At 38.9% G+C, this 144,179-nt stretch overlaps 3 protein-coding genes across 4 annotated transcripts in view; 1 reads left to right on the top strand and 2 right to left on the bottom strand.

Moving 5' to 3' along the window:
• The window catches only part of chrm4a (cholinergic receptor, muscarinic 4a), a 20,006-nt gene extending 2,959 nt beyond the window's left edge, over positions 1-17,047 (top strand). The window contains exon 2 of the mRNA XM_036535160.1: positions 15,217-17,047. Within this exon, the coding sequence (XP_036391053.1) occupies positions 15,217-16,694 (1,478 nt within the window). The 3' untranslated portion in view covers positions 16,695-17,047. The remainder of the gene's footprint in view (positions 1-15,216) is intronic.
• Positions 17,048-21,580: 4,533 nt separating this feature from the next.
• On the bottom strand, positions 21,581-38,450 carry mdka (midkine a). The gene is made up of 5 exons (XM_036535105.1): positions 38,333-38,450; positions 24,230-24,315; positions 23,827-23,994; positions 22,976-23,137; positions 21,581-22,249 (listed from the first exon to the last, which is right to left on the bottom strand). Exons 2-5 carry the CDS (start codon positions 24,312-24,314, stop codon positions 22,221-22,223), a joined length of 444 nt encoding a protein of 147 aa, XP_036390998.1. The 5' UTR covers position 24,315; positions 38,333-38,450; the 3' UTR covers positions 21,581-22,220.
• Positions 38,451-51,606: 13,156 nt separating this feature from the next.
• Positions 51,607-129,866, bottom strand: dgkza (diacylglycerol kinase, zeta a). Of its 2 annotated transcripts, XM_036534505.1 has the most exons (37): positions 129,700-129,865; positions 118,225-119,320; positions 114,505-114,613; positions 112,132-112,227; positions 110,100-110,177; positions 109,921-109,992; positions 108,768-108,824; positions 104,945-105,013; positions 104,710-104,781; positions 103,794-103,910; positions 103,033-103,104; positions 101,224-101,319; positions 100,272-100,354; positions 99,325-99,385; positions 97,179-97,292; positions 96,555-96,695; positions 95,162-95,240; positions 94,717-94,772; positions 94,551-94,613; positions 93,619-93,692; positions 92,775-92,886; positions 92,255-92,454; positions 88,929-89,029; positions 86,304-86,383; positions 85,538-85,582; positions 83,879-83,948; positions 79,944-79,984; positions 79,291-79,487; positions 76,661-76,759; positions 72,217-72,330; positions 70,747-70,815; positions 61,039-61,073; positions 59,893-59,942; positions 58,633-58,753; positions 57,828-57,864; positions 57,235-57,334; positions 51,607-53,110 (listed from the first exon to the last, which is right to left on the bottom strand). In XM_036534505.1, the coding sequence occupies exons 2-37, from the start codon at positions 119,265-119,267 to the stop codon at positions 52,994-52,996; spliced, it is 4,140 nt and encodes a 1,379-aa protein (XP_036390398.1). In that variant the 5' UTR covers positions 119,268-119,320; positions 129,700-129,865; the 3' UTR covers positions 51,607-52,993. The 2 variants fall into 2 exon arrangements, with proteins under 2 accessions (XP_036390398.1, XP_036390399.1); XM_036534506.1 differs by lacking the exon at positions 76,661-76,759 and having other exon boundaries at positions 129,700-129,866.
• Positions 129,867-144,179: the final 14,313 nt, after the last annotated feature.

Genomic DNA, 144,179 nt, shown 5'->3' with positions numbered 1-144,179 from the left:
CTTCATGTTTGCCAGTTGTGAATTTTCACCACAGGGTAACAGAGGCATCTTTATAATGTTTCATTTTGTAACTACTGCTTTAAGCACCAGACTTCAAACCTCATTGAAATGCAAAGCTCTCCCCACTGAGTAGCAGCAATCCTCAGAAATGAACATTTCCACCTCTGGGATTTGTGTCTGCTACCACAGCTATCGAAAGCGGGCAAAATTAGTTACCCTGATCTAATTACTGTAAATAATTACAGCCAGGACAGCTCTCTTTGACTGTCCGCATTAATGACTCAATCTAATGTGGCTCAGTATTTGAGGGCATTAATTTGAGCCCCTAGCCTCATCCCCAGCCATCCCCAGTCTCACCACAGTGTGTTGAAAGCTTTAGTATAATGTGTCCCTGCTGGCTTGTTAGCCAAAAAAATGCATTCAAGAGAGATTGTCCCCCTGGAATCAGTTAGTTGGTAGCAACTGTTTAATAGAACAATAGATATGGAGGGAGTGTCTCTTCAGCAGTGTCCCGAGCTAATTGGATGAAGGAATGGCAATCTGTAGTCCTCCTTGACAGCTGTGTTACAGATATGAAAAATCCCTCTCCATCAGCTCATGTGTCAGAGATGCAGCTTGAGAAGCGATCAGATCTGAGTATCCGATTATGAGAGATGTAGAATGTGCATGCCAAAGAGTCTTTGGGCACCCACTAAATGAATGTGGACTTCTACAAACAATTCATCACTTTTTTAGATTTCAACATGCTTCAAATCTATGTACTTTAAATCAATGGAGGATTGCCACAGCTTAGAGGCAGTACAGACTGTACATCACTGCCATGGTGATTAGTGTGCCCTGTTTCCTCCCCCTCACCATTTCTATTTAGAATTGATATGAAATTATCTGCAAACATAAACAATGCAGATATATTTAAAGATGCTTTTTGATCTTTAAATGCAGTTAAAGATATGTGACAATTCCTAGAAGCAAGGAAGGAAAGTGGTGTGGTAATGTTAATATGCTGAAAAACAACATGTTAAAAATGTTTCTTTAATAGTTACGATCACAAAAAGCAAATATGTTACATGCTATCTGGGTGACCATCACACTCTTTCTCATGTCCAGCTGTGATACAGAAATGGTAGAAAAAAGCCTTTTGTCTTGAATGTCACACTTTAATGTAAAGGTATCCAAGAGCAGAGTTTGTCGCTGGGGGAGAATGTACTGTGGAAAAGTTTCTAGCTGAAATGTCTTGTTGTAAATGTTTTTGGGGAACAAAGTGAGAACATGCTGTGTTAGCTGTGTGCCCATCAGATTGGTGGATAAGTCTGGCTCTGTACTTGCTTTGGCTGGAGCTTCCTGATGAGTCTGGTTTTTGACAGTCAGAACAGAGGAGTAGTGCACAAATATGTTTCACCCTGAAATTGTGTCAGTGGATCACGTCTCTGTTTGTGCCATGTTCACTTCCCACTCTGTCTACACTGTAACCCAGTTACAGGAAAACTGGGTGTCATCAGTACCACATACAGATGTTTGTGTGTGTGTGTGTGTGTGTGTGTGTGTGTGTGTGTGTGTGTGTGTGTGTGTGTGTGTCTGTGTGTCTGTGTGTGTGTCTGTGTGTGTTTGTTTCCTGTTCTCCTGCCATTACTTCACTGCACCTTAACAACAAAATGCAACCATAATGCTGACTGTAGTTTTCACGATACTGTGTTATTGTGAAAATGAACACGATATGTCTTGAGATTGTTTCTGTTGTGTTTCAGGAAAGACAATGAGAGAAAATGTTTCAGCTCTCTTCAGTTCATAGTAGATCTATCTATGCAGGGTAGTTAATCTCTCTAACCCAACAGGTTTGATCTATACAGCTCAAGACTGTCACTGGAACTAAGGCTGCTGACAAAGTCACAAAGCTAGGTGGTGACAAATGTAGGGAGAGAAACTTTCCAAAAATAGTGCATAGGACCAGTGTGGTTTCATTGTTAACTTTAATTTATATTATGGCCATGAAAAGTATCTGATATATACACTTCGCTACACTACGCTAAATTTATCTGAAATGTCATGGAAAATGCCACTCCTGTAGTGTTTCATTACTCTGACTGTTACCCAATGTGGTCAAACAGATGTCCATTGCAGGTGTTCTCTGACTAAAGGCAGAGGAATACCATTCTCATCCACACATGTGCAAGAGCAGTACACAAAATTCATTTTCATTGCTAATTAATAATCATATATGAGGTAACATAAGGAGGAATCATGCTAATGCATGTGATATAAGAGTAGATCTAAACAAAATTGCAAAACCATATTAAGTGCATTACTGTGTCAGTATCAAGAAGCCTTCTATCAGAGTGACATTAGTAGACATTTGTTCATGTTCCTCACAGTGACTTAGAGCAGCCGCAGGAGCACCAGTCATACGGAATGGTGCTAAGCCCTCACTCTTGATAACAGACGGCCTAATGGAATATGTCAGGGCTGATATTTCCTATTGCATTACGTCTTCCATCTCAGGAGTCATACCTGCGTGATGTCAGGATGTTTCTATATATATATCCATTCTGCCATGGGCCCCAACACACTGCACTCCTCCCTCTTTAGCTTTGACTGCTTGTCTGTGCATTACGCTAAACCTATGCCATTTTTCAAAGGAACAGCAAGACAGCTTCCACATTGAAATCTGTCTGACGTCTGTGGGCTGCAGTATTTAACAAGATGTCAGCTGAGCATATTGCCTTTTTCATGATCTGAGTATAAAGCCAAGGGAGCAGAATCCAAGAGCAGCATGAGAGAGACTCAGCCTGGGAATTTGGGAAAGAGCTGAAAAAAAAACCCCACTTCACTTGACATCTGTGCGTATAAAGGATTAGAGGGAAAATTGTGGATTTGATGTGTCCAACTTATCTGATGTCTTGAGAAAGATAAGCCTGCTCTCTCAGTCACTCTCTTTAAACCTTTGCTGAATTAAATGGCTTGGCTGCTGTTGTGAACATTTTTTAATTAATGTAATCATTTCACCCCCTAATGAAATAACAAGGGACCAATCATGGCACTTTTATTCATCACAGGGATTAAGTGGTTTAATTAGGTACCTGACAAAGACATTTCTTACAGGGGGACAAGGGGTACAAGCAAGGCACAGAATGTATCACTGTTTAACTGCAAAAAAATCTTTGACTGTGTGGATTATTGTTACACAGCATTGTACCTCATGTGCTTTCAGAATTATTTTATGATTTAATTTAAACCATGTTAAAAATTCATCTTCTCAACAGCTGAATATGGTTCTATTATTATGAGCTGACAGTAAAATAAAACTCAGCAAGATAAAAAATTAAGCTGAAGCCCACAAGGAACTGCCTCCTTAGTTGAATTGTTATAAAATGTATGCAAAGGAGAAAGCAACACTTCAGATGTGATATTTTTTATTTTGTCTGATACTCCCCTTTAGCCTGCAGTATTCATTCTATTCATTGTGAATGTAAAACATCTGATGTTAAGATTTTTTGCAGAATGTTAGAGGATGATGACTGTGTGATGCTTGTTACTTTACCACAGTGTAGCACCACTGTACCAGGGACTCCCTTGTCAAAGGGTGCACTGAGAATGACATACAGAACAGTGCAGGAGTTATTAAAGGCAGAACATGAACAGCGGCAGGGAGTCCACCAATAGGAGCACAGATCAAATCTGTCATGAAGAGTTTACTCTGAGGATGTGTTCTCAGTACTTGAATGTTAGTTATATACTTACATATTCATTTATTTGTCTGAATTTGCATGTGCTATCTGTAGTTAACAAAGGGTTACTATAAAAAGAAGAATGACAAAAATAGCCAAAGCCTGAAAACATATACATTAATTGGAATTTCAAGCAATGCATGCATGGGTTTTAGGTTTTTGTGTTGCTCTGAATTTGAATAATAATTACATCAGACACAGGGATTATTCTTATTTGACCAATGGTTGCATTCATCAAGGTGTATTCTTTGAGTTTTATCCTGTATTTTTAAAGTTATCATAACCATATGTTCAGATTGCTCACCTCAACAAATTTGTTACTCTGTAAGAATTCTGTATGTGACCACCTGTGGCTCTTTCGCTATCTTGTGCAGGTGTCCATTTTCTGATTAATTAATGTGTTTAGTCATCGGAAGCATCTGCTGCTTGTTGTGTCCTGCTGCTCAGTGTTGGCAAGTAACAAGTCATCATACTGTTGCACGACAATGCATGTCTGTCAGAACAGAGTGTCCTTTTGGAATTGTCATGGACTCAGCTCTTGTGTTGTACTGTGCACAGCTACTGTGTAATGCTCTGTAGTGACTCCTGCTTATGCTTTGCAATGGACTGGTGTCAGTTAGAAGACCTTTTGATGGAGGTATGCAGAAAGTGCTTTAAAATGCTGACTTTTAGTTTGAAACAAACGATTAAATTGTAATAATAATAACATTAATTATAATATTTTAGCAGTAATATCAAATTATTTATATTAACACATTTGCACTTGTTAAATTACAGCACTATCTGATGCATAATTCAGACTGAATCTGAAGTGAAAATGATGTTTGTTATACATAGCCATGGTCTTATTATTTCACTTCTTTATTAATAGCATGTTTACAGATATTTTATAATACCTCATCATAGACCCCTTTTCTAAAGTATTATATGTGAGGCCATGGGGCTATTAATAAGAGATGAGGATTGATGGAGACAGCATCATTGCAAATGGAAGGAGAAAAATCTGCCTCTGCAGCATGGGGGGGCTTTAACGAGGAGGGTGAACCCTCTTCCAGGAATGATATTTAAACAAGTGCTTGGAAGCGACAATTTATCAAACAGCTGAGTGCACAGCAATCAGCTAGTTTACATGCTGGCAATTTGGGATGGGGCTGGACTGTGTGACACAATCGCGCTGGGCCCACAGATGGGGCCTCAGAACCCAGGGACGGGAGGGAATAACGAATCGCCTGTGAGCTGGAGAAAAGACCGTGTCCCAAATGTTCTTATATACTGAAAGGCAGCAGGGAATCCAATGAAGCGTAACAGCAGTATTGGTAGTGAGCCACACTTTTTCAGACAGCAGAAGTGCTGCCCCCTAGAGCTTGATGCTGTTAACGTTTACCTTACACGTTTCTATGTAATAGATGCTGTTATCCAGAGCAATGTACATTGCATACATTTATTCTATTTAAGAACATAAGAACATATGATGACGAGAACAGGCCATTCGGCCCAACTAAGCTCGCCATTTCTTAATTAAAGAGTATCCAAAACTGCATCAAGTCCAGACTTGAACACAGCAAGGGTCTCTGCCTCAGCTACATGACCTAGCAACCTATTCCATGTATTGATAACTCTTTGTGTAAAATAATATTTCCTTATATCAGTGCAGAACTTACTCTTAACTAGTTTCCATTTATGTCCTCTTGTTTTAAAGACTGAACTCACCCTAAAGAATCTATTATAGTTAACCTTATTGATTCCTTTTATAAATTTAAATACCTCAATTAAATCACCCCTAAGCCTCCTCTCGCTTAGTCTAAATAGGTTAAGTAACTTGAGTCTTTCCTCATAGCTTTTATATTTCATGCCAGAAACTAATTTAGTTGCCCTTCTTTGAACCTTTTCTAGAGCTTCAATATCTTTTTTATAGTGCAGTGCCCAGAACTGCACACAGTATTCCAGATGTGGTCTGACTAAGGCATTGTATAGTTTCAATATAACCTCTTTAGATTTATACTCAATACTTTTGGCTATATATCCCAGCATCCTGTTGGCCTTTTTTACTGCTACAGCACACTGCCTAGATCCTGTTAAGCTTGGGTCAACTATTACTCCCAAGTCTTTTTCAAATTGAGCACATTCTAGTTTTTTTCCACCCATGGAGTAGTCTTGTCTAAGGTTCTTATTTCCCACATGCAAGACTTTAGATTTATCTAAATTGAATGTCATCTAGATAAATGTTAAGTCTTGCATGTGGGAAATAAGAACCTTAGACAAGACTACTTCATTTATACAGCTTGAGGCTTAGGTGCTTTGCTCAAGGGTACAGCAGCATTACATTACCTGGGGTTTGAAACTACAGTCTATTGGCCCAGCTCCATAATTCCATTGCCACACTTGTGTGTTGAATATGGATTAAATATTACAATAAATACATATAAAGAGTCTCCAAAATATGGAAAAGTAAAGCAAATTCAACATGGTATGTGCTATGGTGTATATGCAAAGTTACAAGTTGGGGACATGCCCCATACCTATACAGCATTGAGAGTTAGGCCCGTTTGAGGGTTTCTTACATTGAAACATACAGAATTTGGACACATACATCTCATACATCCACTCAATAAATGCTTAAACCTGAACCATTTTCTTCTTTCCTTCTTTTTCTTTTCCACCTTAATGTTAATGCTTCATCATCAAAAATGGTCTGGTCCACCAGTCTCACCATTGGTGCCACATCATATTCAGCCAATTGTCACATTTGTAGCCAATTGCAAATCACTTTCTATCTTTTGAGGAATAGAGACAGAGCGCAATGCGTCGTCGGAGGGAAAACCACGTTCCTTGTGGGGGAAAACATTCCGTGAAGTTGAAAGGGAGTAAATGGGAAATTGCGGGACACCGTGTCTTGAAACAGCTTTAACATAAAATGTCAACACCAGCCTATTTCAGTACCCTTCTGCCCAAAGAAAGGGCCAGATATATAGAGAAACTAAGTCTGAATTGACTCCCTCAGTGTCCCTTTTCTATCCTAAGATCAGTCTGGAAAAATGACCCCACAGAGTGGTCAGCCGTCACTTATTTTGACTTGATCGAATCACCAGGTAGGCTAAGCTAGTCAATATTGTCATCATAGCTAACATTAGCTAATGTTGTGATCAAAATGCTCAAGTCTATAGCCTACTATTAGGCTACATTATCACTACCATTACCGTCTTTCTGTATCAATCTGAATCAATGTTGTATGAACTTGCCATATTTTCATGTAAGATCAAATGCTGAAGCCTAAACAAAATATAAATTGCAGTTACACTTGAGGCATAAAGACTTTGGCTGGTGAAAATGATGGCTGGCGACTAATGTTAACTTTGGAAATCAACTAGCCACAGTGGTGGGTAGCTAAGTGTTAATGTCAAACCCTGATTACAATGTTATTCTCCACATGCACTTTCCAGAAGGCTTTATTAAAAATGACTAACGGGTAAGGATAAGCCATTTAGTCCCTGCAATCATGAAGATCGACCATAAATTGAATACTTTGGTAGCTAGCTAGCTAGCTAACCTACAGCAAGCTACCGTAGCTAGCCCGCTAACTAGCTGAACTAATATATCTTGGGAATTGGAATCAATCATACAAATTTTCAACAACAAATTCTCAGATAGAGAATTAATTAGCTTTTTGATCTAGATGACACAAAATCTCTGCTGCACACATAGATGTGAATAGTATCAGGATCCCATAAGGTCCTCGTGGCTAGGGAGCCCTCCTGTCTGTTAACAGCTTTAAGCCAACTATGACGTCTTTTTGGCTCCGTTTTGCGTCTTGGAATCCTGTAAAAGCTTAAATCAGGGTTAGTTATTTGCCGTGCAACCCACCACGCAACAGTTTTTTGGCATGGCTGTGATTTTAGTTTAAAGACAATAAAGAGAACTGTGCAATTCAAATCAATGGAAACTACAGCGATGTTTTCCCCCACGGAATGGGCGTGGCCTAAATGCGCTCTGTCTCTATAGCAGAGATAATGGCATGAAAACTAGCCAACTAATTGACTAGCAAGCTAAGCTCCTTACCATTTTTAAATGATTAAATAAGCTGCACATGTTACTCGAGGTACTACTGTATGGTTGAAACATCTGGAAAAGGGATATTTATTACTGTATATATAGAAAAACCATGTCCTCTTACACAGCAAGGCTTTCTGTTTTCTCATAGGGGCAGGAATTCCCACTATAAATCTTCCCTTATTACAAAAATTGCCATTCCACTTGGCTCAAGCATTAGATTTCTTTTTCCTGTATACCCACAGATTTTGCTGACCAACCATTAAAGTGTACCAGATACTTTTCCCCTGAAGTTTTGCTCTCTATTGGTTACGTGTAGAAATATCATGTTCAGTTGAGTTTTCCATTCACTTTACAGTTTAACATAGGGTAGAGTGAAAACCAAATAGCAAGATTCCTGTGAATCAGATAATGATGAAATAACAGTAATATTTTCACAATTTATCACTGTGGAGAGTTCAGTAAAAGAGTTGTCATTATATGGTGTTTTATTTTAGAAGCCACCTTTGTAGTTAGTTAATTATATTTTCAGCCAATTAGCTAGCTTCTTAGTTAGCTAGCTCGCTATGCAGCAACAGAAAACCTTTGAAAAACACTGAACCCACTTTATGCTTTAAAATTCATTTTTCTTGCTAGGAAATAAGTTTTATATTGAGTGGTCCCTCTGTAATACCACCACATGGGTGGTCTTGGACCACATGGAAATGAACTTGGTGCATTTATGTTTTTGGTGTACCAAAAATGTCTGCATCATCAAAGAAATTACATTCAGGTTCAGTTTGACGTGAATGCCTAATAAGGACATGGCACTGGGATCTCCTGAATTGAAAGTTTATCTTGCACTTCAGCTGCCTTTTTCCTATGTGTTCATTTCCAAAAGGATGTGTGGCTTCCTCAGATATGATGCAACTTTTTTGGGTTGCATTTTTACTGTAGTTTTGCAGTGAAAAAGCGAAGTGTAGAGCATACAGGGTGACATACAGCATTTTATTATACCTGCTTATTCTCCAAAGAACCTCAGATAGATAACAAGAAAAATTAACTCAGCTCTAAGGTAATGTGAAACTTGTAGAATTCTGGTTGGCATCTAGTATCAAGTGGATTTAACACACAAACCTGAATTTGCCAATAAATTCAAGTTCATTGCATGGTTCATATCTAAATAAAATTGAAACAGGTTTGAGAGCACACCTGCCATGAATCAATCAACGTGAACTTGTAGGCTGCATGTTATACCTTGCCATAATTGTCCACAAAGTCAACTCAGACATTACATGTGAGAAATAAATAAAGGCTTTACTATGACCAAGTGGATGGTGACCTTTTTTGCTCTAAGGGGATTTCTGGGGTAATTCAAGCAAACCCTAAGTCCAGGTCTAGTGTACTATACAGATACTCCACCTCCACTAAATATGTGCATAACCCCCATGTCGTCTTGCTAAACCCAGCTCTGACTTTCCATTCACTTTAGACATTTACTTATTATTTGCTTAGCTGATCATTGATTGAATGAGTGCTTCACATACCTGTAATTTCAAGTATTAATAAGGTGCTATTTGAAAGGTGTTTCCACACAACATAGGAAAGTGAAATCCTAAAGAGCATGGACACAGACATAACTCAAATGCAGGAAGAAAACCGCATGATCCTGTGTTGAATGAATCAATGGGAGCTACTGTTATGCACTCTTACCTTTTTTAATGTTAATCCATCCAATCACTCTGGGAATGGAGTCATGGTCAATAAGCGTTGTGTGTAGTACCAACATTCTTGCATGTTAAAATGTCATGAAGAAAGAGTATGTTTTAATGTTGCAGATGTAAGTATTTGCAACTGTATTCCCCCAGAATCAAAATGTAATAGCACATACATAGCTAGCTCTCATTTTTTTATTACTCCTTTCTCACTCTCATTATCAGAGATATTAAACAGATATCACCACATATAACAGAAAAACACATTTCAAATGCAAAATAAGACAGCTGTCACAACAAAAGTCAATGTCAAATTAAAGTCATTTTCTTCTTTATTTGACATGCACTAATAGATACCTTTTGATCCACAAGTATTCACAGCCTTTTCAAGAGGTGATCGACAGATAATAACTTCCAGCAGTTGGTTGTGACTGGTGTAATTTCACAGCAGTAAAAACAGGAAAGGCCTGCTGGTATTTGATTGCGCGAATGAGGGTGTGGGTCTCCTGGCAGCTTCCTCCTCCTGCGAGATGGCTGAAGATTAGCTCCGCTCTCAGGATATGATGAGCATCATTGTCTGTGGATTTAAACCGTGTTCCCATCTGGTGTGGCTTGCCTCCCCTCTCCCCACTAATGATATCTCACAGGCAACCATTAGTCCATCACATGGTGGGCTGGTGTTTAAACGAGGAGAGCTGGGCGGGCCTGAATATTCATCAGCTTCTCAGATCTAATCAGGGGTATAGAGACAAGCTTTGATGAATGATTTCTCATGAGAAGGTGTACTTTCCATGTACATTTGTTGCTGGATTACAATATGGCATTTACCCATGGCAAACTATTAGATTACTTCTAAGTGGCTCTATGATATTGTATTTGGTCTAATAATTATATAATAACATATAATAATCATAACTCTTTGTTTTCAGGTAGATATTGTATCAAGAAGAAATGTCTCTGTCGATGTTGGTTCTACACAGGGCTCTCAAACTTACAGCCATCATAAGGCTTTGTCTCACTCAACATCTATTTGGTTCAACCTGTCTTATAAAGTGTGGAATTGTTTCAAAAATACTTTGGAATTACTGAATGAATGAATGAACGAATGAATGATTCAACAGATGAGTCTGCAAGATTGGTGATCCCTTGCTGATTTTAATTGCTTTGGCATTTCACCTAAACCCACAATCCCATCCACAACCCATTTTTGGATCCCTCATCACTTATCCCCAATTTTAGCTAATCAAGGAGCAGAAGCAAGACAAGAGGCATGTATGATATTACAAAAGGACCAATCAATTTCCAGTATAATTACTATATTTGGTTCTGTTGGTCTCTTCGAATTGGGTACCTCAATAATTCTGCCATGTATGAGTTTTAATTCTTTACTGGATTGTTTGCCAAAACTCAAAAATGAATCAGTCATGCACACAGGAAATAGATATAGCTGATATAACTTGACTATTGTGAGTAATTAATGATTTAATTAATTTGCTCATCAGGAATGTTTATTTGATAAGACTTACAAATCTTAAAATTTTGCAAGTTATCCCTTTAGAGTATATGGCTTATAACTCTGAAGGCCAGATGCTGTCAACACTGTACAGATATTCATAACTGTTGATTCATTGTGAGATACTTTCTGATCACCCATTCCAGATACAGTATGTTGAATACAGAGAGTGAAGATGGCAGTACCTTTAAATGGGGAGTGGTCCATTTTGGGTTCCTCACTGCCCCCTGCTGACCAAGTGGTGTAAGAGTGTTACAGTTTGGGATTGAAAACCTTGTCTTATGTCAGCACTGTTTCACAGCATTTCAAATGAATATGTCATAAGCATGGGGGGGGGGGGGGGGGGGGTGGAATTCTAAACTTTCCTCTCACAAGCTGGTTGGCCGCATTCTGCTTCGATTTCAAACTGTCAGATAAGCCCAGCAATATTGATGAGATGAAGTTCAGGGTTAAGACCAGCTTTTGTAATGCAGCACAAAACATTGTTCAGTGCTTCACAGCTATGTCCCACTGCACTCATATCACATCATATTTTATGCAGACAGCCTGAGACATCAGGAAGAATCCTAGATTTACATAACATACACAGTTTACATCAGAATAATACATTGATGATCACTTTATACATGACTGAAATTATTATATGAATACTTTATCATCAGTAAAGCATGTATTCCCCAAAGGACACTTTCATTTCAAATACCTCCATATTTCTTCCCCTGACCCCAGTCTTATAAACTATACGCCTATATGCGGAACCTCTGTTAAAACATTTGGACTCTCAGTCAGTAGCAATTCCAAGGACTAAAAGCCCTGTGGATGCATTATTCATTACTCCTCCATACATTTAACTAACTAACTTACAATTATTTACACTCTTTCTTGGACCCGCCTCTGTAGTAAACAAGAGGGAAGGTTTGATTTTTGTTGCACTCCCCTGGGATTGCTTGGTATTAGACTTTGTTAGCATGCTATCAGGCATACAGTCCCTGAGTTGTTGATCAATGGTGCTTATAGCTGAACCTTCTGGACCTCTTCAATTATATAAATAGTAGTTGGAACATGCTACCTGTTTTGACAATGAGTTAGGACCTTTCATCCAAATTCAGAGCAATGCCAAATTTTCGCAGGATTTTGCAAAATGGTGGCAGCTGTGTAAAGGCAAAATTATAGCCTTATTCCAACAAATAACCCCCTGCCAGTCCTTTCATTGTGTTTAGATCCATTGGATTTCTGATTGCTCATATTATTCATACACAGAACCCTTAGCCTTGATATTAAAATCTTACTTGTAAAAATATAATGTATAAAATGCTTGCCAACTGCATGCTATGCTTTGAAAGACTTTGATCACTGACCAGAGAGAGGAATTTGATCAAAACCCTGAGCTTCACACCATTGACTGTGAAATGATATTTGCAGTATGTAATAGATGTGTGATGGGCTGAAGTCTGATCCAAAGAACAAGTTTTGTTCAAAGGGCCAGGAACATCATTGTTATTCCAACATGTACTCCGGCTGCTATATGATTTAGCAGGACTGGCCCCTAAACAGTTCCCATATAAATTTTTCTCATCATGGTTACTCCTGTTAAATGGGAAGATTTGTTTGTAAAGGTGCAAAATGCATACACTATACATCCATTCTCATCTAGACAAGGAAGTGATACTTGAATAAACTCTCTTCCATATATAAAGAAATTATTCTGGGACTATGTCATGTCCACAGAACACTCAGATGTTGTACAACCAAAAGAGAAGCTACTCAAGGGTGTTTTGACGAGAAGTAAGACGAAGAACAGTAAAATAACCCATTCTTATATCAGATGGGCATCAAAAAGAATCTTGTTTTTTCTGCCTAGCCACTGGAATGAAATATAGATTTGAATATACAGATGTCTTTAGATGTATTTCTAAATAAAAAGCAAGAATCTCCCTTCCCATGAAAATGCACAACAACCAAAAGGCCTAGGATGAGATGCCCGAGCTGATGCTTAAGAGGATTGTGGTAGACAATTGTATTTTAATGCATCTGAATTATGCTGACAACATCCAAAAGTATCATGAGGGAGGGCCAAACAACAGAATACAGAAAGAAATTGTACATCTTGAGTTGGAGTACACATGTATGTCTCTTTGGTAATATAAGACTGACAGCAAATTGCTGCAGGCTCATGTCCAATAAGAATGCTGATACCAGATCCTTGCATACTGTATACTCAGGTTTGATCCATTTCAATGGCAGCAAAGTTGCAGTGCCTTTCACAATCCATGTTTCCACCAGTAGAGGTCAGCCTTCCAAAATAATAACAGTGATCCAGAATCCATGAGAGCCATTAACACTAAGTATATGTGGGTTACTAAAAAAAACCTATACAAAAACTGTGTTCTGCAAAATCATTGAAGAGTTTCAATTGCTTGTGTTTCAAATTCAAGACATCTTAAGCTTATAATATTGCATACATTGCACATTGTATATTTGAAATTAAAACATTATTGAAGAATGTAGTCAAAATATTATTCAGTGTATCAAACATTGACGTCATATACCACATTTCCCCTCATAACTGATCAAGGTCATTAAGGAAATGGAAGTGAGACATTTCACTTACATATGCTATGTTACATAGTTACAATTAGAGAATTGCTAACATAATACATAAAAACTTTCTTCTTGAGTTAAAATTACATTTGTATGTTGAATCCTCACAAATAAGTAATAACATGATATATAAAAAACCTGGCCTTTGATTGGAGGTTGCAAACATCTTTACAATAAACATTTAATGATTTCTCAGTAGTTTCACAAGAAACAACAGTAAAACAGATAATACTACCACAGTATTGCTAAAACATTGTCAGTTGTGTCTCAGATGTTGCATATTACTCTCTGGGCACATTAGAAATGGTGTGCTTTTTTTTTGTTCTGGTAATAAACTCCAGTTTATTATTATGAAACAGCTCAAAATGCAGCTTAAAATGGCTGTCTTTGCTCCAGAATTTTACAGTAGCACACTGAAGCATCTCCTTCTGTTCACTATGTTTGCATTACAAAGCATGTTTACTTTATACTTGCATTGTGAGATTATCCGCAGAGAATTCTGGTACTGTATGGGAAATGATGAAACTTGTAGAAATGCTCTTAGCAGTCGCACATGAAAAAGAACCCCCTCAATATTTCATGTGGCTATGCAAATACACAGGTAGAAATATGACTTATTCCAACAGTGTTTTTATGCGTAATTTTTGCTCTCTATGAGGCACTTTCATGCAGAAATGAATATGAATATCAGTATGAATATTTTGACACTTTATAGTTGTTGTATTTCTAGCATGCACCTACTATTTTACCATTAGTGTGCAAAGGAGTTAAAAGGTATTCAAATTTCTCTGAGATAATTCACTGATACTTCACCGTGACAGCCATTCTGACACACCTAGTTAATTAGCCAAAAACACTAGAAGATGTCAATATAGATTGGTCTAAAAAGACAGTGAATTGCACACTGGATAACATTCACATTTATTGTCTGTGGTGTCTTAATCTCTTCAGAAATTGAATGAACACACAACTAGAGAACTGTTGGTGAGAGATGAATGTGGGAAAATATAATTTTGAGGAGCAGACATTTAATAAGGTCTCAGCTCTGGGTAATTCTCCCTGAATGCTGTCCTGTTCTATTCCTTCATACCTTTACTGTGAGTATGAAACAGTTAGTTTATTGCTTAATCTATGGCAGTCAATGAAACCAGATTTCAGTATCAGTTCTACAAAATGCTTAAAATGTGAGAAATTAAGAATGTTCTGTGACTCCAGTTTTTCATTTCTGGAAAAATTACAGTCATTTACATGAAAATGGGATGTAAACTCACCACATAGATGGGTACACTAGTGCAAAAATGTTTTACCATGAGTGTATGGTGTATGCATAAGGAAATGCAGTATAAATGCCTATACTAACTGTACCACACACTAGAAGATACCATGAACTCTCGTGAACATGCAGTACAAAAAGCTTAGCACAACTTCATTATAATTAGGGTAATGCATGAATCATTGTCTGATTAACAGTGACACATTAATTATAGTTCCTCATATCATATAATTAAATTCTGAAATGAAAATTGTTCTGTTTGGTGTAAAAATTGATTTAACCAGTTAATGTGACAACTGAATGAATTTACAGGCTTGTCTTTGTCACATTAGATTAACTCTCTCTTTCATTTTTGATCTCTTCCAGGCTCCATATACAATGTATCTGGCAACAATTTTCCATCCAATGTTAGTTGCAACAGTTCCAGCAGCAATGACTCCTGTGTGCTGGGACAGGCAGCCAGAAGTCCTGATAAGACGATTGAGATGGTCTTCATCGCTTTGGTGACAGGCTCTCTCAGTTTCGTCACCGTGGTGGGCAACATCCTGGTGATGCTCTCCATCAAAGTCAACCGCCACCTCCAAACAGTCAACAACTACTTCCTGTTCAGTTTGGCATGTGCAGACCTCATCATTGGGGTCTTCTCCATGAACCTATATACAGTATACATCATCAAGGGCTACTGGCCACTGGGGCCAGTGGTGTGTGATCTGTGGCTGGCTCTGGATTATGTGGTAAGCAATGCCTCAGTGATGAATCTATTGATCATCAGCTTTGACCGGTACTTCTGCGTAACCAAGCCCCTGACATACCCAACCAGACGGACCACTAAGATGGCTGGGCTGATGATTGCGGCAGCCTGGATCCTGTCCTTCATCCTCTGGGCACCCGCCATCCTCTTCTGGCAGTTTATTGTAGGGGAGCGCACAGTACCTCAGGGGGAGTGCTACATCCAGTTTCTATCCAACCCTGCTGTCACCTTTGGCACAGCCATCGCTGCCTTTTACCTGCCTGTCATCATCATGACCGTGCTGTACATCCACATCTCACTGGCTAGCCGCAGCCGTGTTAAGAAGCAGAAGCCCGAGGCCAAGAAAGAGAAAGCTCTTAAATCCAGCAGCCTGCTCAAGAGCCACATCCTCAAGCAAAACAACAATAACTCCTCCAAGCCCAGCAGGGAGTCTAGCACAGACGCTGTGAAGAATGGCAAACTGGAGGAGTCTGTCTCCACCAAAGCAGACTCCAGTGTACAACCTGAGGAGAAGGAGAGCTCAAATGACTCCAGCACAGCCAGCATTGCCCCCAAAGACACCAAGGAGCGGACGAATAGTGTGGCCACATCGGAGGGCGCTGGTTCCATCCCTGCTCCTGCCCCTTTACCTGTCAAAATAAATCCCGCCTCCAAGTGGTCCAAGATAAAGATTGTCACCAAGCAGGCAGGGGAAGAGTGTGTCACAGCCATTGAGATTGTTCCACCGAACAGTGCTGAAAACAACTCGATCCCTGTCACAAGACCAAGAACAGTGGCTCGGAAGTTTGCCAGCATTGCCAGGAGCCAGGTGAAAAGAAAGAGACAGATGGCTGCAAGGGAGAAGAAGGTCACCAAGACCATCTTTGCCATCCTTCTGGCCTTTATTATCACATGGACTCCCTACAATGTCATGGTGCTCATCAGCACATTCTGCCACTCTTGTGTCCCTGACACGGTGTGGGCCATCGGCTACTGGCTTTGCTACGTGAACAGCACCATCAACCCTGCGTGCTATGCGCTCTGTAATGCCACATTCAAAAAGACCTTCAAAAATCTCCTCATGTGCCAGTATAAAAATATTGGCACAAGATAAAGAGCAACGACTGGCTGGTGTATGCTGCACATGAAGCAGTGGCTCCTGGCCAAGTCCATTGCAGCTGCCTATGAATTTTAGCCCTACGTTAAAGCTCTGGAGGTAGGGATCTAGAGATACACCTGCAGATTCTTTCATCCACACCACCAATGCATCAATATCACCATGGGATGGACTGCCATATTGTAAACAACATCATGAATTGGCTGATCCAGTATTTCAGAAATTAGTCAAATAAGTTTGCTATCAGAATCACCATCAGTATTTTTTTATTATTACTGGTCACTGGTTAACTTCCAGAGCAATTAGGAATCTACAAAAAATCTTTACAAATATGTGGTGACAATCTTCAAACAAAGCACAGTAAAAATGGTGTCCAGTCATGAAGACAGCACTGCTCAAAAATAAGGACAGATGGAGTGGGAAATGTGAGGACTTTTTTGAACGGATGTGTTCCTCATCTCGCTGAGTGACTACAACAAGCATGAATTAAGATGTAATGAAATGCATATCCTTTAGTTGGATCCATTCATTCAGTGCTGGATGTTTCCATTCTTAAGCAATGTGGTATCCTGTCCCTGCTGAGTGCTCGCTCCCCTAGGAGGTTCAGACCGTGTGTGTGATTAGGAATCTGTGACAATGCTGTCAGATAACAGAGAGCACAATGTTCTTAAACTACATTGCTAAGAAATGAAATTGCCAAAGCTTGAAAAAAATAACTTGCAGTTATGAAACTTTTCAGATTGCAAGGTTTTAGCTAAATAAATATGTCACTATGACTTAAGCTGGTGAAGTTTTCCATAAATGTTTCATCTTACAAGAAAGATTAAAAACACACTAAAAAAACACCAAATGCTATGTAAGTTTTCATAATCTCTATGGAGACATTCCTAAAAGTGTTAAAGCTGTAAAGTGTGCCCTGTAAAATGGACCGTTAGATGCTCAGATATTCAGCCAAAACTAGTACATAGCCCATAAAATTGCCCACATTGCTCAGACCCACTTCACTGTATCCATACTGCCTGCTGCTTGCTGGTCTTAAGTGTCCAAAAGGAGACAGTGGACATAAAGGGTGCTGCATTAACCATTCTGTTACATTTTGCTGTGATCATTTTCTACAGAAATCATGGCAGTTTCTTTTAAAACTCCTGGCCAGCTGCAAGAATACATAGGTGGTGGGTATTTTAGACAAATGCACTGCTGGTGTATGGAATTGCAAAGCAGAAGGTTATGCGTATGGGACACTTAATGCTGCAGATTATAGGGAAAACAAAATATGATTTTTCTATTTTGCTTTCTAGCTCAAACAAAGATTTGTAAATACCAGGCCAGTATATTCATTAAGTCCAGTTGTTTCCAGAAAACAAAAGTGCAGTTTCTCTCATGTATTTAATATCTGGATGTTTGTACTTCTCTTGTATTTGGTTCATTGTAATCTCTCTAAAGGTGATCATAATTTACAAATTTTTACCAATTGAATATAAACTGTGCTACTGCCTGGATGCATTTCTAATTTCATTTTACATTCTGACTTTTTGGAAAGAAAAATACAGTGTTGATTTCTTGCACTACCTTTTTAATCCAGTCATGAGTTTGACCTTTAAAATGCATACAGTAGTCAATGCTTGCTAATAATATATAATTGACAATGTCTATAATCAGTTCTAATTCAAAGCAGTGTTCTTTTGCCCAGTGTCATGCTGTTGTCATATTTGTTGCAGGTCACACCTCATATTAAGCAGTTTAACCCTGTTGATTTACAAACCAGAACACACACAACTGAGACTGAGATGGTGATTACGTACTCTGTGATTGCACATTGCACTGACAAAGAGAAACCAGCTGTGGGTGCCCTGATAAACCAAGGCATCTAGGCTTCATTGAGTTTAGATTACCTTTATTTGGTGTGTGTAGACAATATGACAACTGCATGATAGATTGTGTATGAGCCTGTTGTATTGGCCACCCTTGCAAGATATGCCCATTTTGTGGTAGAGAGTGTATGACATCATCACACTGATTATCAAAACTGATCTGTGTTAGTTTCCCTTTAATATCTGGAAACTCTGTACAGGATATTGTATTGCTTTCTTTTTTAATTGCCTAATGCTTAATAAACACCTTGTAGTCATTGACCTGGATGCACTGGAAATGTTTATTTTTTAAGGGTCAGAAAGAAACAGAAGAAGCAATTAAACCCTGGAAGAGCATTTTCCTGTCCTTTTCTCAGCCTCCTTTTGCTAAGATAGTTATGCGGAAATGAGATAAGCTGCATGTATTCAGCAGAGCCTACATTACCATGTCTCACAAAACTAAAGAGAGAGTACTTATCATTGGAGAGCTATATTTATAGTTGGGCTCCTTTTCTTTTAACCGTCAGGGAGTTTTCCTTTGAGGTTCTGTATGTCTTGGGAGAGACAAATTTAAGAGAAAAATGCATTGTCCTATTTTTAAAACCTGACTATTGTTTTACTGTTTACTGTAGTAGAGTTTCAAATGGTGCAGTTCCAACAGATTTAATGTGAATCCTAAGACATGTCAGTGAATAGCATCCAATCCAATGTACTCAGCTGCACTCAAAATGCGAAATCCCTTAATGCTGGTTTGTTGTGTGTTTTTAGCAAAGCAGGAGCAGTTGCTGAATTTTGAATCCTCAATGTGACAAGTACCGATTATACACACATTCCATGTACACACAATTATATCATCATCAGTGTCAGAAAATGTAAATTGATATTTTTTCATATTTTGAGTATGAGTATTCATGAGTATGTCATCAAAATTTATTGGTTTATTTTGAGGGCCTTTTTGTACTGCTAGATATGTGATAGGTAGTAAACATGTACACTGAAATCTGCTTAATACCCATTCCCTCTGAAAAAACTAACTAACAAACTAACAAATTAAGCGTTTTCTGAACTGTAACTTGGTTCCATGTCACCAGTGTTGCCAAACAGGTGCACAAAAAAACTGTATGCTTATTCATGCATTTTACAGTTAAATATATCAACTAAACTGCATTTTATACATATTTTTATTGCCATAATGTTTCACATTCAGAATTGTACATCCGGTGCATGTTAACTGCAAAACAGTATTTCAAAATGATGTTCATTTTTTCTTAATCTATGATGCTAGAGGATGAAATAAATTAACAGTGCACACAACATTACTGTTAATTCATTGGAAAGGGAGATAATAAGACAGACCACTGCCCTTGTAAATCATACAGGCATTTAGCAGTTTAAAAAAGTTGCAGTTTAAAAAAGGCCTAGGATACAAAGAAAAAGTCTAGCAAGCAAACAGCCAACTGGTTAAAATATGTAGACATTTTAAAAGCAATTTGTACAAAAGTCTCAGCACACAATTGTGCAGTTGGTTTAAGCTTCAGCGGGGCTTGTCATAGTTTGTCCACATCAACTCTGGAGACTCAGCTACAGGGTCCCTGAAACACAGCCAATGATGCAACCAGGAGAAGAGTAGCACTCTAAGCTTCCTAATCCTGGTTACTCTTTACTAACTGGTAGCAGTTTAGACAATTGGTTTTACCTGCGATGTCTCCTAAAATCAGAAGTATGATTGGTTAGGCAGCAAAGCTAGAACTGGCTGTTCTGAGGGTGATAAAGATTTCCCAGTGATACTAAAAAGGTGCATTTAATACTGAAGGTGGCGAGTGGTTTTGGAAAAAAAGAGACATTAAAAAGATTGTGACTTTAAGCAGAGATATATTAATCAGATTCATCTGTTTAATGTGGTATTAAATAGGTAGTACTTCTGCCAGTTTAACCATCTGTACAGCACTTCAATTGTATTTTAAATCCTCATATTAATTAAATACAAAATGAGAAATTTCTCAGTTTTTTGTATTAAAATAAAAATTATAGGAGGTCGATGAAATGACAATAATGCATAGTGATTAGGGAATATGTGATTGTAATCACATATCTTAGGTAAGGCTTAGTTATCATATCTTTAAACTTGGAATTGTATTAGCAAGTATAGCTGTGTAAATGAGTACTATGAAACACCAAAGTTTTTTCAGTTGCGTTGGATAGACATGTCTGATAAGATAAAAGAATATCTCGCAATTTCCCTTCTAAAGCCACATCATATCAGAAATAACAGATATATGTTAAAAATGATAAATTGCAAGTGGTGCACAGAAAAGGAAGAATCTATGATATTTATTCCTGGAACTGCAAGTCCATCAGATATTTTCTCAGATAACTAATACTTTCATTTTCTGTATTTGGCAGGCTGGAAAATCCTTTGAGATGGGAATAATGCTGAGTAAAATCACACTGGAGTTCTAAATGCTACAGACATGGACACAAAATAAACCATTCAGCCCGATGAAATGACATACATAGATACAAAAGGCATTTGACAAAATGAAACATGGAAGTACTTAAAGTCATGGTTACAGTAATTACTTTTTGTAAACCTTTTATTATCAAGAGCAGAATATCCAGTACTAATATTACACTAAGGGTCATGTAAAACGCTTACTAACCCCTCTCTACCAAAATGTAATCCACCTACTATTTTGCCACACTATAACTGCATTGAGGTGAATATAAACACAAATATGGGTTTTACACTTTAGATGTCTACATTTGCTATCTAACCTGTTTTAAATGATACTGAACATGCATTCATACTTTCACTACAGTAATTGTAGTATTATCTCTAGTGCATTGCATTCTCAAGGCTACAGACAAATCACAAAACACATTTTACAAGACAAGATTGTTTAAAGAAGGTTTATTTATTCAGTTGTCATTTTACATTCTGATGACAGCATGTCTGAATGACAAAAATGGTTATGTGAAGGTCTGTGTCCATACAGACCACATACACATAGTCACCTAGACTCATATAGTCTTCCAAAATGACAATTTTTTGCTGAGAAAACCTCATATATTACAATCCCAACAATCTCTACATCACTTGCTACTCACAAAATGTTTTGTAAAAATTCAGATTCTAATATTCCCTTAAGCATTCAAACCCTACATCCTTTATATAAAATACTCGTGTTGCTGTCTATCTTCAGACCAGTAAGAAAATAAGCAATTTATAATTTTAGTAATTGGTGCACATTTCAAATCCACTGAGTAAACCTGTTCAATTCTGTTAATGGCACTAACTGGTAGTTGAAAAGTGAATAAAACTGACTTTCCAATTATAGTTTAACAATTTGGACAAATCTACTTATTTTAAACAGATTTTACAATTTATTCAGTTACAATCAGAGAGCAAGCAGTTCCCCATGACCTTAATATTTGCCTACAGAAAAAACTCAGGCTTTTAAAAATTACTGTACATAAAAACACTGATTTCATAAAAAGTCTTACAAAATGGAATGCTTTTCATTTTTCTTTTGAGAAGGAGGCAGAACTTTTTGTGTATTTGACACCATGAGAATCATCCAAGATGTTTGGCAAAGGAGGAAGTAGAAGCGAAGATTGTGCTGCGGCAGTAAGATGGAGGAGACCCCGTTACCTGGCAATACTCAAGCCCTTTTTAGTTCTCTCTCAGCTTCCCCTTCTTTCCTGTTGAATGGGTCACAAAAGACAGCACATCAGAATTTACTCTAAGAAAAAATACACCAAAAGGCCAATAGCATAGACAAGCCTACCCCTTTTTCTATTAAATGTCTATTTCTGTTAAATGTCAAAAGAAAGCACAACAATATTACCAACACTGACATCTTATCCTAGAAAAGACATTCATTAGTTTTGCCTCCTCTTTAGTGGAATATGAAAAACATGATTCATTTTAGAGATATTATTCAAATGTATTAGACAGAGATCCCTAATATTTTGTGTATCTGAGATTGCAGTATACCAGAAGTGATCAGAAGCCAAAGGTTCCTCATAAACCACTGGTTGAGTCATATTCCTTTTGGTGGTACCATTTGAAATCTACAGCCTTTAAAATCCCCACAACAGTTAGCAGAATGTCAGGCCATGAGAACATTAAGGCAACTCCATATGTTTTGCCATTTGTGAAAGTGACAGTCTAAATCACCATTAACTCAACTGATTGTTAGATACACTTGTTCACAGGCATCAGTTTTAACTAGGTACTGCACAGCTCCTCTGATGTGTGCATCATGTGGATGTGCTGATAATGAAAAACTATCATTCTACCTCCATACTCCTACTACTTTCACTTAGCACATACAATACTAACACCAAAGATCATGTGGCACATACTTTAAAGACGTGCCCATGAATACTGTCTCTACTTTGGGTCTTGAATTAGATTGAACTGACCTTTGGCCTTTGTCTTGGTCTTTGGAGCGCAAGGTTTGGACACGTCAATGGTCGGCTGGCACTCTGCATTGTACAGGGCTTTCTTTAGGGTTCCAGATCTGCTCTTGGTGCCAGTGGCTGCATCACACTCCCCCCAGCTGCCAAACTTGTATTTGCAGTCAGCTGACAAGACAAAAGGCATAACCACAGTTCGTTTTTTGGTCTCCAGTGGTGATTTTTCCATTCCAAGAAACTTTAAATGATTAACACATTGCCAGTACGTAGTTCCTCAAGATTTTTATAGAGATAAATTACTAATCTAATGATGCTGTAATATTAGAAGGTAACTGGAATTTGGAACAAGATGATCAATCAATCAAACCTTTCATTTCAAACCCAGCAAATATAGTGACGCAATCAGTAGCTCAGTACCTCTCATTAATAGCACAGACTAAATTAGCTAAATTTAGTGATGGCCTTACAATTTCAAATTTAATCCAGCTCTCAGAATATATTGTAAATAGTTTAATATTGTACTGTGGAATGAAATCTTCCAGGTGTTTAACTCCAAAATATTATTCTCATTACAATTCATGCAGTATGGAGCCACTTGGCAGAGAGATGCAAACTTGAATATTAAGCCACTAAACTGAAATGCAGCCACAAAAGACAATATGAGGAGCCAGACAAGGTGGAATAAAAACCCGGGTAAAGTAGTGTATCCTGTTGAGATGTAGCATGCCACTGTGCATGATAATGTAACATGTGGCAGTTCATACAAAATTCACTTTCACAAGATGCTACTGAGACAGACTTGCTCCTAAAAATGCTCCTAACTCTTCATTGTTTATGTCTTGAAAACCAGTTCTTACCACCAAATTGCTTCTTCCAATTACAGGGCACTTTGCACTTGAGCTTCTTGGTCTGGCCATTGCAGGTGCCCTCTCGGACACCAGCTCCACAGTCTCCACTGTTGGGCACACAGTTGCCATAGCGCCACTCTGTGCAGTCTGAGGCCCCCTTAGAACCTTTTCCCTTCTCTGAAGTGATACAAAATGCCAAAGAGTTAGATAACATGTGGGAAATCCACCTATGGCTCTGGCATAAAAATGATAATTCAGGGATACTCATGTGGACATAGGAGAAAAAGACATGTAGAAGCTAATGCAGAAACAAAAATGACATACATGTGTGTGTTTGTGTGTGTGTGTGTGTGTGTATGTGTGAAATATACTTAACATTAACAGAGTTGAGGTTCATTAAAATGTCCCGTACCATTTTTCTTGTTTTTGCCAGCTTCTGTAGTTGTTATCATCAAGGCCACCAGCAGCACAATGGTCACAGAGAACAGACCCCGCATTCTGAGAGAGAGATAATCAACTTGTAAATTTTGAAGTGTGACCTGTGATGTCAGAGTGATTACTGAATTCTGTGCTCCAGTACACAGCTGTTTACACACCAAGACTTCACCAGAGTATACCTGAATCATTCAATTTTTTACCTGCACAATATGATACATTCAAACAATTGTGCATACACACACTACCTGAGTGGATGTAACTGAAATTTAAGAGAATGACTTGAGGGGAATGGAAAGCACCCAAATAAAGACAGAGGTGAACATATGGGAAGAATACATTACAAACCACAAGTTAGGAATAGTCACTTGTGTGGAGTAAAGGGGGCATCCAATACATGGTAAAACACTTGTTTGCAATTTGCAGACCATTTTCCTGCATTCCATTCCAACTTCAGAAATTTATGATGCAGAATTTTGATATTCATGCCACCACATTGCATATTATGATAGGCTTATGGAACATATTACAAAAGCAGGACCTGAACCATTCTCTTCATCGAACATCAAAACATCTGCATTCAACAGCTGAGCAAGGGGGATCCGCCATCTCTCATTCCTGGAGCAAGACTTTAAACCTGGGATGGCATGGTCTCCTTTTAACAGCACAAACACTGAAAGAGGAAGGTGACTAGCTCAGGATGTGGCATTGTGTATATGAAATATAATCCTGCAAAAATACTTTTTTCTGAGATTTTACATCTTAAATCACTAACCCTCTTCTCATTAGTACTCCTAGCACTGTGAAATATGGCTTGTATGACTTTATTATATAGCACAAAACATCATTTGGATCAAGGAGTAAGGACTATATTTATTCAAAAAAGTCTTCAAACACTGCTGTTGTCAAGAACCCTTACTGTAGCAGATAGCCATATTGAAAAGGTGTCCATCTGTTTTTATAGCTGACTTAACAGAAGTTTTGATTGATTGATTAAAGTTGATTTGAGATCCTGTCATTTAGCAATTCATGTTGTTAACAATTTCTTAAAATGTTATTGATCACTTAAATATATTGTTTTGACTCATCTCATGCACACACGCTATACTACATTTTCTTTTATTTTTTTGGCACTGCCCCCATCCCATCTAAAGGGTGTGTTTTGCCATCTCCCCAGGAACTGTCTGTATTGGCTCTTTGCTCGTTCAGCACTGGGATTTTCTTTCTTTTTGTTGTTGGTGTTGGGATGCTGAACAAACTCAAACACTGGAGACCTGGCATCAGCCTGAGGAGCTGGGCAGAGCTGCACCAGCAGGTTGCCAGCAAACAGGCCTTCTGAAAGCAGGCTCCTCCAGGGCCTGCTTCCCTGGTGAGTTCCTAGTTAACCTGTTGCACCACCTGGGGATTGTGAGCCATCAACCTCAGAGCTGTGCCTTTTATGTTGTTTTGGTTTTCACTCTTTTATTTACTTTATCTCTCTTTTCCGCATTCACGCACTAACACCTGCACTACACAAACACACCATTAGGACTTATACCTCACATAGGCCAGGCTACATGGCCAGGCTGGAATAGGTCATAATATAAACAGACCCCAGTGATTTCGCTTGGCTGTAAACTGTAAACTTTTTTTCTAGTACACATGCAGTAACATGCATCAGATCATCATTCAAAACAACATGAATGTTTCATTCATTCCGACAGGAAATAAAATGACTTACAGTCAGTTAGAACTGACAAAATATCAGCAAACATCAGCAAATAGTTAAGTAGCTTGTATGGTTCAGGACAGCCACATTCACATGCGTTAAGGGCTCATATTATGATCGGACAAAAACTGACTTGTTGCAGGGAGTTGGACATCAAGCATCCATTCTCCGTGGTGAACTGAATTGCTCATTTTCACCATGAATATTGTGAAGTAAGCAACAAAACAGACAATTTTAGCTTTGAAGGGCACCATGCTGCATTAGTAGTCAATGTAACGATCAGGACATTGAGCTGAACTCAGCTCAACATACGGCACAGACTGACATAGCTTTACTGTGATCAGCAAAACTGCATGACACCCTCCTGAACAGTGTTAATTATTTATACTACTGTCTGTGTGGACCATCCAACAAAATGGAAAATGGGAATCATGGTTATCTCTGAGCCCCAGGGAGAGGATGTTTACATAACTCTTTCCTGTGGATCCATCAGGAAATAGTGAGGCAGGATCCATCAAGAAGTAAGTGACTAAAGGTGTCATTCAAATAGTCCCCATTTGTACACATCATTCTTAGCCAGCACTTCCTGAGTCCCTATCAGACACTTCATAAAGTACAAAAACTCATTCCTAATATGCTCATGTAGTTGCAGTGGCTCACTGATGTGGGCATTATTTTGCCACTAATTTGGACTTTGCATCCGGAGTGACCATCAGTTTTTGACAGCAGCTTGGAACTGCCATGGTGGAACTGCCATGGTAAATCTTCCTCCCACTGTGAAACGAGCAACAACCATATTGTGGAGTTAAATGGAATTTACCTGGCAGGAAGCCATTTTTCCAGCAAGCACTATGGAAACAGCACACATCAACATTGTGAAAGCTATGGGACTCCCGCTTGCAAAGACCAAATATTATTATACATTAGAGTGTAATTATTTAAAAGAACCCAGAATTATCAATATTCACCATTTCAGGAAAAAATAAGAGCTGAACAGGAACTTTTCATCAGACTACTGAGTGTTGTATTGCAGGGAAATGCTACTGCCAATCCCTGTCGAGGGAACCAGTCTTGCAGTGAGGGAGTGAGAGGGCAAGGGACCACTGACCATTTCTAGGGCTGCTTCCTGCAGTCGCAGCCAAAAAAAGGAGGCAGCTTAAACCTTTTTGAATGAAAACATCTTTCATGAAGAGCAGAAATTCATTGTGTATCTACGCTAAAATAATTTTGCTTCAAATTTATCTGTGATTCGATGCTGGATGAATTATTTTCTTCCTTTTGGAACCTAAATTGGTGTGGTATTAAAATTAGGGATGCACCGATTTATCGGCATTACATTGGTATCAGCCGATATTCGCCTCGTTGACTGCCATTGGTCTATCGGCAAACAAGATGGCATTCACCGATGGCAGTGGCCAATGTTTATCTGTTGTGTTGATTCAATTTTGCGCTGGCTAAATGTTGTGTTGGTTATTTGCGGTCTGACTCGGACAACAGTAGCATACCCAGCTGCAGATTTGGAGAAGATCCAATAGGTGGTACTATAATTAGCCTTATTCACAAGGTGGCCATTTTACTCTTACATCATGCTCAGGGTGGAAGCAGGGTAACTCTTCAGTCAGCAACTATGGCAAAGTGGACCAGAAGTGTGATGTGTGCCTGTATCTACCTTTTGAAGAAATAAAACAAAAATGGCCAGATGGGTCAGCAAAGATCCCTAAAAGAATTCAAAAGAAATATAGTTGCTGGATTTAAAGTTGTATCCACTAATGAATGAATGACCTGGCCCACTTAACGCTAACTAGTTAGCTAACTAACGTGCTAGCTAACTAGCAAACGGTACTGAAGATCAGAAATCAATATGTTGGCTTGCGGTACGAATGTTAAAATTAACTATTTGTTCATAAGAGACATGATGACGCTGTATTGGTTTGATAGCTCGCAAAATGCATGAAAGCCAAATTATCTAGCTAGCTAGCTACTTGCACATTCAACTGAAAAGTACAAACACCACCTTGCAAAGACAAATCTAGCTAGCTAACTAGCTACAATACAAACAAAACAATAAACATAACTAGCTAGTTACTATCACATTATCCTGACAAATACAAATATCACCTTGCAAACACATAGCTAGCTAGCTACAATAAAAACAACACAGAAAGCTAGATAGCTTTCTAGCTAATTATGGCTTTCACGCACTTTGCTCAGCTGTCATATTACTAGGAGCTTGCTGAAAGACTTTCGAACAGTTCAGTTATTTTTTATAATGAAGATTTCTTTGTTTCCCTGGCACAAAAGGGGAAATAAATAACAACAAAAACAAAATAAACAAACAAACAAAAACATCAGTATCGGCATTGGCTATCGAACAAATTGTTATTGTAAACACCCGTATCAGTACCAGCCCAGAATTTCACAATCGGTGCATCCCTAATGGAAATGCTTGGCAGTTCGTTACTGTCCAGAGCCCAATTGCTCCTTTCTAAAGAGAGGGCACTGCAGAGGATTAGTATATAACATATGTGCAAATCCTGCCATTTATCTTCTGTTGCCAAATTTAAAAGCATTGCCACAACACTGAGACCAAGAGGAAAGGGAAAAGGAAGGCACAACCCTATTATCTGAGGGGATATTAGGGAAAACTTTTTACCAGACTTTTTGCCATGTTTTTACTCGACAGACACTGTGACACAGGCAGATTAAATTTCTTATCCTTTAAACTGTACCAAAGCAGTCCCTACCCATCTCTCTATGCCTTGGGCCTTTACTAAAGCAATATGCACTATGCATTATTACAGGAGAAGTGCATGGTTCATTTATCTGCTTTAAACCAAAATGAATTTAAAAAGCAGGTGTGTTCCCGCTTATTGGCTGTCTCTTAAAAATCCCCTTCATCCAAAAAGACTGTTTTTCATTTCATATAGAAAACAGTACTGAACCTGACATCCTACTCAACTACAGAAAGTAGATTTAAATACACATTACTAAACCACTGCATTCATCACGTTTTCTGAAAAAAAAAGAAAAGCTGCATTTCATACCAGTTACGATGTAGGTCAGCATTACATGACACTGATAGAATTATGCCAAGACGAAGCTGCATCCCAGTCACCTTTCCCATTCATCCTGCTCTAAGAATGCTCCTCAGCACTGCTGCTTTCCAGGCACACTGTAACAACCTGCTAGATGGCCTCACTTCTTCACAGCACATGCAACGCCTAAATGAAATTAAAATACATTTTATTATTTTGCTTTCAATAAAGTCTGATTTTTCCTTCCTCCTTTCTTTCCTCCTTTCCAAAGTTAAGATTTCAGAAATATGTTTAAGTACCCTATGTCTATGTTATTTTTTATTTATATTTGCTGGTCTCATCCAATAATTATCAAAAAATATTAGTGTTACCATTTGGAGGCAATTTTTATGAATGAAAAACAAATCAACATGTAACATTTTCAGATCGATCTACGTGGCAGGCGCCATTACATAAAGCACAGTGCATCACACCTAGCTCTTCAGACAGATCATGCCTAGCTTGTCAGACAAGTCAAATTTATTGGCCTCTGCTAAGCCAAAATAACCAGAGGCATCCCTGAGGTAGCTGCCCCATCTGCACACATTACAGCAGGCTCATGCTTTGAACTTTCCCTGCCTGTGGGCAGCCACTACATCTCATGGAAAGGTCACCAACAGGGGACAAATCAACTCCCCTAGTATGGCTCCTCCTGAAAAGCAATCAAATTCCCTGGAAAAGTTCCATTCCCTCAACCAGAACATTAATTCTGTGTCTGCACTATGGCCTTTACCTGAGATCAGGCCATTCTTTCAGCTGTTCAAAGGCTGTTCCTGTGTGTTTACCATATTGGGAGACATTTTGGCTGGAATGCCTGAGTGCTACGTCACTGAGGTGTCACATGCTTACTGGACAACTTTACTGTCAGTGATGAAGGACTTGTCGTTTGTTTGACCACTTTTCAACCAGAATGCACAGCCAGTTAAAGCCTCGAGCCAACAAAGCCAGTCTGTAAGGCTAATGGAGTGCACACTTAATGTTCTCTTTAAAGTGGTCCATAAAACAATCTATTTACTTACTAAATCTCACTACCCTGCACCAAATGTAATTAAGCGTCAGCAGATCAGCTCAGCGTGACTTAACACTCCCAATTCCCAAAGTCTCTTTCTCTCTCCACATCTTCTGTTATTCAAAAATGGATGAGTCCCATTTCAGAAAGAGGTGGGGAGTTTTCTTTTTCCTGCACCATCCTGCAGTGGTAATAGCATTTTTTACCCAGTAATAAAAATTAGGGCTTTTCAGGGCAAGGCTATTGTCTTGTCAGGAACAGCACTCAGCAGGCCTCATCTCACCCACCAAGACCGACTGAGAGTGAGGCCTCGTGTTCCCTAAAAAGCCTTTATTGCTCTCTGTGAGGAATACAGATTCCTTGGTTCAAAATGTGGCCTTTTCTTGCCTCCTTTGATTTCTTTTTAAAAGCTCAACAACAGAGATCCCATGCCGTGCTTTAGAAGCAAGCCCTTCTTCTTTTCCAGCTGAATGTAAACTTATTTGCATATGTAGACAAAAAACTCTAAAGATTTGAAAAAAAAAAACTTAAATGCTCCTTTTGTGAGGCAAGAGAGTATATTTTGAAAACTTCCTGCTGTAACTCAATGTTCACAGTCAAGCCTTCCATGAATACAACATTGGATGAGAGTCTTAACACTTGTAGCACAATTTTACAAATTACAATGTAAATTCTGAAGAAAGATTATTAATGAATCAAGGTGCTTTATTCTCCACCTAGTATCTCAGTGCTGTGCGGTGATGAAAAAAGTCTTCCTTCCTAATATGACATTATTTTTAAAAATATGTTTATATGAGGTAGACATCCAAAGAAAGAAAGAAGAAAGGGTATTTCTATTATACCACAGACTTCACATCCATTGTTCTCATTGAAAATTACAGGACACTGATAAATTGAAGCCCAAATGAAAGTTGGCTGACCAGTGTTTAGCCAGTGTGTCATCAAATAGCCGTATCTACACAGATTTCCACCATCATGCCTTATGACTAGTCTGCCTAGGACACCATACTGTAGTGTTGATGTACATTTAACCCACTGCTGAGAGCAACCTATCAGAACCTGTGAGGTGCCAAAATGCCTGTGTGATACGGGTCAAACTCCAGAAGTGATATCCACTGAAAAATTCTTTCTTCCCAGGGAATTTGGCAGCTCTCCGTTTTCCCTTCAGAGAAACAAACCCCCTGCTGGGTTGCAGAGAGCTCTGGGCTAAACACAACCTGGATTCAGCCTTGTCCTTCAGGGGAAAAAATGTGGGGTTCAAACAAGAATGTAATGTTGATAACCACTGAGCAGATAGCAAGTACTGGCTGGAGAGGCAACACCAACACAGACTCTTCTTCATGGAAGATGCAAATACTAAAAGCCCCTCAACTTCAATCTGGTCTATTTTTTTCTGGGGTACCTAGAAATGTCAGTACTGAGCCTGGTATTGTTTCACTGCCAGTGACCTTTATTTCCTTGTCCAACTAAGTATACTCAGAAGATCAATTAGCACTTCTGCTACAGAACAACATGTTTCCAAATCACTGTTAAAAGCCATGCTAGCTTTTAGAGCATGCCCAGCAAGATCACATTTACATGAAAGAGCATGAAATCATGCATTTACTGCACAAAGGCACGCTGCTCATCTTCTCAGAGAATGCAGTGACCGAAAATATGGAACACCCACTCTGAGGGAGTCCTAGGGGCATGAGTCCTAACAGATCCTGACAAAGGTCCCAATAGCATCCCTATTTAATTCAGGGATTGGCAGTTTCTTAAGAGCAAGCATCAGCACTTAATCATAAATAAACTGTATACATGTTTCAGACCTGCTTTAAAATGCACAAAATGATGCAGATCTACTTTAATGACAAATCTAATTTTTGAGGACAATTGATTGAACTCTATTCCAGTTCTAAACATAAGTCTGTAAAAGTAAAGTATAAAACCTTCCCCTCTGAAGACTTCATCAAAACTATTTTCAAGCACCTGAGCTGACATTATTCCTCCTCCCTTCATTCATAATTAATTTCAAGAAGCTGAAGAGGTTCCCTTGAAACATTGACATGAGGCCTCTAATTGACATATGACTTGATACTTCTATAATTCTGCTTCTACTTTGACCACACAGGATACATCTGTACAACTCCAGAAGTCAAGTGCATACATTTTTTGAACCATGGTGTGCAGATCTGGTCTTTCTATTGCCATTGATGAGTCAAGAGTGAGCATAGCATATGGATTAGTGCCACGGCTATAGATCAGCCTCTGAACCACTGGACATGTGACTGCAGGCACTGTGGCACTGGCAGACAAGGGAGCATCCTTTCAGCAGCAGCACCAGCAGCAGAGATAGGAACACCCAAATGGGAGGATAGAAATTCTTCCTGATATAATTGCAACTGTAAATGATCAATGCCTCTGCAAATTCAAATCAAGTACATTGTCACCAGTGTTGGGCAGTAGCGTCGCTACAAGTAGCAGCGTTACTAGTTTAACTACATTTCTCAGTAGCGTGGTGGTAAGGTCGCTGTTTTCTGAATTGTATTCATTTTATTGATGAAGTAGTGCGGTAGCGTCCACACAAGCTACATTTTCCCCAGCATTTCTGAAGCTCAAGCACAGCGGATCTTTCGAGAACCCTCTTTGGATCTTTCTGCTGCGGTCTGAAATAAAACAAGGACCAGTACGTGACACCACCACCATACACGGACCTAGCCCCAGAAGCTCAGAAGCACCTCCATATGACATCACGTGACATCACGTACCAATCCTTGGGATGATGCCTACGACAGGGGAGTAGGGGAATACAGACATTAGGGATGGTAAGACTCACTGATTTGCATCAGTGCACCGGCATAAAAGTTCATGATGCGATTGCCCTGATTAAAAAAGTGTGCACTGGATACAATTTGGGATGAACCCGGGATGCATCGTTTCTAACATCTTTGCATTGGTAAAATCCGATTTATTTATATATAATTATTAGTAGAGGCCCTATGCCTTTATTATTTAAAAATGTGACCAATACTTTTATATTTAGATTAATTCCTCCTCTCTAAACTGTTTCTCAAACGCGCTCTCTCTCATCTCCACTGCTATCAGTGGCCAATTCTCGTGAAGTCTATCGGTCATTCTTGCACGAGTTCGAGGTGTGTCCGGGCAAGTCACAGAATATCATGGAGGAGAAAGAGTCACATGTTCCACCGAATTACTACAAATCAAATGTTTGGCGACACTTCGGATTTTTCAAGAGATACAGACAATTTGACAAGACACATGCAATTTGCAAAATATGCCATGCCGCTATAACGTACACAGGCAGAACTACTAACTTACGTCAAAAAGAAACAGCATAAATGAGATGCTTACTGAGTTGCAGCACTAGAGAGACAAATATGTTAAGTAATAATGGCACTTTTTTAGTTAATTTATGATTTGCTGTCTGCTTAAGAAGAACCAATGAAATAAAATTAAACTATCTGTACCGTATTGAATTGCATAGCATCATATTCTTTTGCATTGCATTGTATCGAGTTGAATTGCATTGTGTTGAATCAAATCAACGTAAAATCGCACTGCATCACAATAGGGGTGAATCGTATCGTATGGCATTAGTAGTTACTTCATATGTATCTTTAATGTATCGGATCGTTGTCAATGCATCGAGATGTGTATCGCATCGGCCTCAGTGATGGAGATGCACATCCCTAACAGACATACGATCTTGAGTTTACTTGGTGGAAAGATGGCAGGGGAGGGAGCCTGTAACACTGAGGACGGAGAGGCCGTACCTTGACAAATACATGTGGTTAACTGAACTCGACACTTTTTTGTTATTATGTGGAGCACATGTTTTTTTGTTTTTTTTAATTTGTTTTTGTTGCCAAATTGGTTTTGGAGCAGTGAGAGTAACCATCACCAGTTATTGTTTAATAGACAATTGAACTGAACATTTTTTTTTTACCTGCGTATCTGTTTGACTGACAGTTATATTGATCACTGACATAGCATTGACTTGGCATGAAGTTGGTTTGGCTTAGCTTGCTACATTTCTCCGGGGGTAGCTTCAGTATAGTGAAGCTTCATTTAATGTAGAGTAACTTGGTAGCTTAGCTCACTACACATTCCAAGTAGCTTGCCCAACACTGATTGTCACTACTATATTTTACCCCAACTAAATAACAGGCCTGATACAATGAAATGATAATGATATCTGTTGGGTGGAAGTTACAGTAACACTGGAACAGGCTAAATTTCCTTTGTTGGCTGCTTAGAAGAGGAATGTTCATTTAACCTCTAATTATCTCCAAACATTCAAACTCATAATCCATTATTAGAAAAGGATTTCAAAAGTATATATCTCAAATGAAAAACAAAACACTGCTTTCAAACAAACAATCCCATAACATACATTGGATTTCACTCAGCATGTTGTTGTTCTTTTACATTTCCATGAAATTACTGTATTTTACAAACCAAAATTAAATAACAATTGCCTGCCGTGGACCAAGCTGGGTGATCAGCAGCGGCTAGCTATCTATGACAAGAAGAATGTAGATTTGGTACAAGTGTCAATTGTGGGGTTTGAACAACCTCTACACCCTAGTCCTGATGGCATGCGATCTAAAGTGACTCTTTCTCTTGAAAAAGCACAGGTAACACTGTTCACTTGCTAGCTAGATACATGAAGATAGCCATGAAGATGATGCAAGCCTCTATCGTTTCTGTAGTTTGTTAGGCAACCATCAAGCTAGTTGAAGTATGTTAGCAAGATTAATTGGTGTAAAATATGCATAATGACCATAATAATAATAGCTAGCAAATCATTACTAATATTTTGCACATTGTACTCCACTTAAGAATAACATCTATCCAGAAGTTTTTTTTTTTTTTTCCCTTGAATTGAAAATGAGAATTGTGTGTAGCCCAATTACTCAACATGGAACAAAACATTTATAACATTTTATGTCATCCTTTGTTAAATAAAATTAAAAATGTTATTCCCTTAATCATTTTTGAGTATTTCTGTGGTAATAAAAGTCACCTCAATCACTGGTACCTTGCCATTTTGAATTGTTTTTTCCCATCTCCCTCATCTCCACCTTAGCTGGTCTCTCTATCTCTTTCCATAATGTAGAGTGTGAAATGTAAAATATCTCAACTGCATCATTTGGTTTTAGGATTACTGGAAGTTGCTTCCTTTGTTTGTCATGTTGCCTGGTATCAAGGCAATTAGCTAGATTGTACAATATTTTCTCCAAGCTGCTGTAGATGCTTGGGTAATTAATGAGACACATGATTCACTGTCTCCAAATTCTAAAAGGCTATTCTTCCACTCGCAATACTTTATTGCACTCAACTGAGTATTTAACTGCATGTTCAGTGAGCCCAAAATAATTGTAAGAAGAAAGCCTACTCCCAAGTGAAGAGTTTAAACAGCTTTAGTAAAGGCACCTGTTCTAGTGTATTTGATCACTCCATATGGCAGATGAACGATACACCAGTATTTTACACACTTCATTCACATATCTTTTATTCATATACACTTTGATAAATATAATTATATAATATATTGGAGTTAAAGCACTATCCGCAATAAAGCAGATCTCCACATTGTTAGCTAGCTCTAGCAACCTGGCTAAATCTAAACTTCCATTGTAATTTAATTTACGTTATGTGTGGATCAGATGTGCCTTTTCTGTAACTGTAAAATCACACAAAGGTGCATAGAAAATAGTAGAATATACCAACAGCTTTTCTGTTTTCTTACATATGTGAAAAAATCTGCCCAACATAGCAAGAGTAACCATGGATGGATAAATGGATAAATCGATTAATCTGAATATTGGTTCTGGTGGAGGAAAACGGAGTTCTGCCAGACAGAACTCAGAAGTACACACAGCCTTTCAATGCAATCAATAGCTAACAGAACAGCTGTGTTGTTCCCAAGCTGTTCTTTCTCAACTTAAACTATTATCTTGCCTTGAGCCCCACCTGCAAAACTAAGAGACCCTCATTTACCTACTGTTGTATGGATACTGCACTGTTGGAGGATTGTATCTGTACTGTTAAGATGTCTACCTCTTCACACCTTTTTTAATGCCAAATGGATGCCACCTGATCACCTTTAACTGTACTAAATTGTGGTACTGACTAGTCACGATCTTAAAAGCCCAAAAAGTATTACTTTTCATTTGGTTGGCAGGGGGTTGGGTACTGGGGACATACAAACACAAGCAGGGGGATAGGTCTTGGGGAGTGGAGAGAAACAAGCTGTTGTTGTGGGACCTTTTCCATTCTAGTCATGTGACCCCAGCAAGTTTTTATCAGCTCATTCAGTCTGAGGTAAGAAAAATGTAAAGAACTTTTATAGTAGAGTTTTATAGTATAGTATTTTAACACACAAAACTATTCAGGAACCTTCTCAAAGCAAAGACTGCAGTGTTTGAGGAGCATGTCTTTTCCAAAATTAGATGGTTTACAAAGGGATTGATTGTGTCTCTTCACTAGAGAATAATGTCTTTAATCTGAACTGACAATGTCCACATAAACGTTTGGGGAATTTAAATAGCTGGATTACAATAATGCTGGGAGTGAGATTTCTATGCTGATCTTTCTGTCAATCACAAATACTAAACTAGAGAGTAGGTTTAGATAGCAAATTATCCATATTAGGTTTTGTGTTGATAATGAAACTCACGGGAGTATGCTTGCATCAGAATGATCAGAAAGACCAAATGAAACAGTGCACTTTTAATTACCCAAAAAGTTCAATAAACTGTTCAAACACTAATAAACATAGTATCTCCACATTTACATCCCTGACAGTTGACACCATGGTAAATGACTTTAAATAGCTATTTCCTTGTGTTATATTTGGATATCTTGCCATATAGTGAACAGGTGGTGTACATACCTGAAATGCCCTTTGTGACCATAATGACTGCTGATGAAGGTAAGGGTGTTTTACAATGTAAAAGGTGTAACACGTTTACATTAAGGTGATCGGATCTCTTTTTACCCTGAAAACATTACTATGAATGGGATATAAAAGTATGTAGGCTATATATTTCACATTCGCGCGAAGTAACAAATAAATTCTGTCTATATAATTACTAATTATATGGTTTTGAGACGCATAAAGCACATGGTAAGAATCCAGGACATTCAATACCACCAGATTACTGTAGCATGCGGCACTTATACCTCTGTGCCCTACCCATGAAACGTTGAACTGTATTTAATTTTACACAAGTTTACCGCCGTTCCTTCAAACAGAAAGGAAGAATGGCGACCCTAACGAAATGTACTTTGTCGTATTTCTAAGTGGAGACAAGCATGAACGAGAACGATAATCAGGCAGACGAACTTACAAAGTGTGTGTGTGTGTGTGTGTGTGTGTGTGTGTGAGAGAGAGAGAGAGAGAGAGAGAGAGAGAGAGAGAGAGAGAGAGAGAGAGAGAGAGAGAGACCGCGTAAGTATCGAATTGAATATGAACATTAGCCTACACACATTTCTAGCCGTTTAAAAATACGCCGGGTATCTCCCATTAATTAAAAAAACTTTGTTGTTGTTGTTGTTTTGGTATTTATCTTGTTATTCCTTCATAGACTGCATAGACTTTTCAAAGAATCTGAATCCGCTGGGAATCAAGTGAATGTTTTAAGGACAACAGAGGAAAATCAGTTTACAGCGAGTTTAGTTTAAAAGTGTCTTACCGTTTAATACAGTGCTTCTCATTAAAAGAATGAAGCCGGGGTATTTAACAATCACATCCTACTGTCCTAAACTGGAAATCTGAGGAGTTGGGAGTTGAGTGCGCTATTGTCCATCGTGTTACTTTCAACAGATGGAAGTTGTAATTTGCAAGACAATATATATCGCGATGCATTCTTCCATAATGAATCTAAGACATTTTCGACAGATTGTCACTATCAGCGAAGTGCTTGCTACTGTGCTATGAAGTTGGAGCTGCATGTTTAGCGCGACGCATCTTCACTCAAACTTTGTTTTGCCGAATCAAAGGTGAAAACAAGAGGTGTATAATCAAATTTTGTAGGAAAAAAATTCTGTTGAATATGCCGGTTCAAGAAATGTAACTGCATTGCGTGTTGAGTTGCTGTATACTATGTGTGAAAATGTTAAAATAAAACACCAGTTTTAAAATGCTATTCAGAATTTACGACTGTAACGTTTTTCTAAAATTAAAGTTACCCGGTATACTTTCTGTATATGCAATTTAATGTTAGACAATAAAACAAAGTTGTCTCTCCTAAATATCCTAAATGATCTTTTCCAACTTACTTGGCTGATCGTATTTTTCACGTATAGTTCAAGTTCTTGCTCCAAGCCACTTGCGCTTTCAGTCTGTCCTCTCCAGCACTCCAAGACTGCTTTCTCTTATCTGTTAGCCCGTTCTTTGTTTCTCAGAACTAGTTTGAGCTGGTCACATATGGGCAACATTTAAATTAACCACCCGGTGACATCATGCGCCCACGTGATGATAACTTTAAACCGTCTAAAATAAACAATTTAATTACGACCCGAATATGAAAAAACATTGTGTTTAAATTTATACAGTAATAATTTAATTTCCTTGAAAAGTTGCTTTGTACTAATAAGTGTTGTTAACAGTGTGTGCATTTATCATTTCTTGGGGAAAAACCTCATTCCTTTGTGTTCACCAAACCTGAGAATTTTACAGATTACATCTGAAATTGTTACTTTCCATTCCAAGTGTTACTTTCCCACTGGCTAATCCTAACAACAACAGATTAAGTGCATCTTGGATATGTAATCAAAAAGGGTATATAGAAAATCTTAATGAACTTCATTCTGTGATGGTTGTGATATACTTCATTCAAAATGCTTCCGCCTACAAATATTTGTAATTGCACCTTTCTGCGTTTGTTTGTTCAGATCTGTGGACTGCTTGACAGGTCAACGGTAAGTATTTAATGATGCTCTTCATATGAGAGTTGTTTATATGACCAAATAATTATCCTTAGTGGTTATATCACGAGAGCTGCATGCACTCAGTTCCACCATCTACTGTGGATCCCAGAATAATTAAGAACTCACTGCAACTGATGTTTTATGCAAACATGTTTTCCTTCTCCCAGACATCATTTTATTCAACAAAACACAAGGGAGATATTTTCCCTGAAATTTAACATGCCGTACAGCATAGTTTTATTACATTCCAGGGTGCTCAACCAGTGTTAACCTCTATCTCTCTAATCACAATACAACCACTGCATATCTTCCCAGTAGATTTTTATTCCATGACACAAGCTTTAAACAGTATTTGCCAGGGAAAAGTAATGTACAGTAAAGTAAATCCTTCTAATACCAATTTAACATGGCTAAGAAATGATACATCAGTTCAATAAGATAATATGATACCTCTTCTGCTGTGGTACACTCACAGCACACAAACACTCTTATGCTCACGTCTTGCGTTGAGTCACTAGTTTTGTGTTGCAGAGGGCTGACTTTGTGCAAGTTCTACCATACATTTAAATAGCACCAAATTAGATGTAAAAACTTCACATTCACATGATCTACATCATTTGCCATGACAAGCAATGCAATTCACATGCTAAAGGTAAACAGAATGGATGGAAAATATGTCATAGGTCAGTGATCAACAGGAATATCCTATGTGCTTATAATGTTTGTCATCTCTGCCTAAGGTTTGATCTATTGTACTGACTGTAAGGCTCCACAGTCGCTGAGTATTATTGACCTGTGTCAACTCAAGCAAACTCTCTGGGAAAAGCCCTCTACAAATCAACCCATTTACCTGGAACCAGCCAGAACTGCCAATTCTCGGGGACTAATTACTATTTTTAACAGTGCTAGATGTGCCAGGGCATAAGGACCAATGGTACGTTCCTGAAGCCACTCCAAGTCTAAGCAGGGAACAAAATAAACAGTCCAAAGCAGCTTTTATGGTATTTTTACTTTGATCTTTGCACTCCAGGTAACGTAAAAAGTTTGGGTCAGATTTTGTCCATACTAAAGGTCTACACTCTACAAACAGATGTATTCCAATGGTAAAAAGGTAAAAATGGTGGTAGAGGTTTAATTTTATAATTAATCTAGAATCTTATTAAGTATTTAATAAAAAAAAGATTCATTTACAAAATGACATGATACAAGATACAGCCTAACCATCAGACTGTGTTTGTGATGAGCATCTTGAGGAGGGAATTAGAACAATGGAACTGGAAGATGGCTACCATTTAGTCCATTCAGGACCAACTAGCAGATCAGTTAACAGTGTGTGCATGTATCATTTCTAGGGGAAAAACCTCATTCCTTTGTGTTCACCAAGCCTGAGAATTTTACAGATTACAACTGAAATTGTTACTTTCCATTCCACGTGTTACTTTCTCACTGTCTAATCCTAACAAAAACAGATTAAGTGCATTTTGGATATGTAATCAAAAAGGGTATATAGAAAATCTTAATGAACTTCATTCTGTGATGGTTGTGATATACTTCGTTCAAAATGCTTCCGCCTACATGTAATTGCACCTTTCTGCGTTTATTTGTTCAGATCTGTGGACTGCTTGACAGGTCAACGGTAAGTATTTAATGATGCTTTTCATATGAGAGTTGTTTATATGACCAAATAATTATCCTTAGTGGTTATATCACGAGAGCTGCATGCACTTAAGACATACTGTACTAATTCAGCATCCACCATGATTTGGACCTAATGTTTCCCTGAATCATGCAGACATTTCACATGAACTTTTCTGAACTGAAGACTTGGAACTTCTTGTCAACTCTACTCCAGCCCTAGGACCTTCATGTACTGTGCAGAATTCTGTCATGGAGCTATTGGTTAATATGATTGGGTGGTAGCCAGTGTAAAACCCTAGCTCTTAATTTCTAAAAAGCTCAATGCCTTCTTCTGCTGCTCTGCTCGCTTTCATGCCCATATATTTATTATAGCATAAAGATGTTCATATATAAAGGACTTGCTGTCAAAATATTGACCAATGATTTACTGTCCAGCAGTTCAGCATTGTTTTCTATGCATATAAGCCAAAAATTCTCTTGTTGCAGGGGTTGGGGGGTTCTCGATTGGTCTGTGAAGCATTGATTATGGTCTGCACTGAGAAAATCTCCTGCTATTGTGCTCTAATGACAGCACAGGGGAAACAGACAATTACCACCTCCTCACCACACTGTAATCTGATGCAATTACCCATTGGGGCTTTGGCTGGAATTCCCAGAGCTCGGGAACTTTTCACACTTTCTATGTGGAACGATAATAGCTAGGTGTGCACATAATGGTATTCTCTGAAATAGCCTGACTGCTCTTTTTATTAGCTTCTTCCCAGGCACCATCTGAACTGAGGACAGGGTAATGTGCATTGTTGTGATTGTTTGATGGCTATGGATGAATTTTCATATGATACACTAGTCTTTGTGTTATATAGGTGCATTAATAATTTGTGTGCATTCTCAGAAAATACATGCAAGGAATTGGCATCATGACAAAAAAGAGATTTTGGTAGAAGTAGTGAGCTATTAATAAGCAGGACTGGGTTTGTGTATTTCCTCACACAGCAGTCATACAATACACAGACTGCATCAAACATTATATAGACTGAACTCAGAACTGGAGTTTGGATTTGCAGTCTCGAACAGTGCAAGGTGATAACTCACAGTTCAATATTAACTTCCGAAAGTCCTGACTGCTATATATGACTATGTTTTATGCATCTGACTCAAGTCTTATGACATGAGCCAAAAATTGTCCTGTTATGGATGATGTTTAGAAAGACATTTTTGTGTACCCAAGTCACTTGTAAAATTAATAGAAATCAGTTTTGTATGCCAAATGTATCTACTGCAGCTAGCTACTACAATGTCTTCATGTGATAGCACCAGTCTGTCTTCACCACTGAAAACATCTAAACAATAGTAGGATTTTCTAGGGTCTAGACAGAATTTTAATTTTAAAATTTAGAATTTTAAAAGACAATATATACTCAAGACATTGAAATTTAATTTTAACATTTAAGATTATTTTGCCACAATAATGCATTAAATGAGACAGAACCAGGGAACCTTGTTTTAACTTTAGCTAGATATGCAGACAGCTGTGCAGCTGTTTTTTACCCTTTCAATACAGTGATGGAGGGGTTGGGCATGTCCTTCTGGCAAAGGTAAACATCAATTAAACAGAGGGTGCAGAGTTATTTCACAAGCAAAGTGAGTCAGTCATGTTAAAAGGTCTGATCTGGATTACAAACAATGTGTGAAGAGCTCTTCCTTTCTAGCTTATGTATTGTGTTGGTTGAAGGCAGGGAACAGCTGTTCACTTTGAGTCACCATAAATATCCTGAAATTCATTAGGCCTGGGCCTGTAGACTACTGTACTGCATTACAGCTTACAGCCCAGCTATCAATGACTACATGCTTCTCACTGCACCCCATTTTTGTCCTGTGTGTTGCTGAACTGGTATTATCAGTGATCAGAAAACAGACTTTCTATGCTATATTGATTTGAGTACAAGTAAAATGTCCAGCATTATTCATGGTGAACTTGCAGGAAACAAATGCCTATAAGAATTACAACACTGTAGACATTATCTTAATTTTACTTATTCAGAAAATTATCTAAAAATGGCAATCAATCATCTAGTATGAATAAAAGAGCTTTTACAAAAATAAAATAACCAAGATGGAAAAGGGCATGAGGACTGGATGCATGTCATCCTTCTGCAGTCCTTGTGCATTGTGTGGTGTCAAATGACTTCTTCCACATCCTGTAACTCAATGGGAGGAGGTAGCCTGTGTATGTCAGTGTTGCAGTATCATTAGACACCTAACCGCAACATGACAACCATTACTGCAATCATTGCCAGCACACCATGTTACCACAACTAGAGTACTTCACTTCCACTTCTTGAGATTTAGTTTTTTCTCAGACACATCACAGTATAATTTGTAGTCACAGACTAGTGACGAAACAGTGAAAAAAATATTATATGTGAATTCCACACTCAGTGATCTGAGGTGCATAGGTGCGTCCTTTTTCCAGATATGGAGCCGGAGTGTCTGGGGGGGGACAGTAGGGAAGGTGTGAGGTAAGGAAGGAAGGAAGGTAAAGGACTGATTTAGAGAGGAAAAGAAAGGAAAAAAGGCCCAGCAGTGGGGATTTATATTAGCAAGTGGCATTAGCTTTGTCTGCCATTGCCTCTTGGAGTGGAACTGCCTCCCTGCAACCCTCCACAGCCCCTCCTTGTGATAGAATGGATCAGTCATGCATGGGGGCATTGTTTGCCAACCACCACCAAAGCAGTAAAACCCCACAGCCTGGAAAATTCACATTGAGGCCAAACCAAGTGAGGAAGTCTCTCCCTCTGTCCCTTGTCCAGTGTTACTCCCTCAAACAAACCGTGAAGAGATCGGTCAGTGGAGCAAGGATCCCTCTGGTTTATGTCTGAGTGCTGGTTCCCAAGAAGATGTGTGAGGACATCGCTCTGATTCTGATTTCTCATTGTTTGTCAAAATATTTTTCATTTCTACTTTGTTATTGTCTTGAAGCCCCCATGATATTAAGCATAGTAAATACCCTGATCCAAAACTCAAAAACAGCAAGGCCCTCTCTATGAACTTTGCAGCTGAGCAGAGGGCAAGCAAAAGATACACATTTTATTTACTGGCTAAGCAGATGATACAGTATTAAGTGAATTCTTATCCATGTGCATCACCGACATTAAACAATCCAAAAACTTGGAAAATCCCATATATCCCACCCATCCCTGACAGGTTATGTAAAAACCTGTTTTAGGTCTTAGTGCAAGCCTTATAAGCCTGATTCATTTGCAAAGCAAATGTGAGCATAGATAGACATCAAATGAACTCTAGTTCATGACCAAAATAAGCAGCTGAAAATTGGTGCAGAAAGGGCTATGTTGTGGACCATCACTGGTATATAAAAATAAATTTAAGTCCCAGACAAGGTTATGTCTTCCAGCTACATGTACTGATCCTGGCAGCTGGGTTTGCTGTTAGGGTTTAAAAGTCATGACAGTAAGAAAGCAGAGCCACATCCCAAGGGCTGTTGAGATATTTGCATCAGAATTTTCAAGATATTGAAGCTTATAATCGAAAACCTTGTTCTGCTAAGTCTTGCATCAACCAACCGCCTCCTCTCCTTGTTTCATCTTTACTTCCTCCATCCCATGTTCTAAGAGGTAAAAGATACCCCAAGGGGAGCTTTGCTGTTTATGCATTTATGTGAAAAATTACAGTTAGCTAAAACAAAATGGTTTGTTAGTATTATTTTTAGGGATTAGTAAAACCTAATTTATCCATATGGAAGCTTCATGAACTTTGCACCGTACTGATGTTATAGGACTGGAAACCATGCTCTCTTAATGTGGCTGCTTTATACAAAATAGGTAGTTTTTATGCAGATATGAATGTTGTTTTTCTTATTCCAGGACATAGATATTTAAGGGCTTGTCTGTAAAGAAACGCCCACATTTGTAGCATAACTTGCAAATGCAAATCTCACAAATACTAACTTTAAAGTCACAAGAATACTCTAAAATATCATGTTCACTTAATCCATGATTTGCAATGACTAAGCGACTAACCATTACACAAGTGTGCATTTTCAAACATGAATAATTGACAAAATATTCCTGAAATCATGCCTGTGACATCCTGTATTGGACATTCAATATTCAACGATGTGTCTCCAAAATAGGGAATTGTACAGCACAAAATGAAGGGATTCTACCCATTTAAACTGCAGAATTTTGAGACGGGTAATGAGGAAGATAGTGATGGGAACAAATCAGAGAGAAAAAAATATAACTGATTTATTTAACATATTATTTAAACAACTTAATTGGCAGAAGAGTTCATGATCCTTTTATTATGAACAGTGGAATTTAAGTGACTGCACAGAAAATATTCAAACTCTTAATATTCATCTTCAGTTTGAAAGAGAGATAAGTTGCATTTAATGTAATTACTTTCACACATCCCCAAGCCATACAAAGAAAAGCACATTAACGTTAAACAGCTACAAATAAGAAAGACCTGCCTTTTCAAAATGGAGCATTTGTTGTCATAGAAGAGTACTATTTCTTCAAGTGTTATAATTCCAAGGATATTTTAAAATTTTATGTAAGTATTAACATCATTTTAGTGGTGCAGCTTAGATAAAAATTCCATAACAATTGTGCATTTTGTGATAAAAGCATATAATTTGGTACACTTATAGCCAAAGGCATTCCAAAAAGATGTGGATATTGAGCCATCATGAATTTTCAATATGTCGCTTATGGCAGCCATTTTTCAAAATGGGCGCCAGTGACAACTGTTTTCAGATCAATTTTCTTATCAGCATTGGATATAATATGATATTGAGGACATAGCCGCCATCTTGAAAAAGGGAGGCCATCTTGAATTTTCAATGACTTCCATGTACTATCCAAATGGCAATTCCCAAGAACTATGTATGGTAAATAAATTCAACTAATTATGTCCTCAATATCATATTATATCCAATGCTGATAAGAAAATTGATCTGAAAACAGTTGTCACTGGTGCCCATTTTAAAAAATGGTTGCCATGGGCGACATATTGAAAATTCATGATGGCTCAATATCCAAATTTTTTTGGAATGCCTTTGGCTATAAGTGTACCAAATTATTTGCTTTTATCGCAAAATGGACAATTGTTATGGTTATCTGCACCACTATTTTCCAAAGAGGCAGAGTGATCATCACTGATTAAATATCATTTCACTAATCTAGATAATCTAAGATAAACATCAGTGCTAAGTGGGTGACTATATAGATGAGTTATACTGCAAGAACAATTGCATCAAAATGTAGTTACCCAACGGATAGCAAACTTCTGGCCATCTAACTTTTACTGACAGTTAATCAAGAGTATTATGGTGTTTTCTTCCCACAGGTCAACACGTTCAACAATCATTACAATGACAAAAAAAAACATTTGAATTGGAGTAAAAAGGATAATGACAGAGAAAGGTGAATGAAAGGTGAGAATTGAGAATAATTTCTATTGACTGCAATCTGAGTACAATGACTATGTTTACATGCACACTGCATTCAACATAACAGTTTTAAGCATGGTTATATGGTCATATTCCAAATAAGCTGTTGACTTGCTGCATGAAATGCAACCACCTGAATTCTTGTGTGCATGGTGCTCAGAGTATCCTGAAGAAGCCATGTCAAGGACATGGATGGGCATAACTCATTGCCTGGAGCACATCTTTTCTGCTTAACACTTGTCACTACTGAAATAACCTTTTGGCCATAACACCTTGATGGTCACTGTTCAGTAAGTCCCATATGGGCCCAGTCCATATTCTGTTTTTTGTGATGGATACAAGCTATAATTGTGTGTTGTATCCTGCCACCAGACTTCTACCTCCAATGCATATACAACCATAAGGTGTCCCCACTAAGCATTTGCCTCCAAATATAGTGGTAACATTTTGCAGAGCAAAGGTTTGTGTTAAAAACACTTTGGTGTTTGTGGCTGGAAAATGGCATTAGTACTATGTGGTTATGCACCTTATGGCAGCACAGATTTTCTTTGTGGCAATATTTCTGACAGTAGCACTATATTATGACACTTATGATTCCAAATCTATATAGCTACTTACCTAAACAAAGTCCATCTGAGTAAGAGTATTTGCCAAATGAATAAATGTGAATGCATCCTTGGGATTATCACTGCACAGACTATTGGGAAAATCTGTGCTGAAGACATAAACACACTTGCACATGCAACACCAGTTAAGAATGCATGGAGTATCAGAGGTCAATAGTTCTCAAAGGATACACCTAGACACATCTAAAATAGGGGTGAAAATGAGCTAAAGTGGATGGGCATAACTCATTGCCTGGAGCACATCTTTTCTGTTTTCCTTGGTGAAAAGACACTTTTACAAAATGTGCCAAGGGTTGAGGCATACTTTAGTACTGAATTTTCTCAAGAGTGACATTAAATTTTTCTGCAATGTAAAACACATGACCAAGAGGAACTTGTAGTAGAGAGGGCATTGTTTTGTCTGGTAATTGTGTAATTTGTTTGATGCACATATTTTACATATGAGATTTAAAAAACTGTAGTAAGACATTCATACTGTAAGACACTCATGTCAGATAAAAGTAATGGTTAACCAATGAATATAGCACTTATTTAACATGCTGTTTTCACAGAAAGAGACAGAAAGAACTCTAGTTACAGCTGGTCTTGATACATTCATGGTAGTGGCCATACCTCTCTGTTCTACAGCAATCACACTAGGGAACTTTGCTTTAGCATCCCCAGTTTATAACCATTGCTGGAGGGGTGCTGGTTACACGTAACGTGCAAATGCAATTTGATCACATTTTTTTTTTTTTCGGCACAGCCAACCCTCTTGGGCCTTCATTTTATGGTCTTTAAACTTCAAACAGTCTCTTTTTATCATGCTTACAAACATGTGAGGGGAGAAAAAATATTAGGTACAGTTGTGCTGATGTTTTCACAGAACTTTATATGGGTAGCATGTGATGTACGTTCTGCATAATAGCTGTGTAATGGCTATGAAACAGTTTTTTATGCTTATCAGATAAAAAGGATTGAAAGTTTTCAGATATCTTGCCTGTCCCTCAGAGGCATTCAGTCTAACTGATATGCTGCAGTTTCCTTAAGTTTGTGCAAACATTTAAACACCTTCCTTACTCAAAGTTAGACAGTGTCATAGTAGTTAGCATGACTACTCCCAGTTAGTAATATATGTAGGAATAGGGTATACATTTAAGATTCTAATTTGCATGTGTCAGAAAATATAGTGAAAACAACAGAGTTCAATAAATTTCCTACAGGTATACACATACATATAATTGTTTGGATACTACATATACATTTTTGAAATACTTTATTTTTTCAAAGCAAACAATTACAAAACCAGCCCATAGAACAAACATACAATTCAAGATTGCTTACATTTTAAACCAGTATTTTTTATCATTTTGGTCACTATTTATAAGTACAAAAACCCTTCTAATTACATAAACTGTATATTGCACAGTAATTCACACACTTTCCTTTAAAATAATGCATAAATATATATTCTAAACCTGAATTGCACAGCAACTCAAAATGAATCACAGAAAATGAACACAACAAATTTCAGTGATCTGAAAATATATTTTAAAAGGCAGTAAACAAAGTGATTTTAAAGCATTCGGTCACTGAATATCCCATGTCTATCTCAACTCATGCAAGTCAAAATTAAATTGAATTCAACCTATTGAAAAACTGCTTAAACATGGAAATGAACTTTAAAAGCATGATATTTTTTGATGGAAAATCAGCAACACACATAGATGTGTATTGATGTATTAATTGTGTAACATGTTAAAAGCCTTAAAAATGTTTGTTATGGTGTTTGCAGTTAATTACTGTGAATTGGTGAATAACACGGTTGCCTTGTAACAGAATCCACTACCCTTTGTAGGTAAAATACATGTATAACACAGTAGCCTGGTTTGTTTGAAAGAAATATAAACTGGATTACATTCCTTTAGAAATGATTTGCTTGAAATTGTATGGATGTGCCTTGCCTTCTACAAAGTCACCTGAACTTCTGGTTACTGAAGTCCAAATTTTCTATTTATCTTTTTTTTTCTCCAAAATTAGACTTGCTTATCAACCAAGAATTGCAACCAGTTGATATAATTTGTGGATATTTGGTTATAATTGACCCAAATTGCTTACTTCTTCAGATCATTTTAAGGCTTTATTGTGAGAATTCATGTTTACGAATTAAGGCCCTGTACTGACTGATTTGTCCTGACTGCAATTTCGCTGATATTCACCAATCAGGGAAAGGGAACTGGTTTGAAGCCTCTGTATTATCTAGAACAAGGTAATGTCATGAAGTAACTTGCTACCCATGAATATTGTTCTTTGCACACACATGGATTGCTAGTCTTACTTACAATTCGAGTATTAGTTATGTAACTGTAGCAATTAATTGATGGCAATCTTTAATCCAGTAGGTGTCAAGTAACTGCTGGTTGAGAGCCATATCTAACCTTTAGGACCATGGATCACAAGGAGTGAACACCACAGCTTTAAACCTGGTAGCTTCTATTAATGTAATGTATATTAAAAGATGAATTTTATGGTACCCTGCAGTGTCATATCTGACCTCTTAGGACATCTCTAAATTGATCGTCCATATAAAGAGCAATTTAATATTGTCATTTAATATCAACTGTGACAAAACTAACATGCTATGGGAGGAAACTGTTTACTGTGTTTACTAACATCCCATGACAATTCCAAGAGGACAAGATCAACTGGTAGGTGGATTTGGTGTGGGAAAAAAACACAGCATTCAGTGCAGTGCAGTGCAAATATTATTGTAGAATCATGCAGGTGACTGGCCAAAATTTCAAGTCAAAAACCATCCTATGATTGTCTGAGTTCTGCATCTGTTATTGGTTTAAGGTAATTTAAGGTTTACTGGAGACATTATTGCTAAAAAATTATTATTAAAAAGTAAGTCCTAAACAGATCACTTAGACAACTCGTAATATTGTAATCTTATTCTAATCATGTTGGACACATTATGTATATTTATGAGAATTTGGTCAAGGATTATTTTACACATGTAAATTTGCAAATGTGTGACAGATTATTAACAAGTTTATAAAGTAAGGAGTGACTTGTGTTATTATATATATAAACATTCAAGGATATACAGTATATTGCAAGTTTAAGGCTTGCTATTATTATGTAATAGGAGATCATAATCATATACTGATAGAAACTTTCCAATGATCTGCTGTGTCATAATCTATTTTTTGCCGTGTGTGGCAACTTCAATTTATTTAGAACAACATCACCAGCATTCTGTCACTAGCATTCTGTAAGAGATAATACTTATAATGAAACTATCCTTTTATTTAGGGATGGGACACACATTTATACTCCCAAAGTAAACATTTTTCTGCTGGTTTCCAGTAAGGTGAGTTATGGAGGTGCTTTGGAGTAATTTAACATAGAAACACAGACGTGTAATACTGAATGGGGTTTGAAATATTTTCATGAAAACAATCCATGTCTGCTGTAAGTGGCTTGGAACAACGAAAATTACCTAAAATAAATAAAATAGAATGTGGAGCAAAATTTATGAAGCAGTGCAATCTCAAAGTACTGTATACTACAGTTATTGGTATTTGTATACTGATTTCCAAGGTACAACAAGACCCAGGCATACAACTGTATCACTTGTAACAACAGTTGGCCCACAGTCTGTGTAGCATCTCAATAATACATGGAAATTAGGATATCATCACCAACGCTGTTACATGTACATAAATATTGCTAATAGGGTTAAATCTAATTCATTCCAGTCATTACACACCTTCAGAAGAATCAATTCCTGCAGCATTCTTAAGCACAGGAAGCAAGACAGTCAATCAAACTGATTATATACATGAATATAGATTCAATAAAACTGTAAGGGTGTTATGCGCAAACATAAATCAATAATGTCCTGACTCATTCAGTTCTCCCTCTTTCTTGCTTATAGAATGATTAGTATATTTTAGAGATAGGGGCCATATTCATTAAAAAAATAAGAAAAAAAATTAAGGGAGTTTCCTGGGGACACTCTAAAAATGCAATCAATCTTGGATACATATAGTTTTGGATGTATCGCACATTGAATGAGTGGATTTGTGTTTATGTAGTATAGCTCTATGAACTGAACAGGAATTTAATTTTAAATTCTGCATTAAAAGCAAGAAACAAAAATATGGACACTCACTGTAAAATGTTCAAAAGTTTGATTCATTTTCTTTGGTTTTATTCTCTAGGATACAATCTTGCTGCAAAGTAGATCTATGGAATGCCAATTGTCAATGAAAACAAATATATTTCATTATGATTGACAGTCACATCTGTTCACGAATATGTAATGAGCTCATGAGCAAGGTCATGCTTTACATGCTGATAAAGCTGAAAGACAGAGGAAATGACTGCAGCAATAAAATTTTTAGTTAATACATGTATATGTATAAATGCATATGTATGTATATGTATGTGTATATGAGCTTATATATTAGCTAGAGATAAGAGTTTATATACAGCATACATATGCTGTACATATACATAAATACTTTTATACATACACATTTAAATTAAATTCAACTCACAGTAAGAGTAAACATAGTTGTTCAAAATTAAAAACTTACAGTAGATCCTCACACTCCAATGTCACCAGCTATGAACAGCTCCAATTTCACCAGCTGTGAAATTTGGATTGCAGTGCATTTTTTACAGCTTTTAAAAATCGGGGAACTTCTTTTGCAAGGGAGGAAATACATTTTATTATTTTCTTCAAATGTGAACAAAATATGAAGACCATTTCAGTGAGTCCCTATTTGCAATCATTAAAGGTGTTTAAATAGTTCTGCTATTAACTGCAAAATTTATTTTATACATAAAGTTTTTTTTTTTTTTTTCAAAAAATAAATAGCCTCCACAATTTTTCTGAATTAAGACACTACAAAATAAAATGTAAAAAAAAAAACAGCCCTCCTTTGGAATTTACAACCCAAGCCTTGTACAAATAATTTCAGATAATCTGAAAGCCACCTATTTTCACCATTATACTATAACAGAAGAAAGAATTACCTAGCAAAGAGAAACAAAAACATTTAAAAAATTTAAGTCCTTTTTCAGACAACCTCAGAAGTAAACATGCTGATGCCTTGCAAGGCAGATTATATGTAATGAGAAGAGATACAGCCGTCTACCTCTGAAAAAATATATATCAAATTTACATTTTTACAATACAAATGCGACAAACACAGAACTGTAAATTTTTACAGCTATGCATTATATAAATACCTATTTCTTTAAAATGTAATATGAAATATGCCAAGACTTCAGTACACCAAATATAAAGTTCAAAATCAGCCAAAAGAAAGAAAACAAATGAAGGCAATAAGAACAGCAATGTCAAACTGCTTTGACAGCAAGCTACTACGATGAGTGTACAGTACCAAATATTCTTATTGGAAGCCTCAGAAGCTTCTACTAGCCACTAGCTAGAGAAATACAGTTACCAAGTAATACAATACAGTTCTCTCTAGAGAACAGCATTGACTTTAAAAATGTACAGTGGTATGAAATAAGGAGCTTTCAGTGTAAAATTTTCCCTTCTAACTTAGAGTCAAGGTGGAATCACCATACCGCAGTTTGAGTAAACAAGTGAGCAAATCACTAAAAACAATTACAAATAAATCTGTTGCAGTTATGCAAAAATGTCTAAACATCCATCTCTCCTTACTAAAACTAATATTCAATCGCACAAATATCATGATCAGTTGCCATTCGAGACAATTACCTTCATTCCCTGCAGTAGAATACCCTTATAAATCCATAGAGGTTTTTGTTCATCTCCATCTATTCTTTCAAATTATGCATGAGGACAGACATTGCATTAAAAGTTTCATTTTGAAGAAGAACAGTAAAACCATCTTGGCATTAAAATATCCCTGTCCTAAAATCTAAAAACCTCCTAAAACTCCCTTTGCGTTCATATAACATTCAGTCTCAGTGGACATGGCGCCATGGAGCTCAATACAACCCCATGATGCAATGATATACTGTAGAAGAGTAGCTCTTTCATGCATTTGGACATAACACAAAAAAACACGATGCTTTTTTTGGCAGTGCAATGAAGTAAAAGAAGAACTGACTGGTATCCTCACAGTCATGGCCTTACCCTTGGCCCTAGGAGCCTTCTGTTGGCAGTGCATTGGGTCTATGGACCACATGCCAGAAGCTGTGAAATGCATTCCCTAAAACTGTTTTTTTTTTTTTCCTGGGAGGGTGGTGAAGGTGGTTTGGCACTAAAAGAAGCATAAAAGCTGGTCACACTGCTGTCTCCTGGTCCTCCCGCTGGATCATCTGATAGTGCTGCCGGTTCTCCAGGTAGGCTGCCAACTCCTGGTCCTTGGCTTTCTCAGCCCGGTGTTTTGGAGTGTCTCCCTGAAGAGATAGTGAGATCAGTGTGAGAGATGTATCTTGTCTCAGCAGGAAAAAGTATCAATCAGCCAGGAGGAGAAGGGGGCATGCTGTCTCAATCCAGCAATTCAATACTCCACATTTAGTTACTATACCTCTTGATTATGCCTTGTCATTAGATATGATGTTAAACAAGGAAAAAAAATATTTGTGGGTTGAAATATTAGGTGTAATAGCTGATATATTCAACAGATATGTTTTGTTCTACCAGCAGTATGGAGATTTATTTAATTCTATCACAGCTCACTCATTCCTAGAAAACTGTGGTCTGGGATAGGTCTTTTAACAGCCACAAAAAATTGACATGCTTGTGTTCAAGACAGATTTGGAAAGGCCCTCAGTATAAGCAGCTGTGTTGTCTACAGAACCTCTGGGTACCAATACACAGTGCCCCCCAGTGTGAACACAATCATAATCCAACCTCCTTCAGTGCATGTATGACCTGAATAATCATGCTTACTTCTGAGTAGAGCATCTAGTCAAACTAACACCTCGTCACAAGAGAATAGATGCCAAAAATATACAGCAAAACCTTTTTAGCTTTTTCTCCAACTTACAATGTGCATTTCTGACTTTTTTTTAACTTGTTCTCATGCTTTTTACTGTTGGTGCACAAAGAGTTTCTTTTAGGAGTGCTGCCTGCACAGGTGTCAGACTGTAAAAATACACTGTATTCCCATTCCTGACAGACAGCATAGCGTAATCACAAAAAACAGTTGGGCTGTTGTGACAGCAAAGAATCACTAAGTTACAACATGAAAGACTTAAAAGACTTGTTTTCCAGAAATCTTTGTTTGTGCATAAATTCACCATGCCATACTGTGAGGAACAATACAGTATTAAAAAACAGACACCAGCCTCCACTCCTGTGTAAAAGAGGCATGCACCACCCATGCACTTGCTTTCTTCAGTGAAAAATACATAAACAAGATCTGTTCAGTGAATGAGCAGCACAATATAAAAGCATGTATTTATAGCCAAATTAAGTATACAGTATATTCAATATGGTACTCATTATTAAGTTTAACTGTTTACTTGCAGTCATGTAATCCAAGAAGCATATCTCATGAAACACATCTTATTTTTTTCTGCATAGTAGTCACACAGCCATTTCTGACAAAAGGTTCTTTATTAAAATCCAGTCCTCTGTTGAGGTCTCTGTTCTTTACTGGGAGATCATGGAGATAAGATTAATTTATATGTCCTCCCTCTTTTTCTCCCTCCCTCCTTCTTTCTTTCTCTCTCTGTCTCTCTCTTTTTTAAATTGGCTTCCCCTGCCAGCTGGGCATTCTCCAGTAATGAGCTCTGTCACTTCATAAAAACAAAATCTGCATGGCTGAAAGAATTACCTCTCTCTCTTACTTTTTCTGCCATTATCCCTCTGCCCATTCTAAGAAAGAGCTCAGTGTAAATCATAAAAAATTAGTTCCTAATCTAGCCCTCCCCAAAATACAGTTCAGCTAAAGCAAAACCACCACAGAATGAACACATGGATGGGGGTTGGGGTTTGTTTTGATGGCTGAACAGATAGAGATCTGCAGTCCCTTAAGGCCTGAGCAATCACAACCTGACAACCTTCCCCACTGGTTCATAGCAAAGCTAGAGGAATAAAATCATGATACTCAAAGTAACCAGACACCTTATTCTCCTATCTCTACAAAGGGCCCATTTTAATCAGACCACTGTTGCTGGTTTTACTGAGCTGTGATTTTTGTTAAATGTATCCACAGCTGATGTCAGGCCCATCAGAGAGATCAGATATTTGTTCATCAAAGGTTGAACACCCACATACTGCAGGCAAAGTACTGACTCTTCACACACCTCGACTTTCTATTTATGAAATAGACAGAATATGCTTTAGGGACTTTACAAATATAAAATATACTTGATAGAGATGTTTTTTGCATTAGAAAAGCTACACAAATAAAGAACTTAAAGACTGCATGCAAACACTCAATTTTCCATGTATTAAATATGTTGGTATAAAGCAGCTGGTTGAACAGATAAAGGGGTCTGATTCTTGCTATTCAGCAAAACTTCTTCATAAGTAGTCACCAGTAAGACTGGTGAATCATGTCCATTTGTATTTTCTCTTTGCATTTTTTTCCACCATTCTGCAAATATATAATGTTGGCATTATTCTCCCATTCAGATAAATCTGAAAAGCCTGTCTATATTTGGAAGCCCAAGAACAGGAGAAAACAATATGAGAATAGAATCCAATTGCATGCATTCAGATATTTCTCTTGAAGCATCAATAAAGCAGCCTGTTATGTAATTGCCTGGGCCTCTCTACCACAAGCCATGTGGATTGACAGCCCACTGCCTCTAGCAGTCTCCACTTTAACATCTAAATATAAATAGGGATCAATGAAGATCATGCGTACAAACATGAGGCAGTGGCTGCTTTATGTGTTCATAGAGTGTCTATTAATGGCACGCACAGTCTTGTCAAAAAATAATGTTCTCCATCCCAGAAATAACGATAACCGTACTCTGCTCATACTATTGGTTTGAAGATGTTTTCCAAATGATATGCATCTCTAAGAGATCAGACTGATTTCACTTGTAGAGCTCAAACAGTTGTTAAGGTTTTTGGGAATTTTGGGAAATCCGAGGCCCCCATATGAAGCAGGAAACGGCAAACAGCCAAAAATTATTACTATTAATAACTGTTTTTACCCAGCTGTCTCTCTCATCATAGGGAAAGAGCAAAAGAAAGCAAGAGAGATTGAAGCAAGCCTGTGCAGGGGATAACTCAGGCTTGCCTGCAGTCCTGTGGGACTATGTTTTTCACTGATGGCAAACATTCATCATCGCTAGTGCTCATGGCCACTGATCTTAGGGGGAAGTGGGAAAGCCAGACACGCCACAGAGGACAAGAATGAGGGGGGCTGGTATGAAGGCAAACAGAAGCACTGAGTACGAATTTCTTCAATTCTTCTTCAAGACTGAATCAGAAAACTTGGACTTGGACTGATATCTGATGGTTCTTCAAGCTCAAGTTGGGTACAGAGAGTTGTCTGGAGTGTCTGGATCCTCTAGGACAGAAGCATGCTCAGACGTTGAGCTCATTCAGTTGAGCTTGAAAGCCTGAAGTTGGTTTGGCATTGTCTTTTGAGAGAGCCTCAAATGAAGCCCTTGGGGTTCTGTGGTCCTCCATGCCAGCTGATCATCCAGGCACAGGGGTTGTGGGGCAATTCTTTATCTCTGCAGGAGAGCCCAATCTGAGCAAATCTTTCAGATGTCTCCATTGTGTGTGTTGGGAGTGTTTACTGCTTTAATTTGCTTGATTAGGGCCTGGCTGCTCTTTCTACAGAGAAAGGGGTTGTTTTGATGTCTTCTCATGTGGTGGTAAGCATAGTTATTTCTGAGGATTTGGTTAGGGTCCCATTGTCAGATGTTGAATTTGCTAATCAAGGAAGGGGGATGCCTGTTTCCAGATGCTGACAGCATCTGAGACAGATGAACATCATGCTATAATCTGTTTGGAAGTCTATACACTGTTTGAACCATGCCATATCCACCTACTTGCCTGTAATTTCCAGGGCACCTTCTAATTTGAAGAATCTGTGAGACCTTGTAAGAAATACAAGGTCTGTAATTTCTATTACCCAAAAAGTCAAAATAATACATAATCTTTTAGTGTGTCTGCTGCACATCAAACCTTAAAATAAAATAAGTATCCACAATAAGGTGAGGCAAGAAGCAGTTATCATTTCCATGAATTAACTGATAAGATCAAAGTATACACACTTTCTATGAATTCTGATGAGGCTTGATTAGCTTTGCTGTATTGTTAATGTGTGGCTGTTAATTGATTAAGCTTATTTCCAGAACTGATGGACACACGCATTTGCCAGTTTCTGTTTCTTATACTCCCCAATACATAAAGATAACTACCTCCCTCCAGATTTTCCTTGAAGTTTTCAACATTGACACATGACACAGCAGGGATGAAAACATTTACAGGTACTGTCCATTACCATCAGCTTTACTTCAGTGACAGCTCTTTTAAAAAACAAGAGCTGACTCTCTGTAGGCAACAGACTGATATAAGCCTTAGCTCACTTAGGTGGGTTCCTCACCTGCAGGTCTGTTTTCATGAGTGAAGCCCCAGCCTCCACCAGGTAATGACAGATGGTCCTCTGACACAGCGAGGCAGCTTTGTGCAATGCTGTCTCCCCACTGCAATGTCAAGAGTAATGATAAAAGTAAGCATATTGGCTTCCTGCCAAGTTAAACATGAGTTCATAAGTTAAACTGTATCTAACCTTAATACAGCTCCTATCACATTTTTTTCAGTACTATGGCTGGATTTGTCAGTGAGCTGGATTAGTTAGTGCGAACTTTGCAAGGCACAGCACAAAAAAAGGTTTTGTTAGACACATTGCTTATAACCTAGCAATATCTTCCATACATGTCATGCAACCTATTTCTCATGCTGAAGTACCACTGGGTACAGCTTGTTGGATCACATTTGGATAATGGATAATGAATTGCATGTGTAAAACACCTTCCATGGATCGCAAACTAAGGGGATCCATGAAGTAACAAATAAAGCAATGTGTCACTCTAGAAATTTTAATGCATTCACAAGTGTAGTATACTTTACATAAACTACACAAAAGAGGACAGTCTAAGATTACACTAATCATAAATGCAGTTGATGATCACTTGCCTCTCTTTTTCTGTTACATCCAAGATATCGCTGGGTGCTGTTGAAGATGGGGAGTAAAGACAACAATCAGGCATATCAAAAAGCAATTACAAATGCCTCCAGGCTATTCACTGCTTTTCATATACAGCAACAAATAGTTTGAGTAGGAGGAATAAATGACATGGGCAAGAATCAAGCATGCATCTCCATGGCATTCAGATTTATCATTTCAGTACCACTACGGCTCTGAGCCTGTACCATCTGTACTGATCTATGACTGAGAAACACTGGTGGCCTACATGGAGAAATGTACAAATGGCGTGGTGTAAGTGTGCATAACATCACCTCTTTTTGTACCTCTAGAGAGGGTCGTGTGATACACTTGCCCTGAAAGTGTGCCTATGCTGCATCCACTAAAACATGTGTTTCCCTCATTTGTTTTGCTAATGTTATCATTTCAGCCTGATCACAAACTGGTAAGCTTCTGACAGAAGCACATGTGATCCTAATTGAATTGGTTCATACCACCTACATGCTGCAAGCAGAGAAATAGGCTCTGAATATCATTTGCATGTGGTGCTCATGAACCCATGACATTTTCCCCTAATGGGAAAGCTAATTTCCTGACCTGTCTCAGCAATAACATATGTCAGGTGATACTGTGCCAAGAGATGATTAATTATTTATTATAATTCTGTTCTGTATTTGTAGCCTTTGATGACCACAGACCTTGCAGAGTTCCTTTTTCTTGAGTTGGTTGGCTGTAGAATGCTTGAAATATATGGCTCTGGGTGTCAGTAAAGTCTCAAGTGAGAGGATGTCCTACCATTGTCAATGATGTACTTGACAATCTCCTTGCTTCCCACATCAACGGCATGGTGGAGTAAAGTGCATCCCATGGAGTCCTGCACTGCCAAGTCTGCCCCTAGCTTGTGGAGCTCTCTCAGCTGTGGGACAGCATTGGTCACTATCACCCAATGTCATCAGAACATCATTGCAACACCAGCCTAAAATTTCCCCCATTTCATCACAAAATCCTCCCTTCTATCACAAAACCCACAAAACCTTATGCATAATAGAACAACTATATGTAAACAAAAATATTACACATCATCTATTCCCCAGGACCAGAAGCATATTTGATGTGGATATGTGGATGTGGGCCAGCCAAATGGAATTCTAAGCCTAGGACCCTTACAAAGTTATACTGTATCACTACTGCTGCACAGTACAGTATATCTCCTACAATGAAACTGCAGTACAACATATACACTTTTGAATATGCTATCCTGATTGTCAAGACACAATGGATTCAGGTTGTCTATGAACTATTGGTTTGAAAAATGTTACAAGACAGAAAAACTGCCTTTTCTTTCCCACACCTGATGGAGCACACCTGTACTCTTCACATACGTCAGGAACGCTACAACATTCCCTGCCTTATCAGGGATCCTATCTCAGACCATGCTACAGAAGCAATTTATTACCAGCTCCACATGTCACTCTGTATGAGATTTAGAAAGAACTTGTTGTTCAGACTTGCTACTGTAGTGCTTTTCACTTTGAAAGATAGCTTGTGACTAGAGTTTTGCATTTAAAAAATGTTTCCATGTGTCCTTTATATGCATATGAATATTTAAAGCATGGGTATTTACTTCTTTGGAAGACAGTCTTGAAGGAGAAGGATCCAGAGAGATTTACATAGCTTACTTTCTTGCAGTTATAACCTGTAAATTATTAATGAAGCAACTCAGGTAAAATGACATGCCCAGGGATATAGCTGTGCTGCTACACCTGGGAATCAAATCTGCAATCTTTATATAACATGCCAAGTTCCTTGCTGTCCTTACTACTGTCCCATGTGTGGGAGAGGTATGTGGGCATAACACCTGACAAGGGGATGATGTTGTTGAAGACACTTTGGTTTTATGCTGATTAATTTGTGTATTCCCATAAAACACTTGTTAGGTTGAGAAAGCTTGATAAAGAAGTCCATTGTCAAATATCAAGGCTCTTTTCTTTAATGTGTCATATAATGTGGCTGTGTTCGTAAGTATTTCATTTAACCAATATATTCTTTACTTACCCTCTGATGGTCTCTGCTTTTCACACATTCAATTAATACATCTGCTGATACTAAAAAAATAAAATAAACTGTCAGTTTTGATAGTTCCTTCATGATGGCTGTATATTTTCATACCTATTTTAATTTCATTTTTTCAAACAGGTACTAAACTAATTCAAGCAATCAATATGGACATTTTAATGAATATTTCACACAAATCAGCATTTTGCTAGTCACCACAAATGTAGAAATGCAATCTGAGAATATTTACTTGAGCATGTTTACCTGCTTATTCACAGCAGAACAATATTTACAAGGTGAACAGGCAAACTGAAAAGACTACACACTTCCATATTTTGAAGCATGATACTTGAAAACAAAATCATAGTTAAAACATTTTAATTAACAAAGGTAATCATGTTACAGCTTCTTGGATTTCCTGAATTTATTCTCGGTGTTGCAAATCCTTTTTCAAAGAGCCAGGATGCCCTTTGTAGATTAATTTCCTAATCCACCAATCTGTATGAATTCGCTGCAAAGGCACACATGGGAAACTGGAAATTCCCCATTCCCTGTAGCATTTCACAAGCCATAGTGTTCCAGTAAACTCTCTTTACTAAGTTATGCCGAGTCTGTGTTGATGATACACTTTCAGAAAATCCTGTTGCTAAACTCCAAATTAGAATAATCACTTGAGAAAGTTTGAGGGATATTTAATGTCTTCAGCAGCACCCAAGTCAAGTTCTAGAATTTGGTTCCTTCTCAGATCACCCCGGATTCTTGGGAGTGCTGGTCTGGAATGCTAATGGGGGTCAGTGAGAATTTTAATAACACCACTGAAGTTCCCAGGTTCAAATGCCATGAAACACATAACTCATGTGTCAGGAAGGCAGTGGAAAAAAGATGTGGCAAATCTTCTCTCAATAGCTGCACATTTGGGGATGACTGTTTAAGCAATTCAGGCAAGGCTAAGGATTATTTACCACCTCTAAGAAAAAAAAAAAAAACGCCTTTCTGAAAAAATCTAAGAGCAACTACTGACACACCCAATCATGACACTTCCCAAAACTGCAATTGTTATATTTACACAAACTGAAATTTGATGAGTTCATAATTTTTTATTAGTTTTTGTACCCCCAGGACTAGGTAGTGAAATGTTGTTTTTACCTTTATCTGTATTACACAAGGCAGTCCTCTGAGACCTGAGGGATAAAAAGAAAAAAGAGTTAAATATTTACATTTGTAACTGAAATTTTGAGGATGTTTGTATTTTACAGAAAAGTGTGGCCTACTTCTGTTACAAGAAATGCAGACATCATCACTACTCTTATGGTGAAAAATTTGACCAGAGTAACCTGAAAGCCATTGGAAAAAGCACAAAATCTGTAATGCCTTTGCCAACAAGAAAATGATACCACTGGCCCAGCTGGAGCCTTATATTGTTGTGACTTGGGTTTGATTTTGATATAATTATCAACCTAGTGATGCCTGGTGACAATTCATACCACACACCCATGATGGAAAAAAACATCAGCAGCAAAAAAAAAAACAACCAAAAGGATAGCCTCCATTCAGGTCCATGTTTCCATGGATGGAAAAAGACTGCATTTGAAAGAGAAGTGGTCAGGGTAAGTTGGCTAAGCTGCAGGTGGTTTTCCATTCATTCTCCCGGCCCAAGGCAGGAGAGTCTGGTGGGAATGTATGTCATCCACAGTGCACTGCTCTCTAATTCACACACACACACACACACACACACACACATACACCCAGGACCCTCCACATCTCCACTCACACAGCAGGAGGGCTCCCTGATCAAACACTGATGCTGCACAGAGGCCTCAGCGCTGTCACTGCTGGTTAGACTGTGGTCAAGCTCGGCTGTCAGCTCGCCTGGAGCCAGTCCCTGCCAGCACTCCTCTGTGAGTGCAGACACTGAGATAAAGTTGAGACGACGCAGAGACAACACACAGTGGATAGGGGGTTGCTCTGGTCCCTAAAAACCTCCCTCTGTCAGGTCAGTAGGAGACAAGGGTGGACAGTGGACTCCTGTTGTCTGAAAAAACTGATAACCTCTTTCTTGTCCCGTAGGATTCTTTCCTCTCTAATAAAGACTTTGTGTGCCTTAAGGGCATACATATACCATTTACTAGCCTCAATAACACATTTCTGTGAGCCAAAACAGTCACAAAAGAGCACAAACTGATTCAACACTACAGTGCCTTCTATGACTAAAATCCAGTGTACTGCTATTTAGTGCTTTGTAGTACTCATAATTTAAATTCTAATGACACAGGTATATAATAAGGTAGATGCTATTGTTGTATTTGGATCTTGCTGAACAAATCTAATAAGAATTTCTTCTGGCAATTACTGTATTTGGTGAACTCCAAACTACAACAAATCTCTCCTAATCCATAACATCCTACATTAGGGGTGAGCAAAGCACAGCACAGTAACTGATTTCATTTGTATCTTGCAGTTAATTTATGAAGGCATTTACCTTACAAGCCAGATGTAGACAAGTGCAGACAACAAAAATTTCATTTTAATGAGAATGTGAATAAATTCACCACAAGCATAAAGGTGAAACATTCAGGAAATTCTTTAGTGCAGCATACTGATGTGCAATATGTAATACTTGTTACAGACCACCCTGTTACAGTACATGAAAAACCTACTGAGAGCATTATTCAGCTGTTTACTACACATGCAGTTGAATTTTATTTGCTTGGAACACTGGATTACTGGCTGGATGCTGGAACACTGAAATACAATCTTGACTCCTAAACAAGTAAATATTCTCACAGACTCACAGATGATCAAATCTACAGCACAAATAAATGTATGTCACACAACTCAAATAAAGCTGTCAAGGGCATCTAGAAACACTATAAAATCTGGAATGTGGTGTACTTGCACGGGAGGTGAGCAGCTTTGAAACTGGGATTAACATGACTCTGTCTGGAAAGGATCCAGAACCTGACAGCCGTTATCAGGTTTTAAGAGAAGCACCAAAAAAGCCCCTGCTTGTTCAGAGTGCAGCTCTTAGACTTTTTATTTCCTAGAGACTGGCACAGGACTTGGAGACAATGACTCAAAAATCTGCTGTTGTATGCAAAAAATAATAAAAGAGTTTACCTCGCAAATAGCGTATTTTCATTGGTGAAAATCAAAAAAGTTTCACCTTTCCATCTGTGAGTTGGACAGCATTACCCTTTTAGGGTGATTAGGGAGCCTAGCACACCAAAGCCTTTTATCTATTTACACACCTTCTACTGCTGAGAAAGGTTTTTGAGTTTAAATTAATTTGAAAATAAATATTTGAGCAAAAATGTCTCTTCTAGGGATCAAGTGATCATGCTAATTCTGATAAGGAATGCGCATGCATGGCCATAACCAGGGGTGGGGGGGTGGGGGGGTTGGAGGGCACGTTGTTGTCTGGGGTTTGGTAATATTGATTTTCGGGGGGGTTAGGTTTTGTCAAAATTAAACATATAAACATTACATACATAGATAGAGACCAGTTGCTATTTAAAAGAAACTTGTGTGTGAATTGCCAGCTCACACACATGCCACCTGCTGCTGCCAACATGCGGAAATTCTCTCACAACTCTCTCACAACTCTCACGCACAACGGACACTAAGTTTGTTTTCACATTTAGTCCACTTTGCTGGTCTGAACTCCAGTGCGATCATTCCCCCCTACCCCTGCCCCCACTGGTCTCCTTTCACATTACATTTTTTGGTTGCGAACCCTGATCTGTTTACGTCATCAACACATACGGAACAAGCAGCTTTTATTTGCCAATGTCGCTAGGCAACAACACAGAAGGGAGGCAAAATAGCATTTACTTCCTGGTTTTAGATCGGATAGGTTTCACACCAAATGCGAACCACACTGGAGTTCAGGGGAACCATACCCCAGACTCCTGTTTTCTGGAGGGCTCGGGTACGGTCCCTTGGTGCACACCCGAGTTCGAAAGCAACTTTCACATCAACAAAATGAACTGAACTATCGGCAGTGGACTCGGGTCTGCACCAAAAGCTCTACTGTGAAAACACCCTAAATAACAATTCTAAACTGAATTAAACATACACTCGTCTTGGAGGAGAAGTTCTCAACCACTGATTTTTTTTATCCAGTTGTACTTAGCTTCAAATTTTCTATTTAGCTCTAAAAAAATTACCAAGGTCCGGTGACCTCATGCACCTCATGCCTGGTGTGCACGCAACCTATGATACCGTGTGTCTGTGATAAGGAGTGTGTTTTACTCAGTATTTGCTGTCTCTGCAGAGTTTCCCAGTCAGTTACCATGACCTGTACCAGTGAAAGACCAAAAGATCACTATCAGCCAAGGTTTGACAGACTCTTAAGTGATGTAAATGCTCATCTGAATGTTACAGGGTTGTCTAATAAATGTCCCAACATGTCTGCAAGGACACATAATGTTTTAACACTCTGGATGAAGTACATTGTAAGTGAATATAAACTGAAATAAAATAAACGATGCAACTTTCAACATGCAATTATGGATAAATTGTAAAGTAACGCAAAGAACTTAGGTTGGCATTCTTTAGGCTCATTAGCTTTATTGTCCTCTCTATCCATTTTAGCTCCTTCAGGCCTTCCACCTCTGCTTCTGAAGAGAAAGGCTGATGAAGAAAGACAGAAACTGTGTTCCTGCTGTGTATGTGAAAACACATGACCACTATGGCTATTAAATTAAATTGTCCACAGTGGCAGGTCCAACAGCTAATGACTGTCGGTTTCCTCCCTTGCAAAGAACTGGCGCTCCTCATTAGGTCTCAGAAAAATGGAGAGGCAGTGAGGAGACCACCATATCAGCCCCAGCTGGAATGGACACTCAGTCCACAGAGGATAGAGAATTCTGATAGAGACTTCAGCTAAATAATGAAGGATGCTATTTGTTTTCTATGTCAATTAAAGGACATGATTCAGAGAAAATGGTATTGAGTAATGTTTTTGCTTCTTTTGTTGGTGCTTCACAGAATCAAAAAACTACAATGCACATATTTCACTCTTGTCTTTTGTCCTATAAACCTTACTGTGCTCTGTGTGCCTGGAATCCCACAAGGGCTATCTGACTTGCAAACGAGATTCTAATTTCCAAATCCCCTTGTCACAACCTGTTCACCTACTCATCTCTCCTGTGCATGGGTGTGACCCTGCTGTAAAAATGTGAGATCCTGCTAGAGACCCCAGAGAGATAGTGAGGTACCCTGTCAGCCCTGTCCAAGTAGCAGCCGCCATGAACAGAAGAATTGGGCTGCAGTGGATGCACAAAGGAATCAGCCATATGAATACAAACATTCTCGTGTTTGTCATGTGCTCAGCCCAAAACAGTATAAGTGCTCTACTGTTTTTCTCTACTGTAATTCTGTTTAGAGATGGAGGTAAAAAGTAAGTTAGTGCTGGGGGCATGACACAATGAACAACAAGGGAACATGTTACTGGAATACAACAATTTCCTGCAAGGTACTCTTCTGCATTTTCGGAGGAGGTTAACAGAGTCAGTTCATTAAGAAATCAAGCATATACAATTAGAATTATGAAAGAGATGGAAACAAATGAGAGCAGCATGTTATTTCTAACACTGTGTATATAATTATAGCATTTTGCCTTGTTTGTACATAGCTATGATTTCCTAAACTCTGTTTCAAATTCTTTACTCCAACCAAAAAGAGGGCTTGACCTTGACCCTGTGTGAATCTCATCTCTACAGGGGTGAAGGTTTTATGGAGTAGGGTGGTCTGCCAAATGTAAAGCATGGAGGGGAAAGTTATCACTCTTGGAGATTAGTTTTGTGTTTAATCATAAACAATTCCATTAGTTATACTTAATTACAGATAAACTGTATCAAGCAATCACCCATGGCAATTCAATGTCTATGACCAATACATAGCATTAGTTATTTTAAAAGTAGTGCATTTCCCTCCAAAAATAGAACCAGACTAATCCTGAGAAACATTTAACTTCAGAAAAATAAACTTATCAAATTCTTTAACCATAGCTTTTTATATCTGGTTGTCATGGCAAAAAATAAAAAGTTTGAAATCACTCTCAAAGAATACAGTTCACACCTTAAAATCAGAAGCTACTTGGAGCCATGAGACATATACATCCTTTCGAACATGATCATTTTTCTCCAATTATTAAGCAGACACTGAGAGCAGAAATAGCCCCTGCGAAGAGTTTTCGCAAAGCAAAGCTATGCTCAGAATAACCTCAGCTAAATCATGTGGACATCTCTGCTCTGGGGGTTGCCTGGCTGTCAGCTGAATGTGGAATACAAGATCATAGGTGAATTATTAATCACAGCAGATGGTCCTTGGTGGCATGACAAACATGAGCAATAAAACAATGGATAATTGTCTGGTCCTAACTTGCCTACTAGTGTAAGGAGGTGATATGCTTTGCTGCATATACAGTAATGGTCCTCATTTGACATTTAATTCAAAACCATTTCAGACAGTCATTCCGTGGCTTAGGACAGAGAGGCCTGGCTGCGCAGCTGGTAGTAATTTAGCACACTGACCATCATTAAAGCAAAATGTCTTCACATGTCCACACACTTTTCTACTTGTGGAAATAAATGGCCTCTTTTGAACAAGATTTAATAAGTAATGGCATGACCCTCAGATTAACATGAGGGTCATGAATTTCTTTGCAAGATGTGACTGAAGAATTTGCATAATGTGCATGTGTATGGTTGTTCATCAAAATATGACAACAGCTCAAAGAAAAGGATGAGATACAAAGCTAATTGCAGGCCTTTTCTGCAATACACTCACAAATGAGAATCTGATACATGGTAAGTCCTTTCAAGTAAAGGACAAATCTTTAAATTATTTCATTTATGCAACATACTGATTACAAGACCCTGGGGGCATCCCCTTATTAAGCTACATGACAGCTTTTAGGGTTTCTTTCCAAATCAGCACTGTCAGATTAATTGACTTCTGTTCTGCACTCAAGCATTACTCTTTTTTACAGCTTGTTTAAACACCATCACCATTCTCTCTGTGTCTCTTTCAGTCCTGTTAAAGTGAAACAGAACATTGTCTCTACCCATTATAATGCTGATAAGTAGCCCCTGAGATCTGTGAATTCAAAATCCAAAACACTAACCCAAGAAGAAGACTAACATATAAATGGGAGTCTAATTGTATTCACGTATGTGGAGAAAGTCTTACTGTATTTTTTTATTTTTTATGTTTTTGTATTTTGAAATATCAAACCTAAATGCTGAAGGACACAGGAAAGTGATATTTCAACTAGAGGTTCTACAGCAGAACTTGCAGTTATATAAGGCAAAACTACCCTTAGGCTGATACAGCAGTTTTTAATGAAAAATCTTGTAAGACTCTCTCTCAGTTATTCACCTTAGAGCATCATACACCGGCATAGCTATGTTTTGATTGACAATGTTAGCACCTTATGTGAATAACCATGATTTCCTGAACAAAAGAAAAACTGATTAAGAGTTCTTACAGCATAGTTGCACTGCTGCTTCTGTTAAAACTGATGTTTCTTCTGTGAAGAGAGCTCTGACACTGTGATGATCAGGAGATAATTATCCATTAATGACAAAGAACCAGCCCTCACCAGCATACTGAGCTACTATCTGACGTGCAGCAAAAAAAAAACCCCACAAAATCCCAAATTAATTACAGCACATGCACAGTTTCATAATTGGAAATCAGAGAACAATAGTTTGCAAATTGGTGGTAGGAAAAAAGGATTGATAGGATACAATGAATGCCAAGATCACAAGAATACACTCTGACTGCACACTAAACTGATCAGGAGAGCAGTCATTTAGCAACATTTGCAATGTTCTTTGTTCTTTCTTTGTTCAGTCATTCTGACTAATCAATATAAGTAAGAAGAACTACTTTTTTGCATAGCATATTTGTAGATTTCTGAGATTAATGTCATGTTAAAAATCATATTGTAATAAAAGATTTTGTTTAACAGTTTAGAAATCAATAGACAAATTACCCATTAAAAATGACATGATGAATAATCAGATGACCCACAATTGTAAATAAATGTATATCAATCTGAGGTTACTCTTATTATTGTATGGTACATGTGAAAATGTTTTAAGCATGAAAAATTCCAATGGAAAGTAAAGAGAAAATGTGACAGCTGGTACTAACTGGAACTAAAATCCAGGGACAAGAATGGTAAAGCAAGAACAAAAACAGGAAAACTGAAAACGAATGAATGGCAGAAAAATCATCTGCATGATGGGCTTATACATTGATGGCTGAATGTCCTTGAACTCCTTGGCTTCAGTAGCTCACAGTTTCCCATGCAACAGTTCGATGTACAGAAAGCATGTCCTTTCATATTTGAATTATTTGTACTTTTTTTTTCTTCAAATTAGCACAGTAGTTTGTCCTGAAGTTAAACTGGTCATACAGCATAAGTACCTAAATCACACTCACAAGCAGCTCAAATATCCCTCCAATATCCCAGTACAAACACTAAGCAACTATACACATATAACCTGTTTCTTTTGACATTTCTCTTTGCTTCATCACCTGCTTTGCCAAAAAAGAGAAATAAGAAGCCACAGGGTAGCACCACAGTAAAACTAGCCCATTCTTCCACAACCAAAATTCCAATCCATAACTCACACAAGAGAGCTTGGGAAAGGGGACAAACAGCCCCTAGATATGCCATGTGGCTCAGTGCGCTGGCTGTGAAAAACTGAAAGGATTTCACAGTGAACTGGCAGGGGCTCCTAAGCAACTGGGTGCTTTCAAAGTCACAGATTGAGCAATCAAGCTGCCCCTGTTTATCCTTCTTATTCTGAGATTGGAAAACATTGAAGAAAACATTAAAACACAAAGATGCAAACAGGGGAAGTAGGAAAAAAACACATGCCTGATTATGAAGGTGGGTTTGCTAGCTTCAAATTTAATTCAGGTGGCTGTGAAACACACTTGTTATCAGCACTGAAGAGGGAGATGTGAGGATAGCACTCTCCCGGGGAATACATGTAGTCCAACAACATCCTTTCGCATCTCATCACACCTTTGTTCCAGGGACTTAAGAGGACAGTTGAGCCTCAAAATCACAGAGGCAAACAGCGTTTACCCACTCCACAACACAAGGGTCCCTGCTCCTGAGCGTATATGTGTTAAGCCTTCCCATGCCTTAAACTTTTATGGGAGATAGGGAATTGCAAGTCAGGGCTTTACGGTGCTGTGTTTTTCACTGTAATAGAGGAAGGTTGAAATGTTATGTATACACAGAGGAGGCCCCTTATACTTTCCTTACTCAAAATATTTCAGTGCTTTTCAGCATAAGAACCAGAGTGAAAGTGTGGCCTAGGAAGAGAGAGAGATAGAGAGAGAATAGAAAAAAAGAAAGCTGTAATACTAATGACATGCCTCATATGCATATCCAATATTCAGATATTTGAAATAAGTGGCACAAATGTGAATGAGACATTACAGTCATCAGGGGCTGGTATGCTGCTAATGAGAATGCCTTGCACTGATAGTTATGACGATATGATGTTTCTCAAGCCACTGGGGCCATTTTAATGAAACTTTACAGTGCATGATGAGGAAATATTTACTCTCTGGCAGGAGAGCAGAATCCTGGTTCTTTACACTCTACTGAACATCAACGTCCCTTTGACGCAAACAGGTTGAGCGTCAACCATCTGTTTTTGTTGTTCCATGTTACCTGGACACTGGTCCATTCAATCAGCAAACAGGATGGGTGTTGTTGGTGACACCTCTGAAATACACCTCTGATGTCATGGGATAGAGGTCTGGTATAACTGCCTGCAGTCCAAGCTGGCTCTGTAGCTGGACTGTGGTTGACATGACAACCTCCATTTTGGAATCAGAGGGATTTTAGAGCCATAGATAAAAGTAGAAACAAGCGTTTATGATTGGTCAACTCCCTGAATGGAACTGTATTAGGCCAGTATTACCCATAAACAATGTGTGTGTTGCTCTGTGTGAAGGAGAGCCTTCACCACCTCTTCCTTGGACTAAATAGTAATTGTAAATTGTCAATCATTTGTAATTATGTGCACATGTTGGCAATTTGTTTGGGGAGCCAGCCTATTGGGTAATGAGCTGCACCTGACTAATTGAAAGGTCATTAAATACAGGTGTGGCTTGAGAGCAGGGAGGAGGCTCACTTTGTCCCTACTGTGGGCTTGCATAGGCTGGTTTCTTTGTCAGTATGGATTTTAAAATAAATTATTGTTTTTTAACCTTCTGTTTTTGGCTCGTTTATGACAGAAGTGGCGGCCAGGTTCTCTACACTCTGTTAGACAGAGCGAGGAGATCTCATATGTGAAGCCTGCGATGGAAATGCATATCTCTACCACTGCCAAGCAAACTGAGTATGTCTCACAGATGCTAGCTAAGCACCACTTCTACAGAGGGTCTCGGCACAGTGACGGGCACAAGAGCACACACAGAGTTCCATCACCATCTGGCTTGGTCAACAGTTGGACGCCATTCTCACTACTGAGTCAAGAGTCAAACTCAACCAATTGGGAGGAAATTGTGTGACCCAGAACATGTTAGGACACACATTAAGATGAGTCTCACTTTTAAAAATCTGAGTTCAATATCCAGAAACTAATCTGAATGGAATGAGAGTACTCTCATTGAAAATACCATATAGCCACTCTCCGTGTTTATTGTCCAACTGTACTCTGCTGATGAAAAATGTGGTGAGGAATCTTGTGTGCAGCTCAGGGAGAGTGGGAAGAGAGGAAATGTTCTAGATCTAGATTCAGGCTGAGAAGAGGGAGGAGTGGCAAGGGGAGAAGAGTGGTGGCTGTTGGAGGAAAAAGGGGGCTTCTCTCTCACCTGACTGATGGTTTGAAATCAGCTGCGGTTGTATTAGACCGATGAACACTCACAATTTTTTCCCCCGTCCTTTTAAAGCAACCACAAACACAAAATGGAAATATAAAATGGAACAGTTGAAGACACAACAAAAAAACAAAAAAAAAAAACAGAATTGGCTGCACGACAAATGTGCCAATACCGGGCAGGATGTGGATTTTTTGGATTTATTCAAAAATAATCAATCACAAAAGAGCTATTTATAGCTGCACTAGGTCTCTAAAATGGTATAGATCATTATTACAAAACTGTGCAGTATACAAATAATTACCCTAAGTTGGAACTGGTAGGATGGCTGGTAGTGACCTCAGACAAAAGCAAGCAGTAAACCACCTTCAAGACTGATGCTCCAAAATGTTCTGGAAGCTTGAGAGGGGGTTATGGCCAAGAAGTGTAAGGTCATACTTCATGTCCATTTTAGTACAAATGAGAAACACAAAACACTTAAAATGAGAAGAGACATCTGCCACTACTTGATGTTTCAATATACTTGTGTCCTCTGTGGAATTGAAGGACATGTTTTCTTTCATTATATAATATTTTAGACCTTGTAGTGCTTAGTCCCCATCAGAACTCCACCCAATAGCATAGCTTAAATATCGAAGCAGCCTAACCACATCATATTTCATGGCAAATTCAGTTTTGAAGGGATTGCCTCCCATAGACATTAGGTGGATCATTCAGTTTCTTCTGCTAACTGTCCATCTTTGAAATGGACATAAAACAGAATCATTTTTGCTAGCTATAACAAAGAAATGCTGCCATAAACACTGATAATTAATCTCTGGTGAATTGTGGTGAACTGCATCTGGATCTTTAGAAGGAGCAATAGAATGAATGGAAATTATTCAATGAAGAGATGTTATCAGGCTGCACAGTGGTGCTTCTTACTGCTAGCAAACCATAATTTAGCCACACTGAACTAAATTCAGAGTTTACACACCTTTCAGGCTTGAATGAACTACAAACAAAGAGGTTCTAAAATACTCCCGCTGAGAAAGAGCTAAAGTGAGGATCAATTCTAAAGCAGGCATCCACTTTCCTGATGTTTCACTGGCATCAGAGTGTGGCACACCAGGAACAGTGCTGTTTTCCCCTGATAGCAAGAGCCTAGGCTTCCCCTGCCAGCTGTACCCTGCTCTTGGGCATATCACATCCTGCCAGGTCTACCACAGTCTGCAGGAGACTGGCACTACCAGACACATTCCTTCTGCTAAATAAGCTGCTGCGTTTTGTCCCTTCCAACTGAAGGTGCAAGGAGGACAACGCCTGCTGGGTAGTAGCTGGCCGAGTTGTTGCAACCTGTCGAGAGGAACTTTGGGGAAAAGTTCTCTGTGCAAATAAGAGGACCAAGGGTAACAGAATAAACAAACTGCAGAGAGAGAGATTTGGCCCGTGACCAGGCCAGCCCCTGTTGCAGATTCCTCTCACCTGCTGAGGGCCGGCTTTGTGGACCTCAGGGAGTCGCTGTGCGCCAGTGCCTCGGCAACCGAGCTATCGCTGGAAATACGCTTCCGCTGTGTGGCCCTCTGTAGCTCCAAGATCCTGTGAGAGGGGAGAGAGAGGCAGAGACACAGAGAGAGACATTGGCGGGGGAACAAAGCTTGGCTCTCAAGGGCAGCCGTGCAGCACACAGAAAAAGATCATTGTAGCAAGATCAGGCAATGACAAAGCACACACTGCTCCACTTCTCCCTCATCCCAAATACAAATCCTGGTCTGTGGGTGGGACCCCGACCCACACAGTCACACACACAGCGCTTGGTGTTGCTTCATTTTCGGGAGGTTGCCCTGGGCAATGCATATGTAGCTCTACTTTGCTCTGATGAGAATGATGAAATTAAATGAAAATCCTGCCTCTGGGGGGAGTGGAGTCTTACTGAAATGAAAGAGGGCCCAGGGGCCCTCAGAGGACCCTACCCCTCTTCCACCACAAACTGCTGAGACAGGCTATGTATGACCGAGACAGACAGACATGAAGGCAGGTAGGCAGGCAGGCAAAAAAGACAGACAAAAAAAATATAAATAAGATATCCTTAGATATTGGACATTCTCTTAGGCACACAGGCAACCATGTGGAGTGCCTTCATCATCTGCTTGTGGGTTTTTCGCTTCATCTCAATCAATAAGGTTAAATAAATTAAGCTGAAAGATGAAAACATTATACGAAATCAAATACCACAAATCATAACGGATGATTCATTTCAAATCTTTTCATATTAACTTCTGGCTGAGGAATTCCAGAGATATTATTAGTCCCTTCCCAGAGGTCTTGCTGTGAGAGTGATGGTCTCAGTGCTGAAGCAGAAGTGTGTTCTCTAAGATGAACCTGTTTCAGGTCTTGCATTCATTACATTATTCTAACTCTCAAGCATTTCCCATGGAGGGAAATCAAATATAAAGAATGAAACAATCCAAGACTTCAGTTCCTGACACATTGCACACAAGCATCTATTCCAGTATAAATTACAACTAGTGTTTCCTACACATAAAGTGGATTATACGGAGTGGCAGGGTGGCACAGTGATTTGGCACTCAACTCATAACCATAAGGTGTTTGAATAACTGCTATGGTACTGTTGCATTCTTGAATATATTACTTACATCTAGCTGAGTAAGTTGATTATATCCAAGATAATGTATTCAGGGTAAGATGGATCTATGTATTTAGCGACTGTTTGTTTAACTTCTGGTTTATCTGGCATGTAAATACAGACTTGTGTGCTGATTAAAGTTGGGAGATGCTTTGGGGAATGCTGTCAGACTGCTGCTCTTGTATGAGCCAAAAGATATTACATTGTAAGATCATTCAATTCAATGTCTAGACAAATAGTCTGCATTCAGGTAACAACTTGAATATGCAAATAAATCAATCTGTGGTTTTTAAGGATTTCCAGAGTTTTGAATAAATGTTCACTTTTTGGTTTAAAATACTCTCCTCCACATACAGTATATAAAGGTAAATCACACTGTCCTTTTGAATCATGACGTGCAATGAGAGAAACGTCTTGAAATGCACATAAAACTGGCTAAAAGGGTGAAACTGGTGAGAATATACACCTATGTGATGTGAGTGATATAGCCTACACATCAACATCCAAAATAATACACATAACAATACCAATACAAACACTTCGCAAATCTTTCAAGTAAAAACAAAAAAACATGCATGATTTTCAAAGAGGCAATACAGAGTGTGATTTCATAGCAACACCAATACCTGAAGCACAGGTGGGCCATTGAAGAGTGAAAATATTCTTGACACAGAAGAATAAACATGATGTAGTTTGTCATCAATCAATGTAATCAGTATCACAAGTCACAGTGGCAGGTTCTCTGGCTCAACCAAAGACTGTGTGGACTCAACAAAACTAAAAAATGCCAGAAGAGGAATTATACCAGAAAACTGTAGTGTGCAAATGCATACTTTTACACCTTGAGGAAATTCCCTTAAGACGAGCACTTCACAAGCTTGTATTCTGGGACATTGTCCCATAAGCACTGGCAATTTTGAAATGAAATAATGTCAACAAAGAACTACCAGTACCACACAGTAGCAATGTTTCTGTTAGCTTGTATTTTTGACTTTGGGAGGCCCATCTACAAATGTGTACTTCTTTCCCAATGGAAACGGATATTTTTTCCGTAAAATGAAAGTACATTGTTTAGAGATGCTAGATCTGAGAAAATTGAAAGATCAGGAATATCAAATGTATCTGGTCTAAACATGCACAATAGCCAATGGAAACAGCTGTAATTTGCAAAAACGTATCCCCATACGTTCCTTCATTACCAATGCACTACTATATCACAGAAGTTATTATTTCCAGGCACTGCTCACCACAAGACATGGGGTGAATTCAAATCATGTCATTACACTTTTTGTGAGGAAGAAGTTTCAGTGGATGTACTAGGTCTTGGTGAATGCCAAACACAGTAGAAGGAATATTTTATAGCTTTCCAAGGTAAAGATTAAAATTAAATATACTATTTAACTTCTTTTACATTATTTATCCATACTGTATTCAGAATTGTTCATAGGAAGGTCAAATGTGTTCCATTAACAGCTGTCACAACTTAGAGCATCTCTTTGGGATCTTTTGAGTTCTACATGGTATGGGATTCATATACAGAATCTCTTCATGCAAAATTTTTCAGTGAAGGTTGTTTTATGAGAAACAGTTACATTGAGAATGGCCACGCATGGGAACACTTGTCTATAATTATGATAGATATTATGATATTCTAATGTGTCTTAAAGATTTCATTAATATTCAGATCTAAAGGTATGAGGTCAAAAGTCTCATTAATTGTATTGACTTTACTTGGGATGACCCTGTAGTTTATGTACAATCCTGAAGGGCTAATCCACACTTTTTAAGACCTATCATGTACATAGTCCCCTACCACAGAGTTTACAGGATTCTGATTCCTGTCTAAATACAGATCTCAACGTCAGCCAGAGCAGGGGTAACAGCTTCAGACCCCCCCCCCCCCCCCCAATGTAAAGTTTTCATGAGAGATCCATACTACCTTAGCTTTCTAGGATGAGGTATTGATTCCCTTGCCGGCCAACAACCCCCACCCAACCCCCCCCCCCATCCCCCACCTTTCACCTTCCACTCTCCACCTCCTCATCATGCTTTGCCTAAATCCCAAACAGACCTGCTTTGCAATGCAAATAACAGTAATCATTGTGGTAAATATGGAGCATAACCACTATAATCATCAGTTCAACGGGAGCAGTCTAAAATTGTTTTGCTAAAAACATCGCTTTTCATAACCTTTTCCCACTGAAAATGACTCCATAAAATTGTGAGAAAAAGCTCAAAGATAAAAACTATTTTTCAGCTGTATTGTATGAATACATACAAACAGAGCTTGATTACTTTTTCCCAGTCTGCCACTGCATATTATTTTCTTACACTAAAGAATAAAACCAGACCACCATGGCCATTTATTCTCTAATTCTTTTATGTTCTCCAAACATGGACTTTACAGGACTGTTATTTTGACCATTTATTACTATATTATCATAGATAAATAGAAGTCACAAATGTTATACCATACTCACAGAATGATCTGTCAATATACAGTCCCGTATCATGTATTAATTAATTCCATTAATATAATTTCACACAATGTAACATCACACAACATAACATATGATAACTTTGCATAATTCCTTTCATTCCCTTTTCCTTCTTCTGCAATGGTGGATGATTAGCTATAACAGTCTGATCCGGAATAAATCTGGGTTTTAAATCAATTTAGCATGGTACAGTTTCAGTACAGTACAAGATTCTTTACCTCTTTGTATTAACATGCTTTACATGAAATTTTTGTAGATATGGTTGGAATCTTAACTAATGTAATCAATCCTATACACATCTTACTGTTCTATTTTCAGTACCATGAAAGAGACAAAAATATAAACAAAATAAATCTGAAATATATGCACTAGAAAACTTGAGTACAGGTGGAAGGGACCTTACATTTTGTCTTTCTTTTCTGTTCTTCTACCAAACAAAACCCCCAAGGATGAACTGCATTAATGTATGAGGGTAACTTTTTCTGGTGAGGAACTGCTGTTGTACCCTTGGGCAAACTACTTAACCAAAACTGCCTCAGTATGTATCCAGCTCTGTTAAAGGATAACACCAAAAACACACAGAAAACTAAGCTATGTAAGCCACTCTGAGAAGGCAACTGTAATGTAATGTTCCGCAGAAATGTGGCAATGGCACGAAAACAGGAGCCATGGGGAAAGGGCTGAGAGTTGGATGGCCTGCATTTCCTGGTGCAGGAAATGTGGAAGTGAGGGACGGAGGAGGGAAGGAAGGAAAGAAGGAAGGAAGGAAAGGAGAGACTAATACCTCTTCTTGACAGGAAAGGGGAAGCTGGAGTGAGAGGAGAAGAGGGACTTCTTGTTTCGCCGAGCCAGGGCCTCGCTGTCCGAGTGCGGGCTGGTCGGACTAGTGGTGAGGGTGGTGTTGGTGGGGTGGAGTGAGGGGAGGGTGGTAAGTGGGGGAAGGAAGCAAAGAGAGAAAAGAGCAACATTTCAGTTTTTAAGGGGAAAAATATGGAAGCGCTAAACCAAAGAGTCATGGTGGAAATAGAGGAGCTGATAGATTCACTTTGCTCGTCCTTTTGTAACATCTCATTTATCAATTATTTTAGAGCTTTATTAATGCCACTGAAAAGCCATCTCACACAGTATTTGGCTTCCCAGGTGTAGGTCTACATTTTGGACAAACACAGTCTCTGACTTCACAATGAATCATTTTTCCAAGCAATTAGACAAGACTCAGCAGCTGGTGGGGGAAAACCAGAGACACTCCCCTCCAGGCTGTGCCCTTATCTGCTCCTCAGGCATCACATGATTAGATTGGGCCAATCACAGCCCAAGGCAAGCCTGAGATTTCATAGGGACCCTGATCATCTCACTGATGCACTGTCTAGACTCAGAAGACTTCAAAAGCCTTAAAAGGTTAGTCATGTGGCAAAGAGACCACAGACATATCAATAATCAGTAAACAGATCAGGCATTGGCTTACATTTCATAAATGCCATTGAGATGTATGTGTGGTCCATGTGGTTGAGCACATTTTACACTGTGTGGCAAAGCTCAGAGCCTCATGTGTGGCAATGCGAAGTACTAGCAGTCTGTGAAACAGAGCTTAACATGACCGGACTGCCATTTCATCTTTCCAGGCTGCAGGGATCCAGAAAAGCTTTTATTAGGAATTCCATTTCAAGTCTGGGCATGGCCCGGCATGAGAGACAGCAGTCGGCCAAGAAATAATGGGGCGTCTGCTTTGAAAGCATCAAAAGACAGATAGTTTTGTGGCCACGTCAGGAGGCCAAAAAGAGAGCAGGCCATCAGATATTGATGTTTGCCATGGGAGAGGCACAGGGGGTGGACCTGCCCGTGTTACATGCCTCTGAACTCACTCACCCTGCTCTCTGGCTCTTATCTCTGCTGCCTTTCCATGTCTGGAATGGGGCTGCTTGAGGTGTTTATTAAAAAAAAAACCGTCATCTAAGTCCTTGCAAGACACAAACTGGATCACAGACAAAGTACAGTAGTGATGAGAAATTGAGTGTGAGCAGTACTAGGGGGAAGATCAGTTTTTTATTTATTTTTTTTTACTCCACAAAGACATTAGTGGTTTGTGTGACAATGAAGTTAAATTACTAGCCTTGTTATCTTTTTCACTGTAAACATTATTTTCCAACTTATTTATATAGCACAATGTGAATAAGGAAATAAACTACTACTACACAGTAGTACAAGTGCAAACATTTCAGTGACTGCATACACTCATTTTAGCCAAAACAATTTAAAGGGAGTAAGTAACTCTGAATATAATAGTATACCAAACGAAGAAAGAAAACATGAATTAGTAAGATTTAGCCCAGCATCAAATCAAATTTTGAAACAGACAAAATCTGAAGCACAAAATAATACAAGCCGTCATTATGACATCCATGGGGCAGCTTCAAATTATCAAACAGGATCCATTGCCAATGTGAAAACTGTTGACCACTAGTCCGGTCCACTTTCAAACAGTGAAGAAAGCAGTGACAGTTTCAGAATTTTTCAGGCATTTATAAATAAACTCAGGATTTGCACTGTGGAAAACACATTTCTTCTATTCAATCTGCACCAACCAATTACAGAGCTTTCCCCTCTGCTGAGTTTCTGCAGGCAGCCAGCGATAGGCTAAGTTTACTTTGTCGTAAATTTGGTTTCTAGAGTTCGACCGGGTGAGAAATGGGGGGATGTGACATCATTATGTGAACTTGAGCAAGTACACATGGTCTTCAGTAGTATTTATGGAGACAGGACCAAGGTGGGCAGTTAAATGATTAACATGGCTAGCGGAGACTGCTCAGAAGGCAGGGGTGAAGGTAGAGTCCACGCATTCCTTCTTCCAGCCTCACCAATAATTCAGCAGGGCGCAATCAGAGAGCCATGTCTTATGAAGACAGGTTTATTGGTTTATAAAACGTGCATCCAAGAAGAGATTCCACCATAGGTTTATATCACTGTAATTAAATTCAACAGAAGCCAGACATTCCCATGCTGGTTATTATCCTGTAAAGGCAGTACAGTTAAAACTTATAATTATCAATGCTGGTTTTCAGCAGAACATTGTGATGGTTCAGCAAAAATGTGGTAATTTGGAGATTTATGCAAGTCACATTATATATTACACGTGGAAAACGGAATATATAATCTTTACAGAATACACATGCAGAAAAGCCTAAAATGAAAATGAAACAACAAAAAAGTGAATCACTTGAAGTACATAATGTGAGCCTATTAAATTCCAAAAAGTTAAATTTGATGGCAAAAGCTATTTTATGAAGTGTTTGCAATGCAGCCAGAGCATGAATATGACATCTATGAATTTTCTATCCAATATCCTCAATCCATAACAAATATTTGGAGATTGGGCTTTACTGTGGGAAGCTCACTTAAAAGTCTAAATTTGCATACCTGGGGACTGGTGAGGAGGGTGGAGAGGAGGAGGATGATGGGAAGGCAAACTGGCGTGTCCCAGCTGGGCACTCTGCAGAGGAATCCACCAAGTCAGGCATTCCCGGTGAGGTACCCACTGTCTCCGTGACAACCAGCTCTGGATCCAGGATGAAGAGCTCGTCCTGAGAGATCTCTGTTACATAGTTCAAGTGCTCCTGGAGTTCACAGAGACAGATGTCACATGGAAGATTGTCACAAAAGATGATAAGAAACATATGACATAAATGAAGCTAGTTTCATTCAGTGTACTGTGTGAGTTCATTGATTCTGGAAAAAAAGTTTAAACTGAGATGTTTCAAATGGCTTCCTTAGTTATACAAAATAAGTTTAAAAAAAAAAAAAACAATATGGTTGGTCATACCAAGCATTAATAACTCAGCCAATTAGGAGGTGTACAGTAGATTTAGTTTGTACTTGGTACACCCAAGCAAGTATTAATTATTTTTGCGCTTCAAAAACATGAACATGTAAAATGTAAATTATATGGTCAACCACAAACTAGTTTTTTTTTTCTGACCTAACAGTCCTGCACAATTCTTTGACATAACCATCATTGATTATTGTCAATTTCAATATTCCATTTGCTAAATCAAAATGAAACACAGCCTTACCTGGGCCCGGTCTATTCTGTAAAATCTATCTGCTGTTGTAGCTGAAAGTAAACAAAATGGCTATGTCAGAGCACAGAAGACCATTCCTTGATGACCTTAAATGCCACATACAAACACAAGTGCCAACTGAGCAGAGTCAGACAAAACTTTCATGAATAGCATTATTGATTTACTCTCTAAAAGTAAGTCTCAGACTTGGAAAACAGACTGAACAGCCATCAGCTTTTATATTGAGATCATTCTGTTTTTCATGAGATGAATAGCAGGGCAGTGAAATTCATATCCATCGGCAGATCAACATGCTGTATGACTGGCATAAAAACGTATCTCTGAATAACGTTGATTTGGCATAGCTGAAAGACAGGAGCAGTCACTGATCTCCAACATCATTACTGCGTCTGTTCCCAACGGGTGTTGTTAGCTATAGCAGATGCTGCTCACATGACTACATCCTATTACAATGCAATAGGAGGTCTGGGCCCAGTCTGCAAGCCAGTACAATTAACTGTTAAATCAGACCAATGCAAGAAATGGGGGTTTGAGTTCATGACCATGGGCTTTGAAGTGTTCATCATAGATATCTTTAATGAGTTTGGATGGCTAGGTAAACACACATTTCATTGGCAAATGAAACACACACCATAGTAAGGAAGTGATCTAATAATCAGGCCATAGAGAGTTTGTGTATGAGCCTTGCTGTTTAAAGGGAGTGAAGGGATGATGTGCGTATTACATGGAACATTTCAGACCTGAAGGAGCAGTTGTCTGGCCTGCGAACAAGTGAGGAGGTTATAGGATGTGAGTCATTATCAGTCTGTGATGGATCATCTTGCCACGAGCCCTGGACAGTTCAAGCAGCACAGTTAAAAAGGTTTCCAAAGGACTCCCTTGATCAGATAGGTTCCTAGCAAAGTTAAACAGGAAGAACACAGCCTCCTTATCTCCAAGGATGCTGATATTGCCTTTTAAAAGCAACAAAGGCAGAGTAAAACAGAGACACTGTAAAACAGAGACAGGCCAGGACATACATACCTAAAACGTGAGGCCAGGTGCAGGCCAATCATTTTAAGGGTATTTCCCCATTCACATAGGAATAACTGACCATTCTCCTCAATATCCTGAGGCAGTATGAATCAGTGGGAAACATCTGGAGAATTATCATATGTCAGCAGTGGGGAGTTGTGGTTAGGGCACTGGACCAAAAGGCCCTGAGTCTGTATCCATTGTGAGATTTGCTGTTGAACCCTTGAACGCAGTACTTTGCCTCAATCCCTCTGGAAAAATTCCAGCTTCATGAGCAGTTTGCAGAATGGGAAAGGTGTGTAGAACCGTGAACATTGCCATAGAGTTTGGAGGATGATGCTACACAAAACAATGCCCGTACGGCTTTGTTTGTTCCTTCCTCAAAGCACATCTGCAGCATTCACTTCCCTCCATCTGCTACTACGGATAAAAGCCCCTCAGATAACAACATGAGCACAAATACCCACAACAGCAGGAAAATACAACTGCCTTTTCAACATTAAGCACATCTGTAGCCTGTTGGAAGGCTCCCTTTGACAAACGTGGCAGGAGGGAGGAAAAGAAAAATGGATTCAATTGCCTTTGTGACGTCTGAAGGCAAAATGCAATAAAATGCTGACATCAGCACCTCCTCAGATGAAAACAATTATGCCTTAATTTCCTCTGCAAGGGCAGATTTGTCAAAAGATCAGAGCAGAGAAAAACACTGCTTAGAGGAAATTTTCATCTGATTTCAGTTAGAATTATTCAAGAATGATTTTTACTGCAATCTGTGCACAGAGGCACCACTTGCCTGCTATGTTTTAGCTTCCTGCTATGTATCTTCCAGCCATTGATTTATCTGCTCTGTGAATGAAATGAGTTTGGGCATGTCCTGTGGGCAGCAAGGGTGTGCCAGTCGGTGTCCGCCACATGGCTCCTTCCGCTGCACTCAGAGCTGCCAAGGAAAAGATTACCTCATGCTCCTCTGGAACCAGGCCTTCATGTGCTGCCAGATCTCATGAATGATTAAAACCAAAATTAATAAAAGCGGTGGCTTTTTGTTTTTGGGCAACAAGGAGTTGCTGTGAACAGAACCACTTATGAAATTGTCAGCAGAAAGAAAGAGCGGATCTGGAATGAGCCTGTGATGATGTTTAGTAGTTTGATAAGGTGATAGATCTGTTGACTCAACTCCAGTCTTGACTCAAAACCACTTCTCAGCTTTAACAACATCTGTACTGTACTCCAGTGATAGAGGGGGAAAGCTCAAACATTTATTAATTGAGAAACTGGAAGAAATTCTGCATGATATCATTCAAAGACTGAGTGCTGTTCTCAATGGAAAAATAAAATCTTTACAAGACCTACATATCTGTGGTTCTTCCATTAAGGGAGAATGGAAGTTAATCCACACTAATTCATGAGTGCAGAGAGGATTTTCCTTTTACATGCATTTGAGATTGCAGAAATTTAAAAAATACATGCTTAGATTACTATAGTATGAGCTAAACAAAACAAAATGCTTGGTTTTTATGAACACATTTAAAGTTGACGAAAATGTGAAAAAAAGCTCTGAATTTTTCATGAAATTTGACATCCTAAAAACATTTACCATCAAAGAGAATATTTAGTGTTTCTTAGGACCTGTTACTATAGTCTTCTGATGAAAAAGGCATCCTGTTTCCACTGATGGTCTACAACAGGGGAAGAGCACCATGCCCATTAAGAACTGTGTTAAAACTGGGTCAAGATTTATAAGCACAGTACATTCCAATTAATTGGTGGTTTCATTTAGACCTATAATCAGCAGCAACTGTTCATCCATTTTTTGTTCATCAATTGTTCATCAAATTTAGGTAATCCATATATGAGAATGAACCAGAAGCAGACCCCTGTTTTTAGTCTTTTTTTTATGAAATTTGGTATCTAAACTAATGAAAGATGAAATTAGTCAATTATTAAACAGAGTTTGTGAATATGTTGGTTCAAGTCTGTTTTGCTAGGTTGTCATTGTATTCAGTCTAGCTTTTAAATAAAAATTGTGATTGTTGGTTTAATTTGGTTTACTTTAATTGAAATAGCAGATCTAATTTCATACTATCAGCAGTGCTGTTGATGTTATGAAAAATGCAATTTCTAAAGTGTTGCTTAAATTTCATGGTGCTTGGTTTAATTAAATTGAATTATAGAGACCAAAAATCTCAAACACTAAACCTAGGAACGGTAGGTTTGCTCTGATGCAACACTGATAGAAACTGATCAAAGTGTGAACTAGAAAGTTGTTCTCTTGCCAAGATCTCCACAGGAAAGTAAAAGTGAATATATGTCACACCTCTCTAATACCATGGTCCTGTAAATCTCTCAATGCAGATTTTTGTTGACATGTTTTTACTGTTAAAAAAAACTCCTTCCTGTTGACATTCTAAGAGCATATCCTAGTATATCACGTTTACCAGACTAACAATAGTCTAATAGGCTCCTTTTTGGCCTTTTTATCCTTTATGTTGAATCTAAGGTATTGCCTGTTGACACTCCATTCACTGCATTCACAGGTCCAGTCAACTCACAGTAACCATCTCTGTGAGAATCTTACATGGAACTCTAGGATTTGAGGAATGGTGATTTTGACACTACACCAAACACCATTTGTTGAGAGCCCACATGCTATTTCCGCATGTGAAATAGTCTACATGCTTGACATATACTGTAATGCCAGGAAGTTTTTATGTGTCAACAACTATGTGATGGGGTACTAGACACAGGACTAACCATCTGTGAGTTTTTTCTTGCTTCTGTGAGGAATAAACTCATGTATGCTTCAATGGGAAAAAAAACATGTGAGGCCTGAGACCACAAGCAACGCGGAAAGGACAAGAGGAATTGTAGTTTACTAAACATAAATGACTGCATTCTTGGGGGGTGGTACTTACAGTCCAGAAAACACCACTTTGGTGAGAGCTTCTGCGAGGATAGGGTTTTAGATTTTGCCCCGTCACCCTCCTGAGAAAAAAAGAGCAACAAGATTAGTTCTACAGTAACCTACTCTACAAGCTAATCAGTGATGAGATAGGAAACCCCATTTTGTCTCTTATTGGTTCTTCAATCCAAGAGTTTCTCATAAAATGTCTTCCTATTTTTGCTGGATGTGAGTGAGACAGTCAGCGCTTTGGTCTGGTATTTTGCCATGGTTTGAATGAAGGGCAAAGTGCTTCATACCACAGAAAACGTCTAGGTATTCTTCTGGTATCTAATCCCCTGGGCTCAGTTTGCTGGGCAGCTTTAAATACAACCCCATTTTGGCTGCTTTCAGCCACAAAATTCTTGTAGAGGCTAGACAAGTCTGTAAATCAGATTTTAAATGAAAAAGGCTCAAAATTGGTTAATTGGTCAATAAAAATACAAACAGAAACAATTGAGTGGCAATGATGGAGTGGCATTTCACATTTTAATTTCAGTTACAATAGAATTTGTTCAACTTTTCTACATCTGTGTGATGCACGTTGCACATTCTTTCCATCTGCTGAAATCATCTTCTAGTGTTCCTGAATGTTGACTCTTCCAGTTTTTGCCCTGAAGACTTTACAGCTAAGAGGAGTGGAAACTGGGCTTTGTGACTAATGGACTGAGAATTATTTTACCCTCAGAACAGGATTCTTCCCCTGATTTAGGACTAAACTGAGCTAAACAGGCCACCCTCAAGGAGTAAAAGCCTCTTTTCTTCAATGTTATTGCAGTATAAGCTTTACATTGACAGGAAGTGCAGAGATGTCTACACAAGGCCAGACTGTAAACATGAAGTGGTATATTTTTTCTTGTGTCTTTGTTCAGAATGACAGAGAACCTTGGAACATGGACAACAGCGGTAACAGCTTCAAACTAAGCCATAAATCTCATTTCTCATTTCAGGCAGGGCTCCCACCCTCCCCATGCTGTTTGATTCAACAATATCACAGACACTGCCACCATGCATGCACTGTGATACACTGCAAAAACATGCTCATCACAACACAACAAGCACACACTATGCCAAACAGAACTGCAGGACAAGAAGAAACACTCCTCCTGGTGGTCACTCCACAGAGGCAGGGAGAAACTGTGGCCTTTGAGCAATACAATAAAGTTCATGAAGAAAAAGCTGACATTTGTACTTGGCTTGGTGATGTCACTGAGGATTTAGGCAAGAGCATCTAGGAGAGTTTTATGGGGTGTTCTTTGGTGTTGTTTATGTTTTTTTCAAGGGAGACAGGAAGTATCAGCATCTGCTTGTACCCCTGTCTCCCTTTAATTGTGTAATTGCAATACAGTTTTCAGCTGTTACAGCAAATGTTAATAATTACAGTATAAGAGGAAACAGGCCAGGTCTTAAAGCTGAGATGAACTGGGCACAACAACTGCAAACTGCAAGTCGCTGAGTGAGGTGATGATGAAAACCTTCGATTCAAATATGTTGTTCCAAATGTAGAAGCTATGTTTTTTTAATTAATTTAGTTTAGCCATGATTCACATTAATTTTGTCCAGATGCAGTACTGTTGTGAGGGGACCTGTTCCCCACAGTGACACACACTCCGTGCCTAGCTAGTTTACACACCTGGAGCACCAGTCGCTGAAAGGACGGGTGAAAGGTGATGAAGTCCTGTGAAAGAGTGCCACATTATGAACCCAAAGTAGACCTAACAGTCTGAATTTCACACAGATCTCTGTACAAACAGACCCCTGAGAATCACATTGGTATGCATTGGTAACTAGAGAATTACCTGATGTGATTTAGAAAAGTCAATAATGTACAAATGTAAAGCAGCACAGTGTGACTTCATTGTCCTCCAAAATAATTATCATCATACAATTTTCCTGACATATGTGGGATTTAAAAATAAGAGTAGGTATTCTTAAAATCAAAAAAGAAGGATGTAGTGTTCAGGAACGTAATAAAGAGATAATATAATGAGAAATAAAGAGAAATAAAATGATCAGTTGATGGCACAGCTGTTAAACAGCCTGGGCCCTTTAATCGTACACAGATTTCACGCACTATTTAATGCATTTTACATTCTATTAAAACCAATGTGGAAGAGGGTGGGGGTGCACAAAACAAGTGAGCTGAGCTCTGTGGCAAAATTCCAGCCCTCCAATTACATTTGGAGCTGCATCTCCTGTTCTGAAATCATAGAGATAGGATTGGTGGAGATCTGTCAAGAAGAGCAATGCGCCAGGCTGGTGATACAGTAGTTTGGCATCAGTGTCTCATTCTGTCTGCCCCCCCACCCCCCCACCACCCCCCCCCACACACACACACACACACACACACACACACACACACACACACATCCATCTCATATTCTCCCTCACACCTTTACCTCTTGTAGCCTCTCAATGTGAGAACGGCATGTTTCCAGATCGCTGTCTCCTGGGACAACAATAAGGCCCAATGGGATTGCTATGAGAGATGGGAGGAGAAACAGAATACCATTAGAGCATGTTAGACAGAGACCTGGACAAAATTTCTGACCCATCAAACAAATTAACGTTCTACAGTTTCACAATATTACAAATACACAGACATTGTGAAGCTAAAGAAAGCATCTCTGTTGTTGTTCATAACAGATGGCTGAGGAAAAGCTGTAGTCAGTGTATTTACCTGTAATACCCACCATCAACCTTGTTAGGTAAAGGCTGAACAAGCCATTAAATCACTACAGATGAAGGGCAAACCCAAAATGATTACTAAATTATGACTCAACAACAATTCAAGGATAATCAATGCTCGGTTATGCTTTCAGTGTTGATGTTTTCAATGGAATTACAAGTTGCTGTCACAGTCACAAATTTGATAAATTAAACATAAATGTACATTACAAATATATTGAACATTTCATTAGAACTGGACAGTCATTATTGAATGAAGCGTGAATGGTCTGTTTCATATTTATGAATTAAAATTGCTGTCTAAACAGTGCCTCCAAGTTTCCCAGGCAGAGAGCTGGCTGACTTCTTCACTGAAGAATGAACTGTTGCCTAGCAACAGCGGAATAGGCAGCTTCTAATTCAATTCAGCTTTTCCCTGTTCTATGTTTGTTCTTTTGCTGTTCTTTCTCAGGGTCTGTAATGTTCTCTAAGCTCGCATCATACATTAAGGAAATTACAGAACAGGCAAGATATTGCACATTTTAGCCTTTTAGCCAATATTTTGCAGAAATGAAAAGCTTAGCAAAGTCTTCTTTAGAAGGCTTGAAGCCTATGTAAGGACTACTACACACTAAACTGTTCATTGTTCATGGACTGTCCATGGGACCTTCATTTTAGCTAACATGTAAATTCTAATAATCGCTCTTAATTTGGGTGTCTCTACACTGAACGAAGTTGTGGTGTTTCATTTACAGGCACACTAATAGAAACTACCTGCCTCAGATAGTGACAACCATTTTGGCACCATTTGTTTCCTTGCAATTCTAATTAAACTGAAAATCTTAGTAAATACTGTGCACATATGTGAACATTTGTCTGGGGTTATAATATTTTTGGAAAAAGGCTGACCAGTTCTTTTTTTTCATAATTTGCGAAATAAATGCATATGCAGACCCATCTACACAATTTTGCTTGTGGGGACACCTAGTGTTTAGGTGCTTACTGCTTTGGCCCGTGATAATTGCTACATGGTGTATTTTCGAGGGAACATTTATCTTTGTGCTGTTTTTGTACATCTCCTAATTACAATACGCATCCAAATTCTCGTAAGATGATGAACAATAATCTTTGGGGGAACCAATTATCATTGAAGTGGCATGATTGGTGTCTAAATGCTGTTGTTTAAAAAAGTCAAATTTGAAAGGAAGTGAGAAAAATAGTCTCCTCTGGCATCTCCAAGAACATTTCACTGATGCAAAAAAACTTTAGAGCTGCATCAGTTTGAGGAGGTTACTGTTATATGCTAATGCACAGTAAGGGCAGCAAGCTTCAAAGTCCAAACTAAACAAAAGCCGTGTGTGTCGCTTGAGAAAAATACAAACAAATCAACACTACATTGCTTCTGGGCAAAGAACAAGCTGTCTGGAACGCTGTTGTGAAAAGTTTGGTAGCATATAACAGTTTGCAATCTAGCTTCACTGTATCAAAGAGAAGGAGGAATTAGGGGGTGTGGGGGCATGCCAGTTTAGTAAGGATATTCCCTTATTGTCCTGGAACAGGTACAATACAAAAAAATCATGCTGCTGACAGAGAGTCTCAGGGCCCTGGGCATCAATTAGAGGTAGGGAAGAGATATTTAGCAATTAAACTTCACATCTACGACATCTGGGCAGTTATACAGTGCTGCTTTCTGTACACCAAACCAACAGCTGCAGAAAAGGTGTGACGACAGTCCAGCTAGGATGCATCCCCTGGCACTAAGGAATGCAAGGTGCCCAAACTCTGTGCTGCAAAGTGCCACATAAATCAAAGAGACTTCCTTGTCCAGACCAAATTGGTCAGGATAATTAATGTTTATGTTATTTATTCAGTAGTCTGGGCTGAGCAGGGTCCTTCAACAATTGATACATATTTTGTATTAATTTATGCCTGACAGTGACACAATGACAAGGAGTAACACATTCCCAGCAGAGGCTCAGAACCAGCTTAATCTTCACAGGCAGATAAGCAGTGTAATTTGTAATTTCTGGCTTAAACAGACTGTTCTGATTGTACAGGGACGATCTTACTTAGGCATTCAGATTAACATTTGCTCTAGTGATAGGATTCACCCACCCACTCAGGTCAAGTTAGGTCAGGTAATTGTAAGAAAAATGCCTCAAAGACCACCAGCATGAAAATAGACCTGATAGAAAAAACAGTGAAACAATGACATTTTCAGGCCACAGGATTGCAAGTTTTAAACAAAATTAATATAGCATTTCCATGTGTCAGCCTTTTTAGGGTATGAACTACTGTTTTTAACAATGAGGCTTTATTTGTGAGGTGATGGGGCATGTCAGAGCAAGCATACTTACAGGCCTCCTTCAGCTTCTCCTTGTCGTAATGTAATGCCTCGTAGTCGTGCATGCTGATGCGGTTGACACGTATCCGAAGCCTCTCAGGAATGGGTTGTTGGCTGTGGGAAGACAAGAGAAAGGAGCTTCCAATGATCATGGTCTGGAATTCCACTTATGTCTTGATTTGAGGACACATTTTGTGGATCAGTAGGAAACAGTCTCATCTTTATTCAGGAGAAAGTGAGCTGTTGTCCTTAGATGGAGTTTTAGATTATTTTTAGGTTATCTTGATGCGCTCTGCTACTTGGAATGTACATGGCATGGTCAACATAGTCTGTTATCTCATAGAGTCAACAAAATAATGTCTTTCAGAGGTTTCTGAAAAGCTGTAAATTAGAAACATAAAAATTTGCAAAACGCAGACAGGGTTTTTTATGTTGTTGATTTATGAATTGAATTCAAATGAATTTGGATGAATGAATCCAAATCCATTGTACAATCTGTTTTGAAAGAAAGATCTTTATCTCTGCATGATAAATGCTCCCAGACTGATATATTTCTCAACACATTGAATGGTTGATATTTGTTTAGTAACAAATTGGCGTAAAGGGCCGGTGGAGAAGTCACAGTGAGGATGATAAACCTACAGCTACTTCTAGAGACCCTTGGCCAATGAAAGCAGATGTCTTTGTTTATTAATGTGGATTTGTCAGCCAATTGCATCTTTCTGTTTATGCAAGGCAAGTGTCCACAGATTTATGCTGGAATGTGGTTGGTGGATGGATGAGTCATGCAGTGGTGACTGATGAACAGAAGAGACTGGGGCATCAGCATCAGCATATTAGGGGGGCACTTTCACCACCATTAATAAAAGAGACAACTGGAGCATCCACAACTGTTAATTAACCAGTGCTCATGTCTTCTAGATCAATCCACCACCCACAACTGCAGCTCACATACAGAATCAGTAAATATGTCCTTTGTGGCCCTTAGACAATAAATCTTACTGTAAATGTGGGTGCAATGACTTACATACACTTAACGGACTGTGTAGCAATGAGGTAAATTTTATTAACATGTAGACTAGCATCGTTGCCAACAGTGTCCTACCCAGAATACACTAGCACGTGAACGTCATCTCTTGCAGACAGAGATGGTTGTCAAGGTAACCATCAACACAGTCTTCACTGACGATCCAAACAATAGCATGCCTCATTGTTTAAACAGCTCTTCTAGCAATCATCATGTATGGAAGGTTTTTCAGAAATCAACAAAAAATGAGTTTTCACTCATTTTTTGTCTCAGCCAGAATTCATTTTAATTTTAATTTTAAATCAATCAATTTAATTTTTTATCTTGAATAAGATAGTGTTTCATTTCATTGAGGATGTGGCTTAAAAACCAACTTGAGAGCACAGAACTTTTTCATGTTGCCCATAAATTCAAGCCACTGTCGATCATCACAGTTACAAACTCTGTAAATACTGTTTATATTTGATGCTATTTACTAGTGAAAGAGTATATTGATATTAATATTATATCAATGTAATGTATTAAATTATTTCATACAGCAGGACAGTTTTACATGGCAGTTATGAAGTTACTGACATTCAATATGATATTTGTAAGGGGTCAAGGTAGATGTCTACAATAGTCTGGCTATTTTTAAGAGACTACTTTGGGAGGGGTCATCCCTTCTGTGAATGACACAATGGATCCAAAGCATTGGCCCTCTCAAAGCTGTTATTCAAAACTAACTAGTCCCATGACTACGGCTCTGCAATCTGAGGTGACTGAGTTTTATTGCCTGCTATTCAGTCCTTCTACAGCAAGATGCCAATACAGCTTCCTCATGAGGCCACCTGTTAAGCAATTAATCTTCCCATTTTGCTAATCATCTTAATTATTCATGAAATGATCACTAAACTGTGCAATAATGTCACAGACTGCACCAAACCCATTATGTTTGGTCTTTCTTTACCTTATTAATCACAGTTTAATAAACAATCAGCTACGCTGTTATGAGCGGCTACCATAAGACATAATAGATTTCAACTGAATTACAAGCACTTCAATGGGTAAATTACCTAATGGTTGCAAGATATCTATAAAAACTTCAAGGCCATCAATCTCCAGAGTGGCCACCAATGAAAACCTTGGCCTATGAAGCTTCCTGTGTCAATAATTTTGAAAATTAAGAAGAAACAAATTATAGTCCCTTTACTGAGGAAAAAATACAAGGCTACTATTTTTTAACCAAACTTCAACAGTACATGTTGTCTTCTGAAAAGGAAAATTGGCTTTTGAAGTGAAGAACAAAGAGTGTGACTGTGGAATTTTCCTCTGCAGTGAAATTTGTCTGTCTCCCTTCTACTAATTTCAGTTTTTCATAGAAAATTTGTTTTCATCAAAAGGCCAGCTGTTAATAAGGGACATCTACATTGCCTGAAGAGGTAGACATGTATGAAACTAGTAACAGTGCACAATCGCAATAAAAATATATATTTTTTAAATCTGGGAAAATACTGAAAATCTGGCCATTTCAAACAATCAGTTGTTTAGAAAACATTTCATTTTGACCTCAGCCCACAGGGAATGCAAGTGGCAACATCACAGTGTTTTTTTTATTCATATCAATAAAAGGCTGCAATAAAAGTAGGTTCCGTGGTAGTAAAATAACTAAGGATTAGAAATTTGATGGTGACTTTGAGGGGAACATAAGTGCTGATTTTCCTTGTCCACAGGGATTAGGCTGTTAGTTCCTCACAGCTTGCAGACATGTCTTTGTCAGCATTTTGGGCACCCCATGAGTCTAATAAATCCAGGCCTGTCTGGCCTGTCAGTCTCACACAAGAGCGTGCCACTTAAATCACTCAGCAAGAAATTAACCTGTGACCTTGGCTTCGCCTGAGTACCCTTATTTACACAAAGGGAAACCTTTTCCATATCACTTGCTGAATCTAACATGATCACAAATGTAAGATTGATGTAAAATGTGAGATAGCTTACATATGCAGTTCTGAGCAATGACAGTAAACGTCCTGTAATATTTTACTTTTCTCCCACCTTCTCTCCCTAAATGATGCAAAATGACAAGCTTCAGTCAGTTCATCAAACTACCTTAAAAAGCTTGACACCATTAAGATCATTTGCAGTCTATTTACCACGAGATAATGCTCTCATTTCTAGTTCATTACTTCCCTGCAAAGTTCTGTAATTGACTTGCTCTGATAACCTTATTGTTATTTCATCCTGTTGTATAGTGTGGCTGTACAACACACTGAATGCTATTGTTATTTGTAGTGATGCAGCAGGGAGAGCTACAGAGCCACAGAGCTACTCACTCATTGAGAAGGGGGATGGAGGTCCTCCTTTTGGTCTTCTGCACCATGTTGGCCTGGTTCCTCAAAGAGATACGAATGATGGAGGGGGCCAGCTTGCAAGGCTCTCCATCCACTTGCATGGGGATAGACTTAGAAGTGGTGAGGGTCACCTCTCGACACTGGTTCAGTCTCTCACCATGACCTCCGACCTGTAGCGTTGCCTAGAGTATCAAGGAAGGATCATATAGAACACAGCCACAACTAAGAAGCAAATGAAGAAATCTCAATTTTACAACTTGTGATACTCTAAAGGTTTCATACTTTAAAAACAGTGTGGGATGAATGTCTTTGCAACTGCTATCTTAAATGACCTGCATCAGCACTTTTTTTGCTGGCTTAAATATTAGTGCTCTGTGACTAAGTTAATAACACCAGAATAACAGAATAACACCAATGCAGACAAAAAGTATGTAGAATTGACTTCTGTATTGCATACTCCCAAACACAGCCATTGATTTCATGCAAGTGCCCAGACACATACCAAAGAGGTCATGGTGAATCCAATGACTTCAATACAGCCATCATCGTGCCTCTGAGGCTCAAAGTCATGGTGCTCACTGGGGTTGCCCCAGGGCATCGTGCCGGCACAGTACCTACAGAACAAAAGCATGAATACTGTCAACGGTATAGCGGTGGTATGTGGAAACATAATGAAAACTGCAGATTGATGACCATCATCTTGAATCAGCTACATTACCATATGTCTGGGAATGCATCTGGTCATTACCTAAATATTTCCAATATTCAGATGCCCCAACTTAAACAATTACCAACTTAATCAATTTAATCAGCTTTGATCGTCAAGACAAGAAAGAGAAATGAAGGTTTACATAAGTATAATAAGTAAGTAAACATATTTTACTTGAGGAGGCACATTAACCTCACCTACTCGCTGAGTAGCAACTCAGAAAAAAAACACAATTTACTGTTATTGCTCTGAAGAAAAATGGGTGTTTAATTTTACTGATATTTATCTTTATATTTATTTTCATTTTATTTTGTCAAAAAAATTAAATTCCTTTCTTTGTAAGTTTAGAGCAACTGAAATGTACTTGTTCAAGAGGTCTGCAGCAGTGTCAAATCAAGTATTTGCACTGTCCACTACCCTCCCCTATCTGATCCACAATGCTGTGCTTTCTCTGCTCTGCATGACCCCCTAAATGCTGCTGAACCAGTCCTTATAGTGACAATGTGATCATCTTAGACAGGGCAGTAAGCCCTCTTTAAGAAAATAATATAGGCATTATAAGGAACCCATGAATAGCAAGCACAGCAATGTAAAATCTATTTCACCGTGGATGTTCTACAACTATGGTTCTGCTTACCTGGGAATGTTGAGGAATACGAGGCATTGAAGCTTGAGGTCCTGAACCTTTGAGGTGAGATCCGTGCCATCACACTAATGAGGACCAAATCAAACAGACAGGAAGGAGGGTTACACACAGACACCTCAGAGGTGAAGAGATTTCCACACTTCACTGCAGAAGCAGCTTGGTAATTGACTGCCGGCAGTAGGTTCGGAGTGTTTAACAAGCTTTAGCCGAATAACTGAATGAGCGAGGTGGGTCACTGTAGGTGATGAGGTGGTCCATTTAACCAGTGATGCAATGATACAATGCCAAGAGCTGTGCCCAGCACAAAAAAATGTATCATATTCACAGTGTATTGTTACAGAAATCTAATCTGGATTTAAAACTCTCCCAATATGTAACTTTTTGATTATAGTTATAGACTGTTGTTCTTCCTCTCTACAGGGAAGACTTACAAGAACAACAGTCTTGATAGATTGAAAATACAATGGATGGAGAATAAAGGACAGGGCTAACAATGCTTAAAAATGTATAGGTCATCACTGTGAGCTGACAGCAATGTAAAATTACCCTTCCAAAGACTTCACATGGTCAAAATATTGCTAAGGACAACATGAGTCCTCCAGGATTTGGGTGAAATCTGAACAATTCTGCTGGAGACTTAGGAAGTGTTCATGCAATGGCCCAATAGAACAAAGAGTCCATCACCACAAATGTGCATGCCATCCTTGGACAAATCCCTGCAGTTTTGAGTATGCAGAGTTAATCAGAGTGGACTTAAGAGATGGGTGACACTCATGTGATTTTTGGTCCTTGTCTAGCCTCCTCACCTTTTGTGGACTTTTAAACCTAAAACCTCACAACACCGATTTCTGGCTCACGGTTGAACTATCACATGGCATTGGATCAGGATAGGGCCTCTCACATAGTGGGGTCATTCTACTCACCACGACTTTGATGTGTTTCGCCAAGTCTTTGGAGCTGCCCATCAGGAAATCTGAGAAGGCAGTCTGGAGACAGAGCAGTGCAGACAAGGTGACCAATGAGTGGCAGAGTCACAGGAGAGAAAGAGAGATTCATCTTTGGCCGCTTTGCTGTTACAGTGTTACTCACCCCAGCATAGAACATCTTATTTCGGAATCGGCTGTTGAATTTCTCAGGGTTGGCCTCTGAGGGACAGGAGAGAGACACCATTTCAGATAATGTCATCTGCTTTGATTCATATTTCAATAACCCTGTCAAATGTGTTGGCCATGGCGCAGAGATCTGTCAAATGCAGAAATGACAGTGGGCCATACCAGAACGGATGTGGGAAAACAGACTATCAAATGAGACCTTTACCCAGGAATGAAATCATTATAAACTGGAAAGGTAATCCCACTCATTACCTGAATTTAATCCGGAAGAGCAACCATTTTTTGTATAGACTGTCATACTATAATGTAAACCCTACTGAACATCAATGACTGGGAGACGTTGATCTTATATTGAAATTCAGCTAATGTAGCAGCTGTTACCATTACGGAAATTTACATGAAGGCAGGTTTTTAGAACAAACCTCGGGACTCATGGAACTCCAATGTCACGTGTGCGTCAAAACCAAGGCTGAAGTAGTTGTTGAATACATCAAGGGGAAGCTAGAAGGGAAAGCAGATGCAGGTTGTAATGTCATAAAAAACATACACAATGGTAATTTTCTCTGCAAATTGGTAGGGATGAGGTTGCAGTACAGTACTTCCATTAGAAAATTTGCATGCTTTCTGCTCTCCCTTAGATTTAGTTTGGATTTAATCTGCATGACACAATGCCATCAAGATAATATGTGTTTTAATGAGATGGCAAAACTACTGTTGGGAATCATTTTAATTATGGCTAAGCTTACAGTGAATCAGGACAGGCGGCCTGAAAAGTAATGCTATACTTATCACCCTGCTATACGCCTGAATGTCAGCTTCTTGTGGCAGTATCCCTGCAGCTTGCCCTGTATTTCATAATAATGATAATAGAAACTGTCAAACAATACAAGCCCCTCATTTTGAGCTCATCAGCCTACTTCTTGTTGCTCATCTCTAGCTGTGTTGATCCAATCTGGGATGACATGTTATTAATTGCAGGTCTGTGGGGAGTCAACTGCATGCCAAGAGAAATCTTGGCCACTATTATCCCCCCCCCCCCCCCCCCCCCACCCCCTGACACATCAGCCAGAAGGCCAGGGTCTCAACCCCACCCCCACCTCCAATTCCCTCCAACCTACCAATCTCATCAAATGCACACACACACATCAGGAGCACTATAATCATGGACACAGTATACCCTTTGCACCTAATGTCGCAGGGACCTGACTACTGGGCCCATCATGACAGCACTATCTCCAATAGTGATACCCTAGTGACAGCGATTCTATGACTACGGAGGGCCTCATCATCTTCTCATTTCTCTTGCAGGCTACTGATAAGGCTTATCACTAGACACAGATATTAAGCCATTTCCTGACATTCTGGGCCTGGGTTATTAAGTCCCTCTTTTTAGACACTGACTCCCAGGCTCCAGTCTGGCACAGCAGGTCAGTGGAGTATATCCTATGGAAAATGGAACCCAGAAGAAATTGGACTCACCAAGTAGATATTCTTTATGTCATTGCTGGATGAAAGACTATTTGGTATGCCTAGTTTCAGCTGTAGCAAGACTTTACCAGGGTATAATTTCAAAATGAATTTATTTTATTTTTCTAAAAAACTTAAGTTCAAAATAGATATTTAAGTAAAAAAAATAAGAGTAGTGTTGAGTATTTGTCAGTACTCTTCCAAGAAAGTCCATTTGTTTTTACTAGTATGATTTGAGATATGGCTCAGGGGTACTAAATTGAATTTGCTCGCTTACATGACACTTAAAGCAGAGCACACTTCACATGACGCTTCACCACACACCACACTGGGCAGGATCAAACTCACCTTGTCTGTCTGCTGTTCATCCTTCTCTTCCTGATTGGCTTCCAGGTTAGGTTCCACTATGAGGTTCCAGCGGTCCAGCTGGACAATATTCCCATCCTCCACATGGGAGAGGATTTTGGACACTGGCTCATCCGTGTACCCCTGAGAAAGGAACTCACCATTATTGACCCCACATGGTACCACAGGAACACATTTCATAAGACCACTAGAACTACAGCTCATATAGCAATTTAGTCATTACCAGCTTTAAAAAGAAGGCCCTTAATGATCTTTATTCTTCTGTGCACTTCAATGCAAAATGCATTAAATGTATTTTCAATATGCACGTAAGCAAAACCATGATTTGTTGATTATCCATGTAATGCCTATGTTTTGTATCAAAATTAAAAGAGATCGTTTAATGAAACCAGTCATTTTAAGCAATGCCTCAAGACCACTGAGAGTTATGTTTAAAGAATCATTTCAAATGACTACATTTACACTATTACAAGACTATGTCTGTGGTCCCTAAAGCAAAGTGGGCTAATATACAATGGTCACTCCATGACACTGACAGGTCCAGCAAATATCCACAGAACATTCTGAACAAAGCCTTGCATGAGTGATTTTGGCCAGGGCACTCACCCCACCCCAGTTGAGGGTCCTGGCCAGGTCATTCCCAGTCCCCAAGGGAAGTACAGCCACCGCAGGCTGTGGGTTCAATTGTAGCTGGTCCAGAGTAGAAAGGATCCAGCCCACCTGCAGCACAACCAAAGGAGAGTGACATCATATAGCTTACACCACACCACAACTCTCATTTCTAATAGTGTGTCTAACACTGTGTTAAGCACTGCTAAAAAGACAGGGAGGATATGGTGAGAAGAGATAAAAGATAAAAAGCAGCTGTATGAATGTAAGGTACTATCAGAGTGGACATGAAATTCAGAGAAATTAATTTTGTATCATTGTATGTTTACACTGTATTTTGTAAACTGCATATTCATATTAGTATGAATATTAAATTTCTTCTCAGTAATGCCTAGGCCACACAAAACATCCCCTTAAAAAAACCTCCCCAGTGACTTCACCTCTTTATAGGAAGGTGAAGTCACAAAGGAACAGCAGCAATGGAGCAGAATATTCTGGGAAGTTCGTTACACCATTCTTGCTCCATCCCACTGTCAACACTGTTAGTACTGTCCTGGGTGAATAATACTTGACTGAGTGTTAAAATCCTGTATCCCCCTGTAGTATCACCAGGGGGATATGTACCCTCTGATCAGCTTGTGTGTTGCAGGATGAGCATCTAACACAGAGTGGTACACATAACAGCTGTGCCAAAGGGACACCTCTGCTGCTCCAAAATGATCTCATCATCATGAGAGATACCTCAACCTTCACCCACATATGTTCCAGGATGACGATTTATGAGCATTGCTTCAACCTCTTGTCCCAGAAAAATGATGACTCATACCAATTCAAAGGACTGATCTGCCTCTCTGCTGTCAATTCCACCACCCCACTTCCTCATGCATTATCGCTTATGTTGAGTATATCACTATCTGTCCCCATCCCATTAACCACCTGCAGGTCACTTGCAAGCTTCAAGCACTTGTGGTAGAGGAACCTGTGCAGGGGGAGTGACATGTGTAAATCACATTCGATTTGAGATCTGTCCATGCATCTGTGCAGAAGACACCACCTGGCTTGGGTTACATTAATTACTCCGAACACATACGTCACATTTTATGTTCCTTCAGAGTTCATGGCTGTTAACACGCAGTGATAGGGTCAGAAGGTCAGAGGAGTAATAAACCTGCCACTCGAGTTAGAGTGCTTTTCTCTAGTGGAGAATATCTGTTAACAAACATCATTCTAGGAATTTTACCAGCTGGGTATAATCATAACTGCAGAGTAAACATTTAACCATAGACAAAATGCATATTCATCTATATCTGGTCTGGCTAATGTAATACAACCAAGACACCAGAAACACTGTAAAATATCTCTTTAGATGCATCATCAGATAACATATGAGTTTTAATGAATCGTATCGAGCTGTAGTGATACAGAATAATGACTTTAATTGGGCTCAGTCTAGAAGAACAATGTAATGGATTACTGGACAGCATTAAGTCTTCCAAGACAGTTCCAGGGCTCAGGCCTTCGTCAACCTTTATGGGAAAATATTTCACCTGCTCACCACCTATATTATTCTAAATCTGCACAGCAATGACTAGTGTTTCATAGCATTAATATGAGTAGTGTTAAAAACATTACTCATCCTTGCACAGTTCCCTGAGGCAAGGCCTCTGTAAGGGTTCAAGGATAGTGAACTACCATGATTCTGAATCCTTCCGGAAGACCCAGGGAGGATTATGAATGTCTACTGAAGTTTAAAGAAGGTAATAGCCTTTGCTTTGAATATGTCACAACGTGCAAGCAGAAAGAATCAGGGGGAAAGCAGTGTCAACATTTCTACAAACACTGAAAAATAAATTACATGGTGTTCTGGATGATCCAAGGGTCTATTCTTAATCAAATCATTTACTATCCAACTGGAAATAAACATAGAAACAAAACATTGTTTTATTGTATTGTTTTTTATTATTAGTTTTTTTTTAAAACAATCCCCTTTAGTTTGATGAAAATTGATGAAAAGGGATCATCAGTATATTAATTTGAAGCCAGAAGTCTTTGCTTTCAACCCTGGAATGTTGAGATGTGAAGAAGTGGACAGGAAGAGTTCAGCCAAACTCCAATCAAAAGGACTGAATGACCTTGCACTCACCGTTCCATCCCCTCCACAGGCCAGAATACGCAGGTTATGAACTCTACGGTACATTTCTAACCTTGAAAATAAAATTGAAAAAGAACAATATTAACAGTAACTGACCACAGCATAGAATCTGTTTATCTCTACAAACCCACTCCAATGAAAGTGCCCTGGTCTCATTTTAAAAACTAATCATGTGAGGAAAAAAATCTGTTCTGAATGACTTCACACATTTATAATAAAATTGCAGAGGGGCATGTCTACATGGAAAGATAATTAAATGCACATTTTCCAGTTTATTATTCTCTTGTTTTTCCTTCATCACTATGGTTTAATGAAACATAAAATCTAATTACACAGAAGCATACACCTGAACAGATCCTGTAACTATGGGCCATTAAATTGAACTGTCACAGGCAATGGGAGAGGAGATGTTCTAAGTATCGGTACTTGGGGAAATCTGAGCAGTGCTTTTCCCAGTAATTTTTGAATAACATCAGAAGGTCATATCCACTGCTAAGAGAGTCCCTGCATTTTCCGGCTGTTAGCAAGTACAAGTATCTGTTTTAGCCATCTTTAACATCACCTACCATGGTCTCTAACAAATTAACACAGATTCCCAGAATGTCTCTCAATTCAGGAAACATTTCACACAGTATTACAAGTAAAACAGGAGTGTAGAGTTCTTTGTTTTTGTTCCTTAGAAAAATATTAATATTATTATTTTTAATTATTATTAATAATAATAACAATCTCACACCTTCACTCAGAACACACAAAATAAAATGAAAATCTTAAAATTGATATCAGAATGAACATTGGATTGTAACCTCATTTTTTACTTGACAAATCTACATCAGCTAGATCAGATCTGAACCTGCATTACAAAGGCAAGCACTAACACTAATATTACTAGTTCAAAAAGACAGAACTGTAACATGTACAAGTATCTTTATACTTACCCATCTTTGGGTCCTCCTTGACTTAGGTCAAAAACTTGGCGGGGGTTGAGGTACCACATGAAGGACTGGATTATTTTTGCTCCCTTAAATGAGAGACAAAACAGAGAAAACAAATCAAATCAGGACTGTGACAGAAACAACGGCCACACATTAAACTGCGAGCCATTTTGGGAACAAAACCTTGATGCATTTAAATGAGAGCTGGAGTGGAGAGGAATGGGGAAAAGATCACCTTTATGTTTGAAGGGGTGTTATTTGACATGAAGATGTAATTTGATTTATGCACTTTATTGTTTGAGCTTTTTCTTTTTTTACAGAGCAATGAGTACTCGTAGACAGAATCACACTGCCCCAGGGGCCTGGATTGTTGAAGAGCTGCCCTGTTTTGGCAGATACATCATGTTCCCTGGCTGAACTTTGTGGGAGATGGTGCATGTGTATAATGTATGGTGTATAATCTGTACTGTACTTTTAATGTACAATCTGTGCTGTACTTTTAATCTGTATAGCAAGAATCTGTCAACTGTACTGTAAAAGTGTTAGCTACAGCTTAGCTGGTATATCAGTACTCTTTAAATCACCAAAGTCCTCAGAGACAGGAGAAAAGTGGTCTGATGAAGACAATGATCAGCTGAAATCAATACCTAATCCAAGTGCTCTGGTTGAATGAATACAAGCAGACGCTATAGCTCCGCAGGCCCAGGAATCGTAACTCCAGAAGCCAATTACTTGAAATCTATCGCCAGCTTGGTCATAAGGCTTGAGGTTGAATTGATCATCTGTCCTACAATCTACATCAATGAATCAATGTCACTCGACAGGCCACGCAAGTAGTTTTTATTGTGCCCCGTTCATCTAATCCAGCCACGTTAGAAACTGAAAGAGGAATCCATCTTTGAAGTGTTTTTGGGCACAAACAGATAGTGTTTATTATAGGAGTCAATGAGCTCACCTGATTACCCCCACTCTTTGGGTTGACAAACACAAGCAAGGGCTTCATGAGCTGAGAGGGAACAGGCTTCACGATGAAGGGCTTCCATCGGGCCTCCTGGAACAGAGCAGCACCATAAGACACAGAACCAATGTTTAACACAGGTTCAACAACATTTAACACAGAAGCTACCAAACACAATTATTCTACACACACATCACTCTTTTGACCAAAAGAGGGGCCAATGCATTTGATGATGGTCAACTGTTTCACAACAAAACATCAACCAGATTCCTTTTCCAAATCCTTTTTTGAGAAACATATCTCTTTCCGTCATTAGATCCTGGCTGATATTCAGATGGATCTTTCAGTCATGCACATTTGATGCTGAACATCAGAGCATAAATCAGAACCTAGTGAGGCCATGACATATAGAAAATTGTTTTGACCAAAATGGGATTTGATGTCCGGTTATTACTGCATGGAAGAGATGTGCATCATACTGCCACAGTAAGCACAAAATGTTGGTTTTACAACTGACTCTCTTTACCACATGCAAGTATTAATACAAACACAACATGTGTTAAGTACTTACAATGATAGATGCTAACATAAACTGTTTAATTAAATATTACAACATTAGCAGTTTTTTTTTGTAATACTGCATTGATTTTCTGATCATTACATGTGAGCACTTTGTGTAATACCACTGGTATTAGCTGAAATAAAAAACATTTCTGATACTTTACTGACACTAACTGTGCAAGATATTCTGTCCACTACACAGATTTAGTGGGTGGGGGTTGTTTTACCACACCCTTTCTGCCACATACATGGAGAGCAAAGGATACTTTTCTCTCTCACTTTCACTTTACTCTTCCCCTCAGTCACACCGTCTGATTTACCTAAGCAGCTGTGTTACACTGCAAGCCTTACGTGGCATGAAACATACACCAGCAGACAAGGACACATAGCTTTGTGTGAGGGCAGCAATACATGTCTGCAGTGCTAAGTTCACTTTACAGGGGCTGGTTGTTAGTCCACTCCCACAGAATGGCACTACCGTGCATATGGCGGCACCATAAAGGGTGTAACAGCATTGCAGTGCATATTATGGCACCATAGTACATGTGGCTCTGGAGATAGAGTGCACTTCATGCTTTTTGCGTGGACTGCTTCGACTAAAATACAGAAATAATCTCATTTCTACCGTTGGCTTGTTACATTACCTCTGTTTCCATAAAAGGAAGCAATGACATTGGTATATGCAGAACACTGTGTTGTGAAGTAATCGATGGTTCTGAATTTACTTTTGAGGTTCACCAAATACAATTAAGTGGTAATGCTGGATGCGTGAGGTCACATTAGTCAGATTCACCAATGAGACAGTATTTTTAAATAATCTTACTATCTGCCTTCATGACTCCTAGGTCACTTAAAATGACCTGAGCTGTCACTGGAAGAAGCTGAAATTGTCTGTCTTTAAACCACTATTGGCATCTAATTGAAGTGATTTCTCAGCTGCCGTGTCATGTAGAATTATGCCTTGCATTTATTTTGTCAAACTTTAAAATGTAAAAATGAACTATTCCCTTTCACAGTGGGGCTGACAACTTAGAATGCACCAGTGTGAGCACATACAGTATACTGTCAGCATATAGCATTGCATGAAACTGTTCATCAAAGCAATTTAACGAGACTTTAGCAATACTTTTGTAATAATGTGTGGAGGTAGAAGTATACACGGTACTGACATATATATGAACAGAAAAACACGCAGTAGTAAAAGCAAAGAAACTATCAGGGTACTAAACTATATTTCAGTCATACCTCTGCTCCTTTTTTGCTAGACTTGCGCTTGAATGAGGTCCGTTTTTTCTTTTTGCTTGACTTCAGTGATGTCTATGAAAAGGACAAGAACAAATGATTAAAATACAAATGACAGGTTTTGTTCAAAGAGAAAAAGAAAATAATTTACCATAATGCAAAATCTTAAAACTAAAAAATGAATCTCTTCATGTATTTAGTGTGTGGGCATATGAACAGAATCATTTAATTTCCCTTATTTTATTGAGCAGTTTTCTTATCATTCATGAAAAATGGTTGACTGGCTTTATTAAAATTTCCTCAGATACTAAATGTGCTTCACTAAATAACCTGGACCGATCACAGGAGCTTGAAACTTTGAGTATACAGCCCCCTGCTGGTAAGTGATAGAGGTATACGCGAGCTAATGAAGCCTCTAAGAAATTCCTTTATAATGAAGATATAATTTTAAAATATAAATATACACCCTATAGGATACAATCTTCAGAAATCACAGGGAATAATTCATAAGTGTTCCCAGTTTCCATTTTTAAATCCATCCAGTAAAGAGGATTCTGAGCATCTCTTCTACATGAGCATCCCCCAGTGTCACTGCTTCTTTCATCTTTTCTCATGAATGATAGCAATAACGTAAATAAGGCATCCATATGGCCACCTAAGGCAATTATGAGTGGCCTTCCAGTGAAAAAATGTGACAGGAGAGTTTGTGAGTGACAGGGCACCTGAGATCTGGGTGGGGGGATAGTTTTTCTTTGACAGTGTACCTGAGGTCTCCGGACACGGATGATCCAGGTGGGGGGCACAATAACAGCAGCGTGTGCCCCCAAAGAGCAGGCCTCTTCAATCTGTTGCAGCATGAAGCATGTGACCTTATTGTGATACTGCACAGAGAAAGTTAAAAGCAGTCAGCCGCAAAGGTAAGAATCTTTGTCAAGCTCCTGCATGCACATAAGCATGCACACACAGATCAACATACAAACACTATCACATATACATACATGTAGCATGATAACATCTCTAGAGCAACAACATCTAGAACTAGAGCAGCACGTTACTAAATATGTTTATTTACATGTATAGCAAACTGCCAGGGTTTGTGGGGAAGGACCCAGGTGCAGACAATGCAGGCAGTACAAAAAGTCTAATCTTTAATGACAAGTCCAGAAATCACAAGCCTAATTAAAGTCAGAAAAACAGTCCGAGTCAGTAGCCCAAAATCCAATGGAAAACACACATCCAAAAATGGCAGAGAAATTCAGGACAGGCAGAGTTGGTAACAGGTAGAAACAGAGCAGGCTTACAAACTAACAGAAGGAACAAAACAGCTAAGAGACTGAGACAATCAAAGAAAACAGCAGGATATATGTAGGCAGGGAGACTATGAGAGGACAAGACACAGGTGTACAGAACAGGCTTCAGGTGATGGGTGTGGCTGAGTAACGGGAGGGTGGGGAGGCAGGTGGGACAAGGAAACACAAGTGCCTGTAAACAAAAACAAAAGACACACCCACACAGACAGACAGGGAAAAACACATAGAACAGGAGGACCTCAGGCAGAGGTCCTGACAGCAAACACTGTCAACATGCGAATAATGCTACAATACATACTGACAACAGGCCAACTAACATAGATACTGAGGACCACCGCTGCTCAGCAAAGCAGATTCTAGTCCAACTTACTGCTTGTTTACACCAGGAACAGCTGATGGCCACTATCTCTTTACTATGAAATGCAAACTTCTGCTGGAAACCCTGTAAAAACAAGATGCAGGAATAGCAACGTTAATTTAGATCTAATCTAAAAAAGCACTCAGATGCACACATTATCCACCCCTTTTATACAGAGCCTAAGGCCTCTCCACTGATGGATTTTCATTTATACATCACCCATACTGTGCCATATCCACTGCCTCACCTTCCCACACTGTCGACACTTCCCTTCCTGTCGCCGCCTGTGGACCCAGTGATGCCGGACAATGGTGGGCTGAAATAAACACATTTCACACAAATCATAATTCTGCACACAGCAACCTAAAACACATTTTATGGGTGTCTCTAGGAAAAAAACCTTCATAATCCCCATTTATAATCCACATTCACAATCCCCAGTTAACTCACGCATCCCACATGAGAATTGTGTCCAGGACATTCCTCTACAGAAAATAATATACTGAGAATATATTTTAGAGAATGTATTCTTTAGTACAATCATTAAATTGAAAATGTGTAAATAATTGCTGTTGTGGTATATTGCTATATAGATTGCATTATTTATTGAATTAATATAGTTTAAATTTATTTGCCATATATTCTCTTAGGCTGATCAACATATTTCTTCATATTATTTCATTTTTGTAGGGGTTGGCATAAATGTTAAAGATCTGCAAGAGGCACTGCTGAATACATGATGACTTTCTTTCCTTTAGCATCTCTGCTAAGGATTGCACTAGATAAGAGTATGCAGTGTCCAAGGGAAGTCAACTCAAAGGTTCTTGCTGAGTTGTACTCTGCTCACGTCTTTTATGAAATATTTCCCAAATACCTTGTATGCCACACCATCCCTAAAACCAACATGACAGACATAAATGCAGTGAAGAAGTGGTAAAGAAGGATAGAACAGAATGCAGAATAGAAGACAAGGATATGGCAGAATGTCAGGACAGACAGAAGGTGAGTAAAAGAAAATGGAGACAGATGGATTGCTGCAACATACACAAATTCGAGTTTCTTCTGAAGTCCAGAAAAAGCACCGTGCACACACTTAAAGCCTTTGCCCAGAAGCCTGTCGTTTCTGGAGTATCTACATGGTTTCCACTGCATTTATTGAAGCAGGAGGAGGTACCTTGGTACCAGGATCATGCATGTGGTCACCATGCAGTTAGCCCTCACTATGAAGCTAACAAGGGATCTTTATGAACTGACCATTTTTAGAACTCTTCAGCCAACAAAAGAGCAAAGCATGATGGGAGTTGAGGTCAGTTGTATGGCATGTGGATGAAGCCAAATGAAAATGAAGCCAATGGAGGAAAAAGAAGTGTGTAAAACAGAGTAAAATGGAATACAAAGCAGCTAGCTAGAGGTAAGGCCTGACAAAATGAATGGTGAATGTTAAAGTGGTATGGTCCAGAAAGATATAAAGCCACACAGATGACCAGGGTAGTAAATTTAAAATGTGTTCTGCATTTTTAAGATTTTGAATCAGATTTTGCTACTTCATTGATTTGTTTTCTGATCATCTAAATGGAGCTGCTTGAGAAATAAATAATGTAATAATGTAATAAGAATAATAATGTAATAACATATTTAAACATATTCTTTACATCCATTTATTTGTATATATCTCTAAATCCAAATAATATGACAGCATGTACTTTAAAAAATGCCAAATTTAAAAACTGATACCCAGACAAAATCAGAACAAATTAGAAAAGTGTGCTTCTGACTACCTGAATTTGATTTCAGTGATGTATTATCAAATTTCACTCACTGGGTTTATGATTTTCAATGTGTTGGCATGTCATGCTTTGACTGAATTCCTGGCTTAATTCTATGGGCCTTATTCACAGTCAGCTTGAGAAGGTATCAAAGGGAAACTCAAACTACACCATACATATATAGTATATATGCGTATGTGTGTGTGAAATTCATGTATTTGTAATGTTGCATAGTTAGCAATAAGTATGCTCTAGGCTGAGATTACTAATGGTTTTATGAAAGTTACAGTTGTGGTTCCCATTAAGAAAGAACCTCTTCCTAGGACAAATGGAAGCCCTACATATCAAATTTGTCAGAAATGTTGGCAGCAGCAGCCTTGGTGGTTCTAAGGATAGAACCACTCCTGCCATGGGTCGCAAAACACAATTTACACCCCAAATGAGACTTGTGACTTGGTTAACAAGAGCCCATTGTATGGCTCTGGACCCATGAAGGAATAGATGACTCATTTTTCATGGTGTTCCTCTTTGGCTAACCTTGAGGAATGAGGTGATAACTATAGACACTTCCCTAAAAGGCTGTATATATTGAGGACACAAACACTCAGATGCACACAACAATGAATATGTGTAATGATCCCATGGAAAACAAGGCCTCCCCCTCTTTAAACAGTACATGTCTCATTCCATATCTCAGTTCTATTAAGACAACAGCCAGGCATGCCAGCAGAGGTAGCTCGCTCTACTAGGACTGTAGTTACATCCTTGGCAGGGGGATCACACTGTCATTAACGTGTGCAGCAGCCACATGAACCGCAGCATGTATCCTCCTCAGGTTCTGCTGAGTCAGTATTGCATGCCAAGGTTGCTTGAACTATGCTGTGCTGCAGGTACCTGCTCTTGCAGATGATGGAGGAGCAGAGGCCTCCATTTCCTCACAACCTTGATGGCATAGTCATCCACAGTAAAGACCACAATACTATTGCTACAATGATGGTCAAAGTGAGGTAAAAATAGATTTATGAGACCAACAGATGACGGTTAGTGTCCTTTGTCATTCAGAATGTACAGGTCTAAGCAAACAGGTAGCTGACCACTCAATATGCTGAGGTAGGAAGTTCTGTCCTAAGGTCATGGGTAATGACTTTGTTGGCACAAGTCTTAAAATGACTGACTAGCATAGGCATCACTCACTGTATCAATAATGATGGTCATCCTTTGGTTTTACAGATCTGCATTTATGTACATCATCTACAATCTCTTTTTAAGGGAAAGAAAAATGTTTGAAATGTTTGAACATCAACAAAACAATGTTTTAAGAAACTAACCCAAGAGACCTTTGCTATTCTATGTACTAAAGATACCAGCACATGGGAAATCTAAGAATACACTGCTTTGCCCATGCTTAATGCTTTTACACAAATGGGGATTCATTCTTAACATACTAACAACAACTAAAATTTGTTCAACAACTGCGTCATTTTTAAATTATAAATGACCGCAATTCTTTAAGAAAGAATTCATTTTCATTTGTATTCATGTACTAATACAATAAACAAGTGATCAATACTTATACTTATACTTATACCTGGATACACAAAACATGTTATTGATACCATGACTCCTTTCACTGTTTGTAATTATTCTTTTAGATTGTAAAATGAATTTAGGCCACAAAATAATAAGCCAAGGGCAATACAGAAAACAAAAACATGGCACACTAACTATAATATAGAGTCTACGGGCAATATGCACACCTATGTTCCCATGACAACCACACAGGAATTAATAAATTTACTGTTTCTTTCTGAAAGCCAGATAAACTATTGGTATTCCTTTTCATGTTCTTTTTCATTAATATCAAACTGAAGATGAAATGAATTTTAAATTGACTGAAAAGATCATTCTGTTCTTTCTAAGTGCACGGTGCATCAAACCAAAACTCCAGGATCTTTTTAATGATATGTGACAATGCTAGTGTCTACAAAGTATTGATTTTCCAGAATGCCATTGCAAATAAACAGTACTCTACCCATCATCACAGATGAATAACAAGTTAATATAACATTCTTTAACAATACACCACATATAGAGCCGTCGTGTGCACAGTGTACAATAACCTCCAAAGGTTTAACACTGTGTGGAAGTGCCCTTTTTAAAAATGTATTTTTTGCGACTTTATTTGTAAGAATCAGTGAATTCCTAGGTTTACTGTATGTCAGCCCCGGGTAGGACGTAAATGAGGTCAAGGTTAGGGTTTTGTCAGAAAATAATAATAGTAATGATAAAACAAAAAAACTTTACCTCTCGTATGTTTCTTGATCCTGATTCCCGGAATGATGGTTTACACCTAAAATTAATCTGGAGAAAAAAATAAAACAATGATTGTTAAATACTTTTAAATACTGAGAATGATCAACCTGAAACCTCAATCACAAAAATCATTAAGCATCACATGAAATCCAGACTCAAAGTCCCATTTGCACCCAAATGATTACTCCAAACCCAAGATGAATCACAGTAACCAAAAGCCTTCCCCAGGAATAGGACAGAGATCATGTCTTGATTGTGTTGAGCTTTTTCTTCAATCAGAGGTGAGGTGTCTCCCAGATTAAAGACCCAGCAAAATGCCACACCTATCTATACACAGGAAATAAACATCCACCACTGCTGTTCCCAACATGCACTGAACATGACTGCCATTAGTTACATCCTGATTACTGTCTGCTTCAGAACAAGTGTAGGGGAACTAGATTTTGCTAATCCGTGTATTTCACAAAGAAACATTGGTATCAGATTAAAAAATTATTCACTACAAGCGACTTCTTCTATTTCCTAGCTTATGAGTAGAGCTGATACTAGGGAATGTAGGAACAGTGAAAAGATTTTTCCATGCACAAATTTGTACCAGGGTAGAAATACTTCTATGTTTGCAGTGTAACATGACAATAATAAAATATTCATTTAAAACATTAATATGACAAATCTTACAAAAATGATAAGCACCATATCTCAGGTAGGAAATGTGTATTGTTCCATTTGTAAATTCCCTGTACCCTAGGCTGTATCAACAAAAGACTAGATACAGACACTCCGGTGACTGTCATACCCGCATAGCCACCCCCCCCCCAACAACAACACACACACTTCCCAAAATACAGGACGCAGCCTAAACAGATACTACATAAGCACCCTTACAGACAAGACCACCCATAACATAAATGCTGCAGGAAAAAAAATGAAAGAGCTTCTATATCATAACAACGCTCCCAGGCCTGAGATCCACACCACGGCAAAAAGAGTGCCCATATTTGCTAAACCAATCAGAGCAGTTATAGTCAAAATGGTATTGATTGTTTTTTTTTAGATAGAGCCAATCAGTGTGCAGGAAAACCAAAACAAGGGTCTGCGATTGCTCCCAGAGCCAGTCCAGCACGACGCAATCTGTGTGTCTCACACGAAAGGATGAGTCTTTAATGGGCAGGTCAGGGAGACTTTCTACTGGGGTCATTGCGTCCGTGTGAGAGAGCTGGGGAGAACAGGGAGAGGGGTTGGCACAGCTTGACAGGGCAACCTTGGCAGGTCTCACCTCATTCTTTGTGTTCCTCTGCAGACAGATACTACCCTGGCACTTACTTTTTCTAGTTGCTCGATGCAGATCGTATGGACCACTATCTTGCATGCTGCACACTTCTTCCTAGTTACAGATTTTTGCTGTCATGAGAAGAAAGAAGAAAACAGCCAAGGAGAACATTAAGAATACAAACTGATGCATTCAGAACAGAAGTGGTGAGTATGGTGACTTACACTACCACAAGTGTATCATTCCACTGTCTTGTCACTATAATCCCTTAAAATAAAGTCAGTTACCTGAAAATATCAACTTGTTGTTTCTCTGACATTATGGCTCAGCATTTACAGAATGTGATATTTGCATTTACAGAATGTTATATTTGCAATAGTTGTTCAGTGACCATTGAAGGCCTGAAAAGCGATTTTAAATTTTCTACCAAAGGGCAACCACTAGGTGGAGCCATTTCTCCATTTTTGAGTTATTTTTGAATACCCTGTGAAAAATTGTAAATTTGGTACTTAAACAACACAGGAGGGAGCACATACACAAGCAACAATTTGACTTGGACTCATAACTTATTGTTAAGACTAAGATGTCATCTTGAGTAGAAATTAGTTATGGTGATTCTACTAACATACATTAAAATATCTCAATACAGTAAAACGTTTTAACCATGCTAACAGTGCACATTTACACTGACCCTATATATTTTGTTAATATTTCGACAATGTTCAAAAAGATGGGCCTATTTACTCTATGAGACCTCTGAAATCACTAAACTATGGGTCTTCCCAGAGTTAAATGTAGGACACAGTAAATAATACACACAGCCTGGAATCTTAAACATATTTTATATATATATTCTCAGCATCTACAGAATATGTTTATTCCTACAGATGCCTCATTTTTTGGATCTAGTGAATGCACACAGCATGAGTCTTGAACTTTACAATTACAAAGTCTTGAACATTATAATTACACATTTAAAAACAGGACATATCTGGAAATTTGTCAAAGGGAAATTTCATATTTACAGTAGGGCTTTTGTACCAAGCAGTTATTAAAACATGCAATAGCTTAATAGTGCTCAGTCAAATCAGGGATTCTTGGAGTGCTCAAGCGCAGGCTTGCTTGATGCACTCTAGATTATAGGTAAAATGACAACCCTAAATGAGCCAAATGGCTTATTCTTGTACTTAAAATATATTATTCTTGTTTTCTAGGAATACGAATGCACTGACATACAGAGAGTATGATAAAATGGTCAGTATAGTTAAACAAACTCTGCCAGTGAGTCTGATTGGCAGACAGCATTGTTGTTATTCAAGCAACAGTATATCATTCTTCAAAGGCTTCACTAACTCTGCAGAAAGGTGATTCTGCTTTTAAAACAAAAGGCAATAAAATGTAATGTTTTTGATCAAGTGACTCAGGGGAGTTCAGTAATGTGTCTATTTTAGAATGGAAAGGCTGCCACTACAGGATGTACTGATTACCACTTCTTTTCAAATGTTTAGATGAATGTAATCTATTGCATATGTATGTTTAGACCCCTTTGCACTTTCAAAGAGAGGCTTCCCATGTACTGTTTTCCAAAATATACCATCCCATGACTGTACTCTATGTAACACAGAAGACTGTTTCAAATAAATCTTTTCAATATAAACAAACTGGAAGCAGAAGAATCTGCAGAAGATTTGTTGTTTTAAGCAAATTTTAATGAAAAGTCTGTGGGAGACTTTGACTTTAGAAAAGTTTTTCTTTTTGAAGAAAAGGAAGGAGATCTTAAGATTTGTTTATAAGACAAAATTCTGTATTTCAGAAGAAGGGAGTTGCATGGCAAAACATTTCTCCAACGAAATGTTACCTTAAACATTTTTATTTAAAAGAAATAATCCTCACATGAGTGCATTTGGCATCCTATTTCCTGTCTCCTTCCTAACTCCCCCTCTATGCTCCTCCTCTGCACTCACCCCACCCTCAGCTTTGCCCTAGCTCACACAGCAGCTGCTGCTCTTTCCCTCAGGAAGGGGTTGCCATGGCGTCAGCTCCGTGTGTGTGTGTGTGTGTGTGTGTGTGTGCGTGTGTGCTCACCAGTGTCTTGGCAATGCAGTGCTGCTCTCCGACGTAACAGAAGTCCCCGGAGACATTGGTCTCAAACCAGATGTGCTCCCCGTACAGGGCGTTCTCCTGGGGGGGGAGGAGGGAAAAAGATTGCCAGCAGTGCTTTGGCCTACATACACATCTAAACTGAAATCTGAGCTGAAATCTCAACCTGATTCCTGAAACGTCTGACATCTCAGTTTCAGTGACAGAGAAGAATGCACTTTGAGATCAACACAAACACAGTACATTCACAGAGAACTTACTGACCACTATTTCAAACACTGAATATTCATGAAGGAAATAATGATTTGTACATACAGAGAGAACAGGCGTGCTCTCTAGGTTAGGGTTTTGCCTGAAAACACTGACTGATCTTTTTGCACTAAAATGTTATTGATACATATGAGTTTGCAAAACCACTGCAGACAAGAAAAGAAACATTTTCACCATTATCCCTAACAGAAACATTCAAATAAAACCAAAATCAAAGATTTATTGGTATTGCTATGCGATCATTTTAGAAGCTATGACTTCCATAATGGATTTGCCAAGAAATTTTGTTTTTTCATTTTACCAATACTGTACATGTACCAATATGAACACACAGTTACTTACAACACTTTAATTACAATGCTTAGAGCTTTGCATCCAAAATATTCAGCATGCTTTTCAGAACAGCAATTAAGGCAGAGTATTTTCATCATACAAAAGCAGTGTCACATCTGGGCCTTGACTCTGTGATCCTCCAGCCCAGAGTTCTCTATCTGCTTGCTAGCTAACTAGCTCTCCTATGCATATTGCTAGTGTTTATGAAGATCACAGTTCTGTTGCAGAAGGAAAGCTTGGCTGGAAAGTTATCAGTCATAAGATGAAATTGTTGCCTTCAGAGCATAAGAAAGCCCAACACTGTCAGCATTGTCTTAAAGCCCTGTGGACTTTTCCAAGGGGGAGCTGCTGTCATTGCACATACATTTTCTGCCACAAGAGGGCATTGTACACAGATGGTACACAAAATTGATAAAATATACAACCATTCAATTGGTTTAAAGTTCTAATAGAAGAATCTCTACAACTACAGAAGCTATTTTATGTCCTATGTTTGTGCACATACAAGGTGTGAGAAAGCTGCTGTGGAAGTCGTCCTAAGCAAGAGTTAAAATGTACCACAAGATATTCTGATGAAGTATGAAGTGAAAGTATGGCTCATGCATACATGCATATTTGAGGGTATGAGCAAAGCATTATGCTGAGTTTACATTTGCTCTTTATTAACCTTTTACATAAGTGCTAAATGTTTCACCAAAGTGCCAAAGGACACAATGTCACTTCTACTGTGTTCTCTGATTCTGTGTCTCTGTTCTCTGTTCTAGGTAAAGGCTATTTAAAAAAACACAAACAGGCAAAAAAGGTGAGTACACTAGGAAATTCATTAAAAAAGGTATGTTAATATAGTATTTCCCTAAAAGCACTACCTTGACGTCTGGCGGTGGGACAGAGAGGATTTATAAAGGTGTTATAAATAATATATCTGTTTTACAAACCAGGTAAGGCAGGCTGTCTTATTCATTAAACCAGGGAAACTCTTGTCCTTGAGAGGCAAAGTGTCTGCAGGCTTTCATTCCACCCAGGCACTTAACCACCTGATTCAACTAATCACTGTTTTGATTGGATCAGGTAAACCTCCCTCTCCAGTTCAGAGTATTAGAGGTTTAAAAGAGCTGGATTGCTGTCGCTGAGTAGCTGTGCTTTATACAAACTTCTTTTTGTCTTGTGCAGATATATTCACAAGGGGATATATTCAGCCAATTAGAAAGGGGGAAGATTACATGGCTGCATAAATGATTTTGGCCAGGACACCAGGAATCCCAAAATACCATTCAATATTTTTTAAACAAGTAAATCAAGACCTTGGCTTCACAACTTGTGCAATTTAACAACTTGTGGAATTTAACGGTACTCGGTTTAACATTAGTGTACAATAAAAGCTGTGAAGTGAAAAAAGTGCGATTTTGTAAACTGCTTAGGTTATATTTCAAATAGTTGAACTGCTCAAAAAAGGGGTGGCTCAGATAGGTGTGCACTAGGAAGGCATAGCAGTGGGAAAACTGGTCTTCTATTCAGAAAGGGAGGAACAAACACTTAAGTAAATGAGCTATATAAATTTAATTGCTTCAGTACATATCCATCTGTAGAAAAGTATAACATGCAAACTGTCAACACTGTAAGTCAAAATAAGAAGATGAATAAGCACATAAACAATATAATGTAACAGAGTGTTTGCTCAACAGATGTCTGACAGCACTGGGACTGGGAAGCCCTGCTCTAATGTATGGTATCTGGGTTATGTTGGAGACCACTCACGCTCCAGTCCACTGTGCTGCGGATTTCTCGGTCCGGGTCGCTCTTGATGACAGCCGAAGCACTGGGCTGGGCAACCAGGTGCTGCAGGCCCGACTTTGCGATGGCTTTCCTGAAACGAAACAATCACTCAACCTTTTAAAGCAAAAACAAGCTTGTTACCTTCATCAAAAAGCATGAAAACAAAGTGAAATACTTAAAGACATTAGTATGTGATTTCAATAGTTTCCCAATGGAGAAATCTCCATCACCTTTCACAGTTTCTTCACACTCAGTACATGACACCCCCCCTCTCTGATGCAGCAGTAAAAAAGGTGAACTTTCCTTCATCTACCTCCCAACACAAGGGAAGCACAGATAAAATGGATATAATTCAGCTTCCATATGCTAAAACATAAACAAGCTGTCCAAATAAAAGAGGAAGGTGTGTCAGTTTTATAAATCTATGATCATACATATAATATGACCTTAGTCTGAGGGGTACATAATCTGAAGTAAGTTAGGAAGCCATTGATTTTCAATATGGATAACTACACAAGTAAAGGGAAATTTTAAAATAATGCTTAATGTTGTGCCTTAACTTAAGCAGTCACAAATTAAATTATGAAATTAACCAAAAATATTGTGTCATAATGGAAAAAATATTAAACCTGCTTAGATTGTTTCTCAAACTTAAGGACAGAGTAACAATGTTATTACACTGACTACACCCATAGCACAAGCACAGAAACAGAAAGATCAGAAAGGTTCCACTACATAAAACAGTCAAGTATATGCAGTCAGGCTGTCATATCAGAATAGGACTGAATGAGTGTCTGTGTTCAAAGTAACAGGTATCAAAGGTAATTCTTCATCTGTGATATAAGCTAATGTGAAGTAGCTAACTATTTCTGCATACAGTATATTTATTCTAAGTGTCACTTCATAAATTTGTAAATTCACTTTATAAATTTCACAAAATTTATATACATATTAATTGTACAGCTGTGGATTGCTGCCTGCCCTTGCCACTAAGACCCATATGGTCTGGCTGTGGGTGTTAGATATGCTGATGGGGTGATCAATGTTGTGAGTGACTCACTTTGCTCACAGGAGCATCTTCTTTCTATCAGAGGAGTCTAATGAGGCTAACATCTAACACAGCCACCCTCTAATGAGCTGCACACCATAGTTGTGGTTTCCAGAAAGACAGCTACCAGAACATGTTGTTCTGACAAAGTTGCTGTGGTGTTGTAGCGTGTGCCTTGAAGGTCTATGTTCAGAAAACCTCCAACGAATGCTGCTGAACTACTTTCCTCACAAACACACCTCTTCTCTGAAGAATTATCAGTAGTTTATTTCATAATTTTCACTTAACGACTGCAATATGTCTATATAATGAAACTGAGATGACTATAAAGTAGGGCTGGGCGATTAATTGAATTTTATTTTCAATTACGATTTTGGCTTCCAACAATTATGAAAACAAGATAATCAAGATAAAACAATTATTGTGTTGCGCATATATATATATATATATATATATATATATATATATATATATATATATATATATATATATACATATTGTCAGTACTCCCGCCTCCTAGCCCTGCGCTTTTGGTTTTTTTTTCCTTTTTCCCTTGTTTCTGCCCGGCCCCTTTCTCCGCCCCGTCTCCACCTGATTACCTGCGCACCTGCATCTCATCCCCTCGTCGGTCTGTCCCTTTATATGCCCTGCTCGCTGTTTAGTCTTTGCTAGTTCGTCTCAGTGTTTTTTGCCTGTTTCGTCCCCGCGTTTTCTTTGCTTGCTAGTTTTGTGATTTACGACCTGCCTGTTTCTGACTTTCCCGTTTTGGATTTGCCCTCGGACTGCCTCTCTGGTTTTGACCCTGCCTGCATACTCGTTTTTGATTCTGCCGTGCGTTTCTCTGCCCTCGCGTTTTTTTGGGTCTGCGACTGTGTCCTAACCTGTGCTGCCTGACACATATATAAAATTTATTATTTATGTTATTTTATCTAACTCTTTTTTTGTTTCAGAAGTCAATGAGCAATCGTGTTAAATAATCGTAATCTCAATATTGACCAAAATAATCGTGATTATGATTTTTGCCATAATCGAGCAGCCCTACTATAAAGTATGAAAATCGTTGATAAACATTTGACCCTACGAAATTTAGTTGGACAAACCAAGAACATGGAGCACACAGCATGTACATAGCCTTTATTAGGTGTCTAAGGTGGGTTTTTTATGCTTTTTCCCCTTTATGAAACTACTTTGGAATCGACAACTGTACATTAGGCTTGTCTCAAGCTGGCGCCAGTTGGAAGGTAAGAACCACTTCACTTATGTCAACTGACTAACTGGTAGGTGCCAAATGACTCACACGGGGCCTGAGAGTGGTAAGCCAACCTGACCAACCTACCCACCCCTATCTTCAACAAAATGAAGCTCTGCTATTCTGCCTGTACACTCCTGCTCATTGTTAGTAGATGACACAGCTGGTTGCAAACCTGAGCTGCAGGGTTCAACCGGCACTCCAGAAGAGCACCTTGCTGACAGAGCCATTTGGGAGCCCCCCTTTAAACACAAGGTGCCTTTAAACATTGTGAAGGATCATAGCTTCATTAAACAAAGACAAATGCAAAAAAGTGGAAAAATAAGACAAAAAGGTCAGCTGTGATGGAGTCCTGTGGGACAATAATATATATATAATATAATAATATCCAGACAATAATATCCAAAAAGAGGCTGTCTGTGTAGAAGCATAATAATTAGTGTCTGAAGAAATACTAGATGTGATGACTTGCTTCCATACTCTCCTCAAAGCATTGTAGCTGTACCATCAGATGCCATTCAGTCCAGTATGAGATTATTACAGGATAAGACTGTTCACCACGCAGGGTGCGAAAGTAGAGCAAGAAAACCAATGAGACATTTGACAGGCTTTCTACCCTTCATTGTCAATTGATAGAACAGTCTTAAATTTCACACACAACATGCATCCCATTAAAAATACAAAAATTATTTTGAGCTGATGGATGTATGAAGAATAGCTCTAAAAGGTTACAATTCGCAATAGGCAATCAAAATAATGATTGGAAAAAATCATTACAGTTTTAGCACTCCTAAGGGACTACTGTATGAAGAGAAATCATTTTTAATTATGCACTGCTTTATTAACTCAACCATTCCCCTCTTTCTCTCAAATTCAACTGACCAAGCAGAAAGAGAACTGACTGTCTGCTTTGGCTCAAATTAAATGTTTCTGTTTTCTTTGCTTTTGGTCAGTACCTGTACTGTCCTGCTCATACTGCTTCAGGTCATGGGCCGTTCCAAAGAGTATTTGTCATTTCCATGCTATATTAAGACTTCTGTTTAATATAACTGAAAGGAAAAGGTGCATTTCCATTACAATGAACAGAGTCAGAAGATACAGTGGTGGACTGTCACATAACGCTGATGTAAGTAATGTTCTGCATGATATAAGAACTTATTCACACCTGCTGGTACATACGTATTTAAACTAGAGAAGAAATAATCTGGTCAGCATACTTTAGGGACACCCATCACTGCTCCACCTGCACATTTTTGGAAAATACTTTTTGATGACTTTGAGGAAAGTGCCAGGCCAGTCAACAGACAACAGTATACATACAACAGAACCATTCACACAATTCCCGGAGCATGCAACATGTGGAGAACTATAGCTAGTTACCCTATTAAAGTAATGGTCTACATACGAGAGGAACCCACTCCATGTTTCCAGTTGGGGGTCGTAGTAGGTGCCCTGCAGGGGGCTGAGGGACCCCCGCCGGCCGGGACTCCTCCAGCAGGCAGAGCAATTCCGATAGGGTGAGAGAGACACCCGGCGGGCTGCCACTGCATTCCTCCGACTGGGTGGGGTTGCCCCCTTCCCAGGCCAGGGCGTTCTGGACTTGGAGATGGATGAAACCCGACGATGTTGGCCTGCATGACGATTGCATCCATAAAGGCCGTGGGAGTTCTTCCTATAATAGACGCCATCGGTGAGCTGCAGGTGGGAGGAGTTGCGGCGTAGGCAGCGAGGAGTGCAGATCAGGGGCTGGGGATTTTCAGCTTCTGCCTCCCCCCGAGTGATATCACAGTCCCATGATAAAGTGGTGTCCTCCAATTCACAGTCTAACACTTCTGATTCACTCAAGCCACCTGACTCAAAGGGTCTGCTCTCCTTTTCACTGCCCCCTGACTCATTGCCCTCTGAATCACTCTCGTCATCCTCGCTGTCCCAATCACCCTCACTGTCCCCATCGTCCTCTGAGTCGGAGAGGGAGAGGACGCCCTCACGGGCCTCTCCCCGCACTTCCACTTGCTGCTCCCTGGTGCGCACGGTCCCATTTCCCTCCTCCTCTGTCATCTGGATGAGGCTGGCCAGAAGCATGGAGGACCCCAGGAGATGGGTGTCAATAGTACGGATTTTGGCAGCCCGTCTGCGCCGAACAGCAAAGCGGGGATGCAGCCTGGGAGTGGTGGTGCTGGAGCGGCGGCGGCCATGGTGGGCCTTTACCACCCGGCCACCACCTGAACATACACCCCCTGTGATGGGGAGGACTCCTTGCAGCTGTGCACTGGAACGGCGGCGCTGGGTGAGCATGGCCGAGGGCAGACCCGCACTGGAGTGCCGACGGGCCTTGCTAGTAGGCACTGCCACACTGGGCCTCCTGTGCCGACAGTACTCTGCCCCACCTGCTCCTGATGTCCCACCTGCCTTCTTCTTCTTAAAGTGCCTTCTGAAAAAGGTGTCCATGGTGATCACAGGAAGCAGCTAAAGGTCCCGCCTATATTATTTCTGTGCAGTGGCTGTTGGTGAAATAATTAGTCTGTCAGCATAGATTATTGGATCAGGTACAAGCTCCTACTGTCTCAAGGAATGCAGTACTGTTCTTCTGACCTCATGAGGAAAACCAGGAGCAGATGCCTTTTGAGAAGCTGAAGAAAACACTGTCAGAGAAAGTATTCAGGTGGCCGCAGCTCACTAGGGCAGCCAACTCAAAATACTAACAAAAGTTAGTCACCAGACTAAAATGTGACTGTGGCCTTTAGAAGTGCCTGGATTAAATAAGACTGTTGCACATACATTCTACATAGAACTAAACAGATTAGGTGGAAAGACGTAATGCACACCACCGCAAAACCAACTTGCAACTTTCATTTGACTTTGCCATTTAAAGCCTAAATGATGACATAGCTAAAACTAGACCACACATAAGACAAGAGGGAGGGACATGTCAACAATCTCTCACTCCTGCCTTATTTATTTTTCCTTAACTACTGCTCTGACTAAAACCAGAGCACATCTTCCATTACCAATTCATACAACTGCATGTCTAGTTGAGCGAACCCACCCATGATTCAATCATATGACCAATCACACTGACTAACATTTCCTATATGACTACTGAAACAATTTCAGCTGATTCCTTTACTTAATTAGTTTGTCCTGTGGGACTTCAAACACTATATAGCCTTGGCAGAACTGTTGCATAAGCTATATATACAGCAGGTTCTTATTTGGAGTAATGAGGCTTTAGGGTTGTACTCAAAGATAACCCTAAAGTGTCTGACCCATTTTGAACAGACTATGAAACAGACTGCATAGAGTATGAAACTACACAATGGAAGGAAACCAGGGTATCTAGATTAACACTTGAATCACAAAGCATCACACCACTTAACTAGAACACTTAACCATAACTGCCAGCCTCTGGCAGTTCAGATATACCTTTAAAAGGTCATATAACCCACATGTTAGCTTTGCTAATGCTCACATATATGGCCCAAGCAGTAGCTTTACTAATGCTCATTTCTGCAGCCCACACATTAGGCTTGCTTATGTTCATTGCAGTGTTGTTAACAAGTGCTGGGTAAGAGATCCGCTCCTTCAAACTGTGGTGCAACACTCAGACCACAGCCACCACCTCCCAGAGCCTCCCTGCTTCAGTAAAGGTCAATTATGCAACTGCAGATTGACCGCCACAAAGAAAACTTTTTATCATAAAATGTGCTCACATTGTATGTGAAGGCATGGCAATGTTGCGCACTTTGAGAATATTCTGTGTTAACTGGATTGTGATTTGTTTCACTCCCAAAGAAGGCCATTTTGTGTGTATATGTGCACAGTATCACCTTGTTATCACTTGACAAGTGGACAATGCCATCATGCACTGAAGTCTGCCTATACTCAACAAAGGCATTTAATGTAATGATGTACTGCTGCACCACATTAAAAACATTACACTAGTCCTGAAATCTTGGTTCTGAAATATATAGGGTCTATATAAAAACAAAAAGAAAGAATTCCATCCGTCATCATTTGTAATGTATGGAGTGCAGTAGAAGTGCAGGAGAAGCCTCTGATTTCCATGACATAAAAATCATCAAGTGAATAATGAGCATCATGGGCTCAATTAATTTAGAAAATCATGGGTTGCATAATGCATACACCTTTACCAGGAAAGATGAAGCTTAACCTTAAACTAAGATTACCATCACAGACTGTGATGGTACCACAACACAAAGCCATTTTCACAACATTCACATTCCTCAGCCAAGATCACTCTCCCTGACTGCCCTGTTAATTCTATAAAGCCAATGTAGCAATAAATATGTGCAGTTAACAGTTAATAAGAGAGTGTCTAATTTATCTGAGATGACATCAGGTAAGTGCTGTGCAATTTAATTTTCAGCAACACCCTTGGTTTAGAAATTCCTTAATTTAGAAAGTTGTCAGTTTGGTGGTATCCTACTACTGTGGGGGATAAATTCACAGTTTTGTCATATTCAGTACCCACCAGCTTGTTTCGATGCCTGTGTTCTAGAGCAATTCAGTATAAGTCAAATTCATTGTAAATCAAACTATGAAGAGAATCACAAGAGGACGCTCTTGGACACTGTACAAATGTTCATGTGAGTTTTTGAATGCATAGGTAGAGCCATCAATTGGAGATCCATGGGTTTCTGGTCCAGCCCAGGTCTCACTTGTACTAATGATTGGGTAGTAACTTTAATCACCTGCTGCTCCAGGTGTCAATTACATTCTGGCTAGAAGGGGTCTCTAAAACCCCCAGGTTAACACCATAGTGGGCATCACTGGCTCTGCATGGCTTGCATACCATTAGACCATACTATTAGTATTTATGGCTCAGATTTTCCAATGTCAGATTTTTATAGCAAGACATAACATTATGAAATCAGGAATGCGCTGTCCAAGAATGGGTATTTTAGGTTTCCAATCCTTTATTGTTCATTTCTTAGAATAAACTGGAAGTCAGAGGAAAAGGGACTTCCAGATGTGCAGAACACAGAACAATACATGGACCAGTGCATATGGAGCCAGTAGCCCAAACACTCAACCCCACTGTGCAGTGAGCAGCATGGTCTTAAAGCAAGAACCAAAACAGGCCCACATGGAAGCCACCATGATGTAGGTGCTATGACATCACAATGATTCCAATTTCCCTACAAGCTTAACATAGGCTTTTAATGCCAATTGCATGCTGCATACTGCTGGAAAAAAGAAGATTACATACAGTCTGTAATCATTTCCCAATGCGTTATTTATGAAGTATAAAGTACATTCACAAAACCAGTAGTGCAGTATGCAAAGGATTATGGATGAGATTATACCAGACTAAATGAGGTTATATGGATTTTAGTGGATACAACACTATACTATGACAAAGAAATTGCATTACATTACATATTTGCTTAGCTGACAGATTTACCCAAGGTACCCTTTAGAACATACAAATTGGAACCATCTGAGATAAGGTACTACACTGGAAGGGAAGATAATGTGCCAAACAGGATTTGTACCTGGGATCTGTGGTGACAGATTCTCCTCTGCACAATGCTTGTGGTCACCCCAGGGCCCCAAAATCCACTGTCAAACACACACACACACACACACACACACACTCTCACACACACACACACACACACACACTCACACACACACACTCACACACACACACACACTCACACACTCACACACACACACACACACACACACACACTCTCTCTCACACACACACACACACGCACACTCTCACACACACACACACACACACACACACACATATATATATAAACACATGCCTCCACAGCATGGTGGATAGCAAAAGTGCCACACACAGGTATATACTACCTCAAACTCTGAGGACTGACCCTGGATCATTTTCAGGTGTTTTGACAGATTGGGTGGGGAAATGATCAGATGTGTGTGGGCTAACACTGGATCTGTGCTGTGGACTAGACAAAGACAGGCTTCCACACAAAAGCACTTGAGAAGCTCTTAATGCTAAACCTATTTAGGCCATGACTCCTACATTGCCCTTCAAACAGTATAGGCTTGTTGTTTTCTATGAAGGGACAAAAATGTCACACCAGTTCCACCATGTCTTTTTGTTAAGTATTTGTTTTAAGTATGACACAAGGCCGTCATTGTACAGCAGACATACCACTGCTGTGAGCATGGACTTATCACTTTGTAAGCATTTATAAGATAATTGTTTGTGGTCAAAATGCAGGTAAAAATGGCTATGCATCACCCAGCTAACCTTTGTTGAACAGCTAAAGTGAGTTATGATCCTTCACTGGAAAGCAGTTCTATATCAATGAGAGCCACTACAAAAAGAGCAACCCATTATTATTAGTGATAGAAACACCAGGATCATCAAGGTTTTGTTCATGCTTTCTGAAGGCCTTGTGAAGTTAGATGAGGCCCCATTTCTGTAGACCCAGATCCAGACTGTGTAGCTTACCCTTTACACATTGTTCATGTATATATGTGGTATTTACTGAGGCGATTTAGATTATGCTTCTTGTTCCTGAGTTCAACAACAGCACATTGGGATTCAAACCTTTAATTTGAGGTGATCAATCCATATCTCTGATAACTGCTTCATCCTTTTACTATTGCTAAACATGTCTTAGGTTTTTTGCACAATTTGTTTAATTTCCCTCAATACTGTCAGAGTGCTCTGGAAGTGTCCTGAACTTTTAGCATCATGGAGGAGGTTCAGATCACATTCTATTGACATTCAGATCAGAAATCTACAGTAACATAGATTGGGTGGCTATGTTTAGAAGGCTGCAACTACTGTGACAATTATTTTCACCTCAATATTCAAAGTCAAGCTCTGAGCACAAAACCAATCCACTGAGGACCTGCTTCTAAGTCAAAATAGCTCAAATGGCAAAACATGATCTGCTTATAGTAATTTACTTACAGAATTTGCCTATTTGCAGCAAATTACAGAACAGTAATTATCAAAGATCAAGACTGATAAATTAACAAAGAAAATCTGAACTCAAGAGTGTGGCATGTTTTTGTGGAGTCATGAAAAATGCATTGCCATTCTCTTAAAATATTTATATCTACTATTAGAGGATACATCACATGTACCAAAACAGTTAAATCTCCCATAAATCATGTCTAAAAGCAGCGCTGCTGTCATGACACTATCATGAAGTTGACATACTGTCACCACAGAAAATGGGGCCAAGTCACCTATTGAGCAGCATTAGAAAAAAGCTTCCCTGTGACGCGTATGCACACACACACACACATACCCCCACACACACATAGAGATCCTCATCCATCAGAGCTAATCTTGCCTCGAAAGCTGACGTCCACAGGGCCTTTAACATGGGCCCATACGACACAGGATTACTGTTCATGTCCCCCAGGCAGAGACTAACCTGGTACCGGATCTTACATAACCAATTAACCCCCACTCTCGCTAATACCTGAACTCTCATATACCACGATGTAGGAGATTGACAGTATGCTTCAGAAAAATCAGATGGATAAAAGTACAGCTGGGCTCCATTTGCGTAGGTCATAAGCCAGCCTGCATGAAAAAATGATTCCTTGTTTCGATGGGCCAAACCTGGCACAGTACATACTCGAGACAGCCAACCAAAAATAAATGCTAGGTTTTCTTTCTTTTTTTATATGTATATTTTTAACAAATTCTTACAAATGACAAATGTGACACTCCAGCTGGATATCATATATTCAGTTTGATTTAATACATTGATTCCCCCACCCAGATGTTACTCATGTCATGGTGCTATTCAACAAGCTTGTTGTATTGCATCATAATGATTTGCATATTCAAATGTTCCCACAATGTTACACTGTCTAACATTATGGGAGAAATGCAACATAAAATGCAAAAATGGGAGAGTTATTTCCATAATAGTCGGGTTGGGAGTAAAGGTGTGCTTTGGTGGGTCTTTTCTCATGGTTACCTTCCTGTCACTGTGTTTGGAGCTGGACAAATAGGTCTGGCAATATGGACAAAAAACTGACACTTAAGTTAGTCCTCACAATGTAACAAGCCACTGGATTCTAAACAAACGATTGCAGGCCTCGTATAAACACCAACCTAGCACAGAGCCTGCCTTTGCAGTCTCAGCTCTCCTCACTGCCTCAGTAACGTCCTGCAAATGTTGCAGCATAACAACACCGCATCAGCATCACTTAAATGTTGTGGGAGTGCTATGATTTAGCAGACTACACCTGCTAACCTTCTTCTAATTAATGAGTGACATGAGGGTGGGGAAAGGAGATTAGTGGGGCTTGTTTCACCAGGACAGGGCAGGCTCACTATTTTTAGAAACTCTACAAACTACAGGTGTCCCATTCGCTGCCTGTGGTTGCCACCGGGGAGGTCGGCCTCCTACAACGCTCCAGAGGAGCCTTTGAACAGATCAGCTACTCCGTGCTCAGAGTCTGTATCCGTGTTAAAGAGGGCTGGCATCACCACGGTGACAGCTGGTTAACCCAGCAACCGGGTCCTCCAATTAGTGAGATGTGCTCTGAGTTTACGGAGCATTGATAGATTCTGAAGCAGGTCAATGTGTCTGGACAACAGGGAGTGTGGAGTCCATGTTTGAAAGAGAGGGTGGCAAACACATTATAACAAAAGCACTACATGCTCTGCTTTGGCTCAGCACACCCATAACAAACAGCCATCTTCTTGCATGCAAATAACTACCTTTTCCAAAAACTGTTTGGAAAGACTGATTTCAGATTAATTGACCTTGTATCCCAGGAAAGATTCAGTGCTGTTCTCTGGACTCACTAAATCTTCTAATCCACATACTATACACATCAGGTAATTTGAGCAGTCTAGAAACACAAAGCTTTACTTTTTGAAGAAAGTGATCATTGAGCTTGAAACTGCAAATCACAAACTAAGTTGACCACTATAATTAATGTGACCTCTCCTTGGTGCATTTGGGAGCAAGAATTGCTGAGATAGACATAGCCAAAAAGTTAAGTGCATTACCTTTATGATACCATTCAAAGACTTGGCTAGCATGGCTTTATATCTGATATTTCAGATCAAGATATTCACTCCTGTAAAAGGTTTAACATAACAGCAGTTAGGCAAAAGAGATAATCTTTTCTGATGATACACAAGATGATACAAAGAGGAAAACACAAATGGTTAAATCCTTCCCACTTTCGCAGAAAGGTGGTTGTTAATCTGGATATTGAGACTCTTGTCCTTCCTGCAGCTTTCCTCCTGGTGTCAGAGGCACACTTAAGCTCTTAGAATCTCCCTCTAATCAGCTCTTCCCCCAATAACCTGGATTGTCTGATATTTGCTCCCATCGAGAATGGGAAGTGACCCAGATGTCGATGCATGGAGATTGGAACTGTCACGTCCGTGCTGGAGGTCTCTAGAGGAGCCCTGGGAGCATGGGAAAGCAGGAGGCCTGGGGCTGTTGTGCATCCTCACACACAGGCACACAGGGATTCTGGGAAATTTGAGACACGCTCGCCCTCCAAAGCAGCCCGTCAATGGATTGACTCCTTCAGAGGCAAATGTGAGGTATGGTGCTGTCATTTTACCACACTGCACACATTTTGGATGTGACAGAAAATTTTGACAGCATAGCTCTTAAAACACACTTTCACATTACAGTGTTCAAATTCACACAAACTCAAGACACTATGGGAATATCTTCAGATCTCACCGTGGGTATGCTGTTGCCCTCAGTGTTAACAATATCTGCCATGAAACACGAAAGTGCTGATTAAAAAATATGGGAGGGAATTTGCAGGTGGACTTTAAAAGCAAAGGAAGACTTTTGTGCAACAAATTGTAGAAGAGGACAGGGTGGAGCTACAAGGTGACACACATTCCCCCTACTGAGGTGTGAGGAACAGCTATAATTAAGAACATCATCTGTGTCATTCACGGTCCTGTGGCAAACTTTGGTTCGGGGGACAAGGTAATGCGATGGCACAAAATAGACTGTTTATGTTTGTCTTTTTTTCCATGGGAAAAAAGCAGCAAGATCGTTCCCAAGATGACCCCCACCACTGGCAGCAGAGAAACTCCATTCGTTACTTGTCAAGTAAATATTTACATGCAATGCTGACAGAGGCCAGTGAAAATGAAAAGGACCGTACGCTCTTGTAGTCAGCCTGGTGACAAGATAATAAGGTCTCGTCAAGCCGTGAACGTTAGCTTTTGATTTTGTAAACAAGCCGGTGTCACACATAGACACAAATATCAGTAAATGTCAATTTATATTCTTACTGTAATCAAAAATAAATGTCCTTCAGTGCCCTTAAATACCCTTGAGTCTATTATATACCAGAAACCTACAATAAGGGTTATTGTGGCAGCTTTGCTAACCCTAGGTCGCTTTTCAACATGTTGAAACATTGAGGACTGTAGCCATGATACTGGAGCATTCTCAGAAAGCCTTGAGGGATGTGCATGCTCTCAAACATGTTTCTCTCATCGTTTGCAAAGTCCCAAAGAATGAGCGATTTAATGGAAATGTATAGCTACTACAGTCCCACGGTAATTTTGTCTCCTGACCTCTTCATTGATCTACAGTATATGTGACACATACTTCAACCTGCTCATGGGAGTATGTCCTTTGACAGGATAGCTGTTCGGTGGTAACCCTCACATCCACTTTGGTGTTGGTTGTCCTGTTGGTTGAGGTTCAGGATTAATTAACCCTGGTGACTCCTGGAATGCTGCCCTGCTTACACTCAATGAAGGTCAATAAGTTTTGAGTGGATTACTATAGTCACATTATTGTCCATCCCTGGGATTCCATATAGCATTTTGCTTAGACTTTGTATGTACTGCAGTGTCAACAAGAATCTCCTCTGGTCACATTTAATTTAGTCACCAGGAGGCTTCTACTATATATTGCATGGTAATGAACATTCTACGCATATACAAATCTGTATGTATCCTAAACCATGTTTATGTTTGAAATGCTGACATTAAACCATTGTTCTGGTAATTTATTTACTACTTCTGCATTTGATAAAAATCAACTAAATTGTATAATGTATAACCTCTTTCAGTAATGCTTTGATAAAATAAAACTCCCATTCCTCAAAGTGCACACTTTAGCTTCCTGTAATGTTGTGTTATTTTACATATGTAGGACAGCTAAAATAAATACTTCTTCAAACCGTAACTCACGCACATATTCCTTGTACAGTACCAGTCAAAGGTTTGGACACACCTACTCATAATAGGGTTTTATTTTATTTTTACTATTTTCCACATTTTAGAATAATAGTAAAGGCATCAAAACTATGAAATAACACAATTGGAATCATGCAGTGACCAAAAAAGTGTTAAACAAATCAAAAGTGTTTTATATTTTAGTAGCCAAAAATATTTTTAAATTATTTTTTAAGAAATTCATACATAGGCAACTTCACTATTTGATTTGTCTAAGAAACAAATTTCAAGCATTTAAGCATAATTCTTCAGATCGAAATGTCTTTGAATGCATGTTTCCCATTATCTTAATTGGGTCCAGCCTTTTGACTAGTACTGTATATCTCAACAGCCCCATTGAATCACAGCACAGCACCAGCACTGAACTACTCAAACTCACATATTCAGGTACAGTACCAAATGAGGGGTGTATTCCTCTCATAAATTCAATATGGACAAACCCCATTAAATTCTTAAAGTAGCTGACTCTCACAAGAAGAGCATTACATGCAAGTTTGTATTCATTAAAAAATTATTATTAATTAACAAATTAATTATAAATTAATTATCTCTCAATGATTCTTGCAGTGTTTTGCAGTCAGTGAGGGGGAAAACTGTTGTTCTATCCCTGACTAACCCTTCTCTGGAAATAGCTAAGTTAAAAATAATAATAATAGCACTGCATCAAACTCAAGGCTCTGTCTCCCATCACCTCTCTAAGGTCCAAAGTAAACAGCGGGAGACACTTTCCCTTGGGGCACTAGGAGAAAACAGACCCTCCTAACTCATGCTGCAGCAATCAAGCCTTTACTTGGACCAGACACCAAATGACACCGAATAAATAACATGAAGGACCAGTCCCTACATACACTGAGATTCATAGTAAATACATTTAATAAGATGTATTATGCTTTTTTGTCTTTGCATGTATTCCATTGCACTTCTAGCAAGCCGTGTCTGTGTGCCCTTCAGGGTGAAGTTCTAGTCTGCTATAGCACGTTGAAAGAACATTATTGTTACATTTGAAGTCGACCTGCTTCTTTGGGAAAAATACTGCCTTTTCTGCTCTTTTACACAACAGTACAAACAGTTCAAGTGATAATATGCATTATTTTGCATGAATAAAAGCTATATTAGAGGATGCAGAAATAGATTTTGTGCATGTGTAGAGGGAGTATCATGTAAATTGCTTAACATAAACTTGTCAGGGCACCCAAAGAGCAAGGCTTCCTCCGAATCCCATTTGACAGAAGTTATTAAGTTATTTTTGAATGACCATGTCAATGTAAGATATCGGACAAAGTGAAAGTGCATTCAGCTCCCCATCTCCAATTTGGCTATCAAAATTATATTACATGATGTCCAAAATGCCGCAAAAAGCCTGACTTTATTGTCATTCAAAATAAGCTTGTTTTGCCAATGAGATTCCCTTGTTATGGAAACAAAGCTGACCTACACGTTTGTGTCACCCAGTTACTTCTGCAGCCAGTCTGCTATTTCTGATTGCTGCTCTACAGCCTCTCACTCAAAAGTCAGACATCACATTATTTATCTGTTTACATCCTGAAGTCTTTCAGCCATGAATCAAGAGACATAGTACTGCATTCCATTCTACAACTCAAAACACAATAAGAAAAGACTCTCAACTGAAAGAAATAAAAGTGATTATGTATATACAACCTGAACGATGCAGGCAGTCTCATCCAAGCTTTCCCCTCTGTGTTATTGTGTAACTCCACACAATTTGGAAACGGTTGAAAGAGGACCGATGCCGAGGTGGAGCGTGCAATACAATCAGCCCACTGTAGCAGACTTGTTGGAGTGCGAGAGCTGAAGGGGGAGGGAGTCTGCATGAACACCCGTATTAAAATAACTCTTGAGCTGGTAACAGAGTGTGCTTCCTCTATAAGCTAGCGAGCGTGTGAGAGCACACACATAGGGAGGCGTGTGCACACACACACCCACTCATCTGCACAGTAAGGCCAACCCACAGATTAACTCTGACCTTAGTTTCTACTGCAACTGTGCTCAGAGAAGACCTGAGACCTTGCCCCAAGTCACACTTAAAACACAAATGCACGCAGTCGCATGCGCATACACGCACACGTACACACACACACACACACACACACACACACAAATATCAATCCATTAAACACATACAAATTCACACACAATCAAAGCGTTTTTGCAGCAAAAACAATGCCTGTCCCATCATTTTTTTTCCTTCTGTGGTATAGGAGAATGATGTAAAATGAAGTAAATATATACAGAACATACAGTAAATACCACACAGTCAGTATTATTAGAATTCGAATTATTAGCAGTATGTATTATTAGTATTAGAATGTATGTGAAAATATGCTGTGGGTGATTTTGTAGCATCTATAATTGTTTGTTTCAACCTGCTGTTTTTCTCTAAATGTTACCATCTGAAGAAGCCAGACCCGGTGAGACTAAGTAGGTGACTCATGTAACATTTTTTGTTTTGTTTTGACTATGTCGCAAGATGAAATAAAGTATTAAGTTATGAAAGTGTTCAATCAGTGATTGCTGTCAACGTATTACTGCCATGTAAGGTCAAGACTGCTTTGCACTTTGATTGAATCACCCCATTAGCAACATTGTGGCTAGAATCAAACTGACAAAAACAGGCACTAGTCTTTCCTGACTATAAAGGTTATCCCAAATGTCATGTTTGTCACAGGGTATGAACAAAAAAATAATGTGAAAGCAATCTCACACTTGACAGTCACTGAAATAAACAGAGTGACACGTGGCATTAATGACAGGAAAATGCAATCCCTTTTCAACCAGCCTTTTCCACTAGCGATGGTGTCTTTGTGACTTCTTTATATCTGTAACACGATCTTGTTTTTCTTTCCAGCAGCCCTTAGTCACACCTCTTTATCAGCTGGCACTTCACTTGGCATCCCTTGCAACCACATCACACCTGGAAATAGCATGTGTCTGATGCTAACTGAGCAAACATTGCTGCAATATCTCTTTTAAATTTCAGGTAAATTCCATATCCCAGTATCCTTACCTAGGATTAACCAATTCAGTGGTAATCCTGACACGTTACCATTTTAGTCACACTTCCACTTGTGTGTGAGTCTGTGCCTTAATACATAACCTACAGTGCCTTTAGCAAGCACAGGCTTTGTACAGGAAGGCAAAAGAGGAGTTTGTCATAATGGAAGGAGGGACAGATAAAGACAGACAAGGAGAGGTGTGCCAAGATAGCTCAAGGGACCCAAATCTGCTTCAGAGGGATAAAGAGAAGTGCTGTTTCTTCATCTAATTAAGGGACTAAAGAGCACTACAATTTTACCAACCTCACAGACAACGTTTCTACGTAATAATACCCAGTGACGAAATTTGTCAGGAGAGTACACATTCTGCATTCCTTCCTGGTTTAGCTAGTTTGGAAGTTCCAATACTTATTTCACATGCTGAAGAGTTAAGGACTTTCAGGGTTTAGGCTCTGGTGAAGGAATGATCTGTAATACAGACAGAGTTTTCAGTGTAAAGTATGTAGAAGTCAATGTCTCCTAAATATAGAGAATCTTTGCTGTACCATGTAGAGCAGTTATGCCTGATACCGACTGCACAGCATAACCCTAGCAAGTAAAGGAACTACCTTTTGATTTTGTAGTAACTCCATGCAAGTAATACAGACTGGTAAGTACAGAGTGTACATTGATTACACTGTTCTTCAACACTCAGTATAAATAAAACTCCCCCACTGGGTACAATGTAGTTTAGTGTCTGTAATTTGAATGATTGGCAAGTTCTTTGCTCTTTTTGTTCTCCAGAGAGAATGAGTCTAAACTTTAGAGATGTTAAATAAAAGCCACTGTCTCCTGCACTGTCTTTAACAGCTCTTTATGTACATACTCCAGTTTGTAATGTCAACTATAACTGGCTAACAGTTATGTAAAAGAGTGAAACTGAATTGCTTTTCACTCTTAGTAGCTGATTAGTTGTATCATAACTGAGCTACTGGAAAAGGGAAATTTTATTTATTCATTTATTCACATGTATCACTCTGTATTCAGGGCCTGCTGTTTCATGGTAAGGGATGTCATATGGTGTTATTTCTAGCCATTTTCAACACCTGAATGTCATCTTTTTGTACAGATTCTGTTTACAAAGAGAGCTTGTTATGTTGCTGCTGTAGAAGATCATGCCACAGGATGTGCATTCTGATTCCTTAACAGTATGCTGTGGTGCACAGATGAAATGTCAGCTTCAGGCAGGAAGTTTAAAGTGACAAATTATTAATAAATGTTATATCAGCAGATCCTTGTGTTAGAAAAGAAAGCCCCTTGGTCATGGCTGTTAAAGCCAATGTAAAGGCGTGTATGTCATTGAGAATAAAAAAGTGCTTCCCAGGAGGCTTCTATAGCACAGTCACATCATGATGGGAGTCACACTGCAGGACAAACAGAAAGCATCAGCACACCACCAACAGGAATGCACAGAGAATCCACTCAAAAGCTTGTTTCCCAAGTCTCTGCATAAGTACAAAAGGGTCGACTATTGAGTAAAATATGGATTGGGCAGATGGGAGAAAGCATGGGTGGACTTTCTGCGTTCGCCAAAAGTATTCAATCAGCCTTCAACTTGGGTTCCCCTGATCGCCAGCTCAAATCAGATGGGTGCATGACTTTGACACAACGTACCATGCTGCTACCTTACCCCATGTTCCAGCTCACCACTCTCTCCTGGCTGGTGGCAACCACTCAGGCAGGGGGTCCACTGCCAAGTTGTGGCAGCCCAGCTGCAGTTACTTGAGGGTTGTTTTTACCTCTTCCACACCCAGATAAGTGACTTGTCTATGAAAAATACCACTGATCTGACTTTCAAGATCCAGCTGGATACCAAGCTATGTCACTCTGGGTGAGACATAGCAGTACCCCTACACCATTTTTCTGGGCTTAGAGTGATGAAGACAAGCAGAAGTGATGGACAGAGTTATTCTGACGGACGTCACGGTTCATTGTGGGGGTGAGCCACCTCAGAGTCCAGCACGTGGGCAGCTGCAAATAAGGCTATTGTGAAGTTTATCGCATGTACAATCTGGGAAGTTCAGTGACACACCATGTTGGCATTTGTAAAAGCTTTTTCTTATCAGATATGATAAAGATAAGGTCTTTATTGCTATTTCCCTGCACCAAATGCCTCGCAGCGGTGTGTTGGCATTTCACTGATCTTGCGTGATTTCCATGAGCTTTTGGGCACCAGTACTACAGTGCAGTGGTTTTCATTTTGAATTGTACAGAAAAGCGCTCCTGTGAGGGCTATAAAAATTTAGCTTAGGAATTTTGTTGTGTTTTTGTCAATTGGGTTGGGAACATCTACTCCACCCAACAGTTGAACAGATGTTCTTCTTGGAAGGACAGAAAACTGCTGTCACAGCCTCTCAAAGGGAGATATGTAAAAAAAGAATATAACATTTCTAAATGTCAGCAGAAATTATAGTATATGGAGTCCTCTTTTGTAGGAAAGTTATGCTGGAATGACAGGTAGTTAACCTACTGAAAATCCAATGGATAGGTCAATGTAATGATACCATCATAATAAACAGCAGTGAATTGATAGAAATAAATCTATCTGCATGAGTATGCTATGTGGTACAAACAGTTTTAATGTACAATTAAATGTACATTTGCTTTTTGAATGTAGATACATTATACATTTAGATTATGTCACTGAGCAGACACTCTTATACAGAGGGATGCAGAAAGCAAGTGTACAAAAGTGTGAATAATACAGTCATAAGAACAACGGTGGCCTACATACAGAACATGACAGGCTTCATCTGAACAAGTGTCAATCCATCACACAATGAAATTGTAAATAGAGAGGTGGCCAATACACAGGGATCAGCCACCATCAACAATACACCACCTTATCACTACAGCTGAGACATAGGTCATAGAAGTCTGACTGTATTTGGCTACAAGTCACAATCATTCCCTTCACTTAACCACTCAGACCTTGTCCTGTATCTCTTCAGAGTGGCTGGGGGTAGGTTTCCTACCTACACAATGAAACCACAGAGTAAAATAATCATGTGCTGTTAATCACCTTCATTCAACTGGGGCTGTATGAACTCCAGAAAAAAGAGGAGACAGGATAAATAGGAAAGAGAGACATGGATACAGTGGAGGGGGTTAGGGTTACATCAATTTGTTCATAGCTACAGACTGATAAAATAAGGCAGAGCTTTATTATCAAGTACCCATAATAAAGCCACTTTAGATTTTTGCACTGGCAAGGGATCTGACATTCAGCTTTTGATACTCATACTCAGCTGATATTAATAAACAAAATATCCTGTTTAAGAGGTACTTACAAAGATCAATCCACCTACTTACAACACCTGTGAACACACCAAAGCAATAAGCTGTAGTTGAGTCATGCTCTCTCTTCTTTTAAGTATTAAGGCTGAAACAATGTGAGATTAGATTTATCAAGTGTTCCAGTGGTAAGGTTTTCTCTTCATTTATTTTTGAAACCCCCCACATGTAATATGCATCTATTTTTGAACCAGCAGACATTCATCCTGTCACTGAGTGTGAGGCGGACCTCACAAGATGACAATGATTTTGAGTTTACAGCGTGTGAACTTGCCTCTAGCCACCAACGGTCAAAGGATGATATACTCTGTCATTGTGAGGATAGAGGACAAAACAAGACACTGGCGTTACCTCACAAATCCTCCAGAGGAAATGCAGTGAAGCAGCCAATTAACTGTACACCCTGAAGGAGGTTTTGTTGAAATGTGTTGGTGCTTTTTTAACAGTGAAATTTCTTTGTCTTTCATTTTCTTCCATTTTCAAAGTGGCAAGGAATTTTCTCCTTAAAGTGTTGTGAGGAGAGGAGAGAGGCGGAGATCTAGGAGACAAAGCATAAACACAGTAGCCTTACTGTATGTGACTGGATGACCATTTCATATAGGATTAATCACAAGAAGGCTTTCACAGTTTGCCATAGGGCATATACTGTAGGTCCTGACAAAAAAGGCTTACTCACGATGTGTGTGCTATTGTCCTCTCAGCAATTTAAAGGGTAGACTTTTGCATTTTAAAATGTATACATGTCTCTCGCACCAGTGTGTGCTGACAGAAAGTGCCATGTTTTTTTCTCAAGCCTCTGATGGAAGGCACTTGAGCGGTTAGTGTAAAAACATTCACTCTGACTACTGAGTACAGTTATGCTCTATCATTTCTCTTCGTTTTTAATACTGTACTCGTTCAGGCTTGACATCAGTCTGTGTCAGTGTCAGTGTTCAACAGATCCTTCCTTTTGTACTAGGACACTAGAGCACTGGTCCTTGTAGGATAAAAGGGTCTGACCACAACACTCTAACACTGTCTCTGCTACACTCCACATTTGATTACCACAAGATGCTGCTGCATTATGGATTTGTGCATTTTTGCCAACCTTAAATTTGAATTTTAATTCCACAAAGTCTCCTCCAAACAAACACACCATCTTCCTTTCCAGGTTGGAACACGTCAGACTCATCCATACAACACCTCTAGTAATGCTACTGTTTCTTCAGAACACACAGTAACTGTCTGCTAAAATTATTGGTCCGTTAACATGGTGCAAGACACAGTAACCAGGCCTTCCAACATAACCAACAAAATGGGATCTGATTTATGTTCCCATTTTAATTGAAATAGCCTTAGCTTAATTATTCCTCCCAGGTCATGACATGAACAGCTAGCATTTTGCAGTCTCCACTAATAAAGAAACCAATTTGATGTGCAGAAGTATATTTAATCATCTTGGAAATGTGGCCGGGTGTTAAAATGCCAACAGAAATGTGAGCTTAACTGCTGTAAAGAGGCTGTATCGCTAGATGCATACTGGCTACCTTTGCAAAGGTGCTATAGTTAAAAAAACTCAACCCAAGAGTGTATTTAAACCAATTCAGAGAGAACCCCGGCATGGGTAACATTTAAGCTCTTTGAGTATATTCAAAAGACCATTCCCTATTAAAGAGTTTAGAGTTTCTGATCAATATTTATTTTATACAGTACCTATTCAAATAAGGGATAGGGTCACAAGTAGTGTTTCAAAGTAGCAGCTATTCTTTTCTTTATGTTTCAATGAAGAATAACTCACTAAAGCAGAATTAATTCCAAGATTGACATACTAGAAGTGCATACTAGAAACTTTAGGCCAGAGCTAGTACTTTCAGGATTTCAGTGAAGCATAAGTTCAGCAAAAGCGCATATTAGTGACGTATTAGCATTTTGTACTTGGAAGTGTACTCCTCTGCATGTGGAAAAATACATTAAATCCTGTTCTAAATCAATTTGCACATGGTGCCATAATATTCAAAGCATTTCTCTGAACATCAAACTCCCATATTCTCCAGTGACAAATAACCAAATGCAACATTTAAATCCATACTGTGGAGGAAAAGTAACCTTTGTGAGAAAGGACTAGTACTATGGATATTGCCTCAACTTCCACAAATAGATATATTCTGCTATTTTGATTTCCCTATCATGTTTACTTACTAATCGTTACAATGATAGCAACCTGACACTTTAACACTTTAACATAACACATTTGACAAGTGCCAGGATAACAATCTGATCTGGATTGAAACATTGTAAAATCACATTTATATTAGCTGACCCTTTCTCTACTGAATAGCAGTTGTTTGCAATGTGTTTTTGCCTTGAATGTTGACATTTGTTGCTTATTTGCAATAAAATATTCTGAGTAGAGAATATAGAGTATTGTTTGCAATGCATTTTTGCCTTGAACGTTACTGAATGAAGATACTGAATGAGAATACGCTGCAGATGACTGGAACAAAAATGGATTATCTAATAAAATTTCACAATCATAGTGTAAATACATGAAAATACTTCTGCTTGAAACTATGAATGGCTTTAACTGTATTCCAAGCTAGTATAGACTTGAAATGTCAAACTCTTGTATTCTGTTCTGTTGACAGCAGTATTCTCAACCCATGGAGATAAAATGAACTTATTCTGAAACTGTCTGATTGTTGTTTGAGTAAATATCAAATGTATCATTGTATTTCTCTCTTTTCATACTGCTGTCCCCAAAAGGGAGATCAGTCATTAGCATATTGTTGTTGATTCCTGTAGAATACTGTACCTCTGTAGCGGAGCGAGCAGGGGGGCAGCTGCCCCGGGCCCACGGTTCTTCCAGTTACAAAGGGGCCCACCTTGGGCCCAATCTGCCTGACTGAACATGCATTTTTGTTGTTAAGTTGAATATTTTGAATAATGTTTGTTTGTGTGTCTTGATGGCAGCAAAAAAAAAAAAAAGTCAGACTGAGGGCGAAATGGTTTCGACCGACCCCTAGCTAAGTTTCTCGCCACAATATTTATTTTGAATGAACAGAGACACAATAGAGTTACAGAAAACTTTATTCGCTGGCCAGTATCCTTGTGTAATACAAACAGAAAAATTATGCCTTCTGTTCGAGTCCCATCAACGTCACTGCTGACGGGGCCACAGTATTTAAAAATGGTCTCACGCAATGAGGTGTGCAGGAAATAGCACACCTCACTGTAATCTGCATTTCTCTCTGTTCTGCCCTTCTGTCACTGTAAGTTTCCCCGTAAGTTGGATCTGTCTTGCATCTCCATACAGCCTATAACAGGCTGTATAAGGGCCCACAGGTCCTCGCCCACTCTGCAATGAGCCATTGGCTCCGCCCTTGCTGTACCTAGAAGCTTGCTAACACAAATTATCAAAGGAATCATTTCTTTAAATACTTGCATGTAAACATGTTATACTATGCATGTATTCCAAACACACTCCATGCTTAAGCACTGGAAACATTACCTGCACATTAACTTAGTCAATGCTGAATGTCAAACCTGACAACCAATAAATAATCCAAAAACAAGACCATCTGGCAGGGGAATTTGGTACTCTGGGTGTGCTTACAGAGAGGGACATTTATCAATGCACCCAAAAGGGCAGGGGAATGTGTAATCATAGGAACTGAGAGAAAGCGTTGGGGTTGTTAGGTTCTAAGGCAGAGCAGCACACATACGTTTGGGTATGAGAGTCAGGGCAGGGGCCCCGGTCGCCCCCGCATATGAGTAGTTTCAGTTTGCCACCCACTCCTCATTCTCTACATCTAACTCACACTCCTTTTGGTGGGAAGTTTAGACCCAGACGTGTGATTACAAGAATACCCCTACTCACATAAAGCAACGATAAATCACGTGCAAGAGTTTGGCAGCCATATTAGATTGTGTTGAATCAGATCAATTTTAATTCTTCTAAAAGAGCAGAGTCTGTTTAGCACTCAAAAGGCAATGTATTCTGTGCCCCATCCTGGTGTACCTGGAAAATTATATTTTTACTGTTTGCTTTAGTGTGGAGTTCCATGAATGGAACCTCCAATTCCATGTTGACAGGATAATCTTCAGAGTAATATGGCAAGTCTAGTCCTTCCGGTGAGAGCACCTTCACTTTAAAACCTCATTGACATCAAAAATGGATTGTAAATCCTGCTTTACCACAAAAAGTCCTGCTATAATTCACTCAACCCGGCTATTTTCTTCTTTTCCCAATAAGCTTGCAGGGATGGGAAACAAGTGCTACTTATCCAGCTAATGTTAAGCAATATAGGTAGCTACAGTACACATATCTTAAAATATATTAGTCTTCACTCTATGATAGCTAGCTAGGTACATTTCTGAGTAATGTTTTAGACAATCAAGTCAGGTAGATAATAGTAAGGCAGCCACCAAGACCTTTTGCAAAACACAGCTCATCCTTAGAATTCACTGCCCAGAGAACCATGCATTAAATGAGAAAGCTCATATAAATCCATGAGACCAAACAGCACAAGAATCTTTCAGATTTTTCCACATCCTTTTTTACCTTATACCCTCCAATCTCACCCCACATCCACAAACTTAAAATTTCAATCTAATGCTCCACTTTTTTCTGATCAGGACAGGGTAAAGTCTTGTCTAGCATATACAAGATCCACCACTGAAAAAATGTTCCACACTCTGCAGCTACTTAAACGCTTAAAAGGACACTGAAGGGAAAAATGTGGTAAGTATTGTTTAGATGTCAAATGCAATGTTTTGTTGTAAATGTTTTCATTGCTCAAAGATGGTCAGCTGTTGTTTTTTACAGTAGGAAATATGTTAATATGATATGATCCCAATCCCTTATTATAGACAGCATACAGTTAAAAACTAGATTTAAGGATGAATAATAGCCCTTACAAAATCTTTTTTTGAAAAGAATCAGAGCTCACCTGGCCATTAGATTAAGACTGTCTTTACATTGGGTATAGTGTGATTTGTGTTACCTGTCAACTCATGCCACCAGACAAATGGTACATGTTCTCACAGTCCTGTACAGTCAATCAGAACAGCCACAAACTCAATCCCAAATTAATCTTAGATAAATAGTTATTTACTTGATAATGTGAAGGTTGCATAATGCTATAATGCTATAGGAGCAAAATGTGACAACAAACAGAAATAAAATCATAGGAGCTAGAGGAATCACTTGAAGTACTGAAAAGGTCTGGTGGTCTGGATGATAAGGAAGCAGATCACATTTAATTTCTGCACATACTTGTACATTGACAATATTCTCCTTTCCCCTCAAAATAATTATATTTTTCCATATGAATTGATTGCATTTATTAATTATTAATAAATATTAATTATTGAAAGCACATTAATCTAAATACATTAATATACACTAAATTTAACCAGACTTGAGTCAGCTTCTAAAAGTGGGGGCACTGTATAACAAAAGTTTACCAAATTATACCCTCCAGAGAAATTAAAAGTTAAAAATGTGACAGTGAAACCATCTAGTGGGCAACAACTGTAACTGCATAATTGCATTTTTCAAACCACATGAGAATATCTCACAAATAATGTGAAACATACTGTTTAAACTACTGTAATCAAGTAAGGACCTTTGTGAGTGGCTATGAGCCAAATTGTGTCGTTGCAAAGTGGGAACATGCATGAAATACTAATGTGTTTATAAACCTTATATGTTTATATGCATATTAATTATACAGCTGTTATTACAATGACAATACATATTCAAGGACACAACTGTGGTCTCTCACACTTCAGGCCCACAATCCACATGTCTTGAGCCAGGACCCTCGCCAAACCACTGCCCTGGGCTGAGGCCCTAATCATAGTCAATTGAGGCAATTAGAAGAATTTTAAGGGCAGTTAAGTAGTTCTCTGAAAAAAAACGACAAAAACTGTTTAGTTAGATGTCTTGTTAACACCATTGGGAATTGTAAGTTCAAGAAACAAACTGTTTCATGAAAACTAATATTCATGATATAATATTTTTAAAACAGCTGCCAGAAAGCACTTTCATCACAACTTGCATAATTCTCATCAAAACAGTTACTACAAACACATTAGCTCTGATGTCCTCTCTGTGTCATATGAGTTTACGACTTTGCCAACATGCAGACAGTCACATAACAACATAAAGCATTTAAGCAGCTCATTCAGTAAAAAACAGGTCCCAAAGGCACCACAGATGTGTGTCTGGGAAGCTGTGTTATGCCTGAGGGATATGAATCTCCTTTCGGATCTGATCCAGTGACATGGGGCTAGAGGCCATGTTTCCCTCGAGAATGCAGTCAAACAGCAAAGCATGATGGGATATACACACCAACAATGACAGATGGAAGACAGAAATGGACAGAGAAGTATTAGCCAACAATGATTTTGATTAATAATACAAAAAATTGATATACTTGCATTTATGTTAACTGGACAAGCTACTTTGTGAAGATTGGGGTAAAGCTGAAGACCACCCCTGAACAATGATACCAAAACTCTCATCATGCACTCAAAGCTCACTGATCAGTAGTGATTGTTGTGACTGGTGTGTTATATTTTGGCCAGGCGTGCAGTCTACAAAGCACTGCTCAGCAAACTCTGAAAATGACATCTGAGCTAAGTGCTGGACCAGAAGAAACCCTGTCATGAAAAAATCACCTTCCTCCAGCCACTACCACCCATAGCTCTACTTCAGTAGCACATTAGGGGAGGAGAGGGCTGTACCATCATTACTTTACCATGATGCTTTCAGGTGAGGAGTAACCATCAACAATGAAGTATGTGTTAAACACGTCATGCTCCCACACTGTTGTTGTATTGTAGCACTGTGGCCACTGAAATCTGAGAATGTTTTCCCATGAGTCATGTTATATCATTATACTGATATAAAAGCTGCATATAAAGAACCAGATTGTTTCACTGAAAAACTTAACTCGACTGCTTAAATGGTTTTTGACATGGTGGCCCCTGCAAAATAAACACTGAGGAAATAAAAAACATACATACAGTACAACACCACACTGATGACTGGTGACATTTTACAGCTAGCACAAGTTCAGGAAATTGCTCATACAGACAGGATATCAGTAGATAAATTTAGCTTCAGGCCTTTTTTTTCTTGAGTAAATTAATCTATATTCATAAAGGACTAGATTGGTCAGATTGTAACCACTAAGCAACAAGCACAGCCTGAACCCTCTCAGTGCTAAACACCTCCCTTCTTTAATACTGTAATACAGTTCTGACATACTATGGAGAGAAAAGAGTGGACTGTGGCCTAGCAGTTGTCCAGTGGGAAGAAGGTCTAAGAAGGAGTCATTAGATGGCAAACATGAGTCTGAATTCAGATGAATTAAACAAGGAGTGAAACAGAAAAACAACACTCCATTGTCAATGTAGCATTTGCAGAGTTGATGCAAAGTATCTGAAGTGAAAGCAGGGAAGTAGAAGCTCAATGGCAGAGAATGGCATATGCCTCATCTTTATCAAAAGTGCACATCAATGCAAACAAAGTTCTTTTCAGGAAGTTTGCCATTCGAGTATTATATGATTCCACTATCCTGCTTATCTACTGAACATAGAAAGGGTTTTGGGAGAAAATAATGCCTTATGTAGTAGAATACTGTGTTTAAATTCTAAAATAAAATCATCTGTTATTCTGACAATATTGAGTGCACTGTTCAGATCATTTTGCTCTCAACATAATATTTGCCATTTACAACAAGTAGAACAATTGCGATGTAGGACACAATAAGGTTAAAATGGATTGCAAACAGACAAAAAATATGCATATGGGAAGATACACTCTTTCAGGCTGTGCTAACACGATATGTCATGTCTGTATGTAGTGAAAGGTGCATACAGATTCTACAAAGGAAATCTGTGGTCTCTTCTTACTTCCTGCATTACTGCTGCTCCCTACTGGTCACTTACCATCATTACAAATACATTTACATCTGGAACATCTGCATTGCTTTCTAAGAGGTTTTCTTTACTGTGCCTGATTAAAACTAATGCACTGCTGACAGCCTGTCATTATTTTCACTTTCAATAACCAGCATCATAGTTCTTTCCACTTTAAACACTGACCATGCCAAAACAACAGAACGTAACAGATATGCATTTACAACACCAGCTTTTAAATTGCTCATATGCTGCTCCCTGACTGATTTCAGGATTTCTACTGTTTATAAGGATATAGAATTATATAAACAGAGATCTTGTGTAATGTGAATAGTCGAGCTTGTCACAACATAGCACTCCCACTGTTTCAAGAGCGACCTTACTCTGTGTATCTGGCTACATACACGTATTCCCCTACTTTGAGGTAAACATAATTGCTTAGGGAAAAAAATGACACTTTAATGACACCTCATGTGATTTTCTTGTAATTTTATATTTGCCTTAAGGTACATTTGCTCTTAGCAACTCCTGCTGAAAGATAACTACACTGACAGGTAACAGCTTTTTGCAAGACATAGGAATTCAAGTATCATGAGAATATGTGCCATATTTACAGGTACTTGTTGTCTATATGAGCACTGAAGGTAAATTATACATGGTAACCATAGCAATTTTTGTGAGAACCCCCTCTCTGTACCATCATCCCTCAACAGTACCCAGCTCGGCACTGGACAGCAGGCCTCATTTACAAGCTCCACGTCAGCGTCCTTTTCCCCAATCGCAGTTGTTCACTGTCTCCACTGCTGAGCTCTAATTAAAAATGGGGCAGACTGCTGGCAAAGATGTCACTGTCACAGAAATGGGACCATACCTCTTCAGGTCCTTCTGCGTCAGCAGTGCACCGCATGTTACAGTCCCACGCCTTCATCAGCCTTTAGCTTCTTTTACCGGCAATGATTTACTCCCGCTGGGAACAACATTCTGTTCCTACCGAGGAACAATCCACACTACTGCAAACTGAGAATTTTAATATATAACTGAGGAAATATTTGTGCAATACCTCCAGAAGTTGAAAGTATAAAACAAACAATATTGTCAAAACATAAATTCTGCACTGATACTTAGTTTAAATATATTCTACAGTGGATATCTCTAACTATGCATTTTACATTTGCAGGTATCTAAAGTTCTCCTAACCTTGCTTTTTGGTTGGTTGTAAAAAGGGAACTAATGCCTGACATCTGAAGTCTGCAAGTGTCCATCTCAAAGAGAGTCTGGCAGTAGGATAGAGCTGAAGCCTATAGCTGCAGCCCTGCCTGTAGTTCTCAAGCCACGGGCTGCTGTGAACACACTAACCAATTAACCCTTTAGTGTGGTATAAAACACAATGAAGACATGTATAGAAATTGAACAGCCAATAACCTTCGACCTGAGGCACCAACAGGAAGAGTTTACTGATATTGTTGCAACAATTTAGATGTACATGTAGAATTGCTGATAATGTGCTTGGGACACAACATTTGCATCTCTGATTATGTAAACAAATCACTAAACTACAGCGAGCCACAACAAACAAGTAAGCCAGCAGTGTAGCATAGTGGTAAGGAGCAGGACTTGTATCCAAAAGGTTGCTGGTCCAATTCACTGCTGGAGCCCTGCTGCTGTGTCCCTGGGCAAGGTACTTAACCCAGAATTGCCTCAGTAAACATCCAGCTGTATAAATGGATAACATTGTAAAAATTGTAACCGATGTAAGTCTTTCTAGATAAGAGCGTTTGCTAAATGCCAGTAACATAATGTGAAGAAATATTCAGAGATATTTGAACATCCCACTCCAAGCAAAGAGGACATGAGAAGACATGCTTGCTGCTTATGGATTGAAGA

Source organism: Megalops cyprinoides, chromosome 8, assembly GCF_013368585.1.
Source record: "Megalops cyprinoides isolate fMegCyp1 chromosome 8, fMegCyp1.pri, whole genome shotgun sequence".
Taxonomy (NCBI): domain Eukaryota; kingdom Metazoa; phylum Chordata; class Actinopteri; order Elopiformes; family Megalopidae; genus Megalops; species Megalops cyprinoides.
The sequence above is the reverse complement of the archived record's forward strand: the minus strand, read 5'-3'. Positions and strand labels throughout refer to the sequence as shown.

Coding starts and splice junctions, on each gene's coding strand:
- mdka (XM_036535105.1), bottom strand. CDS start 24,314: ATGCGGGGTCTGTTCTCTGTGACCATTGTGCTGCTGGTGGCCTTGATG. Junction 23,138..23,826: donor TTGGAAGAAGCAATTTGGTG/GTAAGAACTGGT, acceptor TTGTCTTGTCAG/CTGACTGCAAATACAAGTTT. Junction 22,250..22,975: donor GACCAAGACAAAGGCCAAAG/GTCAGTTCAATC, acceptor CCCATTCAACAG/GAAAGAAGGGGAAGCTGAGA.
- dgkza (XM_036534505.1), bottom strand. CDS start 119,267: ATGGACACCTTTTTCAGAAGGCACTTTAAGAAGAAGAAGGCAGGTGGG. Junction 100,355..101,223: donor CAAAGAGTGGGGGTAATCAG/GTGAGCTCATTG, acceptor CTCTCATTTAAG/GGAGCAAAAATAATCCAGTC. Junction 97,293..99,324: donor CCTGTGGAGGGGATGGAACG/GTGAGTGCAAGG, acceptor GTTGTGCTGCAG/GTGGGCTGGATCCTTTCTAC.